This window comes from Nuphar pumila, chromosome 15 (genome assembly GCF_984573655.1).
Source record: "Nuphar pumila chromosome 15, dmNupPumi1.hap1.1, whole genome shotgun sequence".
Classification (NCBI taxonomy): domain Eukaryota; kingdom Viridiplantae; phylum Streptophyta; class Magnoliopsida; order Nymphaeales; family Nymphaeaceae; genus Nuphar; species Nuphar pumila.
This window is the reverse complement of record NC_143263.1, coordinates 11,409,374-11,553,552: the sequence shown is the minus strand read 5'-3', so window position 1 is coordinate 11,553,552 and position 144,179 is coordinate 11,409,374. Positions and strand designations below refer to the sequence as shown.

General features: G+C 37.6%; 9 protein-coding genes across 9 annotated transcripts; 6 read left to right on the top strand and 3 right to left on the bottom strand.

The window, feature by feature from the left end:
- Positions 1 to 8,130: 8,130 nt before the first annotated feature.
- On the top strand, positions 8,131 to 15,546 carry LOC149814492 (GDSL esterase/lipase At5g45960-like). Its single transcript, XM_089988258.1, has 5 exons — positions 8,131 to 8,678; positions 8,837 to 8,967; positions 12,302 to 12,535; positions 14,131 to 14,395; positions 15,151 to 15,546. The coding sequence occupies exons 1-5, from the start codon at positions 8,381 to 8,383 to the stop codon at positions 15,339 to 15,341; spliced, it is 1,119 nt and encodes a 372-aa protein (XP_089844384.1). The 5' UTR covers positions 8,131 to 8,380; the 3' UTR covers positions 15,342 to 15,546.
- A 22,822-nt stretch (positions 15,547 to 38,368) lies between these two features.
- LOC149814491 (GDSL esterase/lipase At5g45960-like) lies at positions 38,369 to 44,053 on the top strand. Its single transcript, XM_089990366.1, has 5 exons — positions 38,369 to 38,582; positions 38,866 to 38,996; positions 41,232 to 41,465; positions 42,765 to 43,026; positions 43,863 to 44,053. The coding sequence occupies exons 1-5, from the start codon at positions 38,369 to 38,371 to the stop codon at positions 44,051 to 44,053; spliced, it is 1,032 nt and encodes a 343-aa protein (XP_089846492.1).
- A 12,041-nt stretch (positions 44,054 to 56,094) lies between these two features.
- LOC149814490 (ethylene-responsive transcription factor 1B-like) lies at positions 56,095 to 56,841 on the top strand. The gene has a single exon (XM_089990365.1). It carries the CDS (start codon positions 56,095 to 56,097, stop codon positions 56,839 to 56,841), a length of 747 nt encoding a protein of 248 aa, XP_089846491.1.
- Positions 56,842 to 72,746: 15,905 nt separating this feature from the next.
- On the top strand, positions 72,747 to 80,236 carry LOC149814489 (GDSL esterase/lipase At5g45950-like). Its single transcript, XM_089989735.1, has 5 exons — positions 72,747 to 72,979; positions 77,153 to 77,283; positions 77,940 to 78,173; positions 79,391 to 79,643; positions 79,872 to 80,236. The coding sequence occupies exons 1-5, from the start codon at positions 72,754 to 72,756 to the stop codon at positions 80,057 to 80,059; spliced, it is 1,032 nt and encodes a 343-aa protein (XP_089845861.1). The 5' UTR covers positions 72,747 to 72,753; the 3' UTR covers positions 80,060 to 80,236.
- A 2,977-nt stretch (positions 80,237 to 83,213) lies between these two features.
- Positions 83,214 to 85,722, bottom strand: LOC149814488 (kinase C substrate, heavy chain-like protein). The gene is made up of 5 exons (XM_089988716.1): positions 85,567 to 85,722; positions 85,377 to 85,490; positions 84,112 to 84,207; positions 83,785 to 83,967; positions 83,214 to 83,704 (listed from the first exon to the last, which is right to left on the bottom strand). Exons 1-5 carry the CDS (start codon positions 85,673 to 85,675, stop codon positions 83,601 to 83,603), a joined length of 606 nt encoding a protein of 201 aa, XP_089844842.1. The 5' UTR covers positions 85,676 to 85,722; the 3' UTR covers positions 83,214 to 83,600.
- A 7,723-nt stretch (positions 85,723 to 93,445) lies between these two features.
- LOC149814487 (WUSCHEL-related homeobox 9-like) lies at positions 93,446 to 95,447 on the bottom strand. Its single transcript, XM_089990364.1, has 4 exons — positions 95,330 to 95,447; positions 94,059 to 94,715; positions 93,740 to 93,942; positions 93,446 to 93,451 (listed from the first exon to the last, which is right to left on the bottom strand). The coding sequence occupies exons 1-4, from the start codon at positions 95,445 to 95,447 to the stop codon at positions 93,446 to 93,448; spliced, it is 984 nt and encodes a 327-aa protein (XP_089846490.1).
- An 11,977-nt stretch (positions 95,448 to 107,424) lies between these two features.
- LOC149814486 (F-box/LRR-repeat protein 14-like) lies at positions 107,425 to 109,413 on the top strand. Its single transcript, XM_089990363.1, has 4 exons — positions 107,425 to 107,469; positions 108,653 to 108,920; positions 109,041 to 109,158; positions 109,278 to 109,413. Exons 1-4 carry the CDS (start codon positions 107,425 to 107,427, stop codon positions 109,411 to 109,413), a joined length of 567 nt encoding a protein of 188 aa, XP_089846489.1.
- An 8,911-nt stretch (positions 109,414 to 118,324) lies between these two features.
- Positions 118,325 to 120,683, top strand: LOC149814485 (pathogenesis-related genes transcriptional activator PTI5-like). Its single transcript, XM_089990362.1, has 2 exons — positions 118,325 to 118,381; positions 120,144 to 120,683. The coding sequence occupies exons 1-2, from the start codon at positions 118,325 to 118,327 to the stop codon at positions 120,681 to 120,683; spliced, it is 597 nt and encodes a 198-aa protein (XP_089846488.1).
- A 2,752-nt stretch (positions 120,684 to 123,435) lies between these two features.
- LOC149814484 (ras-related protein RABA1f-like) lies at positions 123,436 to 143,899 on the bottom strand. Its single transcript, XM_089989351.1, has 2 exons — positions 143,457 to 143,899; positions 123,436 to 124,078 (listed from the first exon to the last, which is right to left on the bottom strand). Exons 1-2 carry the CDS (start codon positions 143,672 to 143,674, stop codon positions 123,646 to 123,648), a joined length of 651 nt encoding a protein of 216 aa, XP_089845477.1. The 5' UTR covers positions 143,675 to 143,899; the 3' UTR covers positions 123,436 to 123,645.
- Positions 143,900 to 144,179: the final 280 nt, after the last annotated feature.

The following is a 144,179-nucleotide window of genomic DNA, read 5'->3' as shown; positions in this document are numbered from 1 at the left end:
CAATAGAAAGTTATTTTTATGATAAAGGCATTTTCTGAGTTTGAGAACTCACTCGAGACAGTCAAGGATTTCATGATGAAAGTATTCTGAAGTGCTGATTTACATAGTCTAGCATTTGGAGTTTTTTTTTTCCTGATAATGAAAAAAAAAAACCATTGTTATGGTTCAAATGTCCTATTACGGGCTGAGATATGCCACATTAAACAAGTTTAAGCAAACACACGAGACACAATGGTTTATTGGTTCGACTTAGGAAGAGTCTACATCCACGACCCAATGATTTTATCTCTCTACCTCTATGTTTTTCAGAGATGAAAGGTTCCTTTATATCTACATTTTTCAGACATAAACCATTGGTGGTTTTACCACAAGACTAAAAATTTCAAAATAATCAATCCCTTCTTCCTTACTATAGCCTTTAGCAATAAGCCCAGCCTTATATATTTTAAGAGTACCATCCGCCTAATGCTTGATTTTAAAAATATATTTGCACTCGACAATGTTGGTAATCAGTTTGGGTGGAAGTAGGATCTAGGATCTAGGTTTGGTTTTTAAGGAGAGAATCCAGTGAGGGTGTTTGTGAGCTTGGGAAAAATAGGTAGGTTCGCAGTCTTGATGGGACTCTGAGATAAATGAGAGGGATAGGATACCAGGCAACAAAGTAGGTCTTGGGTTTCAGGGTCAGTGTTTGAGACCAGATAACCATAGCATGGGTATAAAGGGGGGGATCTGGCTGGGCCGCAGGGGGAGACAGTAAGGTAGCAAGAGGAGCAGGAAAGGGTGGTGGGACTATAGGAGATAGACCCATATCCAAAGTGGGAGATGTGGGGATCAACGAGCGGGTAGGAGGCTTGCCAGAGTAACGCATGGGAGAGGAATAGGGATAGACACGGGAACTTCTAGTGGTGTGGGAGGAAGAATACACTCAGGTGGGTGTGGTGAGGGTTTGAAGGAAAATTCACTTTCATCAAATTGGACATTTTTGCTAATGATAACTTTTTCTATGTCAGGTTCCAAACAAAGTATCCTTTGTGTTGACCACTATAACCCAAGAAAACATACTTTTTTGCTGCAAAATTGAAGCTTATGGTTATTGAATGGTCCAAGGCAAGGGTAACATGCACAACCAAATATCTTAAGAAACTTATAGTCAGGGATAATGTGGTAGAGGATTTGATAGGAAGACTTGTATTTAGAAACACCAGATGACATTCTATTGATTAGATTGATAACAATCAAGAAAGCATAATCACAATATTTTTGTGGTAATTCTGCTTGAGTTAAGAGAGTTAAACCAGTCTCAACTATGTGTCTGTGCTTACGTTTTACACATTAATTTTGCTTGTGTGTGTGCAAACAAGTGATTTTGTGCTCAATCCCATGCGATTTCAAATAAGCAAAGATGGATCTATATTCACCGCTATATTCACCGCCCCAGTCAGTTTGAAGGGCCTTGATGCATCTCCCAGATTTAGTTTCCACAAGTTTTGGAAATTTTGAAATATGGAGAAAACATGAGACTTTTTCTCAATAAGAAATATTCATGTAAATTAAATCCTGAAAAAGCATCTACAAAGCTAACATAATATTAGTATCCTTTAGCACTAAAAACTGATGAGGGTTCCCAAACATCAAAGTAAACTAGATCAAGAGGTCCATCAACCTTATGTGTCGACAATTCAAAGGAGAGAGTGTGACTCGTATCCATTTAACACGCCTCACAAACAGAACTATGATGCTTACTTAAAACAGGAAGACTGTACTTATTTAAAATTTGACTAACAATATGAAAAGAAGGATGTCCCATCCTTTTATGTCGTTGTTCAATAAAAGCACATTCACCTAAGTAGGCGGGGGCACCATGCCCCTCTTTCAGCTGTGCACATTTGGTGATGTCCAACCCGTAGAGACCTCAGTCATTTGTACCTTACAGAACTGCTTTCACCATTTTGCATCGTTAACACCGATCATGATAAAATTCAAAGAATACATCATTGCCTTTACCAAATTTTTGAATAGATAAGAGATTTCAAGTAATAACAGGAACATGAAGAATATCTTTCATGATAAATTTAGTGTTAGAGCTACTAAAAATAGAATCACCAATATTCTATATTTGTAAGTGAGAGCCATTACCTATTTTAATGTGGTTATTCCCCTGATATTCTGACTGCAGTGAGAGGTTGTTCAAGTCCGTCGTGACATAGTGGGTGGCACCCAAATCAGGAAACCGGACTCTATCATCAATATGATTTATCATAGTGGCATTATACTTTTTTTGACTAAACAGATCTTTCTTAAATTTGAATACTTTGCAGTGCAATGCACCATGGTTTTGTTTTCTACAGGCCTGTCATGTGATACGACACTGAGCAATAATGTGTCAATGATTTTCATATGCATGACATATGATAAGATTTGTAGAACCACTAGAGTTTGGCTGATTATACCCATGGTTTTGACCAGAACTATTGGATTGTCCTCCTCCTCTCCCTCATGAAGAGTTGAATAAGTTTTGAGTACCACACATCACAATTTTCCAAAACTTGACTATAGTTGGGTTGTTTATAGGTTAAATTTTCAATGGGTGTCTCAGGTTCCTCAAGTTCATGTAGTTGGGCTTCATTAACCAATAACATGCCTAGAACATCTTTGAGTGTGACAAGGTCATCTCTAGTGTTTAGTGTTTAAGATAGTTCTCAACGAACCATACTAACTCATGGGTAGGCCAGTAAGGATATGCATAAAGAAATCATTAGTAGATATGGGTTTCCCTGTCATAGCTGGGCAATGCTTTTGGCTTTATCAAAATATGTAGTAATATTATTATATTCCTTTTTAAACTTTGCAACAGGGATTTCAATTGTTGCACTGGCTTTGGAGTGTGCCATAAAAGGTCTCCTAAGCACGTTCCACACGTTGTATGATGTGGTTAATCCAACCACTTGGCAATGTATTGTGTCTGACATGAAGGACAAGATCTAGCTCAACAATAGCTGATTCATGTGTTCCTACTTAATGAGCACAAGGTTTTTCTCAGTTTCTTTGTCTGCTGCACTACAATATTCATTTGGACGGGGTTTTGAATCATCAACGTATCCGGTAAGATTGTAACTTTTTAGCAGAAAAATAAATTTTGATTCCCACAAGGGATTTTTTTTTTGTAGATAGTTTTACGGACAGAAAGTCTTGTAGGCTAGTAGGGGTAGGGTGCATAGGGAAGAGATCGTTCACACCTGTAATGATGAAGCTGTTTTCTGCAATCATAGTAGCATACATTGATGAGCAGAGGTCGGATCATGATATGATGATGACGCCAACATGAACTAGATGAACCAAGTCGCAGGAGGGCGAAAACTCTGATACCATAAATGAGTTTAAACAAACACAGGACACAATAGTTTACACTCAGGAAGAGTCTCTGTCCACGACCCAACAATTTTTTCTCTCTCTCTCTCTCTCTCTATGTTTTTAAGAGATGAGTGGTTCCTTTATATGGAATTTGTTTTGAGTTACATGCTTTTGGGGAACCAGAGTCCCAATACAATATCACATCCACATTAGGAGTCCTAACATAGGTGACATTTTCTCCATCTTGAGGTTGCTTTACATTTGACATCTAAATAGGCTATGTCTTGGTGTAAACCTCCACGAGAACTTCTTTCTCTTTACTTAAGTAGTAGCCGACCAGTGCAATATGATTGCACAAATATTTGTGCATTAAGCACCTGATCACCCTCCATCTTAAGGACTTGCCTGTCAGTTGTGCGGCCCAAGGCCTGATGGAGGGCAATCAGGTGCTTAATGCACAAACTTTGTGCCATGTGATTGCACCCTATTTTGTGATCTTCTAAAGCTCATGAAGTTGGTTGCAATTTATATAAATCGCTTTATACAACATTTACAGTGCCACGTTTTGTAGATACGGAACAATTCAATTCCTTGACTAAAGTTCCAGGTGTTAATAAGGACAATATACTAGTTTCAAAGTGAGGTATATTGATGTAATTTTTAGCATTTTTTTTCAATTAAAAAAACTCATATCGATAAAAAATGCACAATTCTGAACTTGACATATTCATCTTCTTCTCAGATCCATCTTCTCTGCTTCGGTGAATTCTACACGTCTCTTGTCACAAGGTTGAAGCCAAAAGAAAACTATCTCAGGTAGACAGGGGTAGGGCTGGTAAACGAGCCTAACCGAACACAGCTTGCTTGGGATCGATCGATTACCAGTGGACCCAGCTCGGGCTCGGGCTCGGGCTTTTTGCTTGGGTTTAGGTGCATGAGCCAAGACCAAGCTAGCTCGTTTAAAAACAAAAAATCATATGTTTTTGAGGAAAGTGTCGGCAGCAAAATTCAAACTCTGACCTTCTCCAACACAGCCATGAAACCCAACCACCTCCACTGACACACTTTTTATGACATGCATGCATATTACATCTGTTCCATTTCTGCAAGCCAAACTGAGACGAGTACCTTTTGTTCATACTCAGCTCATTGATGTCATATGAGCTGCTCGTTTCACCGAGCTCATTTGACAAACATGAACAAGCTATAGGAAAGGCCGAACTTCAAGCTGCATGCTCGGTTCGTTTACTAGCCCTAGACAGGGTGTGGAGGTACCCATAGAGTTTTGAGGAGTGGTTAGGTGATCGGGCCGAGTACTTTACAACCCGAGTACTTTACAAAGTACTCGGGCCACACAAAACACAAAAAAATTGCTACCGTGTGAAGCGATTTTATGTGTTTTGTACTTCGTAAAATGCTCGAGAGCGATCACTGGATCTGGTTCGGCAGAGTTTTGCATTGTAAACATCGAAACATGGCCATAACAGGATGTCTGAATCACAATCTGTGGTTTCTCTGTTACTGAGAAAAAAAACCCATTGATCTGCTCTCTTTTTCTATCCCCACAATTAAATTGGATCTGCATCAACATCTTATCCCATAGCAGATCATTGCAATGGAAGGGAACAAGTCCTACCGCTCCTCGAGGTGCTCCGTCAGAGTGATGAGCTCATTCACACACAATTTCATTTGGCCTTATTCTAAGGAACAAGCCAACACATATCTAGCAAGATATCTAAGTTTTCGGTCACGACAGATGAGATATTCTAGAGGAATCCAGTCGATGCAGGACCAGCTTATTAAATTATCGTATTAGTAGCAATCAAATGGTAGGTCTTCATCTCAATTTTGGGTATGAATGACGCTAAACTGGAAGGTCTAGTAAAAATTGATCTTTACCAAAACTCTGGACCACTATAGGCTAACTTTGGCGCATACCTATCATTTTGGACGCTTGCTGTAGCAATGAGACAAATCCATCGATCCATGATATGCTTGTGGTCGGTAACAACTATCTATATATATATATATATATATATATATATATATATATATATATATATATATATATATATATATATATAGAGAGAGAGAGAGAGAGAGAGAGAGAGAGAGAGAGGTGGTAGTTGCCTACCACTTTTTCCGGCCCACTGCCTCTCTATTAGGGGTTTTCACTGTTTTTTCCATGTTTTTCTTAAATCTGAACATACAGATGCATTGTACATACTTGATTTTATTGGAATCAACTCTTAGATTGTCCAATTTAGATATGCAAGTAGATTTTTACAAGATTTAAAAATCATCCATCTAAAATTTTCATAAATATTTAAGGCTTAAAAAATCATGATTTTTTATCAAAAAAACATGATCCAAATATCATTTTCTAGCAAATCAATCAAGCCGAACATATCAGCAGGATCAAATTTGTGAAAAACAACCTACAAATATTTTTTCACTCGCAATAAGCCATACAAGTTGTAGTCACCTATATATATATATATATATATATATAGGGTAAATATTAGCTACTAATGAAGGTAAGAAACTAATGAGTAGAGATCACTCTTTTTTCTTCAAAAATTTCCAATTTCTGTAGTTCAAATGTTACAGATGTAATCTACATGGTTTGTTTATCAGAAAACTTGTTTTGAATCATGTAACTATGACAAGTAATTAGGTTATTAAAGTTTTCCAAAAATCAACTACTCACAATGTACCAAAACATTTTTACATGAGAAAAGCACAATTCAGGGCTTGATCCTTATCAAACAAACCTTGTTGAACACATCTATGTGGTTAGATTGAGTCGATACAACTTGCACCTATGATTTTTGGCTCAGTAGTAGCAAATATTTTCTTATATATATATATATATATATATATATATATATATATATATATATATATATATATATATATATATATATATATATATATATATATATATATATATATATATATATATGAAACCTTACCAATGAAAACCCTCCCCAATGAAAATTTGTTATTTTTTTTTTATTTTGACCATATGATGTGTTCAACATGATTGATTTACTATAGATCAATATTGGGATCATGCATTTTGGATAAAAAAAATAGTATTTGGAGCCTCAAAATTTTATGAAAATTGTATAACGTTGATTTTGAAACTTATAAAAACCTATCTATGCATCGGAATCAAATTCTTCAAGAACTGAATCCTATAAAAACAAGCATATAGATCACATCTCTATGGTCAAAATTTTGAAAAAACACCAAAAATCCAATAAAACATCCAGGGAGGGTTTTCCACTGAGGAGGTTTTCATTTACACACACACACACACACACACACACACACACACACATATATATATATATATATATATATATATATATATATATATATATATAGAGAGAGAGAGAGAGAGAGAGAGAGAGAGAGAGAGAGAGAGAGAGAGTAATGTGCTTGTTCTGCCCCCATTAGGCCCCTTCAAAAATTGTAGTTTTGGATATTTTTTCTCACATTTAACACCATAGATGTGATCTATATATTTTGTTTAGTGGGAACCAACTTTTGGATCATCGGAATCTAACCTGTATACAGGTTTTTCTGGTGATCCAAAATCAATGGCTATGAAGGCATTAAATTTTTTTGGCTCATAAAAATAAAATTTTTCATCGAAAAAGTATAATCCAAGAGTCGATTCCCACTAAATAGAGCATGATAAACACATCTAATGGTTCAGATCGATCATAAAACACTTCAAACTATGAGGCCTAATGGGGCAGAACCAGAAAAGAGAGCCTAATATATTCAGTTCTCTTCTGCCCCGTTAGGCCCCTTCAAAAACCATAGTTTTCAGTATTTTTTCTCACATCTAACACCATAGATGTGATCTATAGGTTTTGTTTAGTGAAAACGGGCTTTTGGATCATCTAAATATGACTCTATACAGTTTTTTTCGGTGATCCAAATTCAATAGCTATATGTGAAGGCATAAAAAAAAAATTGGCTCATAAAAATACAAATTTTTGTCAAAAAAACCATGATCCAAGAGTTGATTCTCACAAAATCGAGCATGCTAAACACATTTTACGGTTCAGATCTATCATAAAACACTTCAAACTATGGGGCCTAATAGGGCAGAACCATAAAAACCTGCCTAATATATATGTACAGTTCTCTCTCTCTCTCTCTCTATATATATATATATTGCTCTGTAATAGAAATGTCCAGTCCTTGCAGTTGTCCACAAAATATCTAGATGTCCTTGTCATTCTTACTAAAACCCGTCAGCGGCATTACATCTACCATGTTATAAGTGAAAGGGTAACTTCAGTAGATATATATTAAACCTATAAAACTAAGTGAATCTCTCTTTCGTCCCACGAGGGCTCGGCGCATCTGGTAGGGTACGACACGTGAAGGGTCGTCACGAGTTACAAACTCATCTGTGCCAAGGCTAAAGTTGAGTGTGTACTCCCTGGCAGGCAAGACGGACTCGGAGTTTTTACATCAATGACCTCATGAGCGAGGGGGGTGTTTTTTTTATTTTCTTTTTCGAATTAAGATCAAAGGAGCGGCTAAGTGCCATGGGTATGTGACAGTAGCCAATCACATGACAGTATTGCATGGGCCCACAGTTACATAGTGACGGCCCCACATAAAATGCTGTCACGTGATTGCCTGTGTCAAATAGGCATGGCACTTAGCTGCTCTCTGTATCCCTGCTCGTTCTTTTCAGGTTATTAAAAAGAAAGTGAATCTCTCTCTCTTTCTCTCTCTCATTGTCTACATGTGTGGAGGTGGGTGGGTTGGTGAGACCAATGCATGGTTGAGCTAGAATTTTTTGAGATATTCCACTCTATGATAAACTAAATTGGAATTTGCACCAAGTACTTGAATGATTTGGGAATTGGGTTGCTTTAACTTCAACATTTAAGAAAGAGGACGTTGATGATTGGGGCCCATACCAAGGATGGCCATCTGCAAAGAGTTCATATAAAGAAGCCTAGTTTTAATTTACAGGCCATATCATTGAGTGATAATGGAGAAACCTATAGCAACCGATTCGTTTTCTTCCTCTCATGGCCGTCGCTACAACCATGTCATCCTCCTCTTTCTTCTGCACCAGCTCCTCTCAACCTCTGTGACGGCCTTGCAACAACATCCAAACTATTCCATTCCGGCACTCTTCAGCTTCGGCGATTCGACGGTCGATCCCGGCAACAACAACTACTGGCCCACGCCATTCAAGGGGAATTTTCCACCCTATGGATGGAGTTTCCTCAATCATATCCCCAGTGGAAGGTTCTGTGATGGAAAACTTGTCAGTGATTATATTGGTATGCCTTTCTCCTTTTGAAACTCTTTTTTTTCGTTTGGAAAAATGTATTGGTATTTCTCCAAATCTCTCATTCTTCAGTTGTTCCCTTAGATATATGGATTCATGATTAATGTACTTCTTTTAGGACTAATTAACTCAGAAATATGACTTGGGCAGCCTCATACTTGGGGATCAAAGAGCTTGTTCCTCCCTATTTGGATTATACACTTGATGATCAAGAGTTGCTGAGTGGAGTGAGCTTTGCATTTGCTGGTTCTGGTTACGACCCATTGACGGCTAAAGCCAGTGTAAGCTCTCTCTCTCTCTCTCTCATATCACGAGTGTCATTCTTGGCTTGTCAGAAGGGATGTTTAGAAAGAATAAAACAATGAGAGCTTATCAGGTGAGACAGATTACAGTCAGAGATCACCTTGATGCCCTTCATTCTTGCGATGAACGGCATCTAAAATGACAAGTTTGGACTCTGTATCTCCTAGATGGGTTCCACGTTTTTGCTTTTGAGCCGTCGATGCTCTAGATGAACGGCATTTAAATTTTGCAAAATGAACGGTTGCGAACCATGAACGGCATCCGAGATTACCGACAGAGGTTGCTCCGTCCTGATACGCAATCTAAAACAATTGATCTAATCTAAATCTTTAGGATCGCATTCTGGAGGTTACTATATGGCATTTGTAGGTGGGAATAATCTTGCTCTACCCTAAAAAGATAAGGACGAATTTGGTTGTTTGTCCGTTTCATCCAAAGTAGCGAACAGATCGACTTTTTTTTTGTCCACTATCGATCATACTCAAATCTTTTCTCAAAGGACAAGTGGTTTGGCATATTGAGATGGGGCCTAGACCTATTGACTGTTCGTCTAGGTTCAAATCCCAAGGGCATCACCCCCGCGTAAGTCCAAGCTTGGCTACTCCCTGGGGTCGAGGGAATAAGCTTTTGGAGTTTTATGCTGACATGAATAGATATCGTAAGCACGACAGGCTGAGCTAGCGTGGTTAGGTCTCTGACTGGTAGCTAGCAAGAAAATGTTGCATCAATATGGTAATATTTGTCAAAAAACACTTTTAAAATCAAATTTTGAATATGGTTTGAATGGTTTGTACCTTCCTTCGGTCCTTCTTTCATATATATATATATATATATATATATATATAACGTGTCAGCTGCCTACTTATTTTTTGACTTACCACCAGCCTACTGTGAAGGGGCATTTTTGAGATTTTTTTTAAGTCTAAACCCGCTGATGTGTTCTCATGGTCAATTTGGTAGGAAGGGACACTTTGATCATGCTAATTTTTATGTCTTGAATATTTGTGAAAATTTAAGACTGTTAATTTTTAAATCTTATAAAAACTGACCTACATAATTCCTACAAAATCAAGCATGTAAATCACATCTGTAAAGTCAAATTTAAAAAAAAACATGAAAAACCTTTCGAAAGCTCCCTAGGCTGGTGGTAGCCCAAAAATAGTGATAGGCAACTATCACCAGTATTCAACTGATTAGGGTAGGCACCTAATGGTAGGAGGGTGCTAACAGTTTTAATTTTGTGATTTTGTAATTTTCTTTTATGGAACCTAACCTTTCAGATGCAATCTTGTTTAGTAAAAATGGGCTTTGGGATCATCCAATTATATCAGCAGGAAGGAGTAGAACACTTATATGGATTCTGCCCGACTAGGAGGAGCCACGTAGTGGTTGTCCTCATATAAAGAGGGGAGGCCCCCTTCTTACAAGGTATTACACTTATATAAATATTCATACCAGAACACACAACCATGCCCCCCTATGTACAGATTTTTATAAGGCTTAAAAATCAAATAGTATAGAATTTTCATAAATTTTAAAGCTCATAAAATCACATTTTTTATATAAAAAAAACAAGATCCAAGAGTATATCTTCAACAAATGGACCATGTTGAATACATCTGTTGGCTCTCATTTGTATCACATGGCTTTGAATATGAAAATTATAAGCATTCATACTGTCTAATGTTAGGCGGAACCAATCTCTCTCTCTCTTATTTTGGAGTTTTTTCTTCTTCAGTACCTTGGCGTGACACAAGCCTGAAAAGGTTAAAGAATCGATTTTATAAGAGCTAAAAAAGAATAACTTATTTTGGCTTTTTCACCTCACATTGTAAGGTGGATCTCGAAAGATATGAAAGATCTCTCTCTAAATCATACATAAACTTTCATTGAATATGGCTTTTCATTATGAAAAACAAAAAAAATCATTGGCTTATCAAATTATATATCGAGCCATGAAAAAGATTAAACAAAAGACAAACAAATCCACGGTCTGTTTTAACATCAAACAATACCTGGAGAGCAAAATGTGTAGGCGGACTTGTTTTGGTAGATATGTGCTTCAAGCACATGAACCTACTTGGATCACATCTAGACAAATAGAAGCCTTGACTTATTTTGTAACTAACCTATCCATGTTCAATGGTCGATATTGAGAGGTTCAATGCAATTGAAATAGATTATTATTGAATCAATCGAAGAATAATCTCTCAAGACAATATTTGAAGGTTCAATAATTGTTATTAGCTTATCTTAGAGTTTAATAATAGTAAATCAATGAGAAAAATAACAATCCCTATCTCATAGTACTCCTTACTATATTGGACCTTGTTTGTTGGGTCTAATAAGGCCCTTTGTTTCAAACTAAACACAATTAGTGTCATTTTTAAGGCATTGATTATATATATATTACGTGCCTAATAGGTTTTTCAGATTTATTTTATTTTATTTTTAAATTCTAACCGTACAGACGTGATCTAGATACTTGATTTTATAGGGATCATACTCTTGAAGTGTTCCATTTTTTTAATCGAAAAACACATGATCCAGGTGAGATGTGGATTCCTCATAAATCGACCATGCAAGAGCAGAAAAACCCATTAAGCACTATACTCTACTATACTCTACTCTACTATATAAAAACCCATGTTATAGATGTTTGTGGTCCTCAATGAGTGTTCTGTTTTGTGTTATTGGTGTTCTCATGTTATGCTGTTGTGTTTGTGTTTGTGCTTGTGCGCTTTGTTGAGTTTCACTTTTAAGTAACGTTGATCGCTTTTCGTCTCTCTCTCTCTCTCTCTCTATCTATATATATATATATATATATATATATATATATATAGGGGCGTAGCTAGGGGGGGCAGGACTCCCAGTCCTGACTCCCGAAACAGTTAATTTTTTTTTTTTTTTTAAAAGCCCAGTCCTTGCCCAGCCCCGATTCCATATGAAACAGATTTTTATCCATTTTTGTAGCCCAGCCCAGTCCTAGCCCAGCCCTGACTGCAGCAAATAGTTTGATTTGTCCATATGAAATAGATTTTTATTAATAATTGTAGCCATTTTTTATTTTATCTCAAAAAAAAAAAATCGGGGGCGCTGCCCCCGAACCCCCAACTATGGCACAAATAAATTTTTTTTTGCTACACCCCTGTTTGCCCCCCCCCCCCCTCACATGAATCCTAGCTACGCCCCTGTATATATATATATATATATATATATATATATATATATATATATATATATATATATATATATAACATGATCTTTTATCCATACACTTATAAACTTTGATATGGGTTATGTGTGCATTAGGGTGTGGTTCCTGTATACCAACAGCTCAACTACATGAAGGAATACTTGTCTAGAATGGAAAATGCTGTCGGGAAGGCAAGAGCTGCCAAGATCATTGAAGACTCGATATTTTTAGTTAGTGCCGGAACAAATGATTTCGTTGTCAACTACTTTCTTCTTCCCGTAAGGAGGAACAGTTTCAACCTGGAGGAATACCAACTCTTTGTAATTGATCAACTTCAAGCCTTCCTTAAGGTACGTTACAGTGATTTCTTGATTACTTTCAGTGCAAAGTTTAGGGCCATATTTGATAGATCCCTTTAGTACTTAAAAGATTTGACAATTACACCGAGAATATGAAGGTGATCATGGTGGGACACTTACAGAACCATGTGGCCTCAAAGGGATGTGCTTGAAACTTGCATCAATTGGCCAATGTAGATCTTCTAACTGCCCGGTTAAGAAGGCGTAACTTGCTTTTAGAAGTTCCTATATGGTGTAGGCACTCAGCAGTGAAGTGATGTAACTAATAAATCTTTCCTAATCTGCAAATTAGCTGCTGTGGTGCCTCCTCCCAAACAGAGTACCACATTGTCAGAGTTTGTTTGGGTAGAATGGAGGAATTTCCCTAGTATTCTTGTAACTAGAAGGTTCTAGAGACTGAACATATCTTGACCTTTGAACAGGTGATGCAAAGGTTCATGTTGGAGTTGTTTGTCATTTGCAACTGATCTGCAATATTTCTTTTTCCATACACAATCAGTACTATTTCTAAATGATGTGGATGCTTTTTATTTTCCACTTTATGTTGAATATGAAACCTGTGTTGATAGTGACACATCTATAATATTTTTTCCTTCCAAAAAAAAAGAAAATATCACGATATTTTGTTAGCCATTTTAAATGGCCAAAATATCATTATATTATCATTTATACCAAAATATCGTGCTTTATAGCAATACTTACTGTTAAGTCAGATGTTTTTTTTTTGGGGGTGGGGTGGGGGGGGGGAGCTTTTTATTTTGTGTATAGATATTTTTTAATTTCCTCTTACAAATTTTTTATTTTTTAATTTATTTATTTTGCCAAAATTCTTTGCATGAAAATACAAGAAAACTGAAAATTTTCAATTTGATGAAGTCAACAATCAAATCCATTAAGTTGGATTTCTCTTTTTCCTATCAGGACATCAAAACTACTATGTTGGATTTCTATTTTTCCTATCAGGACAAATATAGAAATGAGAGGCTATGGCATTGGGTTCTCATATCCTAATCTCATGAAAATGCATTTATGATAATGATTTGCCCAAACCAATTCAGAAAGAGTCAGAGCTTGAAAAAGGTGAATCTGAGTAGGATGAGACCTTTAATATATGACTTATGAAAAAAATTTGCAGCAGAAAAATAAATAATTATTCAGATAGAAAGGAAAAATAGACTAAAAATCAACAAACACATGTTAGAGGGTTGAGTCCCCAACTCTATACAGTTATGAAACTCTAAAGGTAAAATTTAAATTAAGTATAGTTATTGATGCTAATTTATTATACAACAGTAGCTATTTTAATTTCCCCTCACATTCACCTTTTGATATTGGTGAGCTCAACAAGAAGAAGGATAAGCTCAACAAGAAGAAGGTTACAGGTTTAACATTACTTTTTCTGGCTTATATTATTAATCATTTGGTTTCTGCAACAAAAAGGCAAAAAGAAAAAAGAGAAGCAACATACTCTCATATAAAGGATCAACTATCTTTGGCTTTGGTTTTGGCTTTAGATTGCATCTATTATCCAAGTTTTGCCTTTTGAAAAATCTCTTGAAGAGTAATGTAGTGGTGGCAATTTCCAGGGACTATATGAACTTGGAGCAAGAAGAATTGCATTTGCAGGGCTCCCTCCTCTCGGTTGCTTGCCTGTAGTGATGACCATCAATTTTGCAGATTCAATAATTAGAGAATGCATTGACAGCCTAAATTTGGTGGCCATCAGTTACAACTCAAAGCTGCAGCATATGTTGAACAGGATCAAAGAGACAGAGCTAAAGGATGCAAAGATTGTCTATGCAGACATTTATGGTCCCTTGCTAGATACGATAAAGAATCCCAATAAGTATGGTGAGTTAACACATTTTACAGAGTCTCTATACCTGTTTTTTTTTAATAGCAAAGAGAAATGATCATTATAGTTTACAGCATAGAAACGATGAAGCAAAATAGATACAGTAAGCGATGCATGAAGCGGAATCAGGGAAATGAGTGTTAAAGAGTTGTATGAAATTGTGAAGCGAGATTTGTTTTGGAAGCAATTGTGAAGCAAGGGGGAAGCGAAAGGGAAATGAGTAGAAAGCAAAAAGGATAAAAGAGGAAAGTGATTTGAAAAGCGCGCTTCCCCCAAATGAAAAGCGAGTTCCTCCCACGCTTACCTCTTTTGAGAGAAGCAAGGGCTTCCTGCTTTGGAAGCATGCTTCCTTCCTTAGGGAGGTGCACCAGGTAACTATGGTTCAGACATCCCAGCGTGGGCAGAGAGGTGCCACATTGGTGTCCAAGGCATATCCAAGGCATAAAAGTTCATAAGTACTCTCCCCCATGCCCACCAGGGATAGTGTATTCAATATTTGCTTAAATGATCAAATTCTTCTACAGATTGTTAATTGTTTTCTAATGTACCAACCATTTTTTATATGTTATAGAAAGGAATAACAAACATCTCTTATGAGGTTACCATGTGTATGTTGGACCCATTTAGATGATTTCCTAATTCGAGGTACATTCATATGTAATGGTCATTGTTTAGGAAATTAATTGTCTTGTTGGTTGAATTCTCTGTGGGCTAACTTGTATTATTCTTCCTTGTGTCAATGCATCTTCAGGTTTTGAGGAGACCAACAAAGGCTGTTGTGGGACAGGTTTGCTGGAAGTCAGCTTTTTATGCAACCCCAATACACTTGTCTGCCCTGATGCATCATCTTATGTATTCTGGGATGCAATTCACCCCACACAGAGGACCTATTACTTGGTTGCCAACACACTCATCCAGCGCCTTCTTCAGCTACTGTTGTAATATATCAAATGTGCCTCCAATATTACCTCTCCCCTTCATTAAGAAAAGTCTGGGTGATAAGAGTTGTGTTTGTCATAACCATCTTGTACCAATACAGCTAAATGATGAGATAAGCAACCAAAACCAAACCAATTATCACTGTTGTTTCTGTCAAAAAAGAAAACAAACAATTATCACTGTTGGTAAAGCTGGATTGCTTTTAGTATTTTATCATGGGGAGCTTGTAACTGCAGTGCTCTTAGGAAAAAAAAGGCTGATTATGGACTTTTCAAATGGAATATTCATTATTACCTATGCAGGTGCTTTACCAACAGGGCCTCCGCTTGTCTGGTAAGAGCAGCTAGTGCACGTCACCTTGTGTTGGGAGGTTCAAAACTCAATGGTATTTTTGTATAACTGGTAGGGGTCTGCCTAACCCCAGCTTGCCTTTTCAAAAAAAACAAAAAAAACCTATGCAGGTGCTTTGAGATAGCACGGGGGCTCACAAATGCCATCGTTGTCTTGAAAGTATTGTGTTGCTAATAGACGATATGGAGAGCATGCTCTGTAATACTTGAAGCTGAGACATCTTGATTTATGAAAGTTTGGCTACAATCCAGCTATCTTCTGGATTGAATTGCTTAGACTGTCATTCATTTTTTTCTTTAATATTCATATAAAATTTTATAAAGTAGGAAAACCGATACCAGAAATGTTTAATTTGTATCAAACCAAGGGAGATTCATCACTGAAAACAAAAGAATGTTTGTATCCTTCCAACTCCTTGAACTTGATCAAATCTGGGTTAAAATTTTTCAAGGTAGCTGCTAACTAATGGCACAACCCACGACCACCCTGCCTTACGTGGCCCACCTCTGAAAGCTACGTAGGGTTTGATTCGGTGCCTTCATCTCAACACCCTTACAACCACCCCTCTGGCCACACAGGTGACCGCTCCTTTTCTTCATATTTTTTTTATTGGAGGCCCTCAGCATGTTAAATATAACCGTTATATATATATATATATATATATATTTTCATTTGAGGCCCTAGGCGGTGGCCTCAAATATTAAAGAGGCCAGCCGGTTTTACTAAACTAAAGCTCATGACTCTGCAAATCTAGAATGACCAAGACCCATGCTCATATTGATAGTGGCCTTTACCCTGCGCCTTTGTTAAAATTCACATTGGTAATGATCTCACATCAAATGACGTGTCTGTATACATCTGCACTGGCTATTGTTTTCTGCTTGGCGATTCCCCTGTCCCTGATGATTCATTAGCGCCCATGGGATTTGAACCTAGACTGTCCAACAAACAGTCTAGGCCCCCATCCAACTACGCCAAACCCCTTTAGTCTACAGTGACTACAATTTAAATACAAGAACTGATCCCACCTACCATTTTCTTCAACTACGGTGGTCACAGGTAAGGGTATCAATGGAGACCCAACTTGTATCAAACCTTATAGGGTCAGGGTTTGGTAATAAAAATAGAAGTCCAATTAAAAACCTGGTCAGACCTATTAAAGGATCCAATTAGTATATAGAGCTGGGTATGGCTGGCTTGTGAAATTTCATTACCAGACTGGGTCCTACCTAAATTTTGATTGAGACCCATGACTTTTCACTATAAAAGAGTTAAAAAATATTATTTTACTGGGTATGGACCGAGTCTAGTTCTTGTAATCCTTATGGTAAAGAGGATGCATGGAAAATATAAATGTTTAACTACCATGAAAATATTTTACACGAGACACGAGCCAGCTCATGTTCGGCTTGACTGGTTCAGCGATGAGCCAACTCGGCTAAACACGAACACTAGCCTATCGAGTCACAATAAATGAGCCAAGCCCAAACATACCTTATTTGGTCCGCTCGGCTGGATTACCAGCGAGTAATGGGAGGCAATGTAATGAATGAAAGTCAGGCCATTATGGGTAAGGCTAACTTTAATTAAACCCCCATCTTTTTAACCTAATTCCAATCACACTTTCATTTTCTTCCCCAAAAAATTAACATGTTGATGAACTAGCCAAACCAAACGTTACTCATGTGAAGATCCAAAGGGGTTTGGCATAGTAGGATGGGGCCTAGGCCGTTTGACGAGTAGCTTAGGTTCAAATCCCATGAGTGTCACCCCCTTGCGTAAGCCGAAGCTTGGCGACTCCCTCGGGTCGAGAGGTAACCCATCAGAGTTTTATGCTGACAAGACAACGATCATAAGTATGGCAGGCTGAGCCAACACAGGTAGGTCTTTGTGCCTGGGGCGGTTTCTTCGTGTAACACCTCAAAATTTTTAACTTGAAAAATTTAAAACTTTTGTAATTAATTATTTTTCAGAGTTAAAAAGAAAGTACAACAGAAATTTGTTGAAAAAGATCTAAGTTAGGAACCTTGGGCGGGTTATAAAGAAGTACATGATAACAAAGATTGGATCTGAATATGTTTCCATACTCATATATTTAAAAATTGAGAAAGTGAAATTTTCAAGACATTTCATTCCAAAATATAATTGAATTAAGTATTGTTTAACAAGTAATATTTCAAAATGTCAAGCACGTTCAGAAAACAAAACTAAACAAAATTGTTGTTTCTCGATTGATCTGCTTCATCTCGTCATTGCCTATAACAACAGTCTATTCATCATCAACACCTGAAATGATAAGGTGTCAGACTATATCTAGCCTAGTAGGTATAACAATGTCACATATTTGTAAAGAACTAATACATATATTACAAATAATCATGCATTAAAAAAAAATCATGGTATGTATCAATAATTGCCACAAATCTTACCAATCACAAACATGTGTGTATGGTTCATCAGAGATAAATATCATCATTCAAAAATAGTTCACGTTAACAAGGCATATGTTTCATTTAGGCAATTATGTGCAATTAAGATCTTTGTTTCAATAATTACTCTCACTGCGAGTACTCACAAGAGAAAAATTGACAAGTCAGACTGAGACCATACGAGAGTTTATCATTCCATGTATTTTAATATCCCGCATGACTAGCTAAAATGATACTCAAAGAGAATAATGCAATAACCGAGAGAAATTATTCAAAGGCATACATAATAATAAAGATGCATCATATGCCTTCTGCAGAAGTCATAGAAAACTACCAACCTAGGAAAAAGTTGTGATAGATCTGATCATTTAACTTCGATGACTGAGAACGTTGAGTTATTGCTACTCAAGGAGCATGGTAATTAATAATAGCGTTCATAAGAGTTTGTACTACTTACCAGTCCAAGGTAAGTATAAAGATATGACTGAGTTATTAGGTCCTCTTTACTAAAAGGATTTAACATATTTGCATATGCCTCGTATCATTAGACATCATTTACCTGTTCTAATTAGGTTTACATATTTGTGTATTATCATAACTCATTCAATATGCTCTGGTATTTTAAATCGATCGGACATCTTGCCTGTGAAGACGATCCCAAAATTAGGCATGCATGTGTTTTTTCATAGTACAGTGCATTGTTGCACTTTGAGGTTTTCCATAGACTCAACTCATCAACAAGTGTATGAGCATACCTCTCATGTCTTATAGTACAATAAAAATATCAATTAATTAGGTTTTCAAAAAGATTGACCTCTTCACATTTGAAAACCAGTAAGGGTATTTTAGAAAATTACTACAATAAAATCTAGCACACAACATAAACAATACCTGAATCTCAAGTTGGGGCAATCCAAATTTCTCCAGATGCATGTCAGAGAACTTGATATACGTGCGACCGAAGTTCACATAATCAAAGTCCCACATTTAAATAGTCAAAATATTTCTGAATCGTGTATGCATTAAAACTCATTTTTGAACAACTTAAACTTTGAAACATGCATAATTAATGTTTCCTAAATTCTAACATTCATAAAATGCCCAATGCATGTGAATGTTGCGAACGTAAATATCATAATTTATTCATAAAATATCCATTGCATGTGAAATGAAAATATGCATACGTAAGAAAATTATGAAACATGCATATATAAATTAACATACGAAACATGCATTCATAAGTCAAGTTGCGAACATGCATTCGTAAATGAAATATGCATGCCTAAATGTAAATACGCATAAGTAAATAAATCATGTGCTCATAAATATAAATGCGAATAAGTAAATAAAGCATGCGTACGTAAATCAAATTATGTGTACATAAATAAATGATGTGCTCGTAAATGTAAATACGTGTAAGTAAATAAAGCATGTGTACACAAATTAAATTATGCGTACATAAATAAATCATATATATATATTGATGTAAATAAAATACATATATTCAGATCATATAAATACAAACATCATATATAATTCCTACTTCAAAATACATATGATTTTTTGGTGAATCTGAACATAGGTGAAGGCTCACTTGTGCCTCGATAATCATGCTAGAGGTATGCATGTTACGCGTGCGATGCAGTATCATTTATGTAAGTTCGCGAAACGAGGTGATGACAAACTACAACAAGAGATGGTGGCGATTCATGGTAAAGGAACCAACAATGTTGCGCTCAGCTTGAGCCGAGCCACTGTCCAACGAAAGCGACGACAAGACTGACTAAGCCCTCAGTTGATCTAGGTGCAACTCGGTTAGATGACACTCGACTAGGCATGAAAAGAGAAAGGGGGGAGGTATTTATAGACAGAAGGGGAGTGTGTGAAAAGAGAAGGGGGGGGGGTATTTATAGAAGGATATGGGAGTTGGGAAAAAAAATGAGAGAGAAGGAGAGTGCGTGAAAAGAGAGAGGGGGTGGGGGGGTTATTTATAGAAGGATATGGGAGTTGGGAAAAAAAATGAGAGAGAAGGAGAGTGCGTGAAAAGAGAGAGGGGGGGGGGGGGGGTATTTATAGAGGGAAATGGGAGTAGGGTGGGTAGCTGCATTAAATGGATTGAAGTGAGGTGGTGAGGTGACTTGGGTTGGGTCTACTTAGATCCAACCCATGTGGTATGTGGTGGGTTTGGGTTGGATCTACTTAGATCCAACCTTAACCCATGTGGGAGGTTTTAAATGAGACCCTCTTTGGGTCTCATTTGAATCTAGATCCAAACTTCATATATATATATATATATATATATATTCACATTTATATTACCTCTTTTTTTATTTAATGTGGATTCCTAAGTAAGGATCGAAATCCATATATATATCACATATATATTACCTCTTTTTTTTTTATTTAATGTGGATTCCTTATAAGTAAGGATCCAAATCCATATATATATATACATATATTATTTATTTATTTATTTTAAATTGAGTCTATTAAATGGATCTAATTCTAAACCCGATGGGTTTATCACTTTGGATCTCCCCTGGATCCAAACTTGATTTTGATTGGATCCACCTAATGGATCCAAATCTCAATCTTGTGGATTGATTTATCCGAATCCCCTTGTAATTCCAAATCTAAATTTTTAACATGGATTGGGTCCAATCAAATAGATCAGAATCCCTATCTAGTGGTTTATTAATTTATATCTCTCTCTAGATCCAAACTAATTAAATTTTGAGATCCAATGGACCCTGTGTGTTCAAATTAAATATTTTGAACTAGATTTCATGGAGGTTGATCCTCGTGGATCCCTCGTCAAGATCTAAAACCCAAATAAGTTTTAAAAATCTTATAAATCTTAATTAAATGTCAAACAACTTGATAAAAATCCATAATATTATCAATAAATAATTGACAATTTAAATTGATAAATAATAGATAATTAATTTGTCAAAAAATGATAATTAATTACGCTGAATGTGCCAGAATGATCTCACTTATTTATTTCAAAATTTCAAAATTTCATAATTTTGTTGGCATTACACTCTTAGTAAAAAAAATGTTACTCATCTGAAATACACATTTAATCCTGTCAAATAATTTTTGTTTGTTACCCTTATTATTGAAAATTAAATCATTCAATATTCAAGAAGTAGCACAATAATTCAAAATTATTTAACCAAAATAATAACCATTGTTAACTGGACTGTGCTAATGGCAAGCCTGGACTTGGATTTTTCATAGCGGAGACGCATGTCAAAAAGGGACTATTTGCCATGTCATAGTTTCATCCTGTGCCACAATGACACCTGGACACGAGGACGTGTGTTGAGTATTCGATACGCAAGTTTGATTTTTTTTGGAAAAAATAGGACACGAGGAAACCAATTTTTTTATTTTGTAATCAATAAAAGTTATTTTTTGGTATTTTAATATTTAAAAATAGTTTTTATTGAAATAATACTTAAAATCATCAAAAATATTAAAAATATTAGTCATGCATGCTCATTTCCATGTCAAAGTGTCCGATCGTGTCATGGAGACACACCTTAAAATTGGCGTGTCCCAAGTGACCATAGAACCAGCCCAAAAGCAAGAAAATAACACTTTGGCTTGTATAAGGCTGGAACTCATATTTGAGTGAGTTCTCACCTCTGTGGCAAATATTGTGATATTTATAAAAATAAAGTCAATATATTGCGAGAAATTTCCTGAAAGTTTAAAACGACAATTTATCGCGAGATTTTCAAACCATGACAAATATCACGATATTTATATTTTTACAAGATATTTATCATGAAAACCCTCACGATTTTTATTTTTAAATGTGTTTTTTTTATATTTTCTTATAAAAATTTTTCTTTATATTTTTTCCTTTATTTTTTTTCTCGAGATTTTGCTAAAAATAACATGAGATTTATGAAAAATTTCAAAATCTTGAGTTTTTTGCCTGCCGAGATTTTGCCATTTTTAGCTTTTGTGACTATGGTTCCCACATGCATGTAATAAGCCGTTGTCTCTTATCCTAGGGCCGATTTCTCCATGTAAATATACAAAATAATTAAGAACTCAATTACGAGTGTATGGATCTGCTATGCGGTATGGCAAATCTATATATTCAAAATCCTGTGGGCTCTAGTTTTTCACATGGTAAGAAATCCTCTTCGCAATTCATGGGGTTTGTTTTGAGCTTGCACTACAGGAAATAAGAGATTTACTAGCACACTTATAGCATAAAACCCGTTGCTGGGGCAAGAATACGCCAGAAGTAGCACCCAGAAAGGTGTCACTGGTAATGCATTTCCTGGTGCAACTTTACACCGCCAGAAAATACTATTTCTGCTGGTGGAAATTTGCACCAGCAAAAATGTAATACTGGTGCAGTTTTGCACCAGCAAAAATCTTTTATGAAATTGGAAATAACTTTTACTGGTGCAGATCAACGCCATAAAAAATATAATACTGACATAGTTCTGCGCCAGCATTAAAGAACTTTGGTGGCGCAATTCTACACCAGCATTGAAAAACTTTTACTGGCACAGTACTGCGCCAGCAAAAATATCGAAGGCTTTACTAGTGCAGAGTTGCGCCAGTAAACACATTTTTATGATGCAGAAACTGTTAGAAAAGTTTTAAAAGTGCTTTAAAAAGTTTAGTCCCATATCTAAGAGAAATCAGTTTTTCTAGTGGTTTAAATACAGGCTATGTTCTCTATTCTTTACTTTGGTAAGCCTTGTGTCTTTGGGTGACTTGCGAACGTTGTTGCGCATCGTGCAGGAACGGATGCGTCGTTCGCGCACACGGGTGTGTGTGTGCATTTGAATTGTGACTGTTGGACAGTTTTGAAGGCCTTTGATTGACAATCAAAGGTGGGTGACCGTTTAGGTACCTTTTCATCCTATTTTCAAACCGCCAGGTTTATAGCCATTAATCTCATTTATCGCAAAACATTTTGGCCTTTCTAAAAGTCTATAAATATCTTGTATTTTCATCTTTTGAAAACATAAGAATTTTCTGACTCTCCAGTCTTCTTCTTCCTTTCTTCTCGATTTGTCTTGTAGAGTTCTAGTGTGGTAGAGATCATTTGTCCTTGCAAAGCAGTGACTTTCTTGAGGTTCAAACGTAGTTGTATCCTGGGAACTCAGTCGCAACAAACCCCTTTTCGCATCTTCGAAATTCCCGGAGTGGGGCGATTGAAGTTCTAAAGATAGCGATCTTTAAGAACGTGCCTTTAGGCTTGAGATCTCTTTTCTTAAATCCTGTTTTGTCACAAGGTTGGAGTAACAATTTTAAAACTTGAATATGACCTCTGGTTCAACATCCAACTCCATCAATCTGCTTAGCCATGACCTTGAAAAACTAGATCGATTTGATAAGTCAAACTTTAAGCGGTGGTAATCAAAGGTCTCTTTCTTGTTGTCTGAGTTGCATATCGACTATGTCCTAAAAAAGGCCTGTCCCACTGTCGTTGCTGGAGAAGTTGAGACAGAAGAACAGAAGAAAGAGCGAGAGAAGTGACATATTGACAACTACCGATGCAAAGAACATATCCTGAACACTTTAGCCGATTCTCTCTTTGACTTATATTCTCTATTGGAGTCGGCTAGAGAGTTATGGAATGATCTTGAGATCAAGTATAATGCAGAAGATGCTGGTAACAAAATGTTTATCGTAGATCAATATGCTAATTTTTCTATTGTTGATGATAAGCCTATACTTGCTCAAATTCATGAGATGCAAATTTTGGCCTATAAGATCAAAGGAGAAGATATGTATCTTGATGATGACTTTCAAGTTGTTGTCATCATTGGGAACCTACCAGATTCCTGGAAAGAATATAGAAATCATCTAAAACATAAAAATGAGAAATCCACTTTAGATGGTCTTCTTAAGGACATCCGAATTGAGGAAGAGACTCGTTTTCGTGACAAAAAAAATTCGAGTCCTAAAGAAGGTTATCCTAAAGTGAATTTTGTTAGTAACAAGGGTGGCAAAATCATGAAAACCCAAAAAATTAAAAAGAATTTCGTGAAAAGGAAAAAGCCAACTGATAAAAATAAAATTAGTTGCTATGTTTGTGGCAAGTTTGGCCATTTTGCTAGAGAATGCAGAGAAAGGAAGAGGACCGGTGCTAAGCCAAATGAGTCAGAGGAAAGGCTTGTTGCTGTAATATCTGAAACCTTCATGGTGGCTGCAAATAAGAATTGGTACCTGGATACTGGAAGCACTGTTCATGTGGCTAACGATAGGAACTTGTTCAAGTCGTATGAAGTAGTGGGGGAAGGATGCAATCTCTTTATGGGAAACTCTTCCTCAACTAAAGTGTTGGGAAAATGGAGTGTGAAAATTAAGTTCACCTTCGGGAAAGTCCTAACACTTGAGAATGTCCACTATGTTCCAAAAGTCCAATTTTTTTTAATTTCTGCAGATCTACTGTCACGAAATGGTTTTAAGATTGTTATTGAGTTTGGGATTGTAACTGTGACCAAATGAAAAATTTTTGTAAGAAAAGGGTTTGCCACTGGTGGTATGTTCAAGATGAACATAAATGAAGCAACTACTTCTGTTTATATGATCGACTCCTATTTTCTTTGACATTCACGATTAGGACATATAAATTCTTGTTGCATTCATAATATGAATAGTTTTGGTCTTCTTCCTTGTCATGTTAGAATAGAACATAATCATAAGTGTGAGACATGCATTCAAACAAAGCTAACTTGACTCCCGTTTCCTAGTGTAGAAAAGAATTAATATTGTATTATTGCCTTTAAAAAAACATATATATATATATATATATTGTATTATTACTGGCAAGAGGAATGTAAAAGGAGATAGTTAATATGCACTGTTTGTCATGATGTTAAGAAGGGAAGGTCTGCATACTGCAAACCAATGTTGTCAGTATCGGTATTGGCCCTGAATCGTTTGGTCAATGATTCAGGTGAATCGTTTTGAATCGGCTAAAAAAAAATTAAAATTATTTTGTGTCAATCAGAAAGTGACACTTGTTAAAAACATTAAAATTATACATTTATTAAAAAATGGCCCATTCAGGTTAGTATCGTATCGTATTGCCAATACGATATGTATTGGCCGACACCGACAACATTGCTGTACACAAAGATTGGCATAGGTAAACTAATAAACCCCTCAAGTGTACTAGAATCGTTAATGAAACTTTTTTTTGGATGACCAAAGAAATATCACCTCGCTCACAGAGTTCATTGCCCATGTAACTTTAGTGCACAAAAAAAAGGATTTTTTGAAGTCACAAGGCACAAAAAAAAAGAAAAAATGTGCAAACCACTGACTCGGTTCGACAGGCCTTAACAGATAGGATAGCCCTATTAATAATGTAACTTCGAGGACCCCAAGCCTGGTGAATAACCATAGCAAACAGCCTCATAAGTTCTTCATAGAAAAGGTGAATTGAATATGTACTAGTTTGAGAAGTTTCAGACCTAACTAACATTGCATCATTTAACGCCATGGTTTGTTGACAGTAACCTTCAAGCATATATAGTATGGATGGCTCTTGAAGTAACTGGAGAGACACCAAGCAAAGTCACCTTCATTTCCCTACCAAACTTTGAGGGTTGGAACAATGTTATCAGTATCGGTCCGTATCGGCAGAATTTTGATATGCTGCATGCCTGAATCGGCTATTTTTTAATAATTATAAAAAAAATTAAAATATAAATTTATTTTAATGGTTTCAACACGTGTCACGTTATGATTGACATGTTATACCTTTTTATTAATTTTGGGCCGATACAGAACGATTCAATTGAGTATCGGTATAGGGCCGATACAGCTGAATCACTGAATCGGTGGCCCAACAATTTCAGGGCTGATACCGATACTGACAACATGGAACTGCAAAAGGATCTACATTTGGTCATGGCGCCAGTATGCAATATCAGCTAGAAATCTTTATTCTTTTTTCGTATTTTTGTTGGTCTTTTTTACCAGACTTTAAGGTGTAATTAATGTGGCTTCAGATGTTTGATTATGATATATAAGGTTTTTCAAGGGCTTCAAAGATCAATGGTCCACAATATGTTTTAAATGTTCACGATTGGAACAATGACATTCTTTACATAAAGGAAACATGTTCCAAGATGCACTTCCTAACAAATAGACCATGTTGATCACATCTAAACTAGCAAATATTCGGTTGATGCCGTGATTTCTATAACCAACATTAAGTTTTATGGATCTATGAGCAAATATTAAACCCAGAGAGCACCATGTTAAGGATAAATATTTGCTACTATCTACAGTATGTACATGCTAGTTGGAAAATCATTGGTGCAAGTTTTATCCACTCAATCTGACCCCATAAATATGTTAAACGTGTTTTTTTTTTTTACTAGGGAACACATCTTTGATCGTGTTCTTTCAAAAAATATGACTTTTTGATTTATTAAATTCTAGCACATTGTGAGGCATTGATTTTTGAAGCCCTTATAAAACCTGTTTACATGTTGCAATCCTGGGGATGGTATATCAAAAAATATATATGATTTAAAACCTACATTCTACTAAACAAGCCGTGTAGATCACATCTATAAAGTTAGATAAAAAAGATTGCAAAAAAGAAAATGATCAAAAGTGATTTTTTTTTACTAGATTCTCTGTACAAACGACTGTAGCAAAGATTTATAAGGTAGTGGCAACTATAGCTTCTTTGAGAACAAGATAGAGCCCTTGGGTGGTTATTATTTTTTGCAAAAGGAGTTAAAATCATTTTGGTACACCTTTAAGAGGGCGTCCGTTACATGCCAAGGGGCAGTAAACGACCTTCGCCTGAAAGCCCCCTTTTTTGGCATAGTCATTCCCAGGATAGGGGGTGGTGGTGTGACCCTGTGATCTCGTTTTCATGTGAAAATGGGATCAGCAGAATTTTTAGGGTGGGTTCCACAGGCCCTTCCCCGCTTGGGTATTGGTTTCACCTCAAGTGGGAAAGCGGCCTACTTTCACACGAAAGTGAGCCTCCTTCCCACATTTTGGGGTAAAGAGGTCCACTTAATTTTAACTGAAAGTGAGCCTCCTTCCCACTTTTTGAAGCGAAACAAGTGTGGCTAAGGGCATGTTTGAATTGCTGTCCACGCCAATCCACGGGAAGTAAAGAAAATCGATGAAAGAAGGAGAAGAAGTGGGGGAGAACAATAACTTACGTGGTTCGATTCAATGAATGAATCTACATCCACTGAATAAAGAGCTCTTGATGATTCTTTATTCAAAACAAAGAAAAATATATAATACAGAAGTGAGAGACGTTGGGAGAGAAAAGAACGAGAGAATATAATTGCATGTTACATGTAGAAAAGGAAGAGAGAATAAAAAAGGAAAAAAACTTTGAAAATTTTTGAATATTTAGGAAATGCCTTAGTTGACCCTTCTCTTCTTTGTTTCCAGTTCATCTTCCTTTCTATATGCTGGTCATCCTCATCACTTGCCTTCTTCTGATTCATTCTTATCACAGATTTTGAATTGCCTTGATTCACGCTTACCATTGTTGGCACACCATCCATAGACGGTTTTAGATCCTTCTCGCCTTCCAAAACATCCTTACTATTCTTTATCTTTTCAGTTGTCACCAAATCCACTTCCAAATCGTTCTTAACATTCTAGTTACTTGGCAAACCCTACTTGGTATGGGCTGGATCCTCCAAAACATCCTTACAATTCCTTACCTTTTCAGTTGTCACCAAATCCACTTTCAAATCTTTCTTAGCATTTGGTTCCTTGCCAAATCCTGCTTGGTTTGGGCCAGATCCTAGTTACCTTTAATACTCCCCCTCAAACTTAGCCAAGAGCATAGCCTAAGTTTGTTTCTTAAAGAAAAATAAATAAACTTTAACAAGAGGTTTTGTGAAAATATCTGCAATTTGAAGATGAGATGGAACAAATTGAGTAACCAGAGCTTCTGTGCCACTTTCTTTCTAACATAATGGAAATCAATCCGGATATACTTGGTGCTACTATGAAAAACATGATTAACAATCATATAAAGGGCACTTATATTATCACAAAATAAAACAGGTGGATTGTTCATGAAAATCCCAAGATCTATTAGAATGAAATAGATCCAAGTGAGTTCAGCCACCGTTGAAGCCATTGAACAATCTTCAACTTCAGCACTAGACTTGGCCACAATGTGTTACTTCTTAGCATTCCAAAATATGCAATTACTGCCAAGAAAAGTATAGAATCCTATGGTGGACTGTCTAGTAATATTACAACATGCCCAATCTGCATAAAAAAAGCATACAAATCGAGGGTACTCTTAACATGGATTTTCATTTCAAAATCAGTTGTACCTTTTACTATCGCATGATGCATTTGACAACTTGATAATGTGCTATAGTAGGATAATGCATAAACTGACTAACATAATTTACACTAAAAGATAACTCTAGTCATGTTATAGTGAAATATCACAAGGCTCCAACAAGGCTTCTGTAGTAAGTGGGAATATCTTAAAATTTATCATGACTCTTCTCTTCCTGAAAAATTGTTTGAGACCACTGGTGTGAAAATAGGCTTACAATCTTGCATTTGAGCTCATTCAAGATGGTCTTTGGCATATTTAGATTGGCAAAGAAAAAGACCATCTCTACTATGATAGACTTCTATTCCAAGAAAATAATGGATATATATACCCTAGGTCTTTCATAGCAAATTCTTGGTTGGGTTTTAGAATGAAACTCTCTATAACCTTAAGATTATTTTCAACAATGATTATATCAATCAATACTACAATAAAAAATGTACCATAATAAAAAAGTACTAAGTTTATAATACCATGCTTGTGAAGCTTGCTTAAGTCCATATAGAGCCTTTTTTTGGCTGCAGACCCAATCTGAATATTTTTTATCTTCATATCAAAGTGGTTGTTTTATAAAAACTTTTTCTTTCAAAAAACTATGAAGACAATTATTTTTGACATCTAATTATCTAATTTCTCTTTTTTTAACAGTAGCAATAGTGAGAACAACCAGAATATCATTAGGTCTAACAACATTGGAAAATGTTTTCCAAAAATCTATGCCTTCAACTTGATTAAAACCTTTCAACTAAGCGTGTCTTTAAACGATCTAAAGTTTCATCATATTTAAGTTTTGTTTTTGTAGACCCATTTTGACCCTGCAATATTTGACTTAGGATATTTTACAACAACTTCCCAAGTATTGCTAGCTTTCAAGGCTCTAATCTCTTCATCCATGGCCACATTCCACCCTGGGTGAGTAAGGGCGGCCTTTAGGGTATATTTGAATCATTGTCCCCCTCCAAAAATGGATGTGGGGGGCGGTGATTTCAACAAACATTGGATGCGGTGGATGCTCGGAATGACATCCACCACATCCTTAAAAAGTTGTTCTTTTTGTAACACCCTCTCCCTATTACAAAAAGAACAAGATGCAAGAAACACGTTAAAAAAAATTGGGGTAGGGTCCTCCCCCCCCCCTCTCTCTTTCTCTCTCCTTGGCAGCCAGGGGGTCACCGACGCCAGAGATGAGGCCGCCAACGAGGTTCTCCCTTTTCTTTTCTTCTTTCCTCTTCTTTCTTCTTCTTCTTTTATTTCGGTTTGAATCAAATTTATTTATAGAACATTTTTAGGTTTTCATATGTGAGGGTTTTCTTAGATTAGGGTTTTTTGTTTGATTTTCATAGATTAGGTTTTTGTTTGATTTTATTGATTAGGGTTTCTTCTTCTTGATTAGGCTTTTTTTTTCATTGATTAGGGTTTCTTCTTCTTCTTTATTCTTTCCTCATCAAACAAATGACATTTGTTGGACTTAGAACAAAAAGAACAAAACAAATAGAATCAGTGTTTTGTTCTGCTCTATTTGTTTATTTCGTCTAATCTTGGACAAGCCATCAAACAACCCCTTATGGACTTTGGTTCTTTGAAAATAAGACCCTTTTGATCATGAATCATAGCATATTTTGAGTTTGGCTTAAAGATACTTTGCATACTTTGTGTGACCAGACATCTATTTTGACCTTGGGCCTCATCTTGACAAGAACTTTGACTTCTAGAGTCATGTTCTTCACTATGTGAATTACCTGCATCATTGCCATTCTTAGTTTCATGACCTGCATCATTTTCCTATACATGAATATTCTCAATAATATTTTCAATAACATCTTGTTGTCTGCTCCTTGAACAATCATTTTGTTGTCTAGTGTTGTTGATATGAGTTCCTGTATGAAAACTTTCTTTGGCACACGAGATATCATTTTCAACAGAACTTAAACTAAAATCAATACTACCATTTTTAATGTAGATATTCTTATGGGAAGAAATATTAGCATTGACTGGTTGATTCAACTTTCATATTATTGTTTTTTAAAAAAAATACAGGATTTATAAAAGGCAACATTCCTTAATTAAAGACATGTCGTGAAAAATAAAATTTTCTAGTAGGAGGATAGACATATTTATAGCCTTTATGAATCACACTGTAGCCAAAACAAACACAAGGAAATGACTTAGGATCAAACTTAGATTTACATTGAGCTCATAAATATGGAAAACAATGAGAGCCAAAAACCCTTAAGCATGAGCAATCAAGATATTTTTTTATAAAGCTTAAAATAAGGAGATTGCATGTCCAAAGACGCCAATGACAATCTATTTATTAGAAACACTCTAGTAGAGAAAGCATCTACCCAAAATCTTTTAGGAACATTAGCATGGAACACCATTGTTAACCCAAGTTCAGTAATATTTCTATGTTTTTTTTTCAAAGACCACATTTTGTTCTAGGGTATAGGGACATAACACCTGGCAATTTATTCCAGTAGCATTCAAAAAAAAAATCACTAGAGTATTCTTCTCTCCATCGCTTTGATTTTTTTTTAATTTTTTATTAAACATATGCTCAAAAAATTTATAAAAATGTTTAAATGCTTTAAAAAAATTATATTTTCTTTTTAAAGAATAAAACCATGTAAAATGTGTGTGGTCATCTACGAAGATAACATAAAATTTAAGATTAACCTTTGACATGGTGGGAGCAGGTCCCCATAAATTAGAATGAATCTTGCAAAAAAGTTCATCTAAAATCTCACTAAAAGAAATAAAAGGCAATCAAAACGCCTTCCCCATTTGACAACTAGACAAATCAAGTTTTTATTGTCACTAACAACAATAATTAAATTATTCTTATGCAGAAATCAAGTCTTTTGTTGTGGGTGGCCCAATTGAGCATGTCACTTATTTACAGAGGCTTTTCTAAATCAATTTAAAAAAAAAAACAATTGGTCCTTGATCCAGAGCATATAAATCTCCTCTTGTACTCCCTATGACTATTGTCCTGCTTGTTGTCCTATACTTTATCACACAACTCGAAGATGAGAACTCAAAAATATATGAAAAATAGAAAGTTAGTTGACTAACTAATAACATGTCTTTTTTCATGTATAGAACATATAAAATAATTTTTAAATGAATAGGAGAAGGCTTTATCTCAACTTTGGCTTCGTCAATATGAAAAATGTGAAGTCTACCTCCATTTTTAATTATAACAAAATCTTTTTAAAAATAAGGTTTTAAGCTAGATAGTTTACCTGCATCACCAGTCATGTGAGAAGATGCTCTTGTGTCAGGAAATCATTCCAAATCTTGAGAATTAGCAACTGACATGGCTGCTACGGCTTGAGGAATATCTTCAGCTTAAAACAAATGATTGAAATGATTGTAACAATTAAGGACCAAATGATTACATTTATTGCGGATCTAACACATGACTGACACATTTTTTTTTTGGGTCTGATTAGTGTTGTCTTGCCTATTTTGGTGTCCTGAGTTTTGAGCTTGAATTTGCTCTTTCTTGTTTGAGTTCCCTCCTTGATAGAATCCACACCCTCTTTAATTAAAATGTTGATTACCATTTCCTCTCTTCTTATATTGACCACGCCCCCAAAGTAAGCAACTTGGGGTTTGTCAGTATTATTGAGGTTATTTCTTGCCTCAAAACTTTGAACTAAAGGCACAATATCTATATAGGAAGGAATGAGTGGTTTTAAAATAGTCGTAACAAATGATTCATAACCTTGGCCTAATTCTTGCAACAACCAAAAAAGTTTTAACTTTGTCCTCTATAGGCTTTCCAATAGTAGCAAGATTATCACAAACTCCTTCAAATTTTCTCGCATATTCAATCAAAGTTTTCTGATCATTTCTTAATTGTGGTCAACTATTGGATGAGATAGAATTCTCTCTCTTGCAAATCTTGGGTAAAAGCCTCAACAAGAGAAGTCCAAATTTCTTTAGACGTCTCTAAACCAACAACCAGGTTAAGGACGATCTCTGAAAGAGTTACTGTTATCCAACCCTTTAACAACCTATTAGATTTTTTTTAGGTTGTATATGTATAGGGTATGAAACATGATTCTGCACATCATTGTTGTTAACATGTTCATGTATATATGGCATGGTTGTCTCACTAGTGAGAAAACCCTACACAACCTGACTCTCTATCAAGGCCAACATTTTCGTCTTTCATAATAAAAAAAATGAGTAATTGAGTTCGATGGAGACATACCATAAAGAAAATCGATGGAAGAAGTGAGAAAGAACAACAACTTACGTTGTTTGGTTCAATGAATTAACCTACAAAACCCAAGAATAATGAGCTCTTAATGATTCTTTATTTAAAACAAAGAAAAATATATAATACAAAAGTGAGAGACATTAGGAGAGAAAAGAAGAAGAGACAATCTAGCTACATGTTACATGTAAAAAAGGAAGAGAAAATAGAAAAGGAAAAAAACTTTGAAATTTTTTGAATATTTAGTAAATGCCTTAGTCGACCCTTCTTTCTTCTGTTTTAATTCTTTGTTTTCAATTCATCTTCCTTTCTATATGTTGGTCATCCTCATCACTTGGTTTCATTCAAATTCATTCTTACCTAATCATCCTCATCACTTGCCTTCTTCTGATTCTTTCTTATGCCCAATTTTGAATTACCTTGATTCACACTTAAGAATGCTGTCATACCATCCATAGACAATTTTGGATCCTTCTCACTTCCCAAAACATCCTTACCATTCCTTACCTTTTCAGTTATCACCAAATCCTCTTCCAAATCGTTCTTAACATTTTGGTTCATTGCCAAATCCTTCTTGGTATGGGCCAAATCCTCCAAAACATCCTTACCATTCCTTACCTTTTCAGTTGTCACCAAATCCTATTCCAAATCGCTCTTAACATTCTAGTTTCTTGCCAAATCTTGGTTACCTTTAATAGGACACACCAAGCATGATTTTCATGTGCGTTCACTCACCCAAGCAAATGTGGAATGCACATAGGCAATATTGGTGAGTTTCATAGATTCTTATTTTGCGTCTGCCACTGCTTAGTTGCCCCCCATAGAACAGTGGTGGACACACTCTCTCACAAACAAAGAAAAACAAAAAAATATCCTTTTTGAGGCATGTGGATAGGGCAGAACATTGTGTCCTATCCTATTCGCAAACATGTGTGGACATTCTGGTGCGTCCTATCTACGCAAGTACGTGGTTCAAATGCAACCTAAGGACATGTTTAATGGTTTGTTCAGTATTGGGCAAAATAAACAAAAAAGATGGGATAAAACACTGGTTTTGTTCATTCCATAACAATTGTACCAAGTTCAACATTTGTTTTTTACCGTATTTAGATGTTGTGTTCCAAATGTTCGTTGTTTGATGCTGATGTGTGGACAACTTGCACAATCATGGATAATTGGTCATATTACTTTATTTTGGATCATAAGACTCGATTTGCTCAATCATATAAGTATTTTAACATGTTTATTATAGATTTTAACGTAGGATATAGATATCAGATTGGATCTAAAAACTAAAAAATGTTTAAAATTTGGGTAATTTGAAAAAATAAGAATTGGTACTTTTTTATATATAAGTGGTTTAATCGGTGTCTTATTAGATCTAATTTTGAAAGTTTATCAAAAAATTATGGATTTTAACTTTAAATATAGATCTCAAACTGGATTCAAGTACGAAAAAAATGTTTAAGTTTTGGGTAATTTGAGAAAAAAAAAATCATATTTTTTTATATACAAACCAAAAACCCTAATGCATACTCATATTTATTTTATATACAAACCAAAAACCCAAAAAGCAATAAAATAAATCATATTCATATTTTTATACCCAAAACTAAAATGCAAGAATTCATATTCATAAAACCAAAACCAAAAACCAAAATGAAATATATTTATATGCAAACCAAAAACCAAAAACCAAAAACCAAAAAAATAAAATTAAGAATTCATATTCATATTCATATTCATATTCATATTCATATTTTTTATAAATAAATCATAAAACCCTAAAATGCAAGAAAATAAATAAAAATCAATGAAAATCAACAAAAAACCCTAATCAATAAAAATCAAAGAAAAACTCCCTAATAAATGAACATCAAAGAAAAAAAAGTTAATCAATTAAAATAAAAGAAAAATACTAATTATTTAGTAGATCTAACCTAATAAAAGAAAATAAAAAAACATAATCAAGAAGAAGAAGAAGAAGAACGAAGAAGTTGGTGAGACAAAGAGGAATGAAGAAGGGGACAAAGAAGAAAATGGGGGGAGAGAGAGAGCTCTCCTTTGCCCATTTGCCAATTTCACTGTTTCCCCTCCATCGGCTGCTCCTCCACCCCTCTGGCAGGATAGAAAGAGAGAGAGAGGGTCGAACGCCCCAGTTGAGGAGTCTTATTTTTCTAATTTGTTTCCTCTATCCTTATTATTTTCATAATAGGGGGAGGGTGAAACAAAAATAATGCTCTTGTCTGGATGTGGTAAATGACATTCTGTGTGTTTGCCATGTCCAACGTTTGTTAGAAGATGCATCATTTTCGTCTCATGTGATGAGCGAGATGAGCCCTCAAACGTGCTCGTGCATCACACGAGACAAAAAAGACAAAAATGACACCTCTTGTAACAAACATTGGATGCGTTAAACATGTTGAACGTCGTCTGCCTATTAAAAAAAGCATTATTTTCATTCTACTCCCCCTACCTGTTACAAAAATAACAGGGACAGGGGGAACAAATTAAAAAAAAATGACTCATCGATGGGGGAACACTCTTCTCTCTCTCTTCCCCCTATGCATCAACCAGAGAAACGAAGAAGCGATCGATGGAGGGGTGGAGGCGAGTCTGGGACAAGCTCTTTTTTTCTCTCTCCCTTTTCTTTGTTCCCCTTCTTCGTTCCTCTCTCTATCACTCCCCTTCTTCTTCTTGATTAGTTTTTTTTTCTTTGATTAGGTTAGATCTACTAAATAATTAGTATTTTTTTCATTGATTAATAGGTTTTTCTTTTATTTATATTAATTAGGGTTTTCATTAAATTTTTTTATTTTTATTTATTTTCTTCTATTTTAAGGTTTTATGATTTTTTCATAGAAAATATGAATTCTTATTTTTATTTTTTTGGTTGATGGTTTTTGGTTAGTATATATATATATATATATATATAGTGCAATTTGGTTTTATGAATATGAATTCTTGCATTTTGGTTTTTGGTATAAAAATATGAATATAATTTATTTTCTTGTATTTTTGGTTTTTTGTTTGTATATAAAATGAATATGAATATGTATTAGGGTTTTTGGTTTGTATATAAAAAATATGAATTCTTATTTTTTTTAGTTTTTGGTTTGTATATAAATATATTATATTTATATATTGGTTTTTGGTTTTATGAATATAAATTCTTGTATTTTGGTTTTTGGTATAAAATTATGAATATAATTTATTTTCTTGCATTTTTTGGTTTTTGGTTTGTGTATAAAATGAATATGAATATGCATTAGGGTTTTTGGTTTGTATATAAAGAAATATGAATTCTTATTTTTTTCTCAAGTTATCCAAAATTTAAAAAAAAATGTAATTGGATCCAGTTTGAGATCTATATTTAAAGTTAAAATCTATAGTTTTTTTATAATCTTTCAAAATTAGATCTAATAAAACACCAATTAAAACATTTATATATAAAAAAATATAAATTTTTATTTTTTTAAATTACCCAAATTTTAAACATTTTTTAGTTTTTAGATCCAATGTGATATCTATATCCGATGTTAAAATCCATAATAAACATGTTAAAACACTTATATGATTGAGCGAATCGAGTCATACTATCTAAAACACACTAATCCGTTCCATTATCCATGATTATATAAGTTGTCCACACATTGTCATCAAATAACAAACATTTAGAAGACAACATCGGGGAATACGGTCTAAACAAATATTGAACTTAGTTCAATTGGTATAGAACAAATATAACCACTGTTCTGTCTCGTACCTTTTTTTTGTTTAATCATCAAACATGCCCTAAGGAATTAAAAACCTTAATTATTATGCTGCCATTGTTAGGTTGGTCACAATGTCCTAACCAATAGTCCATGATTCTTTTTTGGGCACGGAAGGCTGAGTGGTCGTGACACGGTTGTTTGTGAAGTTCCTTAGTCGTGACAGAAAAAAGTACATCTATTTTTTTTCTAGTCTACATAGTTAGTACCCAGGCTCTTCAATGTCCAGAGAACTAAAAGTAAATAGCTATTTCAACGTCACGACATTTAGGTTGATGGACCTGCCAATATAGTTCTGACCAGATGTGATGGCAGTATATGTTTGTTGTCCCATCATAGCCAAGAGATGAAGGGTTCCTATGCCACGTGGAAATAGCATTGCAAATAAACAAAAATGACAGCACGAAAAATTGGCAGATTTTTCATCAATCACAACATGCTGTAGGGAACAGCATAACCAATGGTTAAATGCAAACTCTTGGTTATTTTATGTGCCTATTCTCAAAGTGTCTAAATTTAAACCTAACGAAATTCTAGTCTAGTTATTTGCACAATGTCAAGTTAACAACATTCTAAAATATGAATAGTCCATAAGTAATATGTGGAAAGTAATCAACGCATCATCTTATGCTTGCCTGTTTGAGGAAATGCTAAGGACATGGTCCTAGAGTGGCCCCTCTTGCTAGGGCTGGTACAGCTCGGCTCGGTTCTGCTCATCCATAGCTCATCCATGTTTGTCAAATGAGTTCGGCTAGACGAGCAGCAAGCAGCTTGTATAATATAAATCAGCCAAGTACAAACAATGAGTGTTCATCTCAATTGGGCTCGTAAAATATGTCATAAAAAGTGCCTTAATATAGATGGTTGGGTTGCATGGGCTTCTTAGAGAAGGTTGAGGTTTGAATCTCGCTGTTGAGATTTGCTTTAAAATGTAATTATTTATTTTAGGCTAGCGGGCTTGGGTTGAGCTCGAGCTTGGCTTGCCTAGACCCGAGCATGAGCCTAAGCTTGAGCTGGGTCCACTGGTGAGCAAGCTGATCCCGAACAAGTTGGCTTGTTTACCAGTCCTACTTGTATGATTTTGCTAGTAAAACATGGACTTTAGTTGAACTTCATTTAGGTAAATACATGGCATGTTCCTCTTGATGGTGAATGAAAAGTGAAAAAAATAGCCCATATATGGGGTTGCTAGTACATCCCTTGTCTTTGCTAAGGCATTCATAAGCCGTTAAATTTGCTAACATTTAATGCATTTGGTAACTCAATAAATAGAGAGACTACTCAAAATATATATATATATATATATATATATATATATATATATATATATATATATATATATATATATATATATATATATAGAGAGAGAGAGAGAGAGAGAGAGAGAGAGAGAGAGAGAGAGAGAGAGAGAGAGTAATGCTACCTCCCAAATACTATAAATCATAGTTGTATGTTGCATCTTGTCAATCAGAACTTATAAATGTATTCAACATATAGTTTATTTGGTAGGAATCATGCTTAGGATCATGTTTTGTGGACATAAAAACAAGATTTTTTTAAGTCATGAAATTTTGATACATTGTAAAAAATTAATTTTTAAAGGTCTTTAAGAAGCTAATTGTATTGTACAATCACATGATCCAAAACTTGTTTTCTACTAAAGAATGCTGGTAGATCATATCTATATGGTCTGACCAACAAAAAGTTCAAGAAATTTGAAAATCTAAAGCTTCTATTAGGTAGGAGCAGGTGCTCCGGGAGCATCCTATATATATATATAGAGAGAGAGACGTTAGCCTTCCTCAAGAGGAGATACTGTTAAGAGAGAAAGTAGGCCTTCCTGCTAGATGGCTATGCTCATATCTTGCTTCCCCATTTCTTGTCATTTCCATGTCCTCCTATTACTGCTAATGCATGGATTTCCCTTGTCACACTGTAAGGCAGTACCAGTTCTGGCCAATGTCTCTGCCTTCTTTGTGTTGGGTGACTCGAGTGCAGATACTGGCAATAACAACTACGTACCAACTGCATTCAGGAGCAATTTCCCACCATATGGAAGGGATTTTGTGAACCACACGCCAACTGGAAGGTTTGCAAATGGAAAAGTTGGTGCTGATTATCTGAGTAAGTTTTTGATTTGTTCTTGCATTTTATGCTCATACTTTTTATGTTGAAGTTTCCACCCGAAGCTGTTAATCTTTGGGTATGTGTGGGTATGTGGGGGTCACTGACACCCAAGCCGGAGCCCACCACTGAAGGCACCCCCACACCTGGTGGGAGTCGAACCTGAGAGGAAGGAGTCAGGTGTATTTTATGCTCATATTTCAACCTAAATAACAAATACATGAGCATAGTATGTTTGGTCTTCTTTTCCGTTTTGAGTTTTTGCTTCCCCTCTTATCTGCAGCTTCATACTTGGGACTCAAGGAAACTATTCCTCCTTACTTGGATCACACACTTAGCGAGGATGAGTTGCTAACTGGAGTAAACTTTGCCTCTGCTGGTTCTGGATATGACCCCCTTACATCAGAGCTAAGCGTAAATCTCTCTCTCTCTCTCTCTCTCTCTCTCTCTCACACACACACACACACACCTGGTGCTGATAACATAACCATTAAGGATTAGATCAGCAACCTTCCAGACCTGATCTAATACAGTTAATAAGTTTTTTTTATTTATAAGCCGAAGAAACCTCACTCGACATGAAGACCTGGTTGCGCTGGCTCAGCCTATCATACCCAAGGTCATCATGCCGGTAGCATAAAACTCCAGAGCTACGAACCCCCGCCCCCGGGGCCTATGTTGGGCGTCAGCTTGTATAGAGAGGTGATGCCCATGAGAACCTAACCTTGAATGCCCGTCTAGCAGCCCGACCAATCCTCTTATTAAGCTGTTTATGGAAATATTAAGGCGGGCAGGTTATATGTTCTCCCCAATAACACACACTGTAGCTACAGTGCATGTTTCTCAGTCCCCACTGAGGGCGGGGTGTACAAGGGAGCCTTACATTGCCGTACATCAGCCTGCAGGATTCACGGTGGTGTATGGCTCCCCCTAGACCTCACTGAGCACCACACGGCGCTTAGTGGGGACCCCAGAACACGCACTGTAGCTACAACTACAGTGCTATAGGTGTCAAGGGGTCAGGTTTGTCTCAAGTACCCTATCCTAACCCTATATCGTGGTATGGGGCATAAAAAAAGGATGGCCACTGTTATTTTTGTCTAACCAAACGCAACCCGGGTAACATGTGGGTTGGGTTTCGGTTATGATTTTTGCCAGATGTTTGACCTGACCCGGCTGACCCATCTTATATATTTTGGGTGTGTTTGGTTGCACCAGCAAATTGTCACTGACCATTTGTCTCGGGCAAAAAGTCTGGGCTCCTTACAAAAAAAAAAAACATGGGACTACTTTTTCCATGTTTGCTTGTAAGGTGGGTTGGCCCACAAAAATCGGATAAATTGTCAGGTGGGACTATTTGACAGCGGAATCAAACACACCATTTATGTGAAATTTTTTCTAAATACCTCTAAATTATGTGAGTGGAGTTCGGGATTCAATTTTTCGTCCAGTCATCCACCGGAAGCAGAAGCTGATTCTTTGTGCTTGTGGATCGAATCAGAACAATCCACACTGTAAATTGGATTTAAACCAATGAATCATTAAATGGATATCCAACGGTGTCCAATTTGAAGCTGAGAACTAGTACCTGCATTACATAAATATGGAAGAAAAGTTCCTGACAGTGGCTTTATATCATAGAGCTGGCGATTGGTCAGTCAGTACACTGGCATGATAAGAATTGGACCATCACTGGCTGCTATGATATATAGAGTCGATGATAAGGATCTTTCTATGTGACTTAACGCACTTTCTGGTTGGGATGGCTTCGGATATACAATTATTGATTTGAACACACAGCTTAAGACTCCCAATCAGTGATTTAAATCCATCCCAACTAGCAAGCACCTAATACCAAGGATATAAATACATAGGGATTCAGATTAGAATAGGATCTGGAATAGCCAGAAATTGCAAAACCTCTATCCTGGATTCGACCCATTTGCATCCCTACCAAGGGATCACAATAGATAGTTGGTTGATTAGTTTACACTATCATAACCAAGGGGTATCAGGCTCGATAGGTTACGGTTATTGATCCCTTGGTTTGCCTATCAAGAGCAGGAGGAGAAAAAAAAAGTTTTCATTTACATACTCACCTGTTGCCCTATATTTAAAGAGAGTCTCATGTTATTTTAAAACACCATTTCAGGACCCAACTTTTCAATGAAGCTGTCAAATAGACTTGAAGCTGATTTGTTGGTTAAGATCTATATAAAACATCATTATCAAAATTGGTTTCAACATTTTATTATAAAATATGAACATTTTGGTAATCTTATTATACACGACCCGTAGTTAACCTAGTCCAACTAAGGTCTTTGACAATTTTCAGTGAAAAGTTGGGTCATGGAAATGACTTCATAAAACGTGAGACACTTTTCAGAATAGCAGGCAAAATTAGGTTGGGTCTCTATCATATTGCACCAACATTTTTAGTGCAATATGAACATTTTTTTGTTTTTTTGTTTTTTCTTGTTCTTTTCTTTGTGCCGTTTTGAGTGTCAATGGCTTCAAGGGTACTTTTAAACAATTTTCATGTTTCAGTAATTTGAGAAAAGTTTCCTAGTTCTCAAGATTAAACGTAAACCAGATGAACAGCAGCCACTCTGTGCGTGTGTGTGAATTGACAGACGTGCATTGTTGTAGGGTGTGATTCCTGTATACCAGCAACTTGAGTACATGGAAGAATACATCTCCAGAATAGAGAAGATTATGGGGAAGCAAAGGGCTGCAAAGCTTATAAAAGACTCGGTGGTGATGGTCATTGCTGGGGCTAACGACTTCATTGCAAACTACTATGTGCTGCCTGTTAGGAGTCTAAGCTTCAGTGTGGAGGAATACCAAGATTTTGTGCTGGACCTGCTCAGCCAGTGCCTTCGGGTAAGTGCATGTGCGTGATGCACCAAACATTGTTGCTGTTATTATTATTTATTTTTATTTATTACACCTAGAAACCCAAGCTCCAGTAGCAGGTAGATGTTAGATCGACCCTTTAGGAAGTAAAACTCTGTGTCTAGGACTAGGGATGTACACCATCTGGATTCGGTTGGGATCTAGGCATTACCAAGTCCTACTTAATCGGGTTTGGCCTAACCGATGAAAAAAGATAAAACCAAACCTGGATCTGACTACTGAAAAACCTGGTATTTACACATAATCGGGTCAGAGTTTTAGTCGGATTTGGGTTTGAATGCAAAACTTAATACCAAACCCGGTATCTGATCCAGATTTAGCTATACCAAACCTGCTTAAAAGTTGCATTTAATTTTACTGAGCAAGGATACCCAACCAACTAGCTCAGAGTTGAATGATCACAACAACCCTTTGCTAAAGGCCAAGGCCCATAGGTGCACCTGACCCCCATGCAAGGACCGACTTGCCAATTTATGAGAGGAGAGACCCCCAAACACAAAAGGCAAAATAGTGCTACGCTGACCTGGGAATACAGGTAAAGGTAAATGTAAAGTTTGTCGTTGTTAGGTAATTAACCATGATGACTGTTGAGATTCCTGAAAAAGTACACTGCAACCTGACGAGTGTCTGCAATAAAATTTATTTAAGATACATGAATATATATATATATATACGTATATATATTTTGACAACAAGAACCCTCGCTGAAGCAAGAAAAAATCCAGGGTAGAACCACGATCATCACGCATGAGTATAAATTTTTTTTTACTCGAAGAAACTGCTTCAAGCCTAACCTAGCGTTGCTGGCTCGGCCTGCCGTACTTATGGTTTCTGCCGTACCCGAGTTCCAATTAAGATATGTGACTTTTCAGTGCAAAAGAAATGAAAAGTATTATTTTACGGGGTATGGTCTGGGTCTGGTTCATGTAATCATTATACGATCCCGAGTATGGTTTTCTTTAGGGTAGACCTGATCAGACCTAGGTCCAGACTCAGTACCCACACCTCAAAGTCAGATCCAGGTTCGAACCCACGTGGGTCTGAACCAGATCTGACCCGTTAACACCCTTAATCTGTACCCCAAGCTCAGCCTTATAGAAAGAGAGTTCTGCACCCACTTGTCTTCTCACACTGGATTTTCTCCTAAAAGCTGGATCATATATACCAACTAAGCCAGCATGAATCTGAACCTTTATTAAAAAACTTGTCTTTTGAACTTTGTAAAAAAATTTCAACCATTCATATGGAAAGCATCATATGTTGCAGGGATTGTATGGTCTTGGAGTGGGAAGAATGGTGGTCGCAGGGCTTCCCCCAATGGGCTGCTTGCCGGCAGAGATAGCTCTACACGGGGATGGCATCCGTCAAGATTGCATCGAGAGATTCAATCTGGTAGCAACTCAGTACAACACTAAGCTGCAATCCATGTTGGGGAGGATGGCCCAAAAGGAACTGGCTGGTGCAAAGATTGCTTACGCAGATGTTTACAGCCAGTTCCTTGAGTTGGTTGAAAATCCTCGCAAATTTGGTGAGTTTTCTAACATGATATATATATATATATATATATATATATATATATATAGTGATGCAAACATGCCAAATGAATTTTTTCACTTTTCAGGTGTTTTTCTCGTGATTCTAACCTTATGGATGTGTTCAACATGGTTAATTTACTAGGAATCAATACCTGAATGATGTGTATTTGGTGAAAAATGATATTTGGAGATTCAAAAATTTACAAAGATTTTACACAGTTGATTTTTAGAACCTTAAAAAAACTCACCCTTGTGTCGGAGTCTGAACACTCTAAGAGCTGTCGCTGTAAAATCAAGTACATAAATCACATTTGTACCGATAGAATTTAAAAATAAAACGAAAAAGCCCTAAAACCTAATTTATCATGTTCTCTCTCTCTCTTATCCAGTACATAAATCACATTTTGTTTTCGCGGGCTCAACCTTTTGTTGATCCCTTGCCTTAGTAATATTGATGTCTCTCTCTCTCTCTCTCTCTATATATATATATATATATAGAGAGAGAGAGAGAGAGAGAGACTTCTTAGGACCGTGATTTGATTTTTTATTTTCAATAACGAGAAACCACTGTTATGGTTTAGACATCCCATTACACGCAATATGGGATGCATATTGGTTCATTGACTACATGAACAACAATTACTTGAAAGAAGAATGGTGACCTACATGACAAGTTACATTGATTGTCTCTAAGAAAGTATTCTATGAGATTCCCGTGATTGCGTTTTGTTTAGTGTGCTTAGATTATATGATATATATAAAAAGATATGTTTTATTCAAGTAATTGCACTGATGGGTGGCTTTTTCCACATTTAAAAAAATGACTCAGGTTTTCAGGAGTCAAGGAGAGGATGTTGTGGATCTGGTCTTTTCGAGACTGGCCCTTTATGCAATTCAATGTCTTCCACTTGCCCCGATGCATCACCATATGTATTTTGGGATTCCATTCATTGCACCTCAAAAGCAGCTCAGCTCTTATCAGACTCTATGTTTCAGGCATTCCTCCATGTATTGCGATAGAAAATCAAATCCCATGAAATTGAGAGTTTGATCCTAAGCATTTGATCCATTTTCCATGTATTCGTAGGATTCAATAACGTAGAAACTAGGGTTCTTGTGACATCTACTCAAGAAATGGGAAAAAAATAAAAATGCTTTAATATTGAAATCGAAAGTTGGTTTTAGTTGTATGTAAATATATAGCTAATTTGAAGACCGAAAATTGATAGCCACGGTAACGTTTCGGATTCGGATTGGATGGCCAACACCATATTCGACTAATTGGATGTTGGCTAAACAGATTCAAACTCGGATTAAGATTTGGATGGTGAAAATCTCATATCAGATCCACTCTTTTACATGTAAATGGATTCCGTTGTCAGTCGAATTTGAATATTTTGTCGGGTTCAGTAGCAGTAATTCAAAACCATATCGGCATTTAATTATGATCAGATATGGTTTTGGCTTACCAAATGTGACTATATGGAATCAAATTCAGTCCAATATTGACATCCCTAATGGTAGTTAAGTTTTCAATTCATCAGTGATTTTCTCCAAATTTTGATGCCAAGAAAAAGTTAAAATAAATTGCACAAAGTCCTTTTCCAAAGTCTAGCAATTTTCAAGTGAGACAAAATTTGATTTAAATCATGAATACACTACAAGAAAATGGGGTTTTACTGGCACAACATTTGAGCAGGTGAGCCATTAAAAGCCACAATTTACATTTGTCAATAAAAACCACTTTCACTTGCGCAACTTTTGCAACAGTGAAATCAGTTTTGCACAGCTTTTGTGCCAGTAAAAGCGGCTTTACTGGCACAATTTCTGCGTTAGTGATACTATTTTCACTAGCATAAAAACTGCGCTAGTGAAACCACAATAACATAAACGATGATATTTATCATCGCTCCAAGCATTAACTTTTTACAGTCATTTATATTACTATTTTTTATGATATTTATATATCATCGTTATTATAAAAATAAATTCGCTGATATGATATAGTCGGTATAAAATGATTGCCTCTAAAATGTCATCTGTAATAGTAATTAAAGGCGACAATAATTATCGTTGGCTATACTAGTTAAAACCGATGATAAATATAATCGCCTATACTAGTTAAAACCGGTGATAAATAGCATTGCCTATATTATTTAAAATCGATGATAAATATCATCGGTTATATATTAAAAGTCGACGATAATTATCATCGTAGAGATATTGAAAAATCATATATGTTCAAATAGCCAATGATAGATATTATTGGTTATAATAATTAAATTCGATGATAAATATCGTCAACTATATTTACTATTAATGACAATATTTAGCATCGGTTCTATTTTAAAGGTGACGATAATTATCGTCATATTTCTATTAAAAAATCATATATATCCAAATAATTGACGACAAATATTGTCGGCTATATTAGTTAAAACCGACAATAAATATTGACACCTATATTAATTAAAACCGACGATAAATATCGTTAGTTATAGATTAAAGTCGATGATAATTATCATCGTATATATATTAAAAAATCATATATGTTCAACTAGCCGATGATAAATATCATTGGTTATAATTAAGAAAATTGACGATATATATCGTCGCCATTGAATTTGACATAGCCGACGATAAATATCATCCGCAAAAGTCCCTTTTTAAATATATATATTTATATATATTAAAAAAATTCATCTCAAGCGGACTATAAAATATTGTGTAGATTGGTTATAAAAATTTCTCCTCAAGCCCAATGTTGAATAACAAGAAAACAACTCCAAACTCTACAATTGCTTTCGTCCAATGAACATGACGGATGATAGAAAGACCATAAGGCCCAATAAAGATACCAGCTGTTAAATACCCAAGCACAGGACTTCCTACAAAATCCCATCATATTAAAAAGAAAGGAAAATAAAGGGCTTGTAAGTACCTGACCGTGTTCATATACACAGACTCACACACGTGTGCCTGCACACGCAGGCATGCATATCACATGCACAAGTGCCAATCAAGATACCAGCAGCCAAGTAACAAAACATAAACAGAAAAAAAGAAAACAATCAAGAATTTGAGAACTTTGTATAACTCAATCTATCGACACACATGCACAAGCATCAATGAAGGCACAAGCAGCTAAAGTACCAAAGCATAATAAGGCAAAGAATTCTTGCCCTTTAATTCATACTGCAAAATCAGGTATTCAAAATCTATATACAAATTTGATTACAAAAAACCTTGTGCAGCCTTAAATATCTCCACCACAACCCTTACATTCACCGCCACTTCCATCACAAACACTAAGATAAGACTGTTGTGACAAGGCCTATGCACAAATACAACAGTTCTATACAAGAACATCCAAATGATCTTGTGACAAAATATATAGACAAAATCAACAGGTCTATCTATATAATCCGAAATAGGAGACTGTAGGGACAAAACATATGGACAAAAAAATCAGTTCTGCACAACTATATAAAAAATATAACTGCAATGATATCCATAGTAAAGTTTAGTTTTATATATATAACCAAAGCCCAACTCTCTCTCTCTCCTCACCCTCCTCTTCTTCCTTCTTCCATATACGAAAAGATGTATACACTCAAGTGAATCACAACCATTGCATATTATAGCATTATTACTACAAACTTCATAATTAAAGAAAAGACAATATTCTTATCAAGTACATGGAAAGTTGTGCCAATGCTCATAAAACGATTGGCACTTATATATTGCCAATTATCTTTTAAAATGTGCATGTGCAACTCCAATAGCTAAGAGTTCACTTCAGGAGTATAGCTGTGGATATGCAGAAAATTGCAGAAAATATACCTCTTCAACAACGGGACCTTGTGAAAGATCGAATGCAGCATCATTCAGCTGTTTTAACAAGCATAAATAAACCCATCAATATATTCAAATTTCTCAGTCCAAAAATGCAAAAGACAAAGAGAACCAAATCAACACAAGAAACTCCTGTATATATGTCAACACATCATACTGCTTTAATCCATGAAAACACGTCAACTTGAATATTCCTTCTCATAGTATAAAAATTAAGTATAATACAGATAGTCACAAGAAAATGGGGAGCATAAATTAAGTAGATAAGATAATTAATCTTCAAATCCTGGTTGTCTGACAATTTGTGCCCAATGGCAACCACATGTTTCACCAATTTGGGCATTTGATGCCACTTATTCTTCACTGTATGGTTTAATTATAACCCTTGAGAGACAAAAATATAAGGATTTTTCCTGTTGGCAAATATGTGGATCCAGGGATAAGGACATCTCATATAAACCATCAAGGATGCAACTAGTAGAAAAGAACACAATGGAGGAAGACTGCATGAATGCTAAAATATTAAATATATCAGTATGAAATTGAAAAGTATATAATTCCTATAGACATTACTAAAGCATATCTCAGGACATGACCAATTTAGTTTGTAGTAAAATGTAAATGTGTTTCTATAGGAAGGCACCAGTAACCTCACAACAACAGTCATACCCACTGGTATCTGTTGGTAACAATAACACTGGAGATTCAAACTTGCTCATGATCTTCCCTAAATCTGGTGTAGATCCATTTCCATCTGACAATGGAACATGGCATAACATCCTTGTCTGTGGATCACCACTATTATCAGATGGTAGATCCCTAATAAACTAACAATCACCACCATTCCACCGTACCCTACATAATCAGGTGAAGTTGCACCGCTAGCCTGTGTTTCTACATATAGAAATCACAACATCGTTCTACATATAGAAATTAGTGGCAGAACTGATTTAGCAAGGTGATTACCGGTCCAAGATCAACCTCCAAGAACAACTTCAGCTTTGCATTATGAGCTTTATTGGAGACCTCCCTTAACTGGCCAACCTACAAAATGACAACAAAAAATTATCTCAAGAAAAATATCCTCAGGCTTGCCTTAGAACACACACGTGTATATATATTATAATGTTAGTTGAACCCCTGCACCCATGTGACATAGCTCTAAAGTGTCTCAGTCTAAACTGAACATGAAAGGCTAACTATAAAATGAAAAACAACTTTTCATGTTCTAGGTACTTTCAGTACAAAATAACACAAAGGTTGAGAATTCAACCTGTCCTGTAATATTTGGAGCAGAACCATGAATTGACTCAAACAGCCCAGGACCCTGTAGATGACATTAATTAAAGACAAGTTGACAATAAAGAAGGAAAATAAGCAGCTGAAAGGTCATACAAGTTGTTCATAACATTTGTGCCATCATCACTCTCTGATGGAAGGACTATGAGGTCAAAAGAATGATACAATCACATGGAGAACAAAGTCTATCAATGTTATATCAATGTTACCTAACGAAGATATTGTGTTAATGCTCTTGGATATATAGATATGCATATAAAACATGTACATGCAGCAAAAAGCCAAGGGTGCCATCATATAAGGATACATTCATGAATGACAAACCCTCCCCTTTTCACTAAAGAATGTTCTTCATATTCCCGCCATCGCAAAGAACTTATTATCTGTTGGTTAATTTTTAAGGATAATGATTGTATTTTTTAATTTATCCTATCTCACTTTATTGTCAAGGATCATCAAACGGATAAGATTTGGCTTCGGGGACCGAAAACCAGTGCGGGCCTATATCCAATCAAGTCAAGCAGTGACTCTTCGTTGATAGCAGCATATGCAAGAAAACACATATCTTTTGACATATGGCATCGACGACTTGTACATGCCAACAAGACAATTTTGTCATTTCTTAGATCTAGCAATGTTATTTCTTTTGATAAAAGTAGGCAAATAAGAACCTGTGTTGATTGTCTCATTGAAAAGGCTCATAAACAACCTTTTGGTCACTCCCAATCTAGCAGTTCATGGACTCTAGAACTCTTTCATGCAGATGTCTGAGATTGTGCGCTTGTGGATTCTCAGGAAGGCTTCAGATGTTATTTCTTATTAGTATACGATTACTCAAGGTTTCACTAGTTATTTCTCATGAAAAATAAATCTTAAGTGTTTGATTGCTTCAAAATTTTCAAGTCTATTATTGAAAATCAAGTTGGCTTTACTATTAAATCATTTCAGTCTGACAATAGTGGAGAATTTACAAGTCTTAAGTTCAAAAGTTATCTTCAAAATCATGGCATATTTCATCGCTTCTCGTGTCCACATAGCCTGAACAGAACAACCTTGTCGAAAGCAAGCATAGTCATATTGTTGAAACCAATCTTAGAATGCTCAGTGGTACAAGTTTACCCCTTGTTTATTGAATTGATGCATTCCACATGGCTACCTACATCATCAACTAACTCTCAACTCTAGTCATGAGACGTTGCACACCGTATGAACTCCTTTTCTGCCACAAACCTGACTATACTCATCTGCAAGTATTTGGATGTCTTTGCTATCTCTTACACCCTATAACAAGTCAAAATTTCAGCCTAAAACTTTATCTTGTCTCTTTCTTTGTTATGCATCCAGTCATAAAGATTACTTTTATTTTCATCCTCAAACTGGTCATATATATATATATATATATATATATATATCAACATGTCTACTTTGACGAGTCATCCTCCCATAGTTCTCACATCACATCAGACATGTCTCCCCTGTCATCATCGAACTTAACTCAATGGGGCATTTCTCTGTCAGTTGCACATGGTATCTCATTATCATCTGAGTCGTCGCCTTCCCTATCTTTATCGGCCCAACCTAGTGTGTCTCCTCCCTCTGAATGTCAGTCACCCAAGTTTGTCTCTGACTCCTCTAATTTGTCTCCCATAGTTGTTGTGAATACTATGCTTGGTCCACCCACTCATCTCAGTTCTCCATCCCCTGTCTCTCCTGCCCCTCACACATCCCCTACTCGACCACCAGATTCCTTGGTATCACTTGACTCATACCCATCTAGTCTAGCTCTGTCTTAGTTTTCTAGTGGATCTTTTGTTTCCACACCTAGTCCGAGCATTCATCGTCTTCTTGATCATTCTAATCCCATGATCACTCGGTCCATGACTGGCGCCTTAAAACGAAAAACATTCACGGCCTCCCTCCATCTTCTTGTGCTTATCGGTCTTCATGTCACATTTATTGAATCTGAACCTTCCACCTTTAAATAGGTGTTTCAACTACCCCACTGGCAAAGGGTTATGGCCGCTGAATATGATGCTCTTATGCACAATCGTACATGGCACTTGCTTCCACTGCAATCTCATCTTAATGTTGTTAGTAGCAAATGAGTTTATTGCATCAAACGACACTGTGATGACACCATTGTTCGCTACAAAACCCGTCTTGTGGCAAAGAGGTTTCATTAGGAGGAAGGTATCAATTTTTTTTGGACTTTCAGTCCAATCATTAAGCCCACTACTATTTGGGTTATCCGCTCACTTGTTGTCTCTTTTAAATGGGTTATGTGACAACTTGACTTCAACAATGCCTTTCTAAATGACTATCTAGATAAAGATGTGTACATGAGCCAGCCACCGGGGATCAAAGATGCTAAGTTTCTCAATTATGCCTGCAAACTAGACCAAACTATCTATGGACTCAAGCAAGCCCCTCGGGCATGGTATCAATGCTTGAGCATGTACTTGCTTTCTCATGGATTTGTCATATCTCAGTATGATGCCTCACTTTTTATTTTTAAAAATCATCATCTTCTTATCTTTTTACTGGTCTGTGTAGACGATCTAATCATCACAGGTAACTCTCCAAAGGCCATCACACGAGTCGTTGTGAATCTTGGCTCTATTTTTTCAATCAAAGACCTTAGGCATTTAAGTTATTTTTTGGATATCGAGGTTCACTATCTCAACCACGATGTGCATATGTCTCAACGCCTCCATATTCTCAATCTTCGTAAGAAAACCACTATGGTTGATGCCAAGCCAGTTGCCACTTTGATGAGTATGTTCCTCAAGCTCACCAAAGCTGGCACTGCGCTATTTTCGGATGCAAAGTTGTATCACAGTATGGTAGAAGGACAGCAATATTTGTCTCTCACTTGCCTGGATAATGCGTTCGCAGTCAACAAAGTTTGTCAGTTTATGCATCAACTCCATGAGGCTCATTGGTCTGCCGTCAATCACATTCTTCTCTACTTGAATGACATTGTTGAATATGGTCTACTTCTCCATCCATCTTCTTTTCTTGCTCTCAGTGCTTTCTCCGATGCTGATTGGGCAGGGTGCTCGAATGATCGCAAATCCATAGAGGGTTTCATTATCTTTTTAGGCAATAATGTTATCTCTTGGTCCTCTCACAAACAACGCACAGTTGCCCGATCTAGCACCGAAGCTAAATATAAGTCTCTTTCATGTGTTGCCTTTGACTTGCTGTGGTTAAAAGCTTTACTCACAAAACTTGGTGTTCAACTGCACACCCTGCCTATTCTATGGTTTAATAATATTGGAGCATTATTCTTAGCCGTCAATCTTGTGTTTCATGCTCGCACAAAACACGTAGAGGTCGATTTTCATTTTGTTTGGGATCACGTCTGCACTGGCAATCTATAAATTTAGTTCATTTCCTCTAGCGATCAGCTTGCTGATGGACTCACCAAGCCATTGTTTGCAATCAAGTTTCATGGATTCCTGGACAAGCTCAATGTGCGTGCCCCCCCCCCCCCCCCCCCCCACCCCCCCAAATGTTATCTGTAATAACCCATGTAACTACTTCCTAAAAACGTGTATAGGGCTAATAGATATTCTAGCCAAATGTAATTCGTAGTAGGCATGAAAGACATCTTAATATATTTTTCCTCACATCTCACGCATAACGTGTGAGTGTTCAGATTCTAAAATCCGATCGTCCAGTTTTCAACAAGTAATAGCCTTCACATTCATACGATTGAAGTTCAACCGGTCAAAGCACCTCTCTGTCAGGCATAAGTTGTGGGTTACTGACTTACAATCGTATGAATCGATTGACTCATATCTATCCACCTTCTGCAGAAAAGGGAATATCATGACTAGGACTTTAATTACCCCAAGGGGGTTTGGTGTAGTGGGGTGGGGCCCTGGCCCCTAGACGGGTGGTCAAGGTTCGATTCCCATGGGTGTCACCTCTGTATAAACCGACACCCAGCATAGGCTCCAGGGGTGGGGTCCTAGCCTCAGAGTTTTACGTTGTTGGCAGGATTACGGTAGGTTTGACAGACTGAGCCAGCGCGACCAAGTCTTCATGCTGGGTATGGTTTCTTCGGGTTATAAATCCAAAACAAAAGAATAGGACTTCTCATTAAAAGAAACTCAAACATACACGCGTCGTTTGTCGTTTGTACATGCACTATAGTAGAAGTACTATTTTTTCACACTTTCACAACCTTTTTTTTTAGATCTAAACTTGTAGATGTAATATACATACTTTCTTTAGTAGAAAACAGGTTCTCAATCATGTTTTTACATGTGAGTTGGATATCGAAGGGCTTAAAAAATCAATCACTATCATGTACTAAATTTCATGACTCAAAAATTATTTTTTTCATTGAAAAAGTATGATCCCTAGCAAACAAATCATATGGAATTCATCTATGAGGTCAGATTGGGTGGAAAAATATTGCATCTATGATTTTCTATTAGATTGTATTTTTTATTTTTGAAAGGCAAGCTGGGGTTAGGCGGACCCCTACCAGAACAATAGCCGCCCATGTAGCAGAGGGATTCGATCCTGGGCCTTCAGCTTGACATAGGACCCCGCTTACAATAAACAATAGCATGTTAATTGAAAATATGTGACCTTGACTATAAACTAATATTTTTTTATTAAATATCATTATATAAATGTGACCTATATGCATGATTTTTATAGAAACTGACACTTAAACCATCTGATTATAATGCATAAGAAAGATCTTTCAAGGCTTGAAAATCAACAGTTAAAAATTTTCATAAATATTCAAGCATCCAAAAATCATATTTTTCATCGAAAATACATGAACAAACAGTCGATTCCTTGCAAATGGATCATACTGAATACATCTCCAGGGTTGGAATGGAAAAAAAGTGTCAGAAATGCCTAGTTTGCACTTCAGTTCACATATTTTCATTCAACTTATTCTAGGGGACATGTGTATATATGTGAAAAAACTGGTTGTTGCCTACCACTTTTCTAGACTACCGTGAGTGAACAGGTGTTTTCAGGTTGTGTTTCACAAAGACATAGTCAATTTGCTATGAAATAATACTTGGATTATTTTTATAAAAAAATATAGTTTTTTAAGCATTTTATATTTATAAAAAAATTATACAGTCAGGTGATCAAAGAGTCAATTCCTATGAAATCAAGCATGTAGAACACATCTATATGGTCGGATTTAAAGAAAACATGAAAACCCCCTTCAAAAGCTTGCTATGCTGGCTGTAGGCAGCTACCACCTTATATATATATATATATATATATATATATATATATATATATAGAGAGAGAGAGAGAGAGAGAGAGAGACGAAAGTAATTCAACATTACCACTCATGAAGATCAAGAAACTGTTGAACCCATGAACTGAACAATTTTGGCATGGATGGACAATTTTGGCATGGATGAACAATATACAATATATATATATATATATATATATATATATATATATATATATATATATATATATATATAGAGAGAGAGAGAGAGAGAGAGAGAGAGGTTTCAAAATCTTGGCATGGATGGACAATTTTGCTGCACGAATGTCACAAAATTCTATGTCGCATATGTGTTTGGCATGGTCCATTTGCTAGAAATTGGTAGTTAGGTCACCTTATCTAGAACATAAACTTTTTTTCTGAGTAAAAAACTTTTTTATCAAAAGAACACAAAAGACCATGGCGATTACACCAAAAACATGAATTTTGAACTCTTAAGAAAACAAAAATCATCAGTAATTGATTTTTCAAGACTTAAAAGGCCTGCTTGGTTATCGTGATCGGACGATCCAAGTGGTTGAATTCGAGAAAAAAATATGAAAAGATAAAGAATCAAACGTGTTCACAGACACGCGTGTGTTAGAAGCAAGCCACGCATGCATTCTTACCCCCTGGATACAGTAAAGTTACTTGGTTAGGAAACATACCAATCTCTCTCTCTCTCTCTCTCTCTCTCTCTCTGTTGTAGAAGAAACCGTCTGCCAGGCGGCCCATTGATTGGATTTTCAAGGAAGCTTGCGGCCTAAGCATTTTGTTAGGCATTTGATTGGTCCCGCACGGCTGTCTTGCTGATCACATTATCATATTCTAGCAAATGCATTATATGAATAAAACTAAACAAGTCTGCTATCAGGTTTGTGGTAGGGAGGCCTACAGCTGATTAAGGCCCTTGGCTGTGTCACTTAGTCGGTGCACTTAGGCACTCACTGGATCTCCTCTCACCTTTAACTGGTGGGCTCCATAAAGGTGTGGGTGTCAATGACCCCACTTAGGGTTTACCTCTTAAGGGAATTCGGCCTAATATATAAGTGACTCATTTCTCAGCGAGGGTTTCTCGTCATTGAAAATTTAAACAAGTCTGGTGCATTATAAAAAGAAAATGGCTGAAGCTTTTACAGCAGCGTGTGGTGTTGTAACTAAATTGCAGCATGAAGCTTCTAGTAACTAAGGTCTGATTAACAAGCCCGTAGATGTTGAGGTTATGTTCAATATGTACCAAAATTTTAGAAATGAAAACTCATTTTTTCAATTGAAAAAATAGGACAAATATTCATATACATGCTGAAGTTAAATTAATTAATACATAGCATATTTACTGTATTCATGTCCGTTCTCTCTCTCTCTCTCTCTCTCTCTCTCTCTCTCTCTCTCTCTCTCATCCACCCTACGCATTCTTCGGCTGAGCCAGCTTCATGATACAATAGTGAAGTAAAACACACATATCCCATGTGGTAAGCGGGGTCCTGTGCCAAGCTGAAGGCCCAGGTTCGAATCCCTCTGCCGCATGGGGCTTAAGAGATATCTGGTAGGAGTCTGCCTAACCCCAGCTTGCCTTTCAAAAAAAAGAAAGAAATATCAACTTGAAACACATGGGATATGGTTATTTAACTTTATCTTCCTCTCAGAATGGTAACTAATATCAACTTCAGCTTATCTGCCATCCAGTTACGGTAATATTAGTTAATTGCTTGTAATCGGCAATTAAGGGGCATAAATATCAACTTATCATCACTTAATTGTTTTCTATTTTAAGTGCCTGTTGAAGATTGACATAGGGAGGGATTTGGAACTAAAAAAAAATTTAAAAATGGGTAATTGGCATTTGTCAACCCCAAAGGGAGGTTGAAGTAATTTGCGGAAAGGATAAAGGGACAGACCAGGAAGCAAAAGCAAAAACGATATGGGAAGCGAAAGCGATGAATCAATTTGAAAACAAATTCTGAATCGAAAAGGAAGCAATATTATAATTAAATGAGAAGTAAAAACGGGAATCAAATGGAAAGCGATTAAAGATTAAAATGAAAATGACTTCTTCATTTTCATTAAGAATTAAAATTTTGTCAAAATCTAAAAATGATGGACACCTAGCTATTCAGAGAAAGCACATGGAAAGTGAGTAAAAGCATGAGATGAAATACATGGAAAACATGAAAAGAAGCTTGAGAGGACATAAAAAACATGTAGAAAACATGAATGAAGCCTATGGGGATCCTATGAGAAACATGAGAGAATTGAGATTCACATCAAGTTTTGAAAGCGAAATTCCGAGGAACGTTCTTCTCACCGATATAAGAAGCTTCCTTATCCAATTTTCCTCAAAGTAGTCCAATCCTTGTGATGCATCATTATTCACTTGAGTTGAGTTCCCCACAATCAACTGAACCCAAAATTGCTCCATCATTGTTAAATAAAGAATAGGGGAATCATGAACCCAGCCTGTTTCATCAACACAAATTTGTGTTTGAAGTATCCTCAAACCCCCAAATCAAGAAAAAGATCAAAGCTTGAGCTGTGGTCTTCAAATTCCACCATGGACTCACATATAATATTCAACCTGCCAAGTCAATCACAATATATAAATCCCATGTGCCCTACTCAGATTTCTTTTAGTTCCTACCACCAAATGGCCTTTGGCTTGGAGAGATGCCCTTCATCATCAGACATGCTCCTAGAGAATGTCTGGGCCAGCTACATTGCTAGCCCCACCCCTCAACAGTTGCATGACTCCAACGACACAGAGTGGCAAGACCTCCCTCCTTTGGATCAAACAAATGACTCACATCAGCTCCTTCAAAGGCTCCCTAGCCTTGGAAGGTGGATATCCATGGGTGACAAAACATGGGAGGAATTGCTCAATGGGATCATAGTGGATGATCCATCAGTACCCACTCCTTCGACTTCGAATTCTACGCCGTCGAACCGCTTCTCGGCGACGCGGGAGAAGGCATCGGAGGAGAAGGTTCCTGCGACGACAGTAACAGCAAAGAAGAACTTCAGAGGAGTTAGGAAGAGGCCCTGGGGAAAATTTGCAGCGGAGATCAGAGACTCGAGCAGGCATGGAGCAAGAGTTTGGCTTGGGACCTTTGATACAGCAGAGGAAGCTGCACTGGCATACGATAAAGCTGCACTCAGGATGAGGGGGGCCAGCACCTTTCTCAATTTCCCATTGCACATTGTGAGCCAAGCATTAGAAGGCAGCTGCACCAAGAAAAGAACGGAAAGGGAGTGGGACTTTCACGAACAGATGAATATGGATCAAGAAAAGAGAAGGAAAGTGATGTTTGGGATGGAGAACATGGTGGAAAGGGATGTCCTGGAATTAGAGGATCTGGGAAATGAGTACTTGGAAAACTTGCTTTCTTGTTTGTGATTCCTGTCTAATTTTTTTTTTTCATTTGTGTAACGTACTTGTAATATATGTGCGAGTTTGTCCAGTTGTATTTATTGGAACGGTCTTGACCAGTACATAGTGTGGTCTTTTGTGATAGATGTTAAGCAGATGAATTCTATGTTAGTGAATTTTGTCAACGGTGTAGGAAAACAGTATTTATTTTATTCTTTGGAATTTGTAATATAAAGATGATCAAGGAATTACTTTTAAGATTGTGAACAAACACCTCTCTCTCTCTCTCTCTCTCTCTCTCTCTCTCTATATATATATATATATATATATATATATATATATATATATATATATATATATATATATATATATATATATATATATATATGAGTCACTAGAATATAAAACTACAGTTATTTTTTTGTTCTTTCTTTTAAATATAACCATTCTACATGCTTGACTAGCTCTTAAATCATCTAATTATATTGCATATATAAGATTTTGTAAGGTACTATTTGGATGACAGCGAAAACCTGACAGCGAAAACCAGAGTGAAAATCTGATTTTGGGTGCCGAACCAGCTTTTACCCTAAAAACTTGGTTTGGTGGCTGCTTGGTTGCCACCAAAGCAGGTTTTGCTTAAAACTGGTTTCTGCAAAACTGGAATTTACTGCCCTAGAAATGGCTGGGATGGTGTGGCCGGCACTGGGCAACACTATCTTAGCCATTTCATGGTTGGTGGCTTGTCGGAAAATGGCCGGCAATTTGACTCTTTTTTGTTTTTATTTTGGTCAGCCAGCCACCCACTGGCTGGGACCACTTTCCATCCAGCCACCAGCCAGGCCACTTTCGGGCTGGTGGCTGGCCGGAAAGTGGTCAGCCCTATTTTTTTCTTGGCTTTTTTTAGTTCTTGGTAACAGAAAACGACCAAGTTTTTCTATGGCTTTTGGTCATCCAAACAGCATACCCAGGCAAGCTTTTGGCAAACCAGGTTTGTCAAAAACTTAGTTTTGAGGGGAAAACATATTTTTGACACTTTGTTTTACCCATCATCCAAACAAGGCCTAAGGCTTTAAAATTAATGGTTGCTAATCTTCATAAATGTTTTTAGGCTTTAAAATTAATGGTTCATAATCTTCATAAATGTTTAAGCATTAAAAATTTATATTTTTTTATCAAAATATACAATCCAACAGTTTATTCCTAGCAAATTCACCATGCCAAACATATCTACATGGTTAAATTTGCAAAAAAGGTGATGAAAATGCCCAGTTCACATGGTATTTCTCACATTTCTAGTTTTCATATTCTAGTGACTGCACACAAAATGGGGTAGCTTCATAGCCCTAAAACGTCGAATGATATTCCGATGCGCAGCCACACGTGTTGCGGTGTTTTGGGGGCCTTTAGCGGTGGTCATGATCGCTGCTAAAAGTTATTTCAATGGCACATACAAGCTGGTTTTGATGCCCTCTTCCTGGGCATTCTGACGCATTTTCCCTCTTTGATGCCATAAACTTCTCAAACTACTCCCACCTCCCAAACAGATTCTCATGGTGAGCAATTTCTTTGAGTGAATTCTAATGTATCAAACATGAGTTTCTCCAAGTGAATGTCCGAATTGTGTATCTAAAACGATTTTCTTTGGTAACCTAGATTATAATACCTCTTATATTTTTATTTTGCAGCAAGTAATTGATTCTCTGTGTATTTCTTCCATAGTTTCATTTGTCTTTCTTCTGATCTTGAAACCACAACGACCACTGATTTTGTACCATCGTACTATTTAGTTAAGATACAATTTTTTTTTTAGGTTATAGGCATCACCAAAAAAGCATGCTCACAAGCAACGGGTGCTCTGCTTGTCTGGTAGAAGCAGCTAGTGCATGTCACCTTGTGTTGGGATGTTACAAGTTTGAATCCCAATGGTATATCATTGTATAACTGGTAGGGGGTCTGCCTAACCCCAGCCTGCCTTTCAAAAACAAGGGCGAAGGGCTGTGCGATATTTGTACTCGTTGCCAAATTAGAAGCGGTGAAAAAAAAATCTTACTAGATAGTTCAAAATGGTCATTGGCGATATCCCCCTCAAAATTTGCCATACAACTGTGGAGGAGAGGCACATGGGCGATTTAACAGAGAACTCTTACTCGGACGAGTTGCAGATTCTTCAAGAGATGAAGAAGATGGTGTGCAAACAAAAGGCCAGACGCAAATGGATTAAAGAGGGCGAAAGGAATATAACTTATTTTCACCCGGTTGTTAAAAAGAACAATCATGAAGGATAAAATTCTAACCTTGGAAAAGGAGGATGGGACGATCCTCCATTCAAAAAATGAGATTGAGGAAGCCGCAAGATACTTTTCGGAACTCTTCAAATGCATGGATGTGAGCCAAGATACCCTCTGAGGTAGGGATGGCAGTGGACTGGGGGGAAACGGCGCTCCGCCCTGTTTGGACTGGGGATGAAGGACATGAAACCGGGATGGAGGACATGAAACGGAGATAGAGCCGGGGATGGAGGTTAAAATCAAAACCTGTGCAGGGATGGAGGCGGGAATGGACTTACGTTTTCCCCCGCCCCACTCCGTCCCCGTCCTCGATCTCCGCCTTGCCCCGCCCCACACTACCCCGTCTCCGATGGACAGGGTCCTGCTCCGCCTAGCCCTGTTTGGACTGGGGATGGAGGACATGAAACGGGGATGGAGGTTAAAATCAAAACCCGTGGGAGGATGGAGGGCAGGATTTTGAGATGGGGCAGGGGTGGAGACCTTGTCTGCCACCCCCACCCCGGTTCACTGCCATCCCTACTCTGACTCTGAGGTTGTGATTATCTAGGAGTCTCCTTCAAGGAAAATCAAATGTTATGTTCAGAGGTGACAGAAATGGAGATAAGTTGCGTTTGGAATGGACCTGATGGCTTCTCAAGAGCCTTTTTCCAATACTTTCGGAGCATTACTAGCAGGGACTTATGTAAGGCCAACAAGAACTATTTTGAAAAAGAGAGAATGTTGCACCAAGTTAATTGCACTGGCATTGCCTTGATCCCTTAAATAGATGGAGCTAAGCGACTAAATTAGTTTTGGCTAATCAGCCTATACAATGTGGTCTATAAGATAATAACTAAGATGATTGTTAATCTCATGAGCAAGGTGGTGGAGTGGATCATACACTACAAGAAACCTGTGGATTAGCGACGACCTAAATCCGTCGCTAATCCATCGCTAATTCGTCGCTAAACAGTTTAGCGACGGATTAGCGTCGGATTAGAGACGGATAACTTTCATCGCGATTTTTTCGACGCTAAGTAGCGACAAAACTTATCTGTCACTAATTTGCGATGGATTAGCGACGAAAATGATTCGTCGCGAGTCTGTCACTATTTTAAATTAGCGATGGATAATATCTGTCACGAGTCCTTCGCTATTTTAAATTAGCGACGAATAATATATGTCACTAATCTGTCGTTAAATTTAAAAAAATTGCTCGCTGCCGGGAGGTATTCCGACAGCAATAGGCCGGACTTGGAGCGATTCGTCGGCGACGACGAAGGAGGAGGACGACCCACCACTGGATCCCAGCAAGTCGTACTCCCTCGACCCCAAGAACTCCGATTGGGTCTCGCAGAGGTCGGAATGGACCGATCTCGTTGTTGACGGCCATGACGGAGACGAGGCCGGTGTCGGGGCGGATGGCGTCGCGGAGGCGATCGAGGTCGAGGAGGTCGTCAGAGCCGACAGGGAGGTAGGTGGCTTGGAAGCGACCTGCTCCCTGCCGCGCTCGACCGCCTCGTCCGACTCCCAGCCGTAGAGGTGAGTGCAGGAGTGGGGGTTGCCGAAGCGGCCAGTGAAGAAGGGCAGCATCGTCTCCAGCACCTGCGGGTCCACCGGTGACGTCGCCTGCATGTCCAGGTACAACGGCCGCCCCGCGATCCGCACGCCCTTTATCGAGATTCCTCCACCCTCCTCTGCTGCGTCGGAGTTGGGCGACGGCAGTCGCGGCGGTCGACATCGTTCAGCAGGATCGTCCGGTGAGCCTTACTGCGGCGAGCATGAGGCTCGACTTCATCGACCAGAGGGAGCACGAGGCTTGGTTTAAATCGAATATCAGTTTAAATTTAGAACGGGGGAGAGAGGAAAAATTTTGCGCCTTAGGTGGGACGATTTAAATCGAAAATTAGCGATGAAATTTTTTCGTCGCTAATTAGCGACGGAAAAATTCCCTCGCTAATTTCCTACAGTTTTGCAGTAAAAAAATTTTGTCGTCGATCTGTCGATAATTAGCGACGGATTTGAGACGAAATTTATACCGTCACTAATTTCAAAAATATTTCAAAGATTGGCGACGAATAATGTTCTCTTGCTAAGTCTGTCGCTAATTTGTGACGGAAAAAATCCGTCGCTAATAAGGGTTTTTCTTGTAGTGATAAGCCATAATCAGCATGCTTTTTTGAAGGGGTAGAGCATGCGAGATAATATACTCTTGGTTCATGAATTGATGGATTTCATGGCTATGGGCAAAAATAAGGGGTCATCTTTAAAACTGACCACGCAAAAGCTTATAACAAAGTGGATTGGCTTATTTTGCAGAAAATTTTAGCCTTCTTTGGGTTTGGGAAAAAGTGGAGAGAGAGAGAATTATGGAATGTGTTCGCACTCCTTCCTTCAGTCTTGATTAATGGAGAATCGAGAAGGATGTTTTGGATTCTAGGGGGATCTGACACTAAGACCCTGTCTCCCTTTCATTATGAAAGAGTTTGAAGAGCATATGACCTTCAAATTAACAAGGATAAAACAGTCATCACCCCCATTCAATTTGTCGCCGACGAGAGCACTCTAGATTTGTAGAATGAGTGGCTGGTAATTGGCTAATCTTCCTATGACTTGCCTGGGCATCCCTAGCCTCTCTTCATGGGTCGCTTACGTAAAGGGCAGTGTATGCAGATCAAAGATAAAGTTCATATCAAAGCTGGGAACTAGAATGGAAAGCTACTCAAGTGCAGGACGGCTTACCCAAATTAAATCGATACTCTCATCCTTCTCTATATATTTAATGCATGTTTTCTTAATCACTAAAGCATGCTAGAATCTATTGTGAGGAGTTTTTTGTGCTTTTATTCCAACCAAGTTAGACAAAGTCACCTTATAAGGAGGGGATATGGAGATCAAGGTGCTAGGTGATATAAATCAAGCATGATTGTCCAAATTAGCTTGGACAGTAACCACACAAGAGCTGTCCACACAAGAGAGGTCAAGAGCAACCTATCTTTGCTCGGATTTGTTGCCCGGTCACTACCCAACAGCTGCTTTGATCCTTCGTTTCGTGGTAGAAGAGATTTGGTTTCCAACTTCCAAACAGATGCTACTTTTGTAAAAAGCAGGAGGAAACGCAGACCATGTATTCATTTACTGTATCTGGATAAAGCAATTGTGGGGACAAGTGGTAGCTGTCTATGGGAAGAAATGCATACTCAGCTAGGGGAAATATTAGGGAGTACCTCACTCAGTGGTGATGAGGATGGAAGGCAAGAAACTACAGATGAGCTAGAACTTTACTTTCCAAATCATGTTGTGGAAGACATGGTGGGCAAGAAAGTGATTCTATAACCTGCCCTCCAAAGTAAGGGCGGTGATAAAGGGCAGGGATTTTGGAAATGATATTCCTAACAATCTGATAGACATGTACAGTTCTGACAGAATACAGGTTAACAAAGTATACAAGCACTCTCATTTTTTGGCCAGACAACTTGTTAAAATAGCTAAAGGGGGGGTCACTCGCTCATGGAAGGACCATCCCCCGGACTGGCAGCCTCTCATGGAGGCCTAATTTTGTTTTGGTGTTCAGCTTTTCTATGTGACTGTCTATAATTCAATAAACCGGTAGGGGTTAGCCAAACCCCAGCTTACCTATTAAAAAAAACACAAAGAGTTTTTTTTTTTTTTGTAGAAAATGACCATATGTCATATAACTTTTTTTTTAGATAACTACATAAAGAATGACAAAGAAATAAATTAATTACACTATCACAAGACATGACCAGCATGTCATTTAAACAAAAGGTAATGAAGCATAAAATTTTTGCCACCTATTACTCTTCCTCCTGCTTTTATAATATTTAGGATTAGAAAATGTATAAATGCCCAAACAAATTTGTAATTACATTCTCCAAACATATGACATCAATGTCATTCATGAAAAGATAATGGAGACTCAAATTTTTGCCACCCATTTTTCCCCTACTGCTGCTTTTATAATATTTAGGATTAGGATTAGGATTAGGATAAAAAGGGGAGATGGTCTCACTTAGTCTCCCAAACAAGTAAACTCTCATCTCAGTTGCCACTTGCCACTTGCCAAACACCTGATACCAAGGTAATTAAACCATGTATTTAACAAATTCACAAACTCTCATTCCAGCTATCATTTCTTAAACAGATACTTTTCGATTGTTGTCAAAATAAAACCGAATGGGCTCCTTTTCGATTCAATAAAGGGCTGCTTTAGATCGGCCTATACATATAAGTGCTTGAATTTTTTTAATTTTTTTTACTTATTTATCAATGGATCGACTCAAACCAATTCAACTCGATTTGATACATACATACCTATTCGGGTTAAAAAAATAAAATAAAGAAATCACGAATTGCTTGAAGAAACCATCCTGGCAACGTTGATTTAGCAGACATTTGAGTGGCTTCATCTGCATGATTGGAGGTGGTTGGAGATGAATTTATATTCCATATCACCACCAACATCGACGACCATGCAATAAAGAGGGAGAAAGCCAAGCCAAACCAAACTCTGCGGCTGTGTTTTTTTTTTTCTGAAAATGAGAGACCATCACTTAGGATGACTGGCCCCTGAACATTTAATTCAAACAATATCTTATTAATATATACGTGTTCTATTCTTTTTGGTTAGGCCTCTTTTCAACCAAGTAGACCAAAAGGGCTGTCTCATTTCGTAGAGATGACTCGTCAACATCACCAAGTTGACAGGTGACGTGTTCAAAACCCACAGGTGCACGTCCTCTACCACAAGGACTAGACACATACAGCGAGAGGGCCTTGGGTTTTCATGCTATGAACTTGGTGCACAAGGTGAATCTTATATATATATATATATAGTCACTAGAATATGAGACCTAAAATAATGAGAACTAGAATTATGGGCATTCCAAATACTTCTTTTGCAAATCCAACCACGTGGATGTGCTTGGCACAGTGAATTTGCTAGAAATCAACCATTAGATGGTATATTTTTGATGAAAAATGTGATTTTTGAATGCTTGAATATTTATGATGATTTTGGGCTATTTATTTTAAAGCCTTAAAAATATCTCATTTATGTATCAAAATCGAATGATTTAAGAGATGGTTCTTATAAAACCAAGCATGTGGACCACATCCATATGGTTAGATTCATGACAAAAAAAAGAAAAAATCCATGAAAATCACGGTCCACACATTTGTTCTCATATTTATAATTCTCGTATTCTAGTGACTATATATATAGAGAGAGAGAGAGTAGGGTGTAACTTTGTTCAACGTTATGTCGGACCATTTTGCGCTGCAGATCGCACGCATGACCAGCGATGCAAAAGAATTTGTGCAAAAACTTTTTAGTGCACTCATAACCGTTGCTAAAGACCTGGGCAGAAACCAGGTCTTTAATGGTGGTTCAAAACAAGCCACCAAAGGGTCAAAATCACAAAAAAAAAAAAGTGCGGTACAAAGCCGTGCGTCCAACATGAGTTCGACGATTGGCTGTTTGGTGATACGCCCATATATATATATATATATATATATATATATATAGAGAGAGAGAGAGAGAGAGAGAGCTAACAGACACTACTTTTTTAAAAAACATAATTGCATATGTTTTTTTGTTTAATCTACCGTAGATGTGATCTTTATACTTTATTTAGTAAAAAAATGTATACTAATTTAATCATTTTAATTTTATATTTAGATGTGTTTTTAGCTCAACAAAAAACAGCAATATATATTACACCAAAAACTCTCTCTCTCTCTCTCTCTCAGTTCTGATATGGTCAAATTTCAAGGTGTACATTAGCCTATTGCCCTTATATAACAGGGTGCCTTTCAACCACTTGTGGTCATGTTGTTTAAATTAAGTCACAATGGGTTGGACCGTCTTAACTGATTGGATAGATTGAAACTCAAACTAATTGGATACAAAAAATAAGTTGTATCATCCACGTTGACTCAATATTAACATAGATCTAGACCTAACAATTCATCTTGATGATTCACACAATGAGGGTGCTAATAAATAGGTATCATATGCAACCAAGTATAGGTTTCACATAAAATTTCGAAATAGATTTAAAATAAGGGCTAAAAATCTAGAACCTCGTGACATGTTTCTGACCTAATAATGTTTAATAGGATTTTATTATTTTTCAATAATATATGCATTTGTATTATTAAAATATCAAAAAATAGTTTTTTATCAATTAAAAAATAAAAAAATGTGTCCTATTTTCCTAAAAAAAATCAAACTTGTGAGTTGAACTCGCGTCACTTGCCCTCATATCGATGAATCTTTGTGACATAGCTTAAGATGGTTCTCTTGTTTTAAGGCATAGAGTAAATTTAGCTAAAACAAGTTCAAAAAGGAAAATATTCCTATGTAATTAAACTCAAGACACCATTCAAAGATAATTGTATAAATTTCTTTCAAAAACTTGTATTGGCCAATGAACCCCCCAACAGTAAGGTTATTTCTTTTTTGGAAATTTTCTTTTTAAGGCATGCTTTTTACTAATAAGTCTTAGAAAACGACCCAAGAGTTTTGAAACTCATTATACCAAACAAACTCTTCTTTGAAAATGGACCTGCAGTTGTGACGTAAACCGGGTTTACCTTAATCTAAAAAATATCTAAGAAAGCTGGAAATAACTGAAAAATGCAAGAAATGGCTGAAATTTAAATAAACTGAAATTCATTCTCATCCCAAAAACTGATCCTCCATCTGCTTATAGACATAGGTTTCTTAACCCTAAAAAAACAAACTGCCTATTTTTTATAACTTTTAAAAAAGATAAAACCTATCTTAAAAAAGTGGATCAAATACAATGATCCAAAAACTCAAACTACAAAAATCTAAACTAAAATAAGTGGATCCAAAATGGGCAAATGGATCCCGGATCACTTGGCTCCACTCCTGCATCATTCTCCCAATGTTAGAGAAGACTTGCCATCAAGTCTGAATCCTGCTTGCATTTTTTTCAACTTCTATTTACCTTATGGGTTATGGACCCCCAATATGGAACTGGGTATCTTTGCGACTCCAGAATCTGAAAGGCACAAATAGGATCCACTTCAAAGTGCATACAATAACTTGTAGTATGCTTTCTAAACCAACCATAGTCATCTGTCTTTAGACTCATCTGGATCAAATGAATCAAGTGCAGGTTTGATCCTGTACATGAAGAAACTGATAAGCAGATATTCTGGATCTTTTGCACTATCGTCTGTCGCTTGTCATGCCATTGCTGATCCACTACAAGCAGGTTTAGGTTTTGGAATGGGTTCTGTTTGAGTAAGTCGGGTCTGGGTAAGATTTGGATCTGAACATGAGGTAGGGCATAGGAAGGTTTTTGTTTGATTGGATCCAATGGGTTTTGGTTTAGATCTAACTTATGGTTTTTTGGTAATGGAATAACGGGTCCAAGATGGGTTTTGGAAGATCCAATACAAGAGATTTGGATTGAAGACTTGGTTTTGGATCCACATCGTTTTAAATTGGATGTAGGCTTTTGCTAGGCTCTAGGAGGGGATTTGGAGTGGGTTCAACTCTGCTTCAAGATCGAATGCATATTGGATTGCTTGCTCTAGAGACGAGATTGTGATGATGACATCATACATTTCTCAATAAATGCAATGGTGAAGTCCAGCAATATACATGTGGATTTGTTGGTTAGGAGTCCCATAGCTCTGAGCCTATAATGTTAATCTTCGATTTTTTTCTGATTTTGAGCCTTGATGTTGAAAAAAGCGTCGGTAGAGAGCCCGATTCACCTGAAATTCTACCTCTCTAAGAACCATATATGGATCTGTATCCACTTAATTTCTGCTTGGATTGGATCTTGGGTCTTGGTGAATTGTTTTGGGTTTGAGATAGGGTTTGGGCTGGTGAATCTTGGGTGAAGTTTGGGTTTGGATAAATGGGTCGTTGGGATTGGAATTGGGTTGGTTCATACCGGGTATTTGGGTGGCATTGGATTCGGTCTGTAGGGTCCAAAGTCAAAAGAAATTGATTCTTAGCTTGCTTTCCAAAATATACTAAGCACCCACCTCAAATTATTGATCCACCAGCACTGTGAATGAAACGTGTCCCTATAAGTATACTCACATCAAGCAAGTACTTAAATCATATGCCATACCCACATCCCAACATGACATGATATTCAGCCGAAGATAACCAAATCGAAGATGAATTTTCAATTTTTTAACGAGAAATTACCATTGTTGTTTAGACATCCCATCATGTAGGGATGCAAACGGGTCGGGTTTCGGATCCCAAAGTACATCGGGGAGTCGGATCGGTTTGGATCTGAGACAGCCAAATTTTGCAACCCTACTATCTATGGGCGAACAGGTGCCACGTTAACCATGAACCTGTTTGGTTAGCCACAATGTAAACCTCCATGATTGCACACCCCTCTATCCACCGGTAATAGCATTTTTTATTTTTACTCAGAGAAACCTCCTCAGACACAGAGACCTAGCCACTGGCTCAGCCTGCTGTACTTATGGTCATTGTCAATGTCGGCGTAAAACTCGGCCGGCTTAATCAAGGGAGTCGTCAAGCATCAATTTGCGCAGGGGGTGATGCCCTTGAGATTTGAACCTAGACTGCCCGTCAAATGGTCCAGCCCCCATCCCACTACGCTAAACCCCTTGGGTCTAATATCATTTTTTTAATAGAAAACAAGCATGTATGCATCACCCTAACCATGCGAACCAGCCGGTGGTAGGGTTCCTATGAAAATTACATGCAAGGTTTTGGTTGGCCTTTTGCCCAACTTAACCATGTGACCAGTAGGGATGGCAGTGGGGCGGGGCGGGGGACAAGGTCTCCACCCCCGCCCCGCCTCAAGATTTTATCCTCCACCCCCGCCTCCATTCCCGGCGGGGAATGGATTTTATCCTCCATCCCCGCCTTCATCCCCGTTTCATGTCCTCCATCCCTGGTTCAAACGGGGATGAGGCGGGGTGGGGTTGGGGCGGGGATGAGGCGGGGCGGGGAAAAGTGCATGTCCATCCCCGCCTCCATCCCCGTTTCATACCCTTCATCCCCGGTCCAAACGGGGCGAGGCGGGGTGGGGCCCCGCTTTCCCCTGGTGGACTGCCATCCCTAGTGACCAGCCGGTGGTAGGCTTCCTAAGAAAGTAACATACTGCTAGGTTATGGTTGGCCTTTTACCTAACTTAACTATGGGAAAGCAATATCAAACTAGGTGTGTCAATGCTCCAACAGTCTTCAGGCATGGAATTGAATTGAAGTAATTGCAAGTTTTTTTATTTGCTTTTCTTAACATGCATGGGCACCATGGATGATGAACAAAAAGATACAAGATATAATCCACTACAGTATTTAACCGGGGTTTTTTCTTTTCCTAAACCCATTTGCAGCTCTAGGCATTTGATAGAATAATTGCCTAAAATTCTAACAAAACCATTGATATGTTCATTTAAGTTTTTGGTATCATGGTAGATATCTAATTAATGCACTTATACCCATGTGTATAACATCTCGCAGGTACTTAGCTTCAACAAAAGATTAATATGAAGCACAGCTAATTCCAAAATAGCAACACTATTTAATGCGAGAAGCGAGATATGTTCGGGTCAAGGATACATTCGAATTCATCTGTTTTTTTTTTTTTTGGTTTTTTTAATTGTATTTGATTGAATATTTGGTATTGGATAGCATTTTTTTTTTGAAAGCCCAGCTGGGGTTAGGCAGACACCCCACCAGTTATTATTCAATGTACCAGTGGAGTTTGAACCTGCAACATCCCACCATAAGGAGTCATACACTGACGGCTCCTACCAACCACACGGAGCCCCCTGTGGTGTATTGGATAGGATTTTGAGTGATATAGTTAGGTATCAGAACTATCTCAAATCCATATTAGAATTAGGACTTTTGTATTTTCTCTACAAAATTCTTATTGTTAGGGATGGCAGTGGACCGGGCGGGGGACAAGGTCTCCACCCCTGCCCCCATATCAAAATCCGAACTTTCATCCCCGCCTCCATCCCTGCATGGGTTTGAATTTTAACCTCCATATCCGCCTTAATCCCCGTTTCATGTCTTCCATCCCCGCTCTAAACAGGGCAAGGTAGGGCGGGGCCCCATTTCCTCTCAGTCCATTGTCATTCTTAGAAGGATCGATTGGAGACGGGGTGGGAAAAGGCAGGGATTGGGATATTGGGGACGGAGCGGGGAGGGGGAAAGCGTAAGTCCATCCCCACCTCCATTCTCGCATGGGTTTTGATTTTAACCTCCATCTCCGCCTCTATCCTCGTTTCATGTGCTTCATCCTCGTTCCAAATGGAGCGAGGTGGGATGGGCCCCGTTTCCCCCCAGTCCACTGTCATCCTAGGCTTGATTGGTGAATGATTGATGTTGATGTAATATTGGTAATTTGATTCAATTTATGCAGTTTATTTTCCTAGATTTCCATGGTAGCCAAACATAATTAAATAGTAGTAGTTGCTGACCTAGTTGATTGCTTGCATCACTGATACACAGCTGGTTGTTAAAATATGCAATTCATAACTTTCTTTTTATTTGTTACGTAGGAAACTTGTACAAAAAAGTCCTGCTGAGTTATGGCCGCAACATCCAACGACTTAAAACCCTAATTAACACCAACAACCCCACCCCACCCACACACACACCTCAAGAGCCAGGATCAGGTGCCATCACATGGCACACTTGGAGTGTGCCTCTGCACCTGGCCACCCTCCATCTGCTTTTGGGCCCCACAACTGATAGACTGCCAGCCAAAGATGGAGGGCATCAGGTGCAGCCGCATACTTCAAAATGTGCCATGTGATGGCACCTGATCCTGGCTCACACCGCACCCACTAAAAGCACTTACCGCTTCGGCCTTACCGCAAGTGATATGCACTACCAGCATCGAACTCACAATGTCTTTCAGCTGCACGAAGACCACCTGGCTCAACCAAACATACCCACGGTCATCATGCTGGTGGCGTAAAATTCCGAGGCTACGACCCCTGCCCATGGGGTCTATGCTGAGCGTCGGCTTGCAAAGAGGGGGTGACACCCATGGAGTCTAACCTTAACTACCCATCTAGCAGCCAAGGCCCCCACCCCACTAAGCCAACCCCCTAGGGCAATTCATAAGATTTAAACGAAGACCAAACTGAACTAAATCTTTATGGCTTGAAACTACACCATATATAGCCAATTACGAGTTCTCACATTCATTGGGATAAAAAAAAAAGAAAATAACTTCCCAATTGCACATCCAAAGTTTGTGTGATGTTAAAAACACACTTGAATTTATGATCTGCTAATAAAAAATATTCTATCAATTTAACTTTGGTAATCACTAACTCAAGTTTAATTAATAAGATAAAGTTACTGATTTACCCTCTAAAACGATATTTTTATTTCTTTAAAAAAGTTTCAAAAACTTTGGGTTTGACTAACTAAACGACAATGGTAGCAGAATAAAACTCTTGGTTTGATTAATCAACCATAAAATTATTTAGGTGCATTCCTAACATTATCAAATTCTTAGGTTTTCTTTTATTATCTCCCAAACTTTAGGTGCATTTTTTGAAGATTTCCCAAAAAAATAAAATCAGAGTACTTCTCACGTTATTCGAATGGCCATTTACTAGTTCTTCTATTTTTGGATTTACAAATTAACTTAAAAGAAAAATAACTCTGTTGCTTCTTTTTCATTTCAAACAGACATGTATTAATTTCCAAACAGACGGACAGGTATCAATTTTACAAAAATTTAGTTGAAATGTCCTATCAAAGCTCACTTCCAAATAAGTTCCATAACTTTCTCATTTCTAAAATAAAAAAGGGTTACATTGTGGCCCATCTGCATTAATCATTAGAAACATCCAACACCAACCTGCCATCTCCCTACCATTATGAGAAATCAAATTTTACACAACCACGAAATGATTAAAGTGTTTGATTTGTGAAAATGGACCAAATTTAATAAAAATTATTCCTGACTTTTGATGGAAGTGGGTTCCTAATTTGGCTTAGTTCCATAAACCCCAGTACACCATTCTGAAATATTTTATTGATTATAAAGTGGACGTACGATGGCATATTTTGCAAAAAGGCAGGCAGGCGTTCAGTCCTCTTACTGGTTTTACTCATTTGGTTGGTGTCCTAAAGTACAATTGAGCAGAGTTCAGTCAAAGAAAAAGCAGAGACCGCAGATGGCAATTTGGCAAATGTAAATTTGTTTGTGAGGTAGAAACTACAACCTCATAAGCAACATGGGCTCTTCACTCCTAGTGCACACTTGATTTATTGTCTTTGCAGCATACAGTTTTACACATGCCACACACACATGACATCTCTCTCTCTCTCTCTCTCTCTCTCTCTCTCTCTCTCTCTCTCTCTCTCTCTCTCTCTCTCTCTCTCTCTGTTATTGTGTATATTGATCCTGTGGATATATAATAACTCTGGTTCAATGTGCAAGTCGTCTCTAATGTGTGCAATTAATCATGTTTTTCATCCACAATTTGGCTGTAAAAAGTTTTATTTTTATTATTTCATCTTGGCAAAATATGGACTGGTGTTTTTTAATATTTAAGTTTATTGGTTCAACGTATGTTTCAAATAGATGAACTTTATATGATAAGTCTATGCATATATATTATTCAGACATCAAATTTGTGCATGTGTGTGCGATTTTATCCTGTACATAGGTCGGATTATGGCTATCCAAAAGTCGATTCTTACTGAAAACAGCATGTAAATCACATCCATGAGGTCGTTTAGATAAAAAAACAAATTGTTATAAAATTAGTCTTTGATTGTTATCACATAGATGTGATCTACACACTTGATTTTATAGGGATCAGCTTTTGGAGTGTTTGATTACGACACATGAGCGAGTTTTTATAATACTTCAAAAATCAACTGTTTAAAGGCTCTAAATATCATTTGTTCATAGAAAACACATGATTCGGGTGTTGATTCTTAGTAAATCGATCATGCTGAACACATCTACAGGACTGGAATCAGGAAAAAAAAACACTGAAAAAACAAACACAGAGAGAGAGAGAGAGAGTAATGATAGGGCATTCAAGGAGCATGCCCACCTAGTGAAAATCATGGGTACAGGTTGCATCTTAATCAAAACTTGTAGATGTATTTAACATGATTTATTTCATAGGAACAATATTCTACATTATGTTTTTTAGATCTAAAAGTACAATTTTTTTTTAGTTATGAAATGTTGGGACATTATGGGTCATTGATTGTTGAAGATTGTAAAAAATCTATATTCACATCATATTCTATTTTACACTAAAAATTGTATGTAGATAAGTTTTCTCTTTTTTTTATTCAAAATTGTGGATGGACGTAGGTGCACCTGGGAGGCTGGGACACCTTTTATATCTCTCATAATTGTTTTTTTGAGTATTCACAGTTAGAAGCAATAAATAACACGATTCACACGTGGCGGTAGACAATTGTGAAGGCTTGTTTTACCCGATTACAGCAGGTAACTACAAACTGCATGCCATGGCCCTCCCTTCATATATATGAGGAATACCAGTGCAAGAAGTTGACAGAGAACGAGTAAGGAAAAATGAGAATCCCTACTGTGGTGGCAACAATGTCCTTTGTGGTGGTGGTGGTGGTGGTGATGGTGATGTGTGATCATGTTATGGGAGCCGAAGCGGACCCTCTGCGGGATCCCAAGCTGAAGAAGATGGTACGACGAGCCAACGTGAGCTGCTTGCTCGTCTTCGGGGACTCTAGCGTCGACCCCGGCAACAACAATGTCCTCAACACCACCTTCAAGGGCAACTTCTTGCCTTACGGCATCGATTTCATTGGGCACAGACCCACAGGAAGATTCAGTAATGGCAGACTCACCACTGACTTCATAGGTAACATTATCCTCTTTCCTTCCAGTTTCCTTTTCTTTGCTTATATATCTTTGTCTTCTTATCAGTGTGGTTGGTCTGATTCATATAGTTAATCAATTGGTCATCCTTTTAATGTGGTTATCATTATCATTATTTTCACACTGATGTAAAGTCAGTACCACCATAATCAACCATTATCATTTGGAAAACTAGATCCCGTCTTCACCATCGCCATCTTTAGCATCTTTTCCGGCGTCATGTTAAAGTGTTTCAACTTGAATCAAATTTCTTTTTTTGATGATGAGGAACCCTCGCCGAAGCCAGGAAAACCCCGAATGGGGCTCCTTATGCGGCCCATCTCTGAATGCCAGTGTTTGATTCTGTGTCCTCAACTCAATGCCTTCACAACCATTTCCTCCCGCTAGCCACATGGGCGACCCCGTGGTGGTAATTTGAATCAAATTTGTATTTTTTTTTCTGAGAAGTAACTAGAATCAAATTTGTTATTCACTAGAAACTTGCTTCTTAAGTTTCTCAAACATTATGACCCATTTGAACGTAGGTATTAATAAGTCTGATTTGGAAAGGACATGGTTTTTTCAAATAATACAAATTGGGTTTCTTCATGTCGCCAATAAATATTGCAAACTTTTTATGTACTTGCCCAAGAGGGCTCCACTTATTTAGTATTGTCGGCTGTAAAATGTTACCAAATTGATGGGACGTCACGAAACTCATCCACAAGAGCAGCCATAATTGGTTCGGGTCTGCCTAACCTCACCTTTTTTTTGGGGGTTTATAACCCAAAGAAACTACACCCCTGCTCGAAGACCTGAACGTACTGGCTCAACTTGCCATAGTGTAAAACTCTGAGACTAGGATCCCTGCCCCCGAAGCCTATGCTACATGTTGGCTTGCGCAGAGAGGTGATGCCCATGAGAATCGAACCTTTACTGCCCATCTAACAGCCAAGGCCCCCACCCCACTGCACCAACCCCCCTTGGGGCTTCCTGACCTGACCCTCCTGATAAAAAATACTAAAGACATGAGGTTTTAAGCCAATGAACTGGAGGCCGCTTTCCCCTGGTTACCTTTGGTTTCATACTAAATAGGAAACCATCTTGAATTTTTTTTTTTAGATAGTCAAAAACCATCTTGAAGATAGTGTAGGACAAATGACAAGAAGTTTAGGACAAATTATTCTATTAAAAGCTTTGGTTGAGGCGATTAGGTACAAAACATAACAGAGACTTGAGTGGGTTTTGTACAATATGGAATGACTCGATTTAAACAACTAAAACTAAAAAATAGGCTTAGTATGTTACCGACCCTGACTTAGGGTTGGAGAGTTGCTATTCATTAAGTGAGACCGTTTTCCAGACCAATTGTATGGCTTGTTTTCAAGTGTACTTTCCCATAGGGACAGCCGGACAGGCACTTCCTGTGGGACACATTTATGGAGTCATTCACAGATGGGCGTCCTTGGTTGGGATGTGTGAAGAAGATGCCTGACGTTCTTAGAAAGAATAGTTGGCATTTAGTAGCACTGCAGTAAAAAAAAAAAAAGGATTTTTTCCAAATGCCCATCAAACGATTGATCTTAAATAATACACCAGAATGGTTTTCAAAATTTTCCAATGAACCTCATGCTGTTGACATCTTTAAGCAAATAACCTCATGTTGTCCGTATCACTGCAGTGAAAAAAGGCATTCTTGAAATGCCCATCAAATGTTTGATCTTAAACTAAGACATTTTTTCAATGAACCGCAAGCTTTTGACATCTACAAGCAAATAACCTCATTTCTTTACCATCCCTAGTTCACCCTGCTAAAGCACTAGCTTCTACAAGCAAGTCGGCTGGTAGGGGTATGCTTAAGCTTGCCTTAAAAAAAAAACTGGTTAATTCTACTTTTAAATTTAATGGTACTACCTCGTGTGATTGTTTGCTTATCTCTGGTTAAAAGTCTGAGGTGTGTTTGGAGAGTAAGAAAGTTTTGGTGGACATATTAATTAAAATGAAATATAGTGCTTCTTTCAAAATTACAATGAAGTAGATGATCCTACGCGAGTGTGGTAGTCATGTACCTTGAAATGCTCCAAAGTCCTGATACGATAGCTGCATTCCATAGGTGTTATACATGGCCCCAATGCAAGAACTGACACTTTTATGATTAATGGATTGGTCTACATCATAATGTCCAATAAGTCATTTTGAGCAAGTGTTACACTCAGCTGGGACTGAGAGGGTGTTGCGTTGTAGCTACAGTGCATGTTTTGGGGTTCCGACTGAGCGCCGCGTAGTGCTGATCAGTCGGGTGTACAGGCACACAGTACACTCGCTTGCAGGATGCACGAAAGTGTACGGCGTGCCCATACACCCGGAATAGCGCCACACGATGCTCAGTCGAGACCCTGAAATATGCAGTGTAGCTATAGTGCGTGTTCCGAGGAGAACATATAACCTGCAGGGCACTTGGCTAGGTTGGTATATATGCTTAAGGCATTCAAATTGAAAAATGTCGATTTACAGGGCACATTGTTTTTTTTGAAAGGCAAAGCAGGGGTTAGGTAGACCCCTACCAAATATCTCTTAAGCCCCATGTGGCAGAGAGATTCGAACCTGGGCCTTCAGCTTGGCACTGGACCCTGCTTACCACACGGTGGTAGAGTGTGTATCTCTTGCAACAAGGCTGCAGCCAACAGAAAACTATCCCCGGTGAGCAAAACAAGTTTGTTGGAGGAGTTTTACACTTGGAACTAGGGGTGTCAATGGGTCGGGTTTGGTTTGAACCCAGGTAGAACCAGTCTTGAATCAAATTTTTGGGTATGGTATTGGGTTTGGACTCTGGTATAATCGGGTCTACTATAAAAGAAACTATACCCGAATCCAATAAGAACTACATGAACCAGACCTGGACCATATCCCATAAAATAATTTTTTTTTTCATTTTTACATTGAAAATCGGAACTCGGGTTGTGTCCGGGTATGGTATAAAATTTCACAAACTATGCCCGTGTTAATGTATTAGTCGGACCTTCAGGTCAGGACCTAGATCATAATCGTTTCTTCTTATTTGTCACCATACCCAGACCCTATAGATTTTAGTCAGGGTCAGGTCCGGGTAAACCTGACCCATTGACAGCCCTACTTGGAACATCGGAATAAGATCACGGTCAGAGTGAAAGAAAAAAAAAAAACAAGAACAAGAGAGAGATACCTTAAGGGGCCAACTTTTGCCCTCAATTTAAGAAAATGAGCTTCACTTTTCTGATATTCATGGGTATAGCTTGCCTGAAAAATCACAAATAAAGACCTCATGCCAACATCCGTTCTCTCTTTTTTCTATATTTACACTGAGAAAACGCTTTCATAATCAGATATCTAGCCACACTGGCTCTTTCTGTCCTACCTAAGACTCCTAAGAAACCGTTCTCAAGATCAAAGACTTAGCCACGCTGGCTCTGCCTACTGTACTTACGATCACTGTCATGACAGCGTAAAACTCTGTGGGCTTTACACCTTGCCTCCAGGAAGTCTCCACGCTTCTGCTTCTGCAAGGGGTGGCGCCCATGAAACACGTGATTCTTTTTTTTTATTTCGTATGGTCTTTTAAAATTTTAAAAATGCTCATTCATCCTCGTAAGTAAAAGATAAATATTTTGCATTTTGATCATGAAAGTTATTATTGTAAATTGACTTAAATCTGTCTTAATGGACAATAATAAATGTAGTCCTTTGTTTGGCAGTTTTCAAGAAAACAGAGGGCCATATCAGAGAATTCAGAAACGCGAGGCACATTTTTTAAATTAGGAGCAAAATTTTGGCAACTAAATGGAATTTTTCCGCAGAAAAATGGCTGACCCAGTCATTTTAACGTTGAAATGCACAAAGAAAGACGCTATTTTCACTTGATTGCCTTTGGTTTACTAATGTTGGGGCTCTTAATGTGGACATTTGCTCCATGGTTACTGTTGATAATCAAACCGTATGGGAACGTTCGTTTCACGGAAAATAGTTCATTAATCTCGTATGAAAATAAGCATTTTTCTGTGCAGATCGTAGTGGGACCCACGTATTTCATAGGAAAAGGAAGTTTTCATATGATTTTTTTTCCTTGTTTGGCTTCACACAAGGCCCATTTCTCACACTCATGGATGGAACTAACGGGGCTTGTGGAAATTGTGATTTGCAGCTGAGGCCCTTGGCCTTAAGGATGCAATCCCTGCTTTCCTACAGCACGACCTTAGCAAGCACGAGCTTCCACATGGAGTCAGCTTTGCATCAGCTGCAACCGGTTATGACGACCTCACAGCAAACTTCACCGTATGCCTCTCTCTCTCTCTCTCTCATAAATCACATTTGCAGCAGCACATTTTTTTGTGCAATGTGATTTCCCTTGATCCAGCCCCACCCTTTCTCTCTATCGTATGCACCAAGATGGAGGACAGATCAGGTGACTTGACAAAAACACAAAAATTTATGTTTTGAAATCACCACCGATTGTCACTGCAATCCAATCTTGTCAGTATCGGTATCAGCCCTCAATCTTTCGCCACCGATTCAGCTGAATCGATACCGATACTCAAGTGAATAGTTCTGTATTGGACAAAAAACAGTAAAAAACTAACGTGACAATGTTAAAACCATTAAAATAATATTAAATATTATTTTTTAATATTTTTTATATTTATTAAAAAATAACGTATTCAGGGGTGAAGGGTATCGATTTTCTGTTGATACTATGAGTATACTGGCTGCAATCACCACCATCCAATGTGAAATTATGACATTGGCACCTTTTGGGGAGCCCCACTGGTTGCACAATGAATGCTGGTGATTGAAGTGAGGGAAGGTGGTGATTTCAAAATACAAAAACATTGTGTTTAATCAAATCACTTGATCTCACCCCTGGACAAGATGCAACGAAGAACATGCAATATGTAAATCACCATAAAATGGTAAATGACAATGTGTGACAGGACGTTTTACCCATGTGGAAGCAAATACAGTACCTTAAGCACTACATGGTCCAGCTAAGAGAATTGGTAGGAGAGGAGAAAGAAAAGGAGATAATAAGAAATGCCATAGTCGTAATGAGTGCAGGGACCAATGACTTCATTCAGAACTACTACCTTGATCCACAACGTTCCAAGCAATTCACAATCAACCAGTACATTGACTTCCTGATTGCGTGCATGACCAGGGGTCTGCAGGTAAGTGTGTTTTCTCTTTCCTTCCAAAAATCCACACAGTCACTCTCTTTCGCCTCAGAAAAGATTGACCAAAACAGCTGCGGACCCTACAGGAACACAGGAAAGCCTTTTTGCAGGAAAAGGCACCTCTGTTCACCAATGGGGGACTCTGCTTGTTTGGTAGGAGGTGCATATCACCTTGTGTTGGGACGTTGCAAGTTTAAAACCCAATGGTACCTTGTCTAACTGGTGGGGGTCAGACTAACCCCAGCTTAAAATAAGAAAAGGCGCCTCTGTTCTAGATTTTGTCATGCATGCCCTTTCTCACACAGTCACAGGGCTTCCCCTCCCCCTGATTCGAAGGGAAAGATTGTCATAAGAATTGATGAGACCTCCAGGCAAATATGGGGGCCACTGTGGCGCTACGGGGATTGACCGCTTTCCCAGAAAACCTCATCCCCCATCCCAAGGGTTCAAATTTTTTATGCTATTGAAGGCACATAACTATTGAGCTGAAAATCATAATAAGTTCAAGCTTTATCGACTCAATCTGACAACATAGATGTGTTCAGCATGGGTTGTTTGCTAAGGATCGATCCTTGGATTGTGTTGTTTTGATCTAAAAATATGTTTTTTGGGGCATAAAATTTTAGTGCACTATGGACCATTGATTTTTCAAGTCCTTAAACAACCTGTTTACAGGTAATGATCGCATGATTTGAAAGCGATATTCTATTCAACAAACCTTCTAGATCGCATCTATAAGGTCCAATTTACAAAAAAAAAAACTAAAAAATACAAAAATAAGGTGATTATACTCAATATAGTTCAGTGTCTACAAATCACTAAATATTAACCTTTATATATATATATATATATATATATATATATATATATATATATATATATATATATATATATATATATATATATAGCGTAACATCGAATGCCGGATGTAGCAAAAAAGAAAAAACATTTAATGGCATGCAAAAAGCACCATCAAAGGTCGGGGGGCTTTAGTGGCGCTTTTAGCCAGTAATGACCTTTAGTAGCACCGCTAAAATAGCTTGTGATTTAAGAAATGGAAGGCATTAATCATTCTTCCTTTTCTTCAACTCTGTGAAAACTACGCTTCTAGTTTTCATATGCTACACTTTGTTATATGTAAACAACAGGAGATCCATGGGTTAGGAGCTTCTAGTTTTCATATGCTACACTTTGTTATATGTAAACAACAGGAGATCTATGGGTTAGGAGCAACAAGGTTTGTGGTGGTTGCTGTACCTCCATTAGGGTGCATGCCCCTTGTCAAAACACTGCGTGGAGAGAGTGGATGCGTTACCGAACTTAACAAGGTGGTCATGACATTCAACTACAAGGTCAAGACAAAGTTGGACACCATAAATCAATGGCTTGGTGGACAGGTTACAGTAGCATTTGTTGATGACTATACCATCATTCTAGATGCTGTTCAAAGTCCCACTAAATATGGTGAGAAAATTTGTTTTGGCATCTCTTTCTACGACTTTCTTTTTTGTCACCATCGCTACCATGCAGCTTTGATAGCAAATCATACGTGAATGCAGAGAGAGAGAGATTCTTGCTTTGATTGTTGGGTATCAATATCATCAACTCTAGTTTTAATTGGTTTTATAAAGCCTGCTTAGATCTTATGGATGATTCAACTGGCCTTATTGAATGAATTATTGTTTTTTTCAGGTTTCTTGGTGTCATCAAAGGGTTGCTGTGGAACTGGTGTGATAGAGTTTGGTGAGACGTGCAAGGGACTGAGTACATGCAGTGATCCTTCTAAATACGTATTCTGGGATGCAGTGCATCCAACTGAGAGCATGTACCGCATTATAGCAACTGAGGCAATAAAACAGGTCCAAAAGTTCTTGGTCTAGAATTTTCAGTTCCTTATTTGTAAGTGTTGGGGTTTGCTCCATGAGTAAATTTCCACTGTAATGTCCAATATTGGTATGTATTTTTTGCCAATTTGTAAAATCGTGGTTGAAGGAAAGCAAGTCAGGATTCATGTAAAGTGCCACAAGTCTTTTAAATTCATAAGGATTCATATTGGCGCAGACTTGAATTGTTCAATTTGACTGCCTATACTATTGAGCGATAAGATAAGAGTTCATGCAATTCAGCTTTGCTCCAGCCCAGGATGTCAATTCTCTCTCACTGTATCTCTGTCAAAGTTCATGGTTATGAAAGAACCAAGACTTTTAACCATCTTTTTGAACTCTTTATTTTTCTTTTGATGAGAAAATAACCATATTGGTCACCAATTTCCAAAATTAACTACAAATTTAACAAAATTCTTTGCATGGCCAAAAATTTGATCAGTGACCTTTTTTAGCAGTTTTGTCCTTCATTACTTACAAAATAAATTACAGAAAACATGCAAGTAGGAAGTGCAAGAGGATAGATACTAGGCAATGATGACTTATGTCAAGTGATGAAAAGCAAATAGAATGACAAATCTATGAACACTAGAAGATGCTGGAGGTAACACATACAGGGAAAAAATCAATAGATGCCACCTACAGAAGACTCCCAGAGCCAGATATGACTTTGAAAGAGACTTTACAGAAAATTCAGGTTTTCTTTTTTTTTGGCGTTTATATTTTTTAAGGTGGACATGAATCTATACCATTAAAAAGGGTCAAAGTTGCATTGGGAGATGTACATTTACTTGAATTAGCATGCCAATAAATACAAGGTATAACAGATTTCTTAATTTTATATTTGTCATTTATACATGATACTACAATCATTAGTATTAGCTGCAAACATAATTACATATCCGCTATTTAAAAAGACAAAGGTATCCAAAAATCAGGCAAATGATGGCAGCCAATTATCTCCATTTATATGTGCTGATAGACACAAGAATTGCTTCATTCGAAGTTGAACAGGAAGACCAATAATTGATCTCATGTCATTAGCCGAAATTACAATAGGAACAGAAATTTATTAAATTCTAGCTCAATTAGAAACAGTGTCACCGATATCGGCAATATTTTGAAAATATCCGCAAAATCAGTTAAGCCAATAATATCGTAAAAATATTGCGATATTTTCAAAATATTGCAATATTTTCAAAATATCACCAGATATACAACTGCAAACCGAGCTTAATAGAGTTTAATCGAGTTTTAACGCTTGATCAAACTTTGCTCGTTTATGTTTAACAAGCCTGAGCACTTGTTCAAACTCGGCTCGTTTACTTACCCGGATGAGCCCGAGTCAAGCTCGAGCTAGCTCGGCTCGTTGTGCACCCCTAGATGTAGGTGATTATGATTAGAAACACACACACACACACACACACACACACACACACACACACACACACATATGCTGAGGATTTTAAACAAGGATGCATATATACACAACACACACATGCATCATTGCTGAACCTGAGGATTTTTCCTGTATTTGGTTTCTAGAGATAAAGATAAATATGATTTATCTAGGCATCACAAATAGGAAATTGTACAAATAGTACAAGCACATTATTGGTGTCATATGTGATGAATGAGTGTATATTATCTTGTCAAGGGGGTACTTTGACTTTCTATGATCCTGAGTGCTAACAAATGTAAACCAAGCTGACAACACATACCTGTGGAACAAATGTTAGTACAGACAACTGAAGCAGTGAGAATAGAATAAAAGTAGATTAATTAAAGGATGCATAGCATTACTAAAGAAGGGGATTTTAACGACTTTTATGCAATATGTGGTGGGCATGGAAGATGAAGATTTATAGCAGAACTAGTACAAAGAGGTGACATTATATAGGTTGCAGAAACCAGGACTCTGCCTCCACAATTTGTTTCACCCTTGACAGGACCAAAGGATGCTTTTTCTACAACAAAGTTTGAAGAGAACTAGGTCCACCCTAGTTGGACCTTACCAATTAAATACTTTGCAAACTTGTATCAAAATTCAAAATCATACGATAAATATGCAGAAACATATATCTTGCATTATTGCATATTTTAGGAAGTAATGTACTAGTACAACTAGAAATATAGCTTTACCATCCAGTATAGGAAGGGTAATGAATCCCTTCCCATTACATGTACTTACATCTACAGAAGGTGAGGTCAACCCCCATATTGATTATTCTCACTGAAAAAACCAAAAGACATGGATTTAATCACCACATTTGATCTCAAAAGATCTATGGTGAATTTTCCTGCCAAAAAAGTCACATTTTCAGCAAAAAAGGTTTCCTTTACTGTGATGCCCACAGGCACCTTTTTTAGGTGTTTCAAACATGGGGATATTCTTGGCGTTGAAACTCCCCTCTGCCACAGTGAGCTCTTCAATTGCACCAACCTTTCAGTGGAATAACACTCCTCGCATTCTTTTCCACACAGAGAGTTAGTGTGGTGCACACACCCCTGAGATTTTCACAAGGAGGTTTCTTAAATATAAGGTCATCCCAACCAGCTATTGATTTCAAAATATCAACAACTCTCATAAATAGAACCACACCAAAGGGGACAAATCCCAATTATTGATCTTAAAGATCAGTAGATCACATCAAGAGAGCATTCACAATGTAAATTATCCTGCATCAACCATCTCAAAAGATGGTTTCTCTGTCACGTGGATATGGCTGCAGATACAGGGGTACATCCATTTTTATGAAGTTTCCAATACAACTATTATATAAGGGGGGACGGAACAGGGTCAAAATGGAGTATCCGTGTGACATAGGATGGATTATTCCCACAAAAGGAAATAACCCTAACTGTTGACCTCCAAAAGCCAATGGCTCAAACAAAAGAGAACAATATTAGATTGTAGGATTAGTTCCAATCGTTAACACTAAACAATCAAAGGTTCTCAAAAGAGAATCATATAAGAAAAGATTAGTATTTGCCATTTATTTTAAGAGTGCTAATTACATGGAAAAGAACTTTAGATGACGCAAGATGCAATTTAAGCATCACTTAAAAGACTAATAAATTTGCTGCTATTATCTATCCTAAGAATCAATGCAACCTATGAACCTTTTAGAATACAGTGGGAAAGATAAGTTAATCATCAGCTTTATTCATAAAAGAAATTGGTTCTTACAAAAGAGACCATCAAAATTGGGACACACACCTTAACATCCCTCTCATGAAATGGATGGTCAATTGGATGTGGAGATAATTCTCGGTCACCAATGGATCTCCATAAATGGTAACCCTTAAAGAGGAAAGAAAAACTATACCCTACATTGATGCCGAACACCAAAGTTGCAGCAGCAGGAATAAATCTATGTCTATAATATGAGCACAAGCATCATTTTTATCATTTCAATCCAGCTAAGTTGAAAGCACAATAAAATTAGACGTAATTTACATAATATTGAGATAAAGGATCATGAAAAATATCTCAATAGAACCAAATGGAAGTCTGTTGATCTCATAAATACAACCTTCAATGATGGTGTCTTCTCCTAGATATGATCTGTCGGTAGCAGAGGCGGAAAAATATAATACATCCTAGAAGAATCACTTCCAGTAAAACCATTATCTTCAGCCCTGCAACAGTGAAATCAACTTGAGCATTGTAAACAATTTACCTTATCTAATAAGTGACACTATCATGTAAATAGCAGCACCTTTAAATTTATGAATAAGGTCATCCTTATTCGCTTGATGTTTATAATGCAGTGTAGTTAAATCCACCAACTTCGTTCTCTGTAACTTGTCTTTTGAGATTTCAATCTGAACAGTTCCATCATTGACGCATGTGTTGGGACAGAAAATGGTTCCGTCATACTCGTCACTTCCATCACAGCAATCTGTGCATTCTCACTTTTTTACATGAATTGAAATTTCAATTACAATAAAAAAACTTACAGATTCTGGAACTTATAGGTGCACATTAATGGACCAGTTCATATCGATTTAAGTAATCCTTCCAAGCATAAGATTTGTTGACCAACCACAAATATGATCGTTCACTCGGGAGGAGAACAATAGATTAGGTGAGCTACCCACGTTTCTACAATAAAATTTGCTCTCTGGACAGGCTGATGTTCCTGAAAATAAATGCATCAAAGTCATACAGCAACCATCTTAAGCTGGAACTGGAACTGGAACTGTAAGATTTGAACTCAGAACAGCGTGCCAAATGATGTTGTTGTGCACATAAGGGATGTCCAGTGTCTATATAATGCAACTACTTTGTTTTCAGCCAAGATGGGCTTGTTTAAAATTTAAATCCCTCAGCAAGATAGTGAAACCCTGCAGAACCAGATATATCTATGTATACAAAGAATTTCCCATATAAAATATGCTCAAACACAAACCACTGTTCATGTTCACAATTTATAGACCCAAATATCAGAATGGTGTCATGTTTCAATACGAGGCAAGTAATACCTATTGAGCTTCACTGATGTCTGCTTTTTTTAGTATAAGACTATTTTTAGGCTTTTTGTGTTCATAATCTTTTACTCTTCTTGAAACATCAACTCATTTTCATACAAATAGGCATTACTTTTCCATTGCAGATGCTTTCTGCTATTTGGTTTATCTAACTGGTTTTACTTCTTGCTTTTCTTCCTCCTCCTGTACATTGTTTATAAGCATCCAAACAGTGGAAGCAGCCCAGTTGTTCTTTGTTCCATTAACTGCATACTCTGTTTCCAACGGCGAGTAACCTAACCATATGTTATGCCCTGCTTGGATGCACCAACTTATCCAGGTAAATGTTCTCCCTTTTTCCAATAAACATGTTATTTTTCAGCGCACAGTCGACTTGAGTTTATTGCTGTTCATCATAGACTTTACCAATTTCTCTAAAACATTAGTCTGTATCTTTTAGGGCTGGTCATTTAAACCTCATATATTCATTTAGCAAAGTATGACATTAGGCCTCCATGACTTCATTGCTGATTCAATAATTTCAGCATTCAGATTAACATAACATATGAGTTGCTCTAGAATCAAGTAGTGAGTAGTTGAAGCACAGGGAAGATATTTATAGGCAAGACTGTGTAAACAAATAATAATTCTTTCTAGCGTGGATTACACAGCCACCATAAAGATATCATCAGAAAAAAAATTGGACGTAAAAGCAATTCTATATGTAATCTGTCGTCATCTGTCTCATAGTAGACATCCGCGCGTTTGGGTACATACTTCCATCATCAGAAATCATCAAAAGGGTGGCCGAAAACAAAAGATGGGGTTAGAGAAATCAAACCGGGCTCGTCGGTTCCATCTGGGCAGTCACAGAAGCCATCATTGAGCCTGTCCTTTGAGAAGTACTTTGACCCATCTCTGCAACTGATCTGCTGATGTGAAAAATAGCCTTCATCTAAACAAACATGTAAAGATTTCACAAATGAGAGAGAGAGAGAGAGAGAGAGAGAGAGAGAGAGGGAGAGCAAAACCTTGGGGAGAGATTCCAAGGAATGGGGAGGTGGGTTTTTGAGAAAGTCCGGAATTGAAGAGGAAAAGGAGAGAAACCACGCTCAATGAATTCAGGATTGAGGACACCATGCCGGTTCCAAGGAATGCCCCCTTTCTCTGCGCGCAGAGGGCTGGCGAGAGACAAAGAAGGGAAAGAAATTTCAAGGTCTTAAACGGTAAATCTTGGTTGTTGACTCGAACCAAGGGCTGAAGTTGACTTGATCCCCCTGACTTTTCTTTGTTTTTCAAGTCTCGGTTCGCTTTAACCGAATCATGTCACACGCGTCGCGAACGGGAACACGGGACTTGATACGGGTTCAAGACACACAAAATTACATAAATTTTTTTTTCATAAACTAGGTCACCGGGACAAAGATTTTTTTTATTTTAATTAATGGAATAATATAAATTTTTTATTTATATACAAATCTATTTATTATTAAATTATTAATAAATATTCAAATGTTGTTGGGTGCATAGTCGCCAGAAACGGATACAGGTACACAGTACTTGAACGGGTACATAAGGGCTTAAAAAGTTTCAGATAAGTTTTTATTTGAAACACAAACTGCTCCAAAAAATATTGGTATAAGTTTCTAATATACATTGATACGGTTTCTAAAAGAATTGGTTCGAGTTTCTCAAAAATTGATGCAAGGTATATATTTTTATAGAGATACTTCAAAATTAAAATTGATAAACATAATATGTAAATTAATCATTATTATATAATAAAGTTTCACAAATTATAATATTGAAAACTCTTATAAAATAATGTCTTTATATAATAAAACTGTTGTTTGTATGGGAAAATGCTAATAAAAATAAACTTGGTACTTATTTATAATGTAATAAAAATGTGCTTCTACGTAAGATGGTACTCATTTCTCAAGTAATTGAAACAAATTTCTTAAACATTTGATACTTAGGTTATAGTTTTGGAAACGAGTTTTGTATTGATATCGGGTGATGTAATACCTGCAAAATTTTCAAGATTATAAATAAACTATTTCGGTATAATATAATGAAATTAATTATCATTAATTGTTATTATCAAATTACACTACAAGAAACATGTGGATTAGCGACGACCTAAATCCGTCGCTAAGCCGTCGCTAAACAGTTTAGCGATGGATTAGCGATGGATAGAGGCCATCGCGAATTTTTGCTCGCTAATTGGCGAAAACTTATTTGTCGTTAATTTCGTCGCAAATTTGTGACAGATTAGCGACGAACATTATCCGTCGCTAATCTATCGCTAAATTTAAAAAAAAATAAAAAAAAATTGATCCTTGTCGGTCGGTATTCCGGCAGCAATAAGCCGGACTTATACTGCACCCGACAGACATTGCACAGACTTGTATCGTCCTCCGTGAACCGGTGCTCTCCGGCATCGCCGTCCTCCAACAATCGCTTAGCCTCATCGCCATCCACCATGAAACGACGTCCTCTGAAGTCGTCGTCGTCCTCCGTCGTCGCCGTCCTCCGGCGTCGTCGCCGTCCTCCGTGAAACTGCGTCCTCCGAAGTCATCGCCGTCCTCCATGAAACTGCGTCCTCCGAAGTCGTCGTCGTCGTCGTCCTCCATCGTCGTCGTCCTCCGTTGTCGCCGTCCGGCGTCGTCGTCCGCCGGCATCGCCGTCCTTCGTGAAACTGCCTCATCGGCGTCATGCTCTCCAGCGCGCTCTTCGACGGGGAGAGAGTGGTTTAAATCGTGCGCAGTCGATTTAAATTTCGAACGAGGAGAGAGGGAAAATTTCACGCTTAGTTTAAATCGAAAATTAGCGAGGGATTTAGCGAGGGAATTTTTCCGTCACTAATTAGCGACGGATTAGAGACGGAAAAATTCTCTCGCTAAATCCCTCGCTAAAATGGTTTTCTTGTATTGAGAATTAGCAACGAAAAATTGTTGTCGTTAATCTATCGCTAATTAGCGACGGATTAGCGATGAAACAACTTTCATCGCTAATCCGTCGCTAATTAGCGACGGATTCATGAAGAAAGTTTTCTCTAGCTAATTTGCGACGAAAAAAAATCCGTTGCAAATTTCTGTCGCTAATTAACAATTTTCTTGTAGTGTTATTGATCGATAATATTTTGGTATTTATTAAAGTTATTGAATTGATTAATAATTTCATAAAAAAACGATTATCGAAGGAACTACTAAGATATTTAACTAAGGATCTAGATATCGCATTTTTTATTAGATCCATTGGGTGATCCCAATTTAAATTAAAATGGAGTTTGGATCGAACGTAATTTGAAGTAATGGCAAAACAGTATTTTATGAACATTTTTTAAAGATCTAAGTATCATATTTGTGAGTAATGGAAAAACCATAATTTTTTAATATATTTAAAGACTTAAATTATGTTATTCATGTTGAAAGTTCAAAGAAAACAATAGTGATTCATCGAAATCGGAGTTCATAAAAACTCAAAGCATTCCCGACAATACCAAGGGGCAAAATCATAAATTTTAAAGTCTATTTTTCATATCACAATTTCAAGAATAATAGTCTTGATTTCATAAAAATTAGAGTTATAACACATTCGGAACATGTTCGGCAGGTTTCAATGGCAAATCGGTTATTTTGAGAATTTTTCGCCTATGGTGACCAGTTACGTCAATTGTATATAGGGCATAAATGTTAATTCTATGTTTTATAAAATATCATTTTTTGTTTTGGGAGCTATATGAAAATTAAATTAAAAGTGGGGATCTAGTTAATGAAGCTAGACCCCCATCTGGTATCTAACCTAACCAAAACTAGAATTTAGATCTGGTTGGATAATCTTTGGATCGGGTTCTCAAAATCCAAACCCAAATCTCACTCTTACAAAACCTTATAAGGTTTTTGTAAGGCCTTCCCATGGTTTTTGAATGTTTTCTCCAAGTGGACCCCATTTCATTCCATGTGAAAGCTTAAGTCCCACCCAACAATTTTCACTCTCTTGCACTATAAATAGCACCACATCCCCCCTTGTACGCATTCAGCCCCCTCTCTCTTTAACTCTCCCCTCTCGTAAGCACACTCTCTCTCTTCTCATAAGCTCTCCCCTCTCTTACGTTTTTTTCTTTTTCTTTTTTATGCAAGTGTGGTGCCAATACTTGCTGATATTCGAGTGCACTGTCGCTGCTGTTCGTGACCCATAGTATTGTGTATTCTCTGATGGCAACTTTAAACTGCACTTCTTATCTTGTGACCATTGGAATTGAAGGAGCATGTTTGTTGCTTGAATCGGCCAATTTTTGTCTCCATCTATTTGGCTATAACTTGTTTGATTTGTTAAACTTGTGTTGTAGATGTTATTAATGCTTCTTGGATCTTTGTTAGCGTTTGGATTGTGTTTGAGCAATATTTGAAATCTGTATGCCTTTTGAAAGAATTCGGATTTGTGAAGATATTTCTTGAAATCTTGTGTGGTTGATTATCTTTCGTGTTTGAGTTGAGCATTGTCTAACCGGAGTTGGGTTTCAGAGAAAGGGACGTTGAAATCGAAGAAATCACCATTAGAAATGTATTTTTCGTGCAGGTCAAACTTTAATCGCTCAAAAATTAAAATAAAAAATATAATCTTGTGTATTCCTGTTTGTTGTTCATTTCTATATTCTGGTCCATCTATCCCAGTCTCGGTAATCGGAGTGTATCTCCTTAGATATAGGTATGTTTTGTGTCTGCTTAGATTCGTTGAAAAGCTAATGAACTCTCTTATATTTTTAGTGTTCGGTTAGCAGCTGTCTTCACAGTTACTGAAAACGGACCTGAAGAGAGAGTATAGTCATTCGTATGACTATATTTTTGGTGCAGTCAGTCAGACCTGTTATTCATATCATATCTTGGCACTCCAAAATCAAAACATTATGATTTTTGATTTATTGGAAAGATATTTATGTTATCTGCATTTTCTCTATTGATCATCTTTTCAAGTTCACTGACCTACTAAAGAAAATTCCATTAGTATCAATCGCTGTCATATTTTTAAAATTTCACTTTGACTGCCTCTGCAATAAAATTTTGTTTCGATGTCTTGATCGTAAACCGACTCATTGTCGGTCTGCACCAAAAAGTCTTTCCTAAGACGATATTATAATAGTTGCTAGCTGGGCTGGTAGATGAGCTTGGCCTCTAGTTGTTTGTACTCAATTCATTTACTTTCAGAACTAGCTAGAGCTCAGGCTCGTGGCTGGAGGCATCGAATTGTTATAGCTGCTAGTTGGGCTGGTAAATGGGCTATTTGGGCTCGGTTCATTTGGGTTTGCACCTAGATAGGGTACAGGGCTCATGGCTAGTGGTTATGTCCTCTTAGCTAAAAGCATATACATTAACCAACTAGTTTGCCACATTACTTTTAATATAAAAAGATACCCAACGTGGAGAAATGTGTAGCTGGTACTCTATTTATCTCCCAAACCATCTCGGGCTCTTTAAAAAAAAACATACTTCTAAACTCATAGATATGATCTATATATTTTATTTAGTAGAAAATATATATTAGTTTAAACATTTTTCATGTTTAGCTGTGTTTTTAGCTTAACAAAAAAAAAATCAACAGGTTATATAACACCAAAAACTTCATTAACTATAAATCAAGACTTCTTGTTAAATTGATTCAATTGAAAATATATTTTTAGTAAATATGTAATGATAAACACATCTACAAGTTTGGATTAAGCAAAAAATGCATGCAATTCAAGTACATTTTTTACATGAGTATGAGATGGTCTGGGATATAAATGGTATGGAAGCTACACATTTCTTACATAATATACGTGTATATTTGCTTAAGCAAATCTAAAGAGCTAAGCCAAAGCTAAACATCCTTTATTCATGCTTGGCTTATTTAACACTTAGTCAAAGCATGAGTAACAAGGACAAACATGAAAGGTGAAACTACTCTCACTTGGGCATATCTTTAATACACAAGGATTGCTAATTTCATATGTTAACGAGAGCAGATCAGGTGCAATCACATTGCACGTATGCCGCTGCACCTAGCCGTTCTCCATCTATGCAATACAGCCTGTCAGGCGGGTCAGATGCAGCGGCACACTAAAGTGTGCAATGTAATTGTGCCTGATCTGTAATGTTAAACTCCTTCAAGTCTTTTCGCTAGAAAATCATTTTTCTCCTAAAAAAAAGCCATCTTTCCAAGGATCTCATGTGGTGTGGGGAAGGGATGGTGTCGCATGGGCCTTTGCCCAGACCTTAAGCTCTCCAAGAAAGGTGAAAAGATCATGTGCAATATGATTGCACAAATATTTTTGTGCATTAAGCACTCGATCACCCTCTATCTTGGGGACAGGCCTGTCAGTTGGAGGGCTCAAGGCCTCATCCAGGGCAATCAGGTGCTTAATGCATAAATTTTGTGCCATGTGATTGCACCGGCCGCTCTCAGATCCTCACTTTTTCATGATGTGAGATACATATTCCACTCAACAAATAGTATGAAATATTAAAAAAATATATCAACGAGCCCAAATTAATGCACCCAACACCCCCCCGCCCCTCAGGTCTCAGTTTTTGCTAGGTATGATGAACATATATCTAAATCTTAGTTGTTAAGCATTCTTCAGAGCACATTGCATCAGACTGCTTGCCATTTGAAGCAGATAATGTAAGCTATAATTTTCTCAACTATTTCAAGCCATACTTTTGTACATCAAGAAATTAATATGGGATAAATGGGGATATGGATTTGTGCTCAGTCACAAATCTCTTTCTTGAGAAAAATATCAGCGAGTAAAAATCATATGATACTTTGAAAAATCGATTTTTCTCGAGAAAATATCAGTATATAAAAAATATATAATATGTAAATATAAATAATAATATAAAAAAATTCTGCAAAAAGTGGTTTTTGTTAATAACTGGTTGAAAACACGATATTTTCATTTGCAAAATTCAACAGTTTCTTCTGTATAATACGGGAGTTTGAAATGTCATGATAAAACCGCAATATCTTCAAACTATCAGAGATATTTGTGACTATGTTCATGCTCCACAAAGTGATACAGTTAGTTGTAAATTTCATGATAAATTCCATCCAAATAATGCGGAAACGCTCTTAAAGATTTCCTAAACTTCGGCTATCAGCAAAACAAATATGGAAACCCTATATTCAATCCCCACCGCACGTCACTTTGGGTTGCGTGAGTGTGAGGGCCCACACAGACCTGTATCAAGTGAGATGAGCGGTGGTGATGGAATATAAACTACTAATTCTGGTTATATACAATATGGCTGTAACTGCTTGCCATCTTATAGACCTATGTGCGGGTTGGCGTAGTGGGGTGGGGCCTTAGCTGCTAGACGGGCAGTTAAGGTTCGATTCTCATGGGTGTCGCTCCTCTGTGCAAGTCAATGCTTAGCATAGGCTCGGGGGCAGGGGTCCTAGCCTTAGCGTCTGAGTTTTATGCTGCTGGCACACAACCGTATAGGTATGGCAGGCTGAGCCAGCGCAACCAGGTCTTCAGGCTGCGGTTTCTTGGGGTTATAAATTCAAAACATCTACCATCGAGGAGGTATCCCATGTGGTAAGCAAGGTCCTGTCCCAAGCTGAAGGCCCAGGTTCGAATCCGTCTGATACATAGGGCTTAAGAGATATCTGGTAGGGGTCTGCCTAACACCAGTTTGCCTTTCAAAATAAATAAATTCAAAATATCTTATAGACCTACTGACGTTCGGTTACATATAATATGATTGTAACTGTTTTTGCGTCTAGATTCTGATGCCATTTTCTAACAAACAAAAGGAAGCTTTTTAAAAAGTCTTTCATTCCTTCATCATACTTTGGGGCAGGTTATATGTGCAACAACCCCCCCCCCCCCAAAACACGCACTATAGCTATAGTGCGTATTCGGGGTCCCAGCTGAGTACCACGCGCTTGGTGCTCAATCGGGTGTAGGAGGTACCGTACAGCCGGACTGAGAGCCACGCGGTGCTTAGTCGGGACCCTGAACATGCACTGTAGCTACAGTGCATGTTCGGGGGAGAACACACAACCTTCTCCCATCATACTCGGTTACTCACTCTGCCGGTGTCGAATCTATTTTTTTTTTTTTACCAAAAAAAAATCTGGAAAACAAACATCTAATTTCCATTCTAGGGCACACCCCACAAGTAAATGGACCCTTCAAGAAGTTATTCTACAGCTTAATAGCCTCTGCATGAAGCATGGAAAATTGCTGCACATGAACGTTGAGAAGCAAACACACGCACACACACATGTGCGTTTGCAAAAAAGGATAACCAATCTGCTCAACAACCACATTTGCATATTTTCCTTAAAAAAAAAATCAAACACATTTGCATATTCTGACACATTGTAGATAAATTAATGATAGACAAACCAGAATTATGAATTTTAGGACATACTTTAAAACTATCATCAAGGTTCATATTCAGAAGGATATTTTTAATCATACTTCTGCACTCTTTCACGTGCTTGAAAGTTCTAATTTTAAAACTTTTTAGCATTTGGTTTCATGAATTCATAATGGTGCCAAATGCAATCTATAATGACCCAATATCCTTTTAAGGCAGGTAACTCTGACAAACTTTATGGGTTCTGGGTATCTAAATTAAGCAAGAATAATTATCTAATTCCTATATGAGATATACTACAAATTGTGACAACAGAAAAAGACAATCAGAGAGAAGCATTGAGATGAAAATTACCATGCAATCTCCAACAATGTAATTCAAGTTCCATCACCGTCCAACACCCAGAAAGGCACTAAATTTTCATATTACAAAATGACACAGAAATGAGAAAATAGGGACCAAATGAGATATAGAAAAGTAAACTACCACCAACTGATGTGCATATATCACTGCTCACGTAAATCAGCACCAATATCTATACCTGCACACACCACGGCAAAAAAAAACAAAGCAATGTTTCACACATACTATAGACTAATGCTAAAGAAATTCTAACTTCTAAAATTTATGCTTGAAAATCAAACACATATATCCATCAAGGACCAGTACCCTCTCTCTCTCTCTCTCTCTCTCTCTCTCTCTCTCTCTCTCTCTCTCTCTCTCTCTCTCTCTCTCTCTCTCTCTCTCTCTGTTGTGTGTGTGTGCGGCATGCACTACACATAGTGAGAAAAGCAAACCAGATTATTTTCAGAAAAGAAGAAACACATACCAGATAGTAGAAACCGCCATTTTGCAGTGGTTGCAAAGTGACACCAAATTCATCAGTCATCACCACGTGCCCAGAGGAGTGAAGAAGCACAGCATCCTCCCCAAACGCTTCCCTTACATTCACCAGTGTCGGCGCCACCTCGAACTCCAAATCGTTTATAAACACTGTCAATCTTGCGGAGCTGGAGCCAGAATCACCGAAATCTGCATCACCCACAAAAATCAAAGTATGCATCAATCCAGAAAACCACCATGCTAACCTTAGAATCAATTCTGGTGATGGTGCAATTCTGGTTATGGTGCAACTCTCTCTCTCTCACCTTGCAGCATTGGGTTGATGGTGCAATTCTGGTTATGGGTTCCTCCTACCACATTCAGCTTCTCCTCCTGTTTCATCTGCTCATGGAGTTGCACCATGCTTGATAATTCACAGAGACCAGAGGTTGTGGACAAGGAGGGGAATGGAGCGTTTTGAAAAAGTAGAGGTCGTGGCTCTTGAACAGGGAACTGGTGCAGTGTTGGTTGGTAACATCCTCCTTGAATAATAGAAGCATTGGTGGGGATGGTTGGAGAATTCACAGACTCCATTGCATTAAGATACACGCTTGATGTTGTTTTTTCGGACGAAGAGGATGAGTTGGTGGTGGTGGTTGTTGTTGTGGCAGTTTTGGTGGTGGCAGCGGTGGCAGCTCGCGGCGGCGTTGTTTCAGGAGCAGAGGTGGTGGTTGCTGGAATGTGAGATTTTCCGGCAAGTTGGCGTTGTTTGTGCTTGCTTCTGGACTTGCGGTTTTGGAACCAGTAGAAGACATTGGCATCACCCACTTGGCCATATTCCTGTAACTGGACCCTGATCTTCCTTATCTCATCCCTTGGTGGGTTCACCATTCCAGAGTTGAAGATGGCCTCTAGGATCCTTATCTGCTCTGGCTTAGGGTTCCATCTGGGCTTTGGCTCTGGGCTTCTTTCTTCACAACCCACTGAAAGAGAGAAATATTTCAACATAATAAGATTGTAGTCTCAGTTTGTTGTGTCAGTGTTCCAGTGCAACATCAAAAGAATAATGTTAGTGAAGGTTCCATTGTGACGGAAGAAGAATATAATACAATATCAATCCTCTGTACTAGTGCACTTGCTTTTTCCTAGCTTGATTTGACAGTGGAAAAGGTATGTTCAGGCTCTCCTAGAGGATAGGAGAAAGAATGAACTCTATATAGACTTATCATGAGCATACCAAAAGATTGGATCTTTCACCACTATCTTCCCCTTCCCCCCATCACACACACACAGAGGGGGGGCGGGGGTATGAATAACCTGAAAATTCTTTTCCCCCAAAATTTGTAACAATATGCACCCAAAGATGAGATTAAGCTTGGCAAGTTTGTGTGTCCATTTAGAAAAGGTCATTCTCTCCCTCTTTTCTCTCTCAACAATCAATTTCACATGATATGTATCATTTGCTCCCCCCGCCCCTCTCTCTCTCATCAATCAGTGAGTCAGAGGGTTGTGAATGATCGTGTCCCATGAGATGACTGAAGACCCACAACGTAAGGAGATGTGATAGCAGGAAAGACAGGAGAGAAATTATGAGTACCTGATGAATAAGGTTGTTTCTGGCATGCAGAAATTATGTCATTCTGCCACTGGTGATGATGAGGGTTGCAGGGCTTCGACTTGAACATGCTGGGCCAGTGCCGGTTTGAAGAGGCCATGATGATGATGATGAAGGGCCAACTATGAAACGAAGCTGAAAGAGTGCCTGAGTCCAACCCTGATATATCACTGTTTCTCTACTTCTGCTTGTTGAGTACTCCAAAAACAAGCACCATAAACCCTCCTCTTATAGCTCTCACCTACCCTGTGAACAGGGAATCGATTTCATTCCAATAAATAAGTCATTCCTTTTCCCATCTTTCAAAGGCTACCCATTAATTTAAATGTGACAAAGAAGAAATCAGAATATTAAAAAATTAAACATAATTAGAAAAAAAATATCTGAAAACAGACTATCCCATTAGAGGCCTCCCATCTTTCTTCTTCTGTGCAATAGATCCCAAATCTTGCTTCCCACAACTCAAATTACAATAATTTGCCATTGTGTTATAAACAGGGTCACTGATGAAAGCCCAAAAATGACTGTGCTTAAATAGAAGGATTTGAATTTTCTTTTCAATAAATCCAAAGAGAGAGAGAGAGAGAGAGAGAGAGAGAGGGTTGAGTTCCTTCCTTTTAAATTGTACTCTGAAGAGGATAGAAAATAAAGGAAAAGAATCTCTCTCTCTGCTTTTCCTAGACTGAAAGTGGGGGGTCATTAATGAATGGTGAAAGGGGAGCTATAACTGCAGGATTATTCTAATGGATGAAGTTGTTGCAGGAATAAATATGGACGGTTTGAAAGTCAAGAAAGAAGAATGAAGGTGGCAAGCGATTGGAGAGGGAGTAATTGCAGTCTTGGATTATTTTGGGCAATCGAAGAGACCGACTCTAGTCAAAAAGGAAAAGGTGGTCTCCCTCAAAACTTGCCCAATTTCATTGTAACATCATAGATTTAGCTAAGGCCCTGTTTGGAAACTGGTAGCTGGGATGGAATCACGTGTGTTTATGCATTTGAAGAAGTGGCAGCTGCCAAATCCATTCTTTAGTGTAAATACAAAGGAGAAAGGGCCTCACTTCCCATCCCAAATGCATAAACGCCCATCCCAGCTACCAGATTCCAAACGGGACCACCAAGGTAGTTTTACCAAGATTTTACCACCGGAACACCAAATGCATGAACGCCCATCCCAGCTACCAGATTCCAAACAGGCCCCAAGATAATCCTACTAAACCAAGATTATATCTTGTGCTATATATTATTCCTTAGCAGCTTAAAAGTTATATGACCTACAAACTAAGCTACTCATAGATGCTAGATCAATGCTTCTCTAGAGCTTATGGAGCGTTTGTTTTGATATCCAAAGTGTTGATAGTGGTTGCAATGTTGGCAGTCTTATAGGCAACTATCACTACCACGTCGTTGGCGGTGTTAGTATGCTTGTCAATACATAATAATCATCAATTTTACAGACTGAGATTCAAGGCAAGCTTTAGGGTTGAAAGGCTGGCACAGTCTTACGCTGGCCGGTTGTTGGGGGTTGTGGCAGCTCTCCTACCCAGAGATCTTTGAACACAAGAGTTACAACCCTGCATCCATTGGGCCAGGTTGTTCTATATACATATATCTGCCTGTTAGTGAACGCACACACACACGCGCATACGCACACATTCATGAAGATTCATAGAAGTCCTGAAGAAAAGATTGCTCTTAAGAGTTCGTTTGGCTTTTATTTTAAATTTTTCTGGTTAGGATTTAATGGTACGTAAATGAGCCAGTATCAATATAATTAAAAACATTGAAAATTAATCAAGAAGTTACCATGTATACCCCTTCAAACAAAGATAACTTCGGCTATCAAAGCACCTTTCGAAACTAAATCTTTCACTTCGAAGTTTCAAACACAAGGTTATAAAGGAGCACTTCTATATGTGTCCCATGCAAGAGAGAGAGAGAGAGAGAGAGAGAGAGAGAGAGAGAGAGCTCATGCGGCTTTGATTGTTTGCTTTACGAAATTGTTAGCACAAGTGACTACTCTCTGAGAGGGTTGAAAGAGGCCCAATTCCCCATGCAAAGGTTTTATAACGAAGCCTTATGGTGGGGTCCACGTTCTGTCGGTGCGATCCCGACACACCACGGTCAGCCTTACGCTCATATGCATGCTAAGCCATCCACCCCCCCAACCGACAACCATCCCTTCCCTCCTCATGCATGCCAACCCCAAAAAAAATGATCTCTCTTTCTCTCTCTCTCTCATGATCTGATTCATCTGACTCATGCAAGACTCTGTTTATACAGGTTCAACAATTCTTGCTATTAATATGATAATGGACAAAGATTATGCTTCTTTCATGTGGCTCCATGAAACATGAAAGGCCCAGTTGATGAAGATGAGGTTTTGATTCACCAAGAAATGAATAAAGGGCCCATTTGTTTCATCCTAATGAATCTCTTTCATGGGAAACGATAGGAGTTTCTAAAAACTTTTGTCAGATCAGCTTTTCCATGAAAGCTCTTTCATATAGGTTTGGTACAAAGGAATTTTTACATGAAAAGAGAAAGGTGGTGGGAAAAACTGGGGCTCCAGTGTCATGATATATGCTTAGATATTTGCTTCGCCCATTTGAAAAAGATGCCAACTACTCGTTTTCTCGTGAAAACTTCATGAAACAAACAATCCCTTAGGCATGCTTAATTTAGCAATGCTGTCAGAATCGACATCCCGATTCGGCCCAAAGAAGATTAACTGTTATTTTTAATATTTTTATTTTTTAATAGGGTTAAAAATTTTAAATATTTTTTATTTTGTAATGACACGTGGCATCTTATGGTGAAAATTACCGATTTACAAACGATTCGGAGGATTTTTTGAGAAACTGATTCACCTACTGAACCGATTTTAACAACATTGTGCTTTAGTAGTTAACCAGACAAAAATCATACGTCATTCAGATCAAATACAAGGACACTTGTGTAATTGTCATATTCTTCATCAAAGGGCACACCACCATGGGATACCTGACCCGTGGGGTGCAAAACAAGTAAAAAACTTTAATTGAGAACGCAGTTCGCATGACAAAAATACTCCTACTCACACACATGGGTCCTCGTGCTCCCTCTTCATGAATGCTCCCACTGTACCCTCCAAGAATTCTTTTAAATTTCCAAAGCTGAAAGCCTGAAAATTTTAGCTCACCACACCAATGCAAATTTTGTTTTGAAAGAAACCACACCAATGCAATTAAAGGCCCAACATAAAATAATGAGAAATTGCTACTAGATCTTGGCGAGCATCTCTAATTAAATATACTCACATGCCTCTGCGAAATTAGATGAGTTGCATTGCATGGTAATCATGCATTGCTTATAAAGAAAACCTTACATGAATTACCTTTTTATTTACGACTACTTTGACTCTGACAAGCATGGAAGGACATGATACACGACTGTTTTTTTTTCACTTTGACAGCTCTCTGCGTTCTTTCTAAAAGATAAAAAATAAACAAGGAAATCCGTTAGCATCTCTCTCTGGATAGATAGATAGATAGACATAGATACGTATGTATTTATGAATATATAAAATCTTTGGGCTGTTTCATTTTTAAAGAATAAGATATATTATTTGCGGTGCGGGGGGGGGGGGGGAAGCGGGTGTATGTCATTACGTGGGTCGCCCCCCAGGCCACCATCGGTTTCCATGTATAACAGTCTCTCTCTCTCTCTCTCTCTCTCTCTCTCTCTCTCTCTCTCTCTCTATATATATATATATATATATATATATAGTTTATTTTATGCATAAAGAAAAGGAATTTAGTACCAATGAGCGATGATCTAGCATCTTGTGATCGCACAAGATTGTTGGGGGGATGCGGCTTGCCCCCACAGGTTTCCATATATTTCACAATTTAGATTCATTTATTGGGGACCCACTACTTTCAATTTGACATCCCATCTTTTCTAAAGGTTGTTAAGTTGCGCCCAAATCAGTAAATCTTTGCAATATGTGTGATAGCAGGAGCCTACCGAGTGAATTAGATGGCGCATGCACTTCATGCCACTCAAGACCTAGTGATCTGTGCCACTCCACACTTTTTTTTATGACGTTGAACTTTCGCCAGAACCCGGTCACTTTTTTTAGATTTATAACCCAAAGAAACCGCACTGGCAGGATACCTGGTCGCGCTGGCTCAGCCTACCATACCAACAGTCGTCGAGTCAGAAGAGTAAAACTCCAAGGCTAGCACCCCTGCACACCTGGTGAGAGTAGAACCAGGGACGAAGGGGTCAGAACCTTCTCTCCAAGTCCACTATTTTCACTAACCCAAAATTGACAATTGTAAAATGGCACATCACCATCAATAGAAACACTGTTAATTATGGAAAATCCAGCGGTGCGTGAAACCTGGCATACACTCTTGTTTGAGTGGATCGATCTAGCCCTCAAATGTTGGATCTGAATTCAAACCGTACAGATGTTTTCAGTATTATTTTTTTTACCATGTTAGTAGCTAGGTTCATTTTTTTTTTCTTTTAATGAGTTACTAGGCTGTTTTTTTTAATATGAATTACTAGGTTTAATCATATGCAACATATCAAGACAATGGTTTATGAAAATAAAGATGAATTCGAAGTGGCCTACAATTTCCTGTTGGAGTCAAGTTTACCGCATGAAAACAGTAAATACACAATGCTAAACATAGTTCAAAGGTTGCTTTTTTTGCTTTGGAGATAAATCTATGCGAAACAGTAATGCACCACCCACCACAACATGCTCATATGTATAATAATAGATTTTCTCATAGAGGCATTTGGAAAAAGCTGCCTAACTCATCAGATATTTATGAAAAACTCGAAAATATTTTCATAATTACAATTAGCTGCCTACTTTTATAATTTATATATTTCAAAGACGCGCTTGGTCTTAAAATCTTTCAGTTGACCTTAATTTCTTTTGTCAAACCAAGTGACTAAAATCCCATTATTGTTGATTTACTTAATAAAGACCATAAGATGAAGGAGTTGTTCTACAAGGAACAAGGGACAAACATTGTCATTCTATACCTCAAGCGGGAATTTGAAATCCATTCAGATAAAGTAGATGTTCACTGTAATAACCTAAAGATGATGCGATTTTCCATGAATATATAGCTGATAAGTTAGGCAACTTTCATAAACCGCTCTTTTTCTCATACGTGTGTGTGTGTGTGTGTGTGTGTGTGTGTGTGTGTGTGTGAGAGAGAGAGAGAGAGAGAGAGAGAGAGAGAGAGAGAGAGAGAGAGAGAGAGGTGTTCATTTACTAATCGACTTTGTTCAGTGAGCCCATCCCTGCACTTGATTGCCTGTTGTTTCCTGCTGGTGTCATTGAATCCTAAAGTGCGGAATTCATGGCACGAGAACTGGAGATGATGTTCAGAGAGCGACAAATGAATTAAAAGGCCCCTCCCCAACTCTTTACTCTTCTCGTGCATGCCTCCACGTACCAATTGTTGCTTTTCTGTTTATGCACTAGCTGGTGCAGTTTTTTTGCCTCATTTGCACTTGCTTGCTTGCTTGGATGCTCCCAATTCCCCTCCTTAAAAGAGTGATTGCGTGCTTGAGCAGGCCAGTCCTTCATTCTCACCAAAGAAGCCAAAACCCAATCTGGGTGTGGCCACAATTTTGAACCCATCATTAACTCGTATGGTACAAGGGACGGGCCTGTTAGTTGGATCAGAGATAGTGCTTGTACCGCTAGATGAACAGTCAAGGTTATGGGCGTCACCCCTACGTGGAAACTGACGCCGGCATAGGCCCCCGGGGCCGGGGTCCTAGCTTCGGTGTTTTATGTTGCCGGCATGACGAGCATAGGTTTGGCAGGCTGAGCCAGCACGATTAGGTCTTGGTCTTGGGTGCGGTTTCTTCGGGTTATAAATCGATAGCATGGATGCTGCAGAATAGATTGCACGTTACATGGCTCTGTATGAAACTGAATTTGATTATGGATCAAGCACTAAATTGAAAACAAAGGTTATGTGTTTATATCCAACATTACCTTGGAAAAGCAAGTTGAGTCTGGATTTGACTGGGGTTTATGGTCCTTTGGCCCAGAGAGAGAGAAAGGTTGGGTTACATAATAAGACGTGGATATCACGCTCCTGCTTTTGAGTTGTTGGAAGCAGACTAAGAACAACAGATATGTCTCGTTGGATTATCAGGATTTTTTTTTTAACGAAAGGGTATAATAATATTAAAAAAAATAATAGAAAAAAATACATTAGAGCAGCAGATCAACTTTACATAAAAGATATAGAGGAGACAGGCGATGATGTATCACAACCCCCTAGAATGAAATGAGCACTAAATATAGCCCTCGGTAGCCCATCCAATTCAAGGGTTCACCAAGATCACAATGCAGCTGATTCCAAGTACCTTCAATGTCACAAACCTTGTCCACCCCAAACCCCAACCTATGCCTAGTGCTAACCTTTATCTCTCTATGGCTTTAAGGTCAAATGTGTTCCACTCATCCCTGTCTTCATGCCCTTCTTTCAGATTTCATTGATCCCAGTTGTTTTATTCAAATTAGACTCCATAAATGTGATCTACATCGTTCATTTAGTGAAGGTGGAGAGTTAAATCTCTGAAATCCGACTTGGGTGTAGGTTTTTTTTTATGATTCAAAAATCAACAGTTGACAAAACACAAAAATTTGTAAATTGAAAAAATCATATTTTTTCGTCAAAAAAATACTATCCAAGGGTCGTTTCTTATAAAATCGAGCATGCTGACTCCATTTACAAGGTCAGATTTGATTAAAACAAATTGCATCATAAGATTTATGAGGGGTATGAAGATGGGGGATGATTAGGGGATGAGTGGAACCAAACTCTTTGGAGTTCTTATACCACGTTAAAATTGCCATTTGATGGAGTGGTCTGTTTAATACTCAAAAGCCACGCAATCACATGGACACGTCCTTAAAGTGACATAGGACATGCTATATTTGTGAAATATATATAGGGTGATACGTTTGTGCTAAATGAAACATGTTAAATAAGTTTTTCATGATTTTTTTTGTTTTAATTTTAAATTCTAACTGTACAGATGTGATCTATGTACTTGATTTTATAGGGATCAGCTCTTGGAGCGTTCTATTTCAACACATGGGTGGGCTTTTATAAGGTTCAAAAATTCAAAAGTCTAAAATCTTTATAAATTTTTGAGACTTCAAATATCATTTTTTCATCAAAAATACATGATCCAGTTGTGGATTCCTAGTAAATCTACCGTGCCCAACACATTTATGGGGTCAAAACCACAAAAAAAAGGATGAAAACCCCATTTAGCATATTTCATGGAGCTTCGTCAAGCTTGGTCCCATATAATCTAAATCCCGATAAAAGTTCTAAGCTGGAACATTAGAGGCCTTGGGAGATCTTGGGCCAGAAAAGAGATTTTTTATCTTATTCGTAAAGCGAAGGCGGATGTGATTTTCCTCTTGGAAACTAAGCTCACAGAGCAAGGTATGGATAAATCAAAAACGAATTTCATCAGTTTCAATTTGTTGGAAATTTTGATCATTATAAAACTTGTCGTGTCCTTGTTCATGGAATGAAAAGTCGGTCAGTGTGGAATTTATCAGTGCTACTGATCATTGTCGCTCCATTAAGGCCTCGAAAGATGGGATGTTGTGTACTCTTACGGGCATTTACGCTCATAGTCACTATGGCCACCGGCGTGCACTTTGGGCCTTCTTGTAGAGTCAGCAGATTGCTGGTCCTTGGGGTCTTGTGGGTGATTGGAATGCAGTTTGTAATAGTGAGGAGCGATGGGAGTCAGCTTATGACACCATTGCATCCTATGAATATAATGCATTCATTAATGATTGCCACCTCTTAGAAGTTGAAGATGAGCGGGTGAAATACACTTGGATGAATAATCAAAAAGGCCCTCTCTTTAAAGCTAGCAAAATTGATCTGGTTTTGGTTAATGTCGAATGGCTTATCCAATTTTCTGATATGGGCTTAGATTTTTTGTCAAATGTGGTTTCAGACCATGTTGGCTTGTGTCTTTCTTGGCAGCAAATAAAGCACCGTGTTTGTTCTCCTTTCAAATTTTTCAATATGTGGGCTCTCCGTCCTGAATGTACACATATTGTGGAAGAGTGTTGGTCTATAAATATCAAAGGCGTTCAAGAAATTGGATGAATTAAAAAAGCAGCTTAAGGAGTGGAACTCTAACAGCCTTGGGAATATAGTTGAATGGAAAAAGAAGCTATATGATGAGATGGATGAGGCTCAAATGAGGCTAAATAATGGTGACATGGGAGCATCCCTGAAGTTGTTCGAAAACCGGAATAAGATGCAGCAATGCTTACAGATGGAGGAATTATTTTGGAGGCAGAAGTCTCGAGTGCAATGGCTCTCTGAGGGTGATAGAAACTCTACGTTCTTCCATGCCAAGTTTAAGCACAATATGCAGAAGAACTACATCAAATGCATCGAAACATTAGATGGTTCAGTCTTGCATTCGCAAGAAGAGATGGAAGCTGAAGTTCGGTCGTTCTTTCTTGATTTGTTCACGAAGACGTCCATTCATTAAGATGATTTCGATGGTGCATCTGAGCCTCAACACGGCATGAAGAAGGAAAATTTGAACCTGATTGCCCCAATCAAAGACAAAGAAGTGGCATTAGCAGTCTTTGAAATGAAGAAAAACAGTGCCCCGCGCCCTGATGGTTTCCCTGTATATTTTTTTTCAGAAATTCTGGCATATTATTATTGGTAATGATGTTACTATTGCTATTAAAAAAAAAATTGACACAGGACAGCTGATGAAGAGAATAAATGCTGCACATATTGTGTTAATCCCAAAAGTGGCAGGTGCTAAAAAACTGAAGGACTATCGACCGATACGCTTCTGCAATGTGATTTTTAAAATCATCTCGAAAGTCGAAAGTGATGGTAAACAGAATGCGTCATATTTTACAAAGAATTATCTCGAAAAATCAAAGGGCATTTTTGAAAGGGAGATCCATCCAACAAAGTATTACTATTGCTCATGAGATTGTTCATACTTTAGAAGGAAGTAGGAAGAAGACTATTCTTTTCAAATACGATCCGGTAAAGGCATATGATCAGGTTGATTGGGATTTCTTGGAGTCATCTTTGGTATTCTTTGGCTTCCACCGATTTTGGATTGAGAGGATCATGTGGTGTGTCTCTACACCGACCTTTGTAGTCATGGTTAATGGGGAACCAAGTGAGAAATTTTGGAGTTCACACGGTATCCATCAAGGAGACCCGCTATCTCCTTACCTTTTCCTGATTGTGATGGAACGGCTCACCTGTAGATTGATAACTGCTGAAAAATAACTCTACATTACCCCGATGGACATCAGAAAATTCAACTGAGCCATAGTTTCTACGCTGACGATACGTTGTTCTTTCTTAAAGAAAGGAGATGGTGATAATGTTCTTTTTTGGCTTGACCCTTGGTGCAAAAACTTTTCCCTGATAAAGTTATCCAAGAGGAAATATCGCCCATATTCATGAAAGATCAACAAGGAGTTTCCGTCAAAGACATGATATGTTCCGATGCTGATTCTTATTGTGCACTAACTAATGTGATTTTGCAGGTTTGTAATAAGCATCAGGCAGAAGAGATTGAACTGTTGGTAAATGCGCAGAGGAGGCAGAAAGGAACTAAGGACGTTCTCAGGTAGAATTCAGGTGACCTTTTCTCTACTAGAATTGCTTGGGATATCCATAGAAAGAGGGGTACTCCTTTCTATTTGCACAAATATATTTGGCATGGTGGCCACATCCCGCGTGCAGCTCTCACCCTTAAATTTGCAGCCGAACAAAAACTTTTAACCCTTGACAGAATAAAAAGATTGGGAGTGGCGATGGCCAATCAGTGTGCCTTATGCGAACATCAAGAGGAATCCATTTATCACCTTTTCCTCACTTGTCCCATGGCAAAGTTAGTCTGGAGAAAGACTCTGCACCAGTTTGATCGATCCAAAATGCCTCTACCTGAGATCACTGCAGCTTTGGGTTGGTGGGGTAGGCAAAAAATAGGCGATAAAAATGTAAAGCATGCTTGGCTGGTAGCATTCAAATGTGCCATCTAGAAGTTGTGGGAAATCCAGAATAGGGAGGTGTTTCAAGAAAAGAAAATGGCGCATAAGCAAGCTATAAATATTGTGCTTCGTATTTGTCAGGGAAGAACGGGGCCTTTTATTCGAAGGTGGTTGTATGTTGGGCAATGAAAACCTCCCAATCAAGGTTGGATTAAAATAAATCTGTATAGCATGTGGGTTCCTGCTACTACCTCTTGGCGAGTAGGTTTTACCATAAGGGATCATGAAGGGCAAAATATTTATTTACGTTTGGTAAGCCAGTCTGCAAACTTAGATCATAAAGGTGGGACTGTTTGGAGTTGTTACAGGATCAAAGTAAAAAGTCACACAAATAGGCTGCTGAAAGGAAGGCATGTAAACAGTTCGGTATGAAGGGTTATTGTGGAACATCTATGGCAGATGGATAGAGTTCAATGTGTTTGGGTAAAAATGGATCAAAACTATTGTGCTTGTAGTTTAGCTAGAATAAACTGCATGGACAGGAAACGGGTTTGGAAGGACAAACCTCCAGACTGGTTTCCCTCTCCTTCAGATATGTAATTGACTCTAATCTTTGTAATCAGATAGGGTCTGCCTAACCCCAACTTGCCTATCAAAAAAATAAATAAATAAATTGTATCGCAGTAGAGGTTGGATTTTATATATGGATAAATAAAGTTAGCTTACCAAAGGATATTCAATTATAATTTAATCATGAGAGATAGAGATTAAAAGAAAAATACTTGGCAATCAACTAAGTCAAAGTAAATATTTTTTTTTTTAAGAAAAATGCAAATACATCAAAGTAAATAATTAAGCAAATAGGCTCTACGTTTATCATTTATTTTCCCATTATATGGATTGAAAAGAAGTGGGTTTGCTAGTTATAGACTCTATTATGCCTAGGCCAAGTCCACTACAAGAAAAACGTTAATTAGCTACGGAAATTTGTGACGGATTTTTTTCATCGCAAATTTGCGACGGATTCGCTAGAGAAAACTAGCCGTCGCCAAAATTGGAATTAGCGACGGAGTTTGAGACAAACTTTTTTCGTCACAAAATCCATCGCTAATTAGCGACAGAAAAATTTTGTCTCAAACTCCGTCGCAATTTCGCGACGGATAAGCGAAAAAATTTGTTTGTCGCTAATTAGCGACCGATTTTGCAACGAAATATTTTTGTCGCTACTTTTCGATTTAAACTGCAAAAAAAATTTCACCCCCTTTGCACTTTTCTCCCTTTCATTGTACGCAGCCGCCCACCAAGCCTTTCTCTTCTTCTCCTTTCTCCTTGGCTGAGCCCCATCCACTCCTTTCTCCTTGGTTGATCCAGGCAGTGTAGGTGACCTTGGAGGAAGATGGGAACTTGGTCTTCCGTCGAACCTCGAGCTCGTTCTCGGCGACCGCCTGCCGGTCCGTGGCTTCCCAAGTCCTATCGTAGGCCAATTTCCTGAAGAGGGGAAGCCCCATCACCATGAGATCTTCGAGAGTGATGGTCATCTCCACCCACAGAAACACGAAGGTGTTGATCTCCCACGACCATAGCTCTATGAGCGCCAGGAGCACGTCCTTCTGCCGCTTTATCTCCCCGAGAGACCCCTTGAGCGTGTCGTAGACGCCCACCCTCTTCCACCCATCGCCGAAGTGCAGCTCTAGGTGGTCGAACCATGAGCAAACCTCCGACAAGAGCTTGGCGGCGCCGGGCTGCTTGAACCTCGACGCTCATTTGGCCCTCCCGATCTTGAGCTTGTCTTCGAAGAGCGACATCGGCGTCAAAATCGTGCCTCCATCTTCGGGCTCCGGCATGGTGGGCAGCAACCGCTTGGCTTCGTCCTCTCAAACCTCAACCACCGCCCTGAGCTTCGCGTCGATGGCGGCCATGGTCGTGCTCACAGCCATCATGCACGAGTTCATCTTGGGCTTGGGCTCTGTGAGCGGGTGAGGGTTCGCCATTGCTTCTCTAAAATGCCATGATGCATGAACACGGATACGGCATGGGCGTTGTCACAGAAGGGGCGATGGGGCTCAGCCAAAAGCAGGTAGTAAGGGAATTGGTAAAGTAGGCAACGGCCACATGACCCAGTGTCGGGCGTGCGAGTCGAGTCGCATGATGATTCGGAAAAGGAGGTGGTGAACAGGATGCATGTGAGCAAAGCAATAGTGCCTGCATGCAGTTATCAACACACTTGTGAAAGATATTGGTAAACCCCCAAATTGACTATAATTAGATGTGTTTGGTGACTTGGGTTTCTTTTTCATAAAACGAGGAAGAAGAAGAAGAAAGAGAGGAGGATGGTAGAAAACAATAGAGAAAGGAAGAGTAAAGAAAAAATGTAAGGATGAAAAAAATGTACTAGAGGGTTGTTTTCTTTCCTTTTAGACTATTGTAAACATAGAACTTTCACGTATTTTCTTGATTCATATCATGTTTAATTCTAGTTTTTCAATGACAGTCTCTGTTTTGAGCCAATCATTAGCAGGTAGCTTAAGCAGTTATAAGTTTGACATTTTTGTCCAAATTGTTGTCATTGTAAGTATGTATTTGAGGGCACAATCTTATTTTGTTTATATTCTCTTGCCAATACTTCATGAGTGATGCTTCTTACCCAAGTTTCTGAGAACATTGAGAAAGTTCTTTATTTGTTGATAGGTATACAGATTTTTTAATTTCTTTCCAAAATTTTCAGTTTATTGGATATATGGTGTAGACTTATGAAGGAATAATTTTTCCATCATTGTTTTATTTATTTTCTTTATTCATCATCTTTTAGCAGATGATGGCTGAATGTTTATTGGTTTAATATTTGTGCCATGTCAATTTTATGTGTTGAGTGTTTTTGTTGTTTTTGTTAAAGATGAGCATGAAACTCATCTAACAAGTTGGCATTGCAACTTAATAGATAAGGAAAGAAATATCTTTGCTTAACTAAAATGGGCTCGCAGCTTTTTGTGAACTAATGGATTGGTAGGGCTTCTTTGGTTGAGCTATATATACAAAAATTTTACTGGACACCGCCACCATGTAGTTGAGACATCAGCTGATTGTGGACGTCCTAATCATCCATGGGCCATATAACCCCAATATGGTGGTTTAGTCTCAACGGATCTCTTCAGTGGACAATTAAATATATGCTCAATGTATATGTATGTGTTTTTTAATGGTTGTTGGAAGCATCCTAAAGAAAATAAACATTGAAATGTCTTAACTAATCAATGATGTAGGAGTTCACGGTTCCATTGTTCGGAAAGATAACCGACCTCAAGAATCTGATGACAATTAGATTGGATGCCTGTGAGCTATTCCCAGCAACACTCGAAATCATAAGCAGGAACTGTTGGGGTCTCAATGAGATAGGGTTGCGCAAATGCTCTGGTGTAATAGATGATGGAATTACTAGTCTTGCTAAAAACTATAAGGAATTGAGAGTGCTGGACATCACTTGTTGTCACCAACTCACGGATGCTGCTCTTGTTGCCATTGCCTTTTCCTGTAAACACCTAAAGTGCCTTAAGATGGAGTCCTGCAGTTTGTTCACAAATAAGGGTCTAGAGAGAATTGGAACAGAGTGTTCCTTACTCCATGAACTTGATCTCACTGACTTTAACGTAGATGATGCATGGCTCAAGCATACTTCTAAATGCACAGAACTGCAGATTCTAAAACTAGGGCTCTGCATCATTATTTCCAATAAAGAGATCACCTATATTGGTTCAAACTGCAAGGAGCTGTGAGAACTCGATCTTTATAGGTAAATTTGAATAGAATATCCACTACACAATTACGCGACCTCCACTCATTGTGGATATCAGAAACCTCATGGTTGTTATTTTTGCATTTTTTTGTCAGGTGTGTGAGAATTGGTGATGATGGTTTAGCAGCATTGGCAATTGGCTGTAGGAAACTCAAGAGGATCAACATCTGCTACTGCATAGAGATTACAGACATGGGAATGAAATATATTGGCAATCTAGAACAACTCTAGGAGCTTGAAATGAGGGGACTGATAAAGGTGTCATGCTTGTAATTGGAGGATTGGCATGTTTATGAAAGTCTGATGAAGTTAAGGTAATTCTTCTTCATTTTTTCCTATCATATGCTAAATGGTGGTGTGTCTATGACCATGTTTGAAGTGTTGTGTGGTGATTTCGTTGCTTCCCCTTAAACTTTTGCATTATAAACACCAGACAGAAGTAGCTACTGGTGTTATTATTCTGCATGATTTGACAAGTGGCAAATTTTGCTTCCTTGCTTTAAGGCAAAATCAGTTGGAAGCAGATTTTCTAAAATATGGCTCTAAACAGAAAAAATCCATGTCAAAATCTGACCAGATCATATGTGAAAGGATATTTCAGTTACATATGATCAGATCCTACAATGACCAAAATGAACAAAAAAATTTTAAATGCAGAAAGATATGTACAAAAGAAAAACAGACCACATATTTGACAAAAGCTTCATAGCCAAGTCTATGCATGAGGCCACTAATTGTGCCCTACATGAGGCCACTAATTGTGACTGAAAGCTGATTGGATGTTTATGTCTTGTTTGATATAGATGTCTTAGGATCAGTATTTACATCACATTTCAGAGATTTTTTTAACTGGTTTGTTTCTCCTTTGTTAATGCATTGCTACGTCATCATACATATGATGCTTTGGCCGTTCACAGCGTGTATACTTTGTCACTGTCAAACCCTGTCAAGTATCTTTTTGGCTAATGCTTTATGTGAATGATACATTTGTGTTTCAAGGTAGGTTAGGTGGTTGCAAATATTAGACACATAACTACATAGATCTTTCATTGCAGGCATTGCTTATGAGCTAAAGGTGAAATCTTTATAATCTCTTCTAGACATAATACTTTGCATATCCTATTTATTTATTTAGGATGTTGTCCATATACTTATTTTTATTGAGCTATTTTCAGTTACAAATTGTGGGTACTGCTTTTTGTAGTTCTAATATTCTTGCTTGATATTTTTTTCCATTTCTTTAATTTTTAACAGACTGGTTTTGGATTTATGTTCAGGGAAAAGTCCAACTCTTATCACTTGAACCAATACATCAATTGCATATCTTTATCTTTGTGTTGGCTATTATCCATGTTATTTTCAGTATTCTTACCATGCTCCTGGGAGGTGCTAAGGTATCTAAAATAGGTGTTTCTTTTTCTTTTTTCTTTTTTCTTTTTTCTTTTTTCTTTTTTCTTTTTTCTTTTTTCTTTTTTCTTTTTTCTTTTTTCTTTTTTCTTTTTTCTTTTTTCTTTTTTCTTTTTTCTTTTTTCTTTTTTCTTTTTTCTTTTTTATTCATATATACCAAATATCTTAATTTGGATACAACAAAAATCAAGTTGTTGTTTTATGTTCCCATAACTAATGAATATTGTGGAGAAATAATGGTTAGTATAATCATCTATCATTGAATTTTATAAGCTTTCTTTGCTAGATACGTCAATGGAAAGATTGGGAAGATTCAATTGCAAATGATAAGTACAATATGAAAGAGGGTTTGTGCCAACATTATCAAATTTTTGTTTCTTTACATGAAAGAATTTTTTTTCTCGGGCTTATGTTTGGTACATATGAATAATATCCGTAGTTATATTTCAAACAATTTTTAAAAAAATTTTGTGATGGATTAGTGACGGATAATATTTGTCACTAATATTTGATTTTGCGATGAAATATAATCTGTCGCTAATCCATCACTAAAATAGTGACGGATTACATTTCATCGCAAAACCAAATATGTGCTTGTTTAGCGATGGATTAGGGATGGATTACATTCATCACTAATTAGCAACAAATTAGTGACAGATCAATTCTATCGCTATTTAGCGACCAGGATTATGCGATGGACACTATCCATCGCTAAGTCGTCGCCAATCCATCGCTAAACACATTTAGCAATGGATTACCGACGGATAGCGTCCGTCGCTAATCCGCATTTTTCTTGTAGTGGTTGGCTAGGATCTAAAAGGTATAAATATTTTTTTGTGTTTCAAGATGTGTTTTTGTTTTTTTCAAAGGCAAGTTGGGGTTAGGCAGATCCCTACCAGTTATACAACAATACCATTGGGATTTAAACTTGCAACGTCCCAACACAAGGTGACGTGCACTACCAGACAAGTGGAACCCCTGTTGGTGTGTTTCAAGATGTTATGAAAATCAAGGACCAAAACAAAGCAATCCACAATAAAATAAAGAAGATGATGATGAGGGCACCAAGATATATGTGGTTTGGCACTAATGCTTTCTTCCAAAAGTTTAGGATAAAAAATCCACTAATTAGTTCAGGAATATAATGACGAGATATAAGAAGTCTCAAAGTCTTAAAACCTTAATACATTCAAAACTTTGTCAAACCTCAAAGAGAGGCTTCTTTCCATTAAAAAAAAACTTAAAGTGATACATGGGAAACTTACCAAAATAGTATGTTCCATTGTACAGTCTTTAAAATAATTGTCAAATCGAGTTATGAATCAAAGCAAATCCTAAATTCAAGACACCCACAACAAAAGGAGTGAATAATAAAGCTTCAAAAGCTATTAATCCGAGTTGAACTTATTCAAAACCGGACAGCTTACACCTGAACCAACCCTTCAGCGTGAATATCAGTCCAAAAGCTAAACGCGACCCATCCACATGAGAAAAAAAAGATAAAAATTACTGCTGAAAATACAAGATTATTTATTTTCTTTCCACTAATTTATAGCAATTCTTAAACCTTTTTCATGCATCTTTTAGACATTATACTTTCAGTTGCAATTCTTATGTTTATGCCTCAATAGTGAATATATATTTCGAATCTTACTCTTTGATTTGCCTTGAATCTTAGGATTTGTCTCAAATTAATTATAGCTACTTTCTTGTCTTTTTTTTTGAAAAAAAAAAACATTTCATGTTTGCCTTCATGATTTAGGCCTTTCACGCAGGTTAGCAAAGTGTTGGGTTAAAATGATGCTATCCCCAAACCTATTTCTCTGAAAACTTTTACAGTCTAGTTGTGGAGCATGTTTTCTCTTTTTATGAGAGAAAAAAGGAAAAAAGGCAGTTGATATATATATATATATATATATATATATATAATCAGAAATTATATTATGTATATATGATTCATAACCAAGAAAAAAGAAAAACCATAAATGTGTTACATAAAGAATGACTTTATACTACACGTTATACACCTTTCACCCCATTCATGTCGATGCAATTAGTTCTTTTGTAATCTTATGGTGAACTAAGTGAATGTTTGGTGTTGCATGTTTGAAGATCACTTCATTTTGGTGAAGCCACATCTAGCCTCCATGTTATCAGCACCCACTGTCTCCAATGAAGATCGCATACCCTGTATTTTCTAGCTGAAAGTAGCATATCCTATGGGCGAGGCTGCATTTCTAACATTGGGTGTTTTCATTGCAATTCTTGCAGTCCCTGAATCCAAATACACTCTGCAAAAAGGTGTTTGGTGCATTCAATATTTTCTGCCTGCACATACTGGCCAAACTAAAATCAGAGATTTGCAATTGGCGTTCAGTCTTCACCTTTCCATGGAGCACTATCCATCCATTGAAAGAGGATCTTGGGGGTAGATCTTCACCCCAAAGGCATTTTTTTGGCAGCCAAGTAATGGTTGGAACACCTAGTGCCATATAACACGACACTACAAAAAAAAATATCCATGTCGGTCATGCACTCAATGCAGCACATCATCAATATTTGTTAGTTGCACCCCGTGAAACAAATGCATAATATCATGTAGTAGTTGGACGGTGGTGGCATTGTGGTCACCCCCAAAATTCATCTCCCATCCATTGTCATGCAACCATACGTCCTTAACAATTACACCTATTCCTCTACAAATATGAAATAATTCAGGAAATTTATCTCCAAGCGGACCATCTGAAGCCTGGAGGTCCCACCAAAACCTTAGGGCATTATCTCTTCCAACCTTTACCCTAACACTTTCCAAAAATTTATCCATGATTTTTTAAACAACCCCTTCCACACACTTAAACCACCTTTCACTTGGAGTTTTCAACTCATTTGCCATGGATATCCTTAAAAGTCATTTTTTTATATATAATAAAGCTCCGAGATTAATCATGAGACCACTTTATTTTTTTGAAAGTTTTCAATGCAAGATTGCCAGAGGGCGTGTATTTTTTAAGCCTCATTCAGATAATCATTTGTATGGAGGAGTTTGATTAATATATATTTATGAAACAAAGCTAGAGAGGTTCGGTGGATTAGCAATTAATGAATCAAAGATAAGGAGGTTGGAGGAACTTGCACCTAAAAACTATTTGGTAAGTTGTAGTCATTGCAATACAAGGTTTTAGTTATGAATGCTTCTTTCCAAGTTGCTTGGCTGAAACATGCAACTAGGATATGCATAAAATTCTTGCAAAACCTGACTTCATATTGGTTTTTTAATCATGTTAAGAGGAAAAAGCTTTTGGTTAGATACTTGTAGTCATTTATGAAGTATGGTGAACCTCCTCGCGTGTCTATTTGTAGTCAAAGGCCTCTTTTTTCTTCAACATTTAGGCTATGTTTGTGAGCCTTTGTGGTTTCCACCATGCTCTCATACTCTCTTGTTGTTTGGGAGAAGTGGCGTTGCTGAAACAATGCATTGGGAATGGGGTTGGTAGTCCCAACACAACATTTCAACACTACTTTCAGGAGGATGTTTTTGGCAACTCCATCTCTCAACATCACACATTGGCAAAACATTGAAACTGTGTTTCCATGGCAATGCAAGGCTCCCAAACATAGCCTTAAAGAGGCTGTAAAATCATGATCATGGTTGTTAAATGCGATGAGGCGAAGCGAGGCGTACGCCTCTCACAACGTGAGACTCTCAAGCAAGGTTGTAAATGCGATGAGGCGAAGCGAGGCGTTGAGCCTGCGCTTCGCCTATGAGGCGTACACCTCTCACAACACTGATCATGATCCTCATATGCCTACTTTCACTTGTTTCATAATTTGGTTTCTTGTTTGACAAATGAATAATGGCATTATAGCCCATGAGTGCTCGTAAATGTCACCAAGTTCAAGGGGACGTCATGAGTTTTTAACCCACTGGTGCACATCCCTTGCTGCCATGCGGAATCTGAGTGTACTTCCTCGCTGTCAAGGGGAAGTGAGGGGGTACGAATGACTAAGGTGGTTTGTCAAGTAATGCAAAAATAAAAACAAAAAGAGCAATCAAGATGCAATGAGTCATAGAAAGCCTTCTTTCGAGAGTTAGGCTCTGAACCAAGTACCCTATCAAAGACTATACTCTCACATTCTTCCAACTTAAAAAAGACTCAACATCCACGACAAGAACATTTTCATACTTAGGGACTCTGCAGTTGGCATCATAGATGGTTTCAAAAGGGACAAATATATCCAATGGTCCTTGTTGCATTGACATTACCCTTTTGTTAACTTCAAGCAGCATACCATCTTTTACTGTTTAAATATGCTCACACTATTTTGCCATTATTTCTAGGAAACTTATGGCCCATATCAGGATTTTTTTAAAATGAGGCCCATTTTCAATATTAGGTGCAAAACGTTAAAAGCTCAATATGTAAATATCAGCACTAGCAATTATTTATATCAAAAATTGTATTATAAAAAATAAAAATAAAAATAATGAATATATATATATATATAGAAATAAGCATACTTCCACTACAAGAAAACTGTTAATTAGCGACGGAAATTTGCGATGAATTTTTTCTGTCGCAAATTTGCGACAGATTAGCTAGAGAAAACTTTCTTCATGAATCCGTCGCTAAGTAGCGACGGATTAACGACAACAATTTTTTCGTCGCTAATTCTCAATACAAGAAAACATTTTAGCGAGAGAATTTTTCCATCGCTAATTAGCGATGAATTAGCGACAGAAAACTTCCCTCGCGAATTTTCGATTTAAACAGAGCGCAAAATTTTCTCTCTCTCCCTGTTCAAAATTTAAATCAACCGCGCTCGATTTAAACCGACTTCGATGATGCAAAGTGATCGTTGTGCAAGTCAGATCATGGTGGACGACGATGATGCAAAGTGATCGCTGGAGGACGACGACGCCGGTTCACGGAGGACGGTGACACCGGTTCACGGAGGATGGTGACGCCGGTTCACGGAGGACGACGACGCCAGTTCACGGAGGATGACGACGTCGGTTCACGGAGGACGATGACGTCGAAGAGCACCGGTTCACGGAGGACGGCGACGCCGGTTCACGGAAGATGACGACGCCGATTCACGGAGGACGGCGACGTCGGAGAGCACCAGTTCATGAAGGACGATACAAGTCCGGCGACGAGGCAGAGCGATCATTCTGTGCAATGCTTGTCGGGCACGGTATAAGTCCGGCTTATTGCTACCGGAATACCGCCCGACAGGGATCAGTTTTTTTTTTTAAATTTCGCGACATATTAGCGACGGATAATGTCTGTTGCTAAGCTGTCGCAAATTAGCGACGGAATTAACGACAGATAAGTTTTTTCGCTAATTAGCGAGCAAAAATTCGCGATGGCCTCTATCCGTCGCTAAACAGTTTAGCGACGGATTAGCGATGGATAGAGGCCGTCGCTAATCCACGATTTTCTTGTAGTGTTCTAAATTAAAATGGTTTTCTTTAAGACACTTGTATGAAAATATATTAAAGCAAATAAGTAACCTTTTATACCACTTATAATTTAGGAAGAAAGCTTTAAATAGATTAATTAACCAAGCATCTAGTTAAAATTTGACTCGAAGAAAAAGAAAAGATAGGTTAATTAATTTTAGGATATTTTCATCACAAATAAAGTAGAAAAAAAATGCATACTGTTCATTGTATTGTATATATATATATATATATATATATATATATATATATATATATATATATATATATATATATATATATATATGAATTGAGAAGGGGATCTGAGCTGAGTAGAAGGTGCTATAGATGTAAGCTGGAGAATCGATAGAGCCAGCTCTGAAGGTATTTCTTATCTTTTGATGAGTTGAATCTTATTACAAAACCTTTATTTAGAGACAGGCTCGACAAAAATGACCAGCTGTCCTTCATAACAGTCACTTTTCTCAATTAAATTGTGCATGTCATGTCATGCATGAAACAGATTATTTAACAAGAAATGAAAAGGTAAGTTCTCACATTTTCAACAATGACCATGCAAGATTGACAATTGATGAGAACACTAGAGAGAGATCACAGTTATAAACAACTAACTCTTGCAAATATAAATAAATAAAAACTTATCTAATTCTGCTATTGCATGTTAATAGTTTTATTATGAAAAATGCTAAGGTGCTCCGGGAGCACCTACTCCCACATACTACAAAATAGTTGTAGGATCGATGTACTCAACATAGTTTATTTGATAGGCATCATTCTTTGGATCATGTTTATGGGATATAGAAATAAAAAAATTTAAGTCATAAATTTTTTATACATTGTGAGTCGTTGATTTTTGAAGGTCTTATAAAACCTACATGTATCCTATAATCACATGATCCAAAACTTGTTTTCTACTAAATAATGTTTATAGATAGTATTTATAGGGCCTGATCAACAGAAAAAACTCAAGAAATTTGAAAATCTAAACCTTCCATTAGGTACGAGCAGGTGCTCCAGGAGCACCCTATCATTACTATTTAATTATACAATAAAAGTATATTAACGTTGTTATTACCTTTAGACATATATCAATTAAATTAAAAGTAATAAAATCTCTAAAACGTAGAGGCGTGGTTAGATGCCACACAAATTAAACACATAAAATCACTGGATCTGCTCCGTAAGACCTATGGCAACAAAAGTCCTGACATAAATAAAGTTTAAAGAGAATATATGGTGCAACTGATTCTAAGAAATAGTTAATTTTTGTTTTATTATTGGACTTATACTACCTTATTGAAGGATGAGTATACATAAAATGCTTTCATTGATTTGTATATTAATTAATTTTTGTTTTCAATTTTTTTTTATCTATGTTGGTATTGTCACTTAAATGGACTTCTAAGCGATTATCAAGGTTTGACCACGTGCTGCATACCACACACCTTTATCATGAAGCTAACGTTTCGTCGGTGAAGCAGATCAGGTCATGCTGAACATAGCCTTTTGCTCATGCCAACATCGTGACCGTCTGTTTGCATTTTGGATGAATGCCACGTAGCTCATGTTCAGCATGACCTGATCTGCTTTCGGCTTTAGGGTTCATTTGTGTGTCAGGAAAAGGGAAGCAGATCAGGTCATGCTGAAAATGAGCGTTTTTCTCGTGCGGACATCGTGGCCGTCTGTTTGCATTTTGGATGAATGCCATGTGGTTTTGTTCCATGAGAAAAAACGCTCATTTTCAGCATGACCTGATCTGCTTCCCAGGAAAAATGGGTTGTTTTTCGCAGAAATGCATTGATGGACGTGTATTTCTGCGAGGCCCATAGTGACAACATAAACACATTTTTGCGGAAAACCCTCAATGAGTATACCATTTTACATGTTTTGGAGGTGAGTTTTTTTTGGCGAAAACAGTGCTCGTGAGCGAGTCGGATTCTATTTCCGCGATAGTGGAATCTACTCTCGGCACCCCATTCTGTGACATGCAAACGCCTCCTTAGCGGGCAGGTTATATGTTCTCCTCAGGAACACGCACTGTAGCCTGTTCCTGGGTCCCCACTGAGCATCGCATGGCGCTCAGTGGGGTGTACGGGGGAGCCATGCATCCTGCAGGGGTGCACAAGCAACACCCTCTCCCTCCTTAGAGGCCCCACCTAAACAAAACCAAGACAATTTGATTCTCTCTCTATCCATCCCACAGAATCCGCCCCACTTTTAAAAGGTTGGTAGGTTTGGGGTAGCCATCAATGGGCAGTCAAACCGTTCAACATGGGCTGGCTAGCTGGTCACTTGGTTAACATGGCACGTGGATCTTCAAAGGATAAGGTCTGTATTTTGTGGACCAATTGACTTGAAAGGCTTTGTCCCTTTATCGGTAAATGTGTCCACTAAAAGCGGATCTGGATTTTGAAGTTGGCCAAGACACGGAATTATGAGTTCAGTATTCCGGTAATGTGACTTTACTAAACCTGTGAAAAGTAAAAAACAGTGGACTGGAGAGTAATACACATTTGATTGGAATTAGTTTGAATTTGATTGGGAGCTATGTCACAAAGACACGTGGATACGCGGATATGCGTGACATGGGTTCGGCTCGCAACTTTAAAAAAAAAATCGAAAAAAATAGGACATGAGAGACATGAAAAATGGGTTCGGCTCGCAACATTTCAACCTTAACTGTCGTCAGGATGGCCCAGACCAAAGACAAGGCTGAGCCCCACAAAGGCAGAAACACAGGGGCTCAAAAGTCAAGTCAATTGACCAACAACCACTTTGTTGTCAAGGACCTAACGGAAAAAAGCCTACTACATCATGGAAATTTGGCATTACAATACTGATGAGTTGTGGAGCCTGATTCACTGTTTTTGCCCTTGCAGGAAGGGGTCCGGGGGCTCCCCTCGGCGCGGGTCCCGCTGCACGGTCAGCGGGCGGGGGTCCAGGAAGGGTGCCCCTGGCGGGGGGTTATAGGGGGGGCAGAAGAATTTTTTTTCTGAGGCTTATGTTTGGGACCCGGTTTTCAATGGATCCGACCCGATTTGGTTAGGGTTAGGGTTGTCGCCCTTGCCTTGTTTATATTCTCGCTTTTCTTTCTCGAGCTTGTAACTATCTGTTAAGAGTAATAATATTTTTCTCTGGGCGGCTGTGGTTTTTTACTCTCTCTCGAATTTCAGGAGAGGTTTTTCCACGTAAATCTGTGTTCTTCTTGTGTTTTGTTTGATCGTTCTTGTTCTTTGCTTCTTTTTTATTGTCTCTTGCTCGTGGTTTTTCCTAACAAATACTTCCTAATTTTTTGTTGTACGGCACATATTATCAATTAAAAACTAATGTCTTGGAGGCGTCAACGGGTTTGGTTCAGACCTAGGTGAAGCCGGACCTAGCCTCGACTTTCGGGTATGGTATCGAGTCCAGACTCGGATTTAATCGAACCCACCATAAGAAAAACCATACCCGGACCCAGTAAAAACTATATGAACCTGCAGACCAGGGCAATACCCGGTAAAATAATATTTTTTATAACTTTTACATTGAAAATTTGGGGGTCTTAATCAAAACTCGGGTTGGGCCCGAGTCTGGTATAAAATTTCACAAACTATACCCGGCTCCATGTATTAATCGGACCTTCAGGTACGGATCAAGATCTGAATCAGGTCTTCTTATTTATCACCATGCCCAGACCCTATATGGTTTGGTTTGGGTCAGGTCGAGTTGGGTCCTGATTATCCCGACCCATTGACACCCCTACTAATGTCCTTTGACCACACACAAAATAATTGAAAAGTAAAAAACTCCTTTGTATCCGAAAATGGGTCCCTCAACTTCCCTCTGTTTCAATCAAAACTCTATCAAAAAACATTCAAACGATGATGGCTGTACTATTCAAAAACAAGTGTTATTCATGAAGTCATCACCACAACGTCATTGTTGAAGTCCAAGCAACCATCATATTGCATATGGAATAATCTAGAACTTCAAATCAAGAACCAATAAGGGTACGGCCCCTCCTCTGCTTCCTTGCACCTTCGTTTCACTACATCTTTAATTTTGTGCACCCAACTCATTGTACAAATATGGATTGATCTTGCACTAGACCGCCATCTTTGGCATCGAGTCTGAACCAAGAGAAGCTTTCTTCAAGATCCCCCATATGAACACCAATCTAGAGACCGAGCTCCCTCTTGATGAGAATGATTCCTGTGACATGTTCCTCAATGAGGTGCTGAATGAGGCCAGGAGCAATGGATGGTCGCCGGAGAAAGATGGCAGGCGTGCATACAAGACCCCCCGGCATCAGAATTCCGGCGAGAGACATTACCGGGGTGTGCGCAGGCGGCCGTGGGGTAAGTTCGCAGCCGAGATACGGGACTCGAATCGCCAAGGCGCTCGCATCTGGTTGGGCACCTTTGATACAGCAGAGGAAGCTGCCTTGGCATATGATAGAGCTGCATTTCAAATGCGTGGCGCAAAGGCCCTGCTGAATTTCCCAGCCAAGTTACAGACAGGTGAGACCCAAACCATGTCAAATTCTGGTGTAACAGCACATTTCTACGGCTCGTCTAGTAGTAGAGTTCCACTGGAGATGTGTTCAAGTTTCCAGCAAGAGAAATGGCTCGGACCCACCCAGCCCTGAACCAGTGACGGAAGTGCAAGACATGGGGTCAGATTATATAGATGGTTTTCTTGGTTATCCAAGACATGGATGAAACTGAAAATATGGTACTGTTTAATAACTTTAATTTTGTCTTTTGGGTGTGGGAGATGTGTGAAGTGAATGCCTTTTGTACACGATAAGCTTTGGGGTATGTCCCACTGATTAAGAAAGTGTGGCTTTGTCATTCGACTGCTATTGGCCTCAATCAATGGACATTGGAGAAAGAAAAAATAGTTCCCTGACGACCTCGAGTGTTTTCAAAATCCAGCCTCACCAAAGATTCGCTGCCACGTGTTGATATTTTTCCCCTCCCCCAAACCGTTTTCTATTTGTCAGTGGCATTTAGGGGTGTAAACGGTTTGAATTCGGATTAGATGTGGCCAATACCATATTCAACTACTGGGATGATGGCGTATTCAAATTCGGACGTGGATTCGGATTGTATAAAAAGTCGTACCAGATCTACTTTTTAACATGTAAATGGATTCGGATATTTGTCTGATTCAGTAATAAAAAACCAAAACCATATCCATCAGATTATAATCCGAGATGCTTTTGACTTACAAAATGCAACTAAATGGGATCGAATCCGGTCGCAGATAAAATCTGATTCATTGACTTCCCTAGTGGCAGTGATGACCCGGTACATGGTTGCTGCCATTTGTGCAATGTGGAGGGGTAGTCAGAGAAATTATAGGAAAGTTGATGGGCACTAGTGAAGAAATCCTCAAGAACTTTATAAATGGCAGCATGGATCATGGGACCCTTTTTCTAGAATACATCCGATTCATCTAATCACGTTCTTAGAAAGACTTGACTTTGTTTGCATGGCAAAAAGACTACGGCATTGGATTCTAGAAGTCTCTTTCTTCTCTCGCCTCCTTCCCGTTTGGCCACAAAAGGTGGTGTGTGTGTGTGTGTGTGTGTATGGGGGGGAGTGATGAAAATTTGACCTTTTGAAGCCCACTAGGGCTCACCTCATTTGATGAGGGTGATTTGTGATTGTCATCAAGGCTGTGTTTAGGAGTCATCTCCCAAAACAGGATTCCCAAACACATGTGGGGGTATGTGGTATTAATTACACCCTCATTAAATACCATCTTCGCTCCCATCTCCAACTCTCAAATAAAGCGAAAAGAGACTTCCAGGGTTCAAAGCATGCATCCCTCAGTAGCAAAGTCAAAGCTGGGTTACTTCTCTCTTTTTTTCCTTGATGGATTGGGAAGCCAAGCCACCCTTGGAATCAGAGATCTAATCATGCTGGCTAAGTACGGTTGTTGTCCCGATGGTGTAAACCCGTGATGCACGCCTTGTCCTCAGGGAGTCATCAAGAACTTATCCGTTGCTTTCATTAATGCAAGGGGCTGCCGCTCATGGGAATGTAACCCTGTCTAGTGGCCAAGGCCCCTTCCACTGTGCCAAACCCATTGGGTTAAGCTGGGTTACTTCTTGATGAATAAAGATGAACTGAGGATTCTTACACCAATAAGTTTGCGAGTTAGTGAGGTGATTTTTTTCTGTAATTAAAAAAAAAAAAACGAAAGACCCTTCAGAAAATATGGTATCCCTAGCTCTTATAAAATCAACTATTGAATGGTAGACTAGGAGTTTCCTTGCAATTGCTGAAACCAAGCCCAGCATCATCAGGTCTAATCCTAAGCTAACAATAATCCATACCCTCTTTTCTGCCCCATTAGCCAGAAGATTCCCCTCGTTACTCTTTCTGGATCTTGACCACATGCACTACTTCATGACAAAAAAGGACAGTATCAATCCCATAGTCAGAACATGGTAGACAGCCCTAACTTTTGGTTACAGAATTATATGAAAACACGTTCACATCATGAGACATGATCAAGCACATATGGTCCCATCATGACCTGTGAACCTAAGCATTCATGCCCCCCTCCCACTCATAAACAAAAAGCATTCATATTGACCTATCATTATCGACAACAAGAGAAGATATGCATGGAGTTGGTTTTCCTTCTACGCCACGTTTTCGTTGTGCATCCAACAGCCAATGACAAGAACACCCGCTCATCTGGTATGGGTGACTTGTGAATGTCACCAAGTTGAAGGAACATCACATGTTCCAAACTGCGGGTGGCATTCCTTGCCGCAAGGTCGAAGCTGAGTGTACTCTCCGGTGGACAGAAAAACCTCGAGGGTTTTACCAACCGAAGGCCAGCCAATGATGAGTTTAAAAAAAAAAGTGGCACCATGACCCTTTGGGCTTGACTTTAAAGTTTGGGCACCCTATTACTATTCTAGAGTGTTATATACATTTGGTATAATTGGACATTTATGTTGAAAAATAAACGCCTTGTTACAATCTAGTATAGCATAAAGAGAAAAAAAACAGTTTTAATCTAGAAAGCATCAGCTCAGGGGTATTACCGTCAGGGTTTTACCAGATGCGGTTCATTCATGTGATGAACAGCATCCAACCAAAGCAAATTTGATTCAATAAACAGCATTTCCCAGAAGATATATCTCTGAAACTTGTCACCAATAAATTTTATCCGTGCTGTAACACCTTATCAAAACATCAAACAAACATATGAGGAAGTCTGCTTGCCTGGTTAGGTTTCAAATATTCTCACATGCCCCTTAAGCGACTAAAAGAGAATGAAAGTTGAAATTCAGACTAAATTCTATAGAAATAAATAAATGAAAGCTCCATCGAAACAAATTACATACCCTAGTCTGCAACAGATGCAAATCAGTGTTATTAAACCATTAATTCATCCAAATGTTCCACTACAACAAAAGCCAAAATTGAACCAAATGGAGTGAGGAATGCACTAAAAAAATGAGGCAACATTATACCTTACAAGTCATGGACAAACTGCAAACACCTGGTTATCAATTCAATTAACACAAAACAGAGAGAGAGAGAGAGATAGGTAATGTAACTCCACATTATCGGTTCCATGCCCTACGCAGAGCAACATCCGACTTTCTTCACAGCAGATACATCATCTTTGTTGCCCACATTGATGGTCTGTCCCTTGGGCAAGGCAGCTGGGTCCTCTCCGATATCAAGAGCTTTTCTGCTGACAACGCGATAAATCTGTGTGAGAACTTCAGTAAAAGCATTTTCCACGTTCAACGATTCTAATGCTGATGTCTCCATGAAAAAGGTGTTTTCCCGTTCAGCAAATCCTTTTGCATCCTCCGTAGAAACAGCACGTAGATGACGAAGGTCTGCCTTGTTTCCAACAAGCATGATGACAATATTGGCATCTGTGTGATCTCTGAGCTCCTTTAACCATCTTTCCACATTCTCGAACGTAACATGACGGGTCACGTCGTAAACAATCAGTGCACCAACAGCTCCTCGATAGTATGCACTGGTAATAGCACGGTATCTATGAAAGGCAAAAGGAGGAAACAAAGTTAATGATCATGTGGTATTAAACAATAATGAAGGCTTCTTTCAGATATAGCTGACTTAACTACACTGAAAGGAAAACGGAAATACAAAGAAGTGAACCACTCAGCAGATATTTAAGCAACTAGAAATGCACATAACATAATGAACTAAGCGTCTCATGAATAAAATAAAAACGTCACTTAATGATCACATCTTTTAACTTGTTGTCACCAACTTCGACCACTCCAGATATCTCAGAGTAATCATGGATGAAATTGCTTGTGCAAAAACTTCACCGTTTTCAACTCCCTAAATTCCGAGGTACATGAAGGAAAGCAATGTTATGTATGAATATTGAATCTAATAAGTTGGATAGGAAAACAAGGTAAAGTGACATTTTATCACATAAGAATTCAACCCAAAAACACAAATACATTGTTTAGCTCTCTTTCCAAATAGAATAGATTTTAATCTGATGAGTAAAAGGATATGCCTGATAACCAAAATAAATATGACAACGGATCACAATCCCAACGGAAAAGAAAAGAAAGAGGTTCAAAAGCTAAAAAGATATCTGCTCTTCAAAGTCCCATTTCACTCAAGTAATTCAGACAATACTTCACAAATATTTTTCCATCACAAGGAAAGGTCTCTCACAGAAACCATACTAATGCTACATGAGACAAATGTTTGGAAACTAACTTCCCCATTCAGAAAACCAGAGAATTCCAGGTGCACCAAAATTTGAAATGAGAAACTTCAACAACTGAACAGTATAGATGCTGAACAATTGCTTCTTTTAATAACATATGCAAGACTAAAAAATAGTAATAATAAGAAGAACAAGAATAAAAATAAAGAGGAACCTCGAATATCATGTCATCACTTCTAAGGGAAACTATTTGGGCAGAGGGGGTAAAGGAGGGGGAAAGCACATTTTCGACATGGCTCAAGGCATATAAATCATTGGCTGATTAACTATTTCTAAAAGTAGGGCAACAATCATAGAACATTCTGCTGAAAAAAGAAAATCTCCCATCATGATATACTTGGACTGCACAGCCAGCTGCCAAAGAATTACCAGCATTTACTCTCATCATTATCTCATGAGAGGGTCCACATGCAAACTTCTAGCTCAACTTGCAGTTTCTAAGGATTAAAAACATCAAACTTGTTCATGATTCCCACAAGTAACCCACAACTGTCAAGGTACTAGGAACATTTCCCTCTTCTCCAACACACACCAACCACAACTTCCACCCCCTCCCCCTCCCCCTCCCCCTCCCCCTCCCCCTGGTTTTATGTTTAGTTTCTATTGTGGAACAATGGATACGTTGACATTTTTTATTACATTTGGACCTCTAACTGCCCAGTTATAAAGTCTGAATGGGCATGGCATCAAAGATCTAGGCACAGCAAGATATGGACCCAAATTTGGTTGGCAATGCAAAATGCCAGATCTATAGCTGAATTTACCTGATACCAGGCCAAATCTCTCCACTTTGCATAGAAGGTGTCTCCTTCTCATAGGTTGTCAGTCATAAAAGGCTACCATACATGGCTCATTATGTAAATATTTTTGCTCTAGGAATAATCCCGTGAAATTTAGCATTGCAATGGGATTCCAGAACTGCTAATTGACATGAATAAATAATTTAACTAAAAAGTACAGATCCTTGTCAGTTATACATTATGGTAGTCATTTCCTTGCAGTACACATCACTACCATCCCAGGCCACATATATCATCAAAACCTTATGAAATAGGACAAGCTAGCTCCTACCAAGATATACACGCTTTGAGGCCCCTTCCACACCTCCCAATTAAGATGTAAAAATCTCAAGACTACCTACCTTTGCCATCATTCCAAGCTATTTCAACGATCTCTTCCAAATTTTTGACTTGCTAAATCTCTAACCACATAATACAGTGCAAGGAGAACACCAACATTGTATTTTGCATGAACCTGCAAAAGTAACCACAACCACTTCCTAATCATATGGTTTTCATTGTTCCCATAAGAGTCATTCCATCCTATCACATTGAGCAGCAAGTCCAAAGAAGGCCCCACTTTATTTTGTCATCACCCACCAACTGTCTTCCTCTAAAAAATGGTCATATCTGCACTTTACAATCATAAATTTATTCCTTATGTGCATACTACTTATACCAAAGCCACCAGAAGGAGTGGGTAGGGTCATCAGTCACGTGACAGTGCATGCTTTACCACAGATACAGGCTGCGGAGACAACCACTCACTCTTCTCTTAATACCCTTTGGCTTTTCAACCATAGGTATCCAAGAAAATGTACACTGCACAAACAGAACCAATGGTAAAGCCTTTTCTCAAGAAGAAAAGGATCAAGAAAGGCAAATATTTAAACAAGAGAGTCCTCTTCAAGGGTGACGTCCTCCAACAAGAACTTGAGAAAAGGAACTTCACATCTGCTGTTTGGCCGACCATTAGTGTACCCTATTTTCCAAAACAACGTAAGTTACTTTTCCAAATTCCTAAAACCTTTCTACTAATATTCCCCATGGTAGATCTCAACAACGACAAAATATTCAAAGTACCAGTTCAAAAGATAGTGTGGTAATTACCGACCCAGCTTCATCTAGAGTTTAAAAGTTTAAACATCAATCTCATCCTCAAAGGAGGAACAAATAAGCTTCCACTGAGTTACATATAACACACCTTCAACTAGTGAGAGTGTCAATTGAACTACCTAGTGCTTTAGCTACATTTGCGCAAACAAATTATCGACAGGTAAAATGTTGCTATCAGCAATCTCATCATGGCTACTAAATAGAGGACAAATGTGTGACTAAAAAGGAAACTAAAGTTCATAAGAGAAGGCAAGCATCCTGGTCATTTTAATAATGCAGTGATTTCCACAGAACTATGGAGACAGCTTCTGCAGACCCATGAGCTGCTACCAAAGTTTGCCCACATGGATCTAGGAGCAGGAAGACACTGCTCCTTCCAAATGATGTTTGCCAACTTGGTATAACTTTCTTTTTTGGGCTTACTCATATCCGCTAGGTGGGTACAACCAAAGTTACCGGAAGCTTCCTAAATAGGTGGGAAGCACATTTCCCCGAAACTCACTTCGGAAGCATGAAACTCCTCACTTCTGAAACTTTATAGGAATATTGATTCTCTCGTGTTTCTCTTAATGCTTTCCACATGTTTCTTCTCTGCTTCCCTACATGATTCCAATACACTTTTCTCACGCTTCTTTTTATGTTTTTCATGTGCTTTCTTTCAAGCTTACCGCTCACTTCTCATGTACTTTCTTTAAATTATCAACCATCATTTTTAGATTTTCAGAAGAATTTAATTCTTACACTACGAAATCACAAATTTTAAGAATAATCATTTTTATTTTAGTTTTTGTTTCTTTCTCCTTTGATTTATATTTTGTTTCTCATTTGATCCCATATCACTTTCTCTTTTATTAATATTTCGCTTTTAAATTGATTTCCCGCTTTCCGCTTCTTATAAATTTTAAAATATCTTGCTTCTCACTTCCGCTTCCTAGTCTGGTAACCTTGGGTATAAACAAACATTTGATCCTTGCTTCTTGGCTCCAATAACATGTAACAGACACTTGTAAACCATCAAGGCAAGCAATTATGGACAGATTGTGGCCATAAACAATTTCCTGAGGAGTCAACCAAGTTGGTCAGTGAAAAAGAAGCAATCTACCAAAGCCACTCCACCTAACATTTAGGTATAAACAAGAAAAGCACCACAGGTATGTTTCTAGACATCTACAACTGCCACTGTTCATCTGCCAATTTGTTGTTGACAAGCTAGATTTCCTTGGAGAAGCTTACTCTGAAGGCTGCTTTCATATCACTACTTGAAAGCATGCGGTTCATCTGTTTGTGTCATTTAAGCTCCTGTAAATGATATTGGAATGTGTATCTTTAAGTATCTCCTCATGTATGTCACATACATACAGGTACGGGTGCGGGTGCAGGTGTGGGTGCAGGTATGGACGCATGACATGGCAATTTTTAAAAAAGCAGGTGTGTGGGATATATATATATATATATATATATATATATATATATATATATATATATATATATATATATATTGAGAGAGAGATGCAAACATGCTAAATGGGGTTTTCGGCTTTTCCGGTTCTTTTTTCATGATTCCGACCCCATAGATGTGTTTGGCATGGTCATTTTATTAGGAGTTGATCCCGGATCGTGTGTTTTTGATGAAAAAGATGATATTTGGAGCCTCAAAAATTTACAAAGATTTTACACTTGATTTTTTAAACCTTATAAAAACCCATCCATGTGTCGTAATTGAATGCTCCAAGAGCTGATCTCTACAAAATCAAGTACGTAGATCACATATGTATGGTCAGAATTTAAAAATAAAACAAAAAAGCTCGAAAAACCCATTTATCATGTTTCATTTAGCATGTTTGCATCATATATATATATATAGAGAGAGAGAGAGAGAGTTCATGTTTTTAGTAAAAGAAGGGGTGGAGTGGTATTTTGAGAAAAGGGAGAAATTTGAAAGAAATAATAATTTTTTTTAACAATATTTAAACGAGTACACCATTGCAACATATAATGTAAAGTTGTCCTTACCTTTAACCTTCAAATCAAAGTTCCATAACATCTACCATGGGGAATACTATAGGTTGCCTTTACTTTTAGCCTTTAAATCAAAGTTCTATAACATAATTATAACTTGTTATCAACTTACATTTGGCTTAGCAAATTAAAAGAGACTAGAAATAAAATATAAAATCTAATTATATTATTAAACATCCACCTCTATTCCTGGCTCAAGAAAAAAAAGGAACATTTTTCAGTGAAATCCCATGTTGAATTCCCATGAAAAAAGTTGGCCACTACAATTTAGTGTTATTGTTCCGATATCAAATGCATAGTGCAGGCCTTAGATGACACGAATGACCTTGTAGGTGTTAAAATATATGGTTATATATATATATATATATATATATATATATATATATATATATATATATATAGTTTATGTCTTTTGTAATGCCCATTAGGGGCAATTTAGTCTTTTTGTTCCCATGTAAATAGTCATGTCCACTAGGGACATTTTTGTCGTGTCATTATTTTTATTTTCTTTTTCTTTTTTTATTTGATTAAGGGGTAAAAGGGTCCATCCCCTAAGAGTCATTGGGACCCATCCCCAACGGTCATATTTATGACCATTGGGGAGCTTCCAACGACTCTTTGGGAGCCCCCTTGGTCCCCATGAGTTGTATAAATAGGGGCCTTTTCCCCCTTCATTCTTAATGCTTTCAAAAGTATTTTAAGTTCGCTCTTTATCACATTGTATGTATTTGACGCCTAGCCCTTCATGGCTTATTATATTTTTCCCATTAGTGGCTTCTTGTTTATGTGCTTGTGCATTCTTTGTAGTCATTTGTAGTCATTTTATGACATTGTTCTTGGCACTAGTGTTTCATTACATGGTATCAGAGCCACTAGGTGTTTGAGCATTTTTGGGACTCTCTCTTGTAGTGTTTTGTGTGCTTGTGTTTTGCACACTTGTTTTTGTCTTCTCGCCTTCGTTTCTTTCATAATGACCAATAAAGATGCAAAGATTGATCTCTCATTTAAATTAAATGAGATCAATTATAGAATGTGAGTGGCCGCTATGGAAAACAACTTAAGGGTAAGAAACTTTGGAGAAATGTACGTGGCACGGTTCCAGAACCTCAACTAAAACTCACCAAGAAAGAAGGAAATGAAGAAAAAACCTTGAATGATGAAGAAAAAGCCAAGGTCATTCAAGAATATCAATCTAAAGTTGAAAATTGGGAATGTGAGCATGTCAAAATATTGGCAAGGTTCATAAATAATGTGGATCTCAAAATTTGTGCTAATCTGGCCAAATTTAAGAAGCCAAATGAAGCATGGTTTTTCATGAAAGGTATGTATACACAAAGAGACCTTACTAGTCATTTTGTTTTGCAAGAAAAAATGAGAAGAACCAAGCAAGGAGATATGAGTATTATAGATTATTATAGTATTTTATCTCCTCTATGGGATAAACTTGCTCTCCTTGAATCTCAATGAGAAGGAACTGTATTGCCATGAGGCAAAAGCAAATGGAAAGAGAGAGAGAGAGAGATTTTTTAATTCATTCATGGGCTTCGACCCGAATTTGAACAACTAAGAGCATCCCTACTTCATAGGGCCTCAACTCCTCTCAGTGAAATTCTTGTTGATCTATGCCAAGAAGAAACTCGCTTGGCTCTAAGAAAGGGTGTTGATGAAGTTCATGTGGTATCCAAATGGGAGAAATATATGAGGACATATAAACCCCCTCACTTTTGAAAAAATAACTATAACAACAATGGTAGAAGAAGAAAGATTGTGTGTCATTTTTGTAATGAACCGAGTCACCTTAAACTCGATTGTCCTAAGCTTAAGATAAAGGTGGCTTCCGTTGAAGATAACCCAAGCAATTCAAATGAAGAACCAAAAAGAGATGAAAGCATCAAGGACTCCATTGCTTAACTTACAAAAGCACTTCAACAATTTATGAGAAACAACTCTTCTACACCTACTTCCGGTGTCACGGTTTCATCAACTCCTGGTATGTCTTCTTGGATTCTTGATTCAAGTGTTTCCTTTTATATGACACGAAATGCATCTCTTTTATCCGAACCAAGCACTAACTCTTTTAAATATTTTATTTCTACGACCGATGGTACATCCTTAGATATTAAAGGAATACAAAATCTTGAAAAGACTTTAAGCAATGACAATGAATTTTATATTTCAAAAATTAGAATTATTTTAAAACTTAACTTAAATTTTTTTCGGTTTCTCAAATATCTAATTTTGGTTGTAGTGTTTCTTTTTCATCTTTAAATTGTTATGTGCAGGATCTTCGGTCCACGAAGCGGATTGGGCAAGGCCATAGAAGAGGAGACCTATATTATATGGATTTTTTGTCGTTACCATCTAAATTTTTTTTCAATCATGTTCAAACTAAGGATGTTTCCATTGGCACAAAAGGATTGGTCATCCTAGTCTCTCTAAGTTGTATTTCTTTCTTTTTTTGAAAAATTTTGTGATGAAAAGGAATTTATATGCAATGGTTGTATTCTTGGAAAAAACATTTTCTTCATTTTCAACATAGCAACTTCATTTTGAAAAGACCTTTTGAGGTAATGCATTTGGATGTATGGGGACCGGCAACCGTCATGTCTAAAGAAGGATATTCATATTATGTTGTTTTTATTGATGATTTCACTAGATAGAGTTGGGTTTACTTTCTTAAATACAAATACGATGTTTTTTCTATTTTCAAAGAATTTTATATCCTTATTCAAAATCAATTTCAAATAATATAACTATCTTTCGATCCAATTCCGGAGGAGAATACATGTTAAATGAATTCTAAAATTATTTTAAACAAAATGGCATTATTCATCAAAGATCTTGTCCCAAAACTCCTCAAGAAAATGGCCTTGCTGAAAAAAAGCATAGACATCTTATTGAAACCACAAGAACTCTTATCATTTCTAAAAATGTTTCAAACATTTTTGGGCCGAAGCCGCTCTTTCCGCAATATATCTTATAAATAGGATGTCATCCTCATCTTTAAAACATGTTTATCCCTTTGAAAAACTATTCAAAATATCTCCGGATTTCAAAAGATTAAGAATTTTTTGTTGCAAATGCTTTGTTCTTTTTCAAGGACAAGACAAACTCTCACCAAAAGCTATTGAATGTGATTTTATTAGCTATGATGAAAATAAAAAAGGATATAGGTGTTATAATGTCAAAATTATCAAACTTTATATTTCAAGAAATGTGACTTTTCTTGAGGACCAAAATGGATTTGAACATCAAAAACCCAAGAAAGATGTTGATTGTTCTTTTTTATTTGACTTATTACCTATAAATGACTCTAAAATTTATAATGATACAATTTGTGATAATGAAATTGTTTGTGATAACAATTCCCATCAAAGAGATGATTCTCCTAATGATATTCATGTGTATACTCGGCGTGAGGGAAATGAGCATCAAAATGCTTTTGACATATATTCACAAAATCTCTCTTTAGATGACCAAGTAGAGGAATCCCTACCTAGACGATGCTCTGAAAGTATTAGACCTAAAAAATGTGTCATATGATTCCTTTTCTTAAAAGTATAGAGTTTGTCTAATGATGATTCATTCCCACCATGAGCCTTCAACCTTTAAAGAAGTTAAGCACCATTCACATTTGGTAGATGTTATAAAACTAGAATTAGAAGCACTCAACAAAGCTAACACTTGAAAAATTGTAACTCTTACTTTAGGAAAAAAGGTTATTGGGTGTAGATAGGTTTGTAAAGTAAAAACTAAAAGTGATGGGTCATTAGAAAGATATAAAGTTAGGTTAGCTGCTAAGGGGTATATGCAAGAATATAGAATTGATTATGAGAAAACTTTTGCACCGGTTGCTAAGATAACTAGTGTAAGAACTTTAATAACCTTATCATCTATCAAACAATGGTTTATCTAATAATTAGATGTCAAAAATGTTTTTTTAAATGGGGATCTTTGTGAAAAAGTCTATATGGATCCCACGTTGGGTCTTTGAGATAGAGAAGGAAAAACTCTTAAGCTTAATAAAGATTTTTATGGTCTTAAACAAGCTTCAAAAGCTTGATATGACTGTTTTAGCAAAGTTGTTCTTGATAGTAGATTTACTTCTTATTATATTGATATTGTTCTTTTAGTTAAGAATGCAGGGGACCACATAACTATATTGTTATTTAATGTTAATGATATGATCATCACTAGGAATGATAAAAGGGGCATTGAATCTATTAAAAAAGTTCTTAAAAATAATTTTGATATGTCTGACCTTAGATTTCTAAGGTATTTTTTAGGAATTGAAGTTGCATATTCTCCTAGAGAATATGTTCTTTCTCAAATGAAGCTTACATCAGATATTATTATCAAGTCTTGATTAATTGACGAAAAGAAGGTGGAGACTCCAGAAGTTATAAATACTAAGATGAGAGTCAATGATAGAACTCCTTTAGAAAATAGAACTCCTTATCGTCAATTAATTGGATCTCTAAAATATTTATCTATTATCAGGCTAGACATTGTTCATGACGTTTATAGTTCAAATCAGTTTCAAAATGCTCCTACTACTATTTACATGGTTGTTATCATGTGAATTATCAAATATCTAAAGAAAACAATAACAAAAGGACTATTTTTATCTTCTTCTTCATCTCCAAATTTAATTGCTTATACTGACCATGATTAAAGTGATAACCCCAATGTTCGTATTTCTACTATAGGTTATTGTATTTTTCATAAAGAATCATTAATTTCTTGGAGATGCAAGAAACAAAAAAAGTGTAAATGTCTTTCACGGAAGCCGAGTAAAAAGCGATAGTCACAACTACAACTTAACTTGTCTAGTAAGAAGTTTGCTCAAAGATATGGGAATCATCATCTTTATTCCTTCGAAGGGAATCATCATCTTTATTCCTTCGAAGCTATGTTGCGACAACAAAAGTGCAATCTACATTGTCAACAATCATACCTTCTATGAACGAACAAAGCACATCGAGATAGACTACCATTATGTTCGAGATAAATTTTTGTGGGGCACCACTATTCAACTACCATATGCCACTTCAAAGTATCCGCTTGGAGACTTTTTTACCAAAACTTTACCATCTCCTCGGTTCTCCTTTCTTCTAAGCAAACTTTCGGTAATCTCACCATCAATTTGAGGGAGGGTGTTAAAATATATGGTTATCACATATATATATATATATATATATATATATATATATAGTTTATGTCTTTTGTAATGCCCACTAGGGGCAATTTAGTCTTTTTGTTCTCATGTAAATAGTCATGTCCACTAGGGACATTTTTGTCTTATCTTTATTTTTATTTTTTTCATTTGATTAAGCGGTAAAAGGGTCCATCCCCTAAGAGTCGTTGGGACCCTCCTCAATGGTCATAAAAGCTCCCAACGACTTTTTGGGAGCCCCCTTGGTCCCCATAAGTTGTATAAATAGGGGCCTTTGCCCTCTTCTTTCTTAATGCTTCCAAAAGTATTTCAATACATTATTTTTTATATTTTAAATTCTCTCTCTCATTGTGTGTGTTTGGTGCCTAGCCCTTTGTGGCTTATTGTATTTTGCCCATTAGTGGCTTCTTATTTATGTGCTTTTGCATTCTTTGTAGTCACTTTGTGGCATTGTTCTTTGTACTAGTGTTTCATTAAAGTAGGTTCCTTCTTGACATTTGCAACAATTATTGGCTCAATATAGATGTGATCTAAAAGACCTATTTATGTGTGTGTTTTATCCTTTTAATTATTAAATGAATACTCCACAAGTATTTTTAATCAACTCTAGATCTAAGGTTCAGATATTCTGAGCCGGACAAGCCTATCCATATGTAAGTACCATAAGCTCATCCAGAACTCCAGAAAGGAAACAAAAATTTAAAAGATTTGCTAGTATATGATGGCAGCATTACCAAACATTGTGGGAGCATATAAACAAGCCATGGATTGGAAAAATCTTTTTTTTTCTGAGAAGTTGATGAGTGTGTCAACTCATAACAATTTAAACTTCAAAAATAATAAAATAAGAATCTTAAACTATGGCCACCATAATGATAGTCCAGTTTATAACTCTTAAAAGCTCGTAAATAGCCTGTTCAATGAATCCAAAGTTCAAATACCAAAAATTCCTTGCATTCTCCTATACTAAAAAGGCACATGAAAATCTGGTGACAAGCCCTAAAATAGCAAAGATGAAACTAATTGTAATGCCACACTTTGGATGCCAAAGATATATATGCACTCCTAGCCCTAATGATTTCAAAATAGATAATATAATTTCCTTTGACAGACCCAATGGTCATATACAATAAGAAAACTAGTCATTGCTTTCTTTGATTCGCACAGCTCTCTAACAACAATCACAACTCCCAAATTAATAATTTAGCTTTCAATTGCAGACTCATAGTTGTATAAAATAACAACCCTAGCTATTGTTTTCTCTAATTCGCCCAGCTATCTAGCCCGTGCCATATGCATTAAAGGATCTACCTGTAATGAAGTGCCAAATGAAAAGAGCTACGTCTCCAAGCGAAAGCACGGAAGCACGCACATACACAAGATGTCACAAAAGGGCAAAATAAACCACAAAAGTGGTCAAGCACAAAAAGAAGATAAAAATATATCTCACTTCATAGAATGCTTCAAAAGAAGCTTAAGAAATACATGGGGCTGTGCCCCTTATTTATACACAGCAAGGGACCCAAGGAGGGGCTCCCATAGAGTCGTTGGAGCCCCTCCAACGGTCATATTTATGACCGTTGGAGGGGTCCAACGACTCTATGTGGACCCCTCTCAAGTGAATAAAAAACAAAAAAAAAAGAAAAAAGGAAAAAGGAAAAAGGAAAAAGAATAAAGGAAAAAGAAAAAGAGAAAAGCATATCAATGATATGCGTGTACATGGTGAAATGACAGAAATACCCCTATCGGGTTTTACAAAATAAATATATATATATATATATATATATATATATATATTTATATATATAGATAGACACATAGACATATATATATCATATATATGTGTATGTGTCGTAATCTATGTATATAGATATATATATAAATATACATCATATTTTAACACCCCCCTCAAACACATGGTGAGATCACCGAGAGTTTGCCGAGGAGGAAGTAGAAGCGAGGCGAAGGCAAAGCTTTGGTGAAGAAGTCCGCCAACTGATATTCGGTAGGAACATATGAAAGTTGAATGGTGCCTCGTAAAAACTCATCTCGAACATAATGACAGTCCATCTCAATATGCTTCGTTCGTTCGTGAAAAGTGTGATTGCTAGCGATATAAATGGAGCTCTTGTTGTCACAGCATAGCTTTGAAGGAGTTGAGAATGAGACACCCATATCTTTAAGTAAGCTTCTTAACCATATAATCTCAGTTGTGGTAGTGGCCATCGCACGATATTCGGCTTCAGTAGATGAGAGAGAAACTTTACGCTGCTTTTTACACCTCCAGGAGATAAGTGACTCCCCAAGAAACACACAATAACCTGTGGTAGAAATACGATCATCGGGGTTACCCCCCCAATCAGAGTCAGTATACGCAAGTAAAGTAAGAGGTGAAGAAGAGGATAAGAATACTCCCTTAGTTATGGAATCTTTTAGATATCTGATAATCCTCATTACTGCTGCCATGTGAGTGGTGGTAGGAGCAGTCTGAAATTGGCTTGCACTATGAACTGCATGGGAAATGTCAGGCCTGGTAATAGATAAATATGTTAATGATCCAATCAATTGACGATAAGGCGTAGGATCTGCTAAAGGAGTGCCATCATTGGCTCTCATCTTGGCATTGATCACTTCTGGAGTCTCCACCCTTTTGTCATCCGTTAGCCCAGACCTAGCAATAATATCAGAGGCAAGCTTCATCTGAGATAGGACATACCCCTTGGGGGAGTATGCAACTTCAATTCCTAAGAAATACCTCAAAAAACCCAGATCAGACATATCAAAATTTTTCTTAAGAATATTTTTAATAAGATCAATACCTTTCTTATCATTACCTGTAATAATCATATCATCAACATATAATAACAAAATGGTTATGTATTCATTAGAGGATTTAACAAACAAAGCAGTATCAGTGTAACATGAGGAGAAACCATTATCAAGAACTACTTTGCTAAAAAGATCATATCATGCTTTTGGCGCTTGTTTTAACCCATAAAGAGCTTTGTTTAATTTTAGAATATTGCCTTTCCCAATTTCAAGACCCGGCGGAGGATCCATAAGAACTTCTTCACATAAAGTTCCATTTAAGAAAGCATTTTTAACGTCAAGTTGGTATATAGGCCATTGTTTGATGGATGCTAAAGCAATTAAGGTTCGTACACTAGTCATTCTGGCCACGGGAGCAAAAGTTTCTTCATAATCAATCCCATATTCTTGGGCATAGCCTTTTGATACCAAACGAGCTTTGTATCTTTCAAGAGACCCATCACATTTAGTTTTGACTTTATATACCCATCTACACCCAATTGCCTTCTTCCCTAAAGGTTGAGTAATAATGCTCCAGGTTTGGGCCTTGTTAAGAGCCTCTAGTTCAATTTTCATGGCTTCAATCTAATGTGGGTGATCTTTAGCTTCCTTGAAAGAGGTAGGTTCGTGATACGAATGTATTAACATAAGACAGGTCCTATAATTCGGAGGAAAAGATTCATAGGACACAAACTTTTGTGGTGGCCTACTGGTACGAGAAGATCTCCTAGGTAGATTGTTGTCAGTAGATTCTTCTAAAGAGAAGTCTTGAGAGTATCTGTCAATAGCAGGTTGATGTTCATTTCCTATCCGCCGGGTATAAACATTTATATCATTAAGGTTTTCATTTTGGGAGGTATTATCATGTTGTTGTATATCATTATAATGTGAAATTCCATCACAACTAGTATCACAAGAAATAGCCTCAGGAGACTCAATTCTAAGAGCTAAGTCAAATAGAAAAGAATAATCGATGTCTTCCTTAGATGTGTGGATATCGAAACCATTTTGTTCTTCAATAAAGTTTACATTTCTTGACACATATAATTTATTGTTTCGAATATCAAAACATTTATAGCCTTTTTTATTCTCACCATAGCCAATGAACACACATTCAATAGCTTTAGGTGACAACTTATCTTGTCCTAAACTAAGTACAAAACATTTGCATCCAAAGATTCTTAATCTATTAAAATCGGGAGTAATTTTAAATAATTTTTCAAAGGGCGAAACATTTTTCAAAGAGGAAGAGGGCATACGATTCACAAGATATGTTGCGGTAAGAAGAGCTTCGGCCCAAAAGTTTTTAGGAACACATTTAGACACAAGAAGAGTTCTTGTGGTTTCAATTAAATGCCTATGTTTCCTTTCCGCAAGACCATTTTGTTGCGGAGTTTTAGGACAAGATCGTTGGTGCAAAATTCCATTTGTTTTAAAATAATTTTGGAAGTCTTTAGACATGTATTCTCCTCCTGAGTCGGATCTAAAAATGGCTATATTGTGTTGGAATTGATTTTGAACAAGAGCGTGAAACTCTTTAAAATTAGTGAAGACATCAAATTTATTCTTGATAATATAAACCCATGTGTATCTAGTAAAATCATCAATAAAAGAAACATAGTAAGAGAAGCCTCCTTTGGACATAACGGGTGCCGGTCCCCATACATCGGAATGCACAAGTTCAAAAGGCCTTTTTGACACAAAATTGCTATGAGAATATGGAAGAGAGTGAATTTTTCCAAGAATACAATCATTACATGTAAATGTATTTGTATTACAAAATTTTTCCAAAAATGGAAAAAGGTACAATTTGAAAATACTAGGGTGCCCAAGTCTCTTATGCCAAGTCTCAATATCTTTGGATTGAACATGATTACAAAATGATTTGGATGGCAAAGACAAAAAATCCATATAGTAAAGGTCCCCTCTTCTATGGCCTTGCCCAATCCGCTTCCCGGACCGGAGATCCTGCACATAGCAATGGGTTGGTGAAAAAGAGACATTACACTCAAAATCGGTGATTTGAGAGACGGAGAAAAGATTTAGATTAAGTTTTGGGATGATTCGGATTTTGGGAACAAAAAATTCTTTGTTTTGGTCATAAATTTTCTCAAGGTTTCCAATACCCTCAACATTTAAAGAAGTTCCATCGGCGGTGGATACATATGATTTAAACTTATTGAGACTTGGTTTTGACAAAAGTGATGCATTTGGAGTCATATGGAAAGAGGCACCCGAATCAAGAATCCAAGAAGACATACCTGGGAATGAAGAAATGGCGGCACCGGAAGTGGAAGGTGAGGATGATGATGTAGAGGCGTTCATCTTCATAAATTGTTGGAGAGTTTCGGTTAGATGAGCGATGGAATCCTTTATGTCACCATCCTTCTTTGAATCTTCATTGATGATTGGAGGAGTTTCTCCCACGGAAGCTACCTTCTTCTTGAATTTAGGGCAATCGGGACGAATATGGCCCGGTTCATTACAATTATGACAAATGATTTTCCTTCCTCCACCATTATTCTTCCAAAAATGTGGTGGTTTATATGATCTTACATTGTTGCCGAGTCTAAACACGGCATGAACTTCATCAACATCCCTTTTCAAGGCCAAACGGGTTTCTTCTTGACATAAATCGGCCAAAATATCGCTTAGAGGAGTAGAGGCTCTATGAAGTAGAGATCCTCTAAGTTGTTCAAATTCGGGACGAAGTCCATGAATAAATTGAAAGAACCTCTCTTTTTCCATTTGCTCTTGTCTCATAGCAATAGCACTTCCTTCCCATTGCGGTTCGAGAAGGACAAGTTCATCCCATAAAGAGGATAGGGCACTATAGTAGTCCCTAATGCTCATATCACCTTGCTTGGTAGCTCTTACCTTTTCTTGAAGAAAAAAATGCCTAGCAAGGTCTCTTTGAGTGTACATACCTTTCATGAAAAACCATGCTTCATTAGCCTTCTTGAATTTAGCAAGATTTGCACAAATCTTCAATTCGACGTTATTCATGAACCATGCTAAGATTTTAGCATGTTCACTTTCCCAATCTTCCATTTTAGAAGAGTAATCAAGAATAGCCTTTTCTTTTTCTTCTTCATTCAAGGCCTTTTCTTCACCTCCTTCAAATTTAGTTAACTTTAGTTGTGGTTCCGGAATGGTTCCACATGCATAACCCCAAAGCCTTTTACCTTTGAGATTATTCTCCATAGCGGCCGCCCACATGCGATAATTGGTCCCATCCAATTTGAATGAGAGATCGATTTTTGCATCTTTGTTGGCCATTAGAAGAAAAATTTATAAGACAAGAGAGAGGAGAGGTATTACTTGTCAATGGAGGATCCAATGAAGCCTTCTTAACCTGGCTCTGATACCATGTAATGAAGTGCCAAATGAAAAGAGCAACGTCTCCAAGCGAAAGCACGGAAGCACGCACATACACAAGATGCCACAAAAGGGCAAAATAAACCACAAAAGTGGTCAAGCACAAAAAGAAGATAAAAATATATCTCACTTCATAGAATGCTTCAAAAGAAGCTTAAGAAATACATGGGGCTGTGCCCCTTATTTATACACAGCAAGGGACCCAAGGAGGGGCTCCCATAGAGTCGTTGGAGCCCCTCCAACGGTCATATTTATGACCGTTGGAGGGGTCCAACGACTCTATGTGGACCCCTCTCAAGTGAATAAAAAACAAAGAAAAGAAAAAAGCAAAAAGAAAAAAGAATAAAGGAAAAAGAAAAAGAGAAAAGCATATCAATGATATGCGTGTACAGGGTGAAATGACAGAAATACCCCTATCGGGTTTTACAAAATAAATAAATAAATAAATAAATATATATATATATATATATATATAGAGAGAGAGAGAGAGAGACACATAGACATATATATATCATATATATGTGTATGTGTCGTAATCTATGTATATAGATATATATAAATATACATCATATTTTAACACTACCTACTGCTTTGATTAATTCTTCAACTCTCTTAACATGTTTTCCATATAATAACAACATATCTAGGTAAGACCACCTCTGAGATCCCCACGTCTCCAAATAATAGGACAAGTGTAAGCAGTCTTTTGGAAATAAAACAATTTTATCCAACTTAAAAAGCACTTAAAAGTATATACAACTAAATGCACCCGCTAGCAGAATGTTATTGCCTTGATGCACTTTATGTTGTTTCTGCAGCTTGTTGCTGACAAATGACTAGCTTCTTTAAATCAGTACACTGAAATTTTCTTCTAACCTTTCATTTTGTTCATGCTTGAATCACTTTGCCATCTCATGAGTCATATTACTTAATAGGGCAGAGGCTGAATAAACAATTCAGAATAAGATTTTAAACTGCCACACTACAAGTAAAGATGTACTTTTCAAGTATTTTCTTCTACTGCTTTCTATGGGATTTACTTTGAATTTTGAGAGGGGAAGATAAACATGAATTGACTGTCATGCATTTTCAAATTGTTCAACTAGGATTGATCAGTTCTTTTCCAATATTTTGTTAGGATCACCACACTTGTTACTGACATGCATTTTCACCACACTTGTTACTGTCATGCATTTTCAAATTGTTCAACCAGGATTGATCAGTTCTTTTCCAATATTTTGCCAAGATCACCACATTTGTTTGGCTCTCATCCACCTCAGACACAACATTTAGGTGGGGCTGTGATAAAATTATTGATGATTGATAAAGAATGCAAAATTTTAGAAAGCATAATAAGAAGAAATTAGTCCAGGATATACATCCACAGGGATCTTTCCATGTATAGGAACTGTTAATTGGATTAATGCTTGCATTAATTCATTATCAGATAACAGAAAGTTAAGAACAATGCTGACAAGTTGAGGTGGGAAGAATAAGAGAATGAATGATGCTGAAGTCATGTACTCAAGGAGTTGTTCCTAATGATCAATTAGAACACCAAGGATTTAGGAATTGCTCTTTATACATGAGATGGTTTGGGAGCAACACTAGATCACATAATAACTGTAGTAAGAAAAAAAGTATTATGGAAGACTTCATTACTGTACAAAGTCATATTACTATGTCCTAGGATTTTAATATCTTTCCTTCCAGAGCCATCACTATGTCTCGGAAAATGTTGTAGCTAGGTGGTACACTAATTCAAACGAACATCTCATACTTTAGGGTGTGTTTGAATCGCAGACAACAGAGAACAGAACAGCTCATCCTGTCCGGTCGCACCTGCGGAAGTTCCAGGACGTGCTGTCGGCTGTCCTGCCCTGTCCAAACATCATTAAAAAATTTGTTTTTTTGGCGTCCGTGACTGTTTGTCCGCCACTGTTGTGGGGGCACAGAGCAGTGGCGGAAGCCAAATAAGTGTTGGGATGCACCAAATCAGCATCTGTGTGTCCCGCATTTGTGTGGGCGTGTGGACGCACGTGGGACCCACGCTCAGTGGGTCCTGCGAACGGGGATTCAAATGCCCCCTTAGATTTCAGATCCCAGGCAACAATACTATGCTTGTATTGAGAACATGTCTGGACATTCAAATGGTTTCAGCCGCAGATGGCTTCAGGGCTTGAAGTCCAGACCAAAACAAAATTGTGAAATAACAAAATCAAGAGGCACAGAACAGGATGGCCATCAGCAACACTACCATTGAACAAGATGGAAGATGTTTTAAGCCTAATTGTTCAAATATTCGGTACCTGAATCCCCTACAGAATACTCAAAGAGTTCGTCACCCTTTCTGCAGGTCACTCAGAGTGTGACCACAGTAAAAGGAAATTACCAGCACAGACATAAATACCACATCTACATGAAGCAATGAATGACAGAGTGGCCAACATTCTTGTCCACCACAAAAATGAGAAACTAATGATGCAAATACAACAGGAGAAAAGATGGTACTAATGCCTAAGAGAATCAAGGCTGCTATTTCTTTTTATAATATCAGAATCAATAGCACCACCACAATCTAATTATCCAATTACCAACAATCAATCTACTGTTAAGTATAAGCGATAGTAGATTCTTTCAATCTATCGTTTACTGTATGAAACTTGCTGACACTTACCATAAAGAATAAATCGTTTACTTTGATCCATCAAAATATTGCTTTATAACCCATGTTTACAGCTATCTTCTCAAAATAACTATACTATCGCCAAACCCAAACTCCAGATCTCATCCAAATCGACTAGTGATTCTCTGCAAAAGACATCGCCCATCCATTTAAATCATGGATCTAGCATCATGCTATGAATGAAGAACTAATCGTTATCGCAAATGTACCAAAATGCAACCATCCAGAGATAGTTTTTAGCGTAGAGAGTTAGAAAGAATGGATCCAATTTGCCTCTAAGATGAAAATGAAAACGAAAAATTCAGAGATGCGGAACACCTAATTGAAAAAGACGAAATTGAGTCAAAATGTAGGTCCGCTGCAGCAATTTCCGCACAGTTAAAAAGCTCCATAATTTTCTCAAATTTAAGATAAAAAAATACAAAGACAGAAACGAAAACCTTAGCGCTAATTCCACATTTATCATGAGAAACTCGATCAAGAAACACAAAAAGATCAAAAGAAGAAGAGGTGAAGACAACTAGATCCACAAATTCCATAGCGATCCAAAACCGTAAGCCCTAGTTTTTCAAAACAATGCACTACACGAAGAAATGCTTCAAGATCCACCCCCTGAAAATCACCGAAAATCGCAAACTCAAACAAGAATAACAAGATCGAATCGAAGAAAAACTGAAGGATTCCGATCGGATCGCTCACCGCTCCTGGCCAGCAGTATCCCAAATCTGCGCCTTGACGACCTTGTCGTCGACGTGGATGCTCCTGGTCGCGAACTCGACGCCGATTGTCGACTTGGACTCGAGGCTGAACTCGTTCCTCGTGAACCTGGAGAGGAGGTTCGACTTCCCGACGCCGGAGTCTCCGATCAGCACCACCTTGAACAAGTAATCGTAGTCGTCGTCCGCTCTGTACGCCATTTCCCCTCCTCCTTCCTCTTCTCCTCCTCCTTTCTACCTCCAGACGATTTTATTCCAGGAAAAATAAAAGAAAAAACAATAAAAAATCGAATCTCCTTGTCTTTCTTTCCTTCTCTCCTGAGATTAATGGAAATTAATTAATTGATTGATTAAGGAGAAGAAGCAGAGGAAGTAAAGAATCGGTTTTTTGGTTCTCTCTGCATCTCGTTTTCTTTCTCTCCGTCTTGCCACGAAACAAAAAGAAAATGGAAAAAGAGTAAAAGAATTTGGACAAAATGACTAACGGATCCTTTACTTCCGTCTTTGGATCGTGAGCTGGACCCATGTACTGTTCGGATATTGCATTAACGGATCCGGATAGGGAGCCGTATCCTGGTCCAGAGAGTTAGTGCTTTGCACTATTGGTTTTGATTTTTGGGTTTCAAATTAGGTTCTTAGTAGTTCTTGGGTTCTTTTTCTTTTTCTTTTTCTTTTTCTTTTTTTGGGGGGGTGGGTGGGGATGGGA

Coding starts and splice junctions, on each gene's coding strand:
- LOC149814492 (XM_089988258.1), top strand. CDS start 8,381: ATGGAGAAACCTATAGCAACCGATTCGTTTTCTTCCTCTCATGGCCGT. Junction 8,968..12,301: donor CATTGACGGCTAAAGCCAGT/GTAAGCTCTCTC, acceptor TGTGTGCATTAG/GGTGTGGTTCCTGTATACCA. Junction 14,396..15,150: donor AAAGAATCCCAATAAGTATG/GTGAGTTAACAC, acceptor ATGCATCTTCAG/GTTTTGAGGAGACCAACAAA.
- LOC149814491 (XM_089990366.1), top strand. CDS start 38,369: ATGCATGGATTTCCCTTGTCACACTGTAAGGCAGTACCAGTTCTGGCC. Junction 38,997..41,231: donor CCCTTACATCAGAGCTAAGC/GTAAATCTCTCT, acceptor GCATTGTTGTAG/GGTGTGATTCCTGTATACCA. Junction 41,466..42,764: donor TGCTCAGCCAGTGCCTTCGG/GTAAGTGCATGT, acceptor CATATGTTGCAG/GGATTGTATGGTCTTGGAGT.
- LOC149814490 (XM_089990365.1), top strand. CDS start 56,095: ATGGCCTTTGGCTTGGAGAGATGCCCTTCATCATCAGACATGCTCCTA.
- LOC149814489 (XM_089989735.1), top strand. CDS start 72,754: ATGGGAGCCGAAGCGGACCCTCTGCGGGATCCCAAGCTGAAGAAGATG. Junction 78,174..79,390: donor GCATGACCAGGGGTCTGCAG/GTAAGTGTGTTT, acceptor TGTAAACAACAG/GAGATCTATGGGTTAGGAGC. Junction 79,644..79,871: donor TCAAAGTCCCACTAAATATG/GTGAGAAAATTT, acceptor TGTTTTTTTCAG/GTTTCTTGGTGTCATCAAAG.
- LOC149814488 (XM_089988716.1), bottom strand. CDS start 85,675: ATGGTGTCCTCAATCCTGAATTCATTGAGCGTGGTTTCTCTCCTTTTC. Junction 84,208..85,376: donor AGATGGAACCGACGAGCCCG/GTTTGATTTCTC, acceptor ATTTATTTTCAG/GAACATCAGCCTGTCCAGAG. Junction 83,968..84,111: donor AGTGAACGATCATATTTGTG/GTTGGTCAACAA, acceptor GAGAATGCACAG/ATTGCTGTGATGGAAGTGAC.
- LOC149814487 (XM_089990364.1), bottom strand. CDS start 95,447: ATGGCCTCTTCAAACCGGCACTGGCCCAGCATGTTCAAGTCGAAGCCC. Junction 94,716..95,329: donor GAAACAACCTTATTCATCAG/GTACTCATAATT, acceptor TCTCTCTTTCAG/TGGGTTGTGAAGAAAGAAGC. Junction 93,943..94,058: donor CATCAACCCAATGCTGCAAG/GTGAGAGAGAGA, acceptor TGGGTGATGCAG/ATTTCGGTGATTCTGGCTCC.
- LOC149814486 (XM_089990363.1), top strand. CDS start 107,425: ATGGGCGTTGTCACAGAAGGGGCGATGGGGCTCAGCCAAAAGCAG. Junction 107,470..108,652: donor TGGGGCTCAGCCAAAAGCAG/GTAGTAAGGGAA, acceptor TCAATGATGTAG/GAGTTCACGGTTCCATTGTT. Junction 108,921..109,040: donor TGTTGCCATTGCCTTTTCCT/GTAAACACCTAA, acceptor ACTTTAACGTAG/ATGATGCATGGCTCAAGCAT.
- LOC149814485 (XM_089990362.1), top strand. CDS start 118,325: ATGGGCTGGCTAGCTGGTCACTTGGTTAACATGGCACGTGGATCTTCA. Junction 118,382..120,143: donor GTGGATCTTCAAAGGATAAG/GTCTGTATTTTG, acceptor ATCTTGCACTAG/ACCGCCATCTTTGGCATCGA.
- LOC149814484 (XM_089989351.1), bottom strand. CDS start 143,674: ATGGCGTACAGAGCGGACGACGACTACGATTACTTGTTCAAGGTGGTG. Junction 124,079..143,456: donor GATACTGCTGGCCAGGAGCG/GTGAGCGATCCG, acceptor TGCCTTTCATAG/ATACCGTGCTATTACCAGTG.